General features: G+C 36.8%; 1 protein-coding gene across 3 annotated transcripts; it reads right to left on the bottom strand.

The window, feature by feature from the left end:
- Positions 1-1957: 1957 nt before the first annotated feature.
- ZNRF2 (zinc and ring finger 2) lies at positions 1958-116000 on the bottom strand. Of its 3 annotated transcripts, XR_009520631.1 has the most exons (6): positions 115391-116000; positions 63497-63592; positions 29728-29833; positions 21894-21973; positions 13036-18779; positions 1958-11090 (listed from the first exon to the last, which is right to left on the bottom strand). XR_009520631.1 is itself a non-coding variant. In XM_060020669.1 (5 exons), exons 1-4 carry the CDS (start codon positions 115836-115838, stop codon positions 21916-21918), a joined length of 708 nt encoding a protein of 235 aa, XP_059876652.1. In that variant the 5' UTR covers positions 115839-116000; the 3' UTR covers positions 1958-18779; positions 21894-21915. The 3 variants fall into 3 exon arrangements, 1 of the variants encoding a protein (XP_059876652.1); XM_060020669.1 differs by having other exon boundaries at positions 1958-18779; XR_009520632.1 differs by lacking the exons at positions 1958-11090; positions 13036-18779 and adding an exon at positions 35929-36005 and having other exon boundaries at positions 21931-21973.
- Between the last annotated feature and the right edge of the window lie 2407 nt (positions 116001-118407).

The raw sequence follows: 118407 nt of genomic DNA, 5'->3' as shown, positions 1-118407 counted from the left end.
AGGAATAAACCTACCTAAGGAGACAAAAGACCTGTATGCAGAAAATTATAAGACACTGATGAAATAAATTAAAGATGATACAAATAGATGGAGAGATATACCATGTTCTTGGATTGGAAGAATCAACATTGTGAAAATGACTCTACTACCCAAAGCAATCTATAGATTCAATGCAATCCCTATCAAACTACTACTGGTATTTTTCACAGAACTAGAACAAAAAATTTCGCAGTTTGTATGGAAACACAAAAGACCCCGAATAGCCAAAGCAATCTTGAGAACGAAAAAAGGAGCCGGAGGACTCAGGTTCCCTGACTTCAGACTATACTACAAAGCTACAGTAATCAAGACGGTATGGTACTGGCACAAAAACAGAAATATAGATCAATGGAACAGGATAGAAAGCCCAGAGATAAACCCACGCACATATGGACACCTTATCTTTGATAAAGGTGGCAGGAATGTACAGTGGAGAAAGGACAGCCTCTTCAATAAGTGGTGCTGGGAAAACTGGACAGGTACATGTAAAAGTATGAGATTAGATCACTCCCTAACACCATACACAAAAATAAGCTCAAAATGGATTAAAGACCTAAATGTAAGGCCAGAAACTATCAAACTCTTAGAGGAAAACATAGGCAGAACACTCAATGACAGAAATCACAGCAAGATCCTTTTTGACCCACCTCCTAGAGAAATGGAAACAAAAATAAACAAATGGGACCTAATGAAACTTCAAAGCTTTTGCACAGCAAAGGAAACCATGAACAAGACAAAAAGACAACCCTCAGAATGGGAGAAAATATTTGCAAATGAAGCAACCGACAAAGGATTAATCTCCAAAATTTACAAGCAGCTCATGCAGCTCAATAACAAAAAAACAAACAACCCAATCCAAAAATGGGCAGAAGACCTAAATAGACATTTCTCCAAAGAAGATATACAGACTGCCAACAAACACATGAAAGAATGCTCAACATCATTAATCATTAGAGAAATGCAAATCAAAACTACAATGAGATATCATCTCACACCAGTCAGAATGGCCATCATCAAAAAAAGAAACAATAAATGCTGGAGAGGGTGTGGAGAAAAGGGAACACTCTTGCACTGCTGGTGGGAATATGAATTGGTTCAGCCACTATGGAGAACAGTATGGAGGTTCCTTAAAAAACTACAAATAGAATTACCATATGACCCAGCAATCCCACTATTGGACATATACACAGAGAAAACCAAAATTCAAAAAGAGTCACGTACCAAAATGTTCATTGCAGCTCTATTTACAATAGCCCAGAGATGGAAACAACCTAAGTGCCCATCATCGGATGAATGGATAAAGAAGATGTGGCACATATATACAATGGAATATTACTCAGCCTTAAAAAGAAACGAAATTGAGCTATTTGTAATGAGGTGGATAGACCTAGAGTCTGTCATACAGAGTGAAGTAAGTCAGAAAGAAAAGGACAAATACCATATGCTAACACATATATATGGAATTTAAGAAAAAAAAATGTCATGAAGAACCTAGGGGTAAGACAGGAATAAAGACGCAGACCTACTGGAGAACGGACTTGAGGATATGGGGAGGGGGAAGGGTGAGCTGTGACAGGGCGAGAGAGAGTCATGGACATATACACACTAACAAACGTAGTAAGGTAAGATAGCTAGTGGGAAGCAGCCGCATGGCACAGGGATATTGGCTCGGTGCTTTGTGACAGCCTGGAGGGGTGGGATAGGGAGGGTGGGAGGGAGGGAGACACAAGAGGGAAGACATATGGGAACATATGTATATGTATAACGGATTCACTTTGTTATAAAGCAGAAACTAACACACCATTGTAAAGCAATTATACCCCAATAAAGATGTTAAAAAAAACCAAAAAACAAAAAAACTTGAAATTTCAACAATAAGAGTATTAATGAAATTATAGTTACTTCAACAGTGGTATAATGCTATCATCAAAACTATGAAATACATCTGTATTTAACAACAAAGATATCTATGATATATTTGTTGAATGTGCAGACTGAAAGAAAACATGTATGGTATGACACTATTTATGTAAAATTATGTTTGCACAGGTTGATAAGTGATATATTCACCAAATATTAACAGTGGTTTATACTGTAAGATCTGAGGTAGTATTACTTAAGTACTTACATATTTACTTTTGCAATTGTCTCAAAGATAGATTTTATTTTTTTATTCCACCAGGTATTTTTAGATTGAAGTATAGTTAATTTACAATATTGTGTTAGTTTCTGGTGTACAGCAAAGTGATTCAGTTTATGTAAATATATAAAACTGTCTTCCATAGTGGCTGTTCCCACCAACAGTGTAGGAGGGTCACCTTTCCTCCACACCCTCTCCAGCATTTGTTATTTATAGACTTTTTAATGATGGCTATTCTGACTGGTGTGAGGTGATACCTCACCGTAGTTTGGATTTGCATTTCTGTCCTAATTAGGGAAGTTGAACATCTTTTCATGTGCCTATTGGCCATTTGTATGTCTTCTTTGGAGGAATGTCTATTTAGGTCTTCTGCCCATTTTTTGATGGGACTGTGTTGGTTTTTTGTTTGGTTATTGGACTGTTTGAGCTGTTTTTATATTTGGGGAATTAAGCCCTTGTCAGTTGCATCATTTGCAAATATTTTCTCCCAGTCTGTAGGTTGCCTTTTCGTTTTATGGTTTCTTTTGCTGTGCAAAGGAAGCCTGTAAGTTTGATTAGGTCCCATTTGTTCATTTTTGCTTTTATTTCTATTGCCTTGGGAGACTGACTTAAAACACTGCTACAATTTATGTCAGAGAATGTTTTGCCTATGTTCTCTTCTAGGAGTGTTATGGCATTATGTCTTCTATTCAAGTCTTTAAGCCATTTTGAATTTATTTTTGTGTAGGGTATGAGGGAGACATCTAACTTCACTGATTTACATACGGCTGTCCAGCTTTCCCAACACCACTTGCAGAAGAGACTGTCTTTTCTCCATTGTATATTCTTGCCTCCTCTGTCGAAAATTAATTGACCTTAGGTGTGTGGGTTTGAGGCTCTCTATTCTGTTCCACTGATCCATATGTCTGTTTTTGTGCCAATACCATGCTGTTTTGATTACTTCAGCTGTGTAGTATTCAGCTTAAGTCTGGAGGGTTATGCCTCCACCTTTGTTCTTTTTCCTCAGGATTCCTTTGGCAATTCTGGGTCTTTTATGGCTCCGCATAAATCAGGATTATTTGTTCTAGTTCTGTGAAAAATGACATGGGTAATTTGATAGGGATCACATTAAATCTGCAGACTGCTTTGGGTAGTAGGGCCATTTTAAAAATATTAATTCTTCTAATTCAAGAGCGTGGGATATCTTCAAAGGAAGATTTTTTAAAAAGCTGTCCTGACTTGACCGTCAGCTAACAAATCAAATACCAGCAACCATCAACATGGTTTGAGGTCTCACCTTGCTAGAAAAGGTAAAGTACAGTATAGTATTTATGAAAATACTATCAAGCAAAAATTCGTCAACTCTAATAGTGGAAGAGTGCCCAATCAAGGATCTTCCTACCATTTGGATTACATCATCATTTACTGTGTACAAAAATGTAAAGCTATGCTAATACTTACAAACTGGTATCACCTTATCTTTAGGTCAACTGCCATGGGAAACTTCCTACATTTCTAAGCCAAGTACACTTCCCAGCTTCAAAACATATTACAAACATATAGTGATCAGGACTGTGTGATACTGGCAAAAGGACAGACATAGATCAATGGAATAAAACTGAGTTGAGAAATTAATCCATACATTTATAGTCAACTGACTTTCAAAAAAGGAATATCTTTTCAATAAATAAATAGTCTTTTCAATAAATAGTGCTGGAACTGGATGCTTACACGCAAAAGAATGAACTTGGACCCCAATACCTCATACTATACATAAAAATTAACTCCAAATAGATCAAAGACCTTACCTAAATGTAAGGGCTTAAATTATAAAATTCTTAGAAGAAAACATAGGTGTAAATCTTTCTAACTTTGGATTAGGCAATGGTTTCACAGATGACACCTAAACACAAGAAGCCAAGGAAAAAAATAGATAAAACTGTATTTCATCAAAATTAAAATCTTTTGTGTTACAAAAGTCACTTTATCAAAAATGTGAGAAGACAACCCAGAAAATATTTAAATATTTGCAAATCATATATCTGATAAGGGTCTAAGAATCCAGAACATATTAAAAAGAATTCTTGAAACTCAACAATAAAAAGACAAATAATTTAAAGACAGGGAAAGGATCTGAAGACATTTCTCCAAAGATATACAAATGGCCAATAAGCACATGAAAAGATGCTGAACATAGTCATGGAAATGCAAATCAAAGCCACAATGAAATACCACCTCACGAAGTCACTAGGATGGCTATATTAAAAACGATGAACAACATGTGTTGGTGAGGATGTGGAGAAATCGGAACCTTTATGCATTGCTGGTGGGAATGTAAATTGATGCAGCCATTTTGGAGAAAGTTTGGTAGTTTACAGAAAGTTAATCACAGAGTTGCCATATATATGACCCAGCAATTCTACTACTAGGTACATACCAAAGGTAATTGAAAACATACTTTTACAAAAAGACTTGTACACAAATGATCGCAGTAATACTATTTAAGATAGTAAAAAATGGAAACAACCCAATGTCCATCAAAAACTGTGGTATATCCATACAATGGAATATTATTCAACCATAAAAAGAAATGAAGTACTACTATGTGTTACAGCATGGATAAACCTTGAGAACATCATGCTAAGTGGAAGAAACCAAATACCAAAGAACACATATTCTATGATTCCATTTGATGAAATGTCCAGAATAGGAAGATGCATAGAGAGAGAAAGTAGTTTAGCAGTTACCAGGGGCAAGGGGGAAGGGGAAAATGGGGTGGGACTACTAATGGGCATGGGGTTTCCTTCTGGAGTAGTGTAAATATTTTGGAATTAGACAGTCGTGGTGGTTGCATAACCTTGTGAATAAACCAAAAACACTGAATAGTACCCTTAAAAATGGTGAATTTTATGGTATACAAATTATGTCTCAATTAAAAATTTAAAAAAAAGAACGATGGCAAACTTCTTGCCTGAAGCTATGTAAGAGAGAAGATGATGAAGCAGTATCTTTAAAGTACTGAAGGAAAAAAAAATTACAATGTAGAATTCTATGCCCAGCGAATTTTTTTTTCAAAACTGAAGGTAGGGCTTCCCTGGTGGTGCAGTGGTTGGGGGTCCGCCTGCAGATGCAGGGGACGCGGGTTCGTGACCCGGTCCGGGGGGATCCCGCATGCCGCGGAGCGGCTGGGCTCGTGGGCCATGGCCGCTGGGCCTGCGCATCCGGAGCCTGTGCTCCGCGGTGGGGGAGGCCATGGCAGTGAGAGGCCCGCGTACCGCAAAACAAAACAAAACAAAAAACAAAAACTGAAGGCAATGATTTAAGACTATAAATCTACAATAATCAAGACAATGTAACATTGGCATAAGACATATAGTTCAATGGAACAAAACAGATCCCAGAAACAGATCCACACATATCATTTGATTTTCAACAAAATGCCAAGTTAATTTCAACAAAATGCCAAATTAATTCAACAGGGAAAAGAGAATCATTTCAACAAGTGATCTAAATAAGCTGGAGAGTCATATGGATAAACATAAACCTCAATACTTACCTTCACACCATATACAACAATTATCTCGAATTTTATCACAGATCTAAATGTAAGAGCTATGGAGAAAGATCTCTGTATTAAGCAAGGATTTCTTAGGACACAAAAAGCATAAACAGGAAAAAAATAAGGAAATTGAACTTCATCAAAATTGAAAACTTTTGCTCTTTCAAAGACACTGTTAAGAAAATGAAAAGGCAAGCCATAGACTGAAAGTATTTGCAAATCATGTATCTGATTACAGATTTGCGTGCAGAACATACAAAGAACTCTTGCAACTCAATAATGAAATGATGCACAACCCAATTTAAAAATAAGCAGCCCTGTGAGACTTTAGGAATAACTAGGTAAGAAGTATGGCAAATTTCATCCCCACAAAATGATGACAAAATTTGACAAAACTATCAAAACTATCATTTCAAAACTGGAAACTGACCAAAGGCATGCAACAAACAGGCAACATTTACTTAAGAAAACCTACTGAATCTTGGCAAAATCAGTGGGAGCCCAGCACTTCAGCCTGGAGCAGCTCCACCTCTCCCCAGAAATCTCCCAAGTTGGTGGCACTGTAATTCGACCAGAGTGGGCAGGCTGTATCTGCAGCCTTCCTGCTGGAGGGGTTAGACTGATTTGGAGCAAAATGTAAGAAAACTCATGCTCAGGGGTATTGTTGGAAAAAGTATCATCTTGGGGGCAACCAGAGAAGGCCAAACATTACAGCTAGCCTGAGGATGAGACACTACTTGTGCCAAGCAACAGGTGAACAGAACAGCAGAAACTTAACATAGTGATATGCGAATAACAGTGAGCCTCCAACATAACCTCAGGCTGGGATGGGATGACAACTGCATGCATATAGCCCAACAATTCTACTTCTAGGTACTTACCTAAGACAAATGAAAAATATATATCCACACAAAGACTTGAAGGCGAATGTTTCTAACAGCATTATTCATAACAAAAAAGTGGGAACAATCCAAATTTTATCCATCAGTAAATGAACAAATGTGGTATATATCAATACGTACAACAGAATACTACTAAGCAAAACTAGGTAAAGAATAATACATGCTAAACATGTGTGAACCTCAGAAACACGTTAGGTGAAAGAAGCTAGATGCAAAAGACCATATTTTGTATTATTCTCTTTATATGAAATATCCAGAAAAGGGAAATTATGGAGACAGAATATAGACTAGTGGTTGCCTAAGTGCTGAGAAGGGGGAAATGAGGAGTGATTGTTAATGGGTATAAAGTTTCTTTATGGTGATAAAAATATTATAGAATTAGACATGTTGAGGATTGCACAACTTTGTAAATATACTAAAAGCCATGGAATTGTGCACTTTAAATGGTTGGATTTTATGGTTATGTAAATTATACCTCAACAAAACTGTTAAAAGTAATAGGATAAATATTTGAACAGACCTTTCACTAAAAAAATATGAGTGGCAAATGAGCACATAAAAAGATGCTTAACGTTATTAGTGGTTAGGTCAATTCAAACTGAACCAGAAGATACCACAACATACCCACTAGAATGGTTAAAATTGAAAAGACAGTGATGTGGCAAAATCCTCATGCTGGTGGAAATGTAAAATGTAAATGTAAATGTAAAATGTAAAATGGTACAGCCAACTCTGGAAACAGTCTGGTGGTATCTTATAAAGTTAAACAAATATTTACCATACAATTCAGTCATTCCACTCATAGGTATTTATTAAAGAGAAATTAAATCACATGTTCACATAAAGATTTATATATAAATGTTCATAGCCACTTTATTCATAATAGCCCCAAACTAGAAATAGCTCATGTGTCCACCAACAGGAGAATGGATAACATACTATATGATACTCACATTCATATACTACTACTCAGCAATAAAAAAGAACTGATTCAAGCAACAACACTGCTGCCTCTCACAAATATGCTGAGCCAAACAAGCCGGACACAAAGTACACACTGAATGTTTTCATCTAATCTATAGTGGCACAAAGCAGATCAACGGCTGTCCAGGCCTGAGGGTGGATGGGTGGAAACTGACTGCAAAGGGGCTTGAGGTAACTTTTGAGGGGGGATGGAAATGTACTCATCTTGGTTGTAGTGACAGTTTCAAAAGTGTATGTGTGTGTCCAAACTCATCAGATTGTATACTTACAATGGATGTTATTGCCCTATGTAAATTATAAAGTATTAGTTGCTTTTAATATGCTGAGAAGAAAAAAATTTGATTAGAAATATAACACTGTTCTCATTGAGGAAACAGGCCTCTAAAAATGGAAAGGAGTTAACAAATCTGTCTGCTTGTCTTTACTGTAATCCTAGTGTTTGGAGCACTTTCATCTGTTTTCACCTTTGTTTTAGCAGTACTGACACATACCCAGGTTTGGCACAGGGTACACAACTGTTACCAGATGCACAAATATTTTCTGATGACTTTAATAATCTTAGGCCTTGAAAGATCTGACACAAATGCTTATTTAAGAACCAGGCTAGAAGGTGGTCAAAAGGCACAAACTTTCAGTTATAAGATAAATAATTATTAGGGATGTAATATTCAACATGATAAATATAATTAATACTGATGTATTATATATGAAAGTTAAGTCAGTAAATCCTAAGAGTTTTCAGCACAAAATTTTTTTCTTTTATTCTGTATCTACATGAGATGATATATGTTTAATAAGCTTATTGTGGTAATCATTTCATGATGTATGTAAGTCAAATCATTACGCTGTACACCTTAAACTTACACGTGCTTGATAAAACTGGAAAGAAAGAAAAAGAGCTAGATTTCATGCATCCATGTTACTTATGCATCTGCTGTGCCATAGCTGATTACCAACCTCTGCTATAGGAATACTGAACCATAAGCTCCGTAAAGGCAGGATCTATCTTTTTTCCTGATCAGTGTTCACGCAGTGTCTCACACAGTATCTTCCATCTCTCAAATGTTCAATCAATATGTGCTAAATGAATGAACCACTTCAGTTTACCCTGCATTCTAGTTCAAGTAACTCCCACACATTCTTCATGGTGAGAAAGACTTCTGAAGATTACCAACATTAAGAATGAAAACTATACGAGACTATAGCTACTCACATGCCCACACAGTTACCACAGTGCTTTCTAGTGATTGATGTGAGTGTAATAAAACACTATCTTTGAATTATTAACTGCTACATTTTTCATTCCTTGCATTCCTGGTTGCTATGGAAGCTTACTCAGTGACTCACTGGCAGCTGCTGCTTCAGGAGGGAGAGACAATATGGATTAAAACAAAGACAATTTCAATTTCAAGTGTCAAAGCTGAGTTTTTGAAAGCCAAAGGAAGAGACGGGAGCCTGAAAGCCAAAGGGCTTTTGATTTATCAGAGCCGTGTTCTGGAGGCAGAAAGGGCTTTTAAGAATCTATAAACTTTGCTGTGCAAATCAAGGATGTAAGCCTGGCTGGATAAAGTAGTTTATTCTACGAACCACAGAGCTGGGAAGAATGCATAAAAATACAGGAGCAGTTTTCTCATTCAAAAGATCCAAGAGTTCCATCAAGCAGGAAAGAGAATTGAAGGGGATGAAGCTAGTTGCAGAGGTCTGAAACATGTCTGGCACTCTCCTCCTCAACAGCTGACACCCTATTTTGGGGGTGTGAGGAAGCCCTAGATAAGGCCTGTACACTGGCTACACAACAGGATCACACCAGAACAATCAACTCAAGAATCTCTGGGGTGGGATCTTTAATATCTTTAAAAAGCTGCCTCTGCCTTCCCTTCCTACCTTCTGAGTTGATCTAATGTTTAGCCAAGTGCTGAGAATCACTGGCTTATGAGGATCCCAAAGCAGAAGAGTATAATATCTGTCTTCCCTCGGTGTAGTCCATTCTTGCAGACAAACTCCCTGGCAATCCCACCCCGACTCCTTTCAACAGCACACTTGAGCACAGAATCCCACACAAACTAGAGAACATCTTACTGAAGAGAGCTTAGAACTGACTATTGGTGACTCTCAAGCTGGATTTTGAAGAGTCTCAGTTTTGTGAATGAGGGTCAGGTGAACAAGTTTAGAAGTTTAAGCATGGATGTGGTAAAAAAGTCAACTACTGGCTAGAAGGCCTGAAACTCATGAAACTGCCCCCACAGAGCTCAACACAGGGGACAACTTAGACTAGTGCTATCATCAGCACTGCTCACAATTCCTACTGGTCATTTGGCTAAAACTTCATACGCTAATTCCTAACTATCAAACTGACCAGTTATTCAGAGCCTGTGTGTGCTCACCAAGAAAACTGATGATGACAAAAGCCAGTGACATCTATGAGAGCACACAAAGAGGATTCATTAGACCATCGACCTTTTCAAAATATTTCCAGCCCTCTTCACTGAAAAAAATCTGGCAACTCTACCTCAATTTAGTAACAACATAGGACCAGCTCTGCTCATGCGTTGTAGCTACATTAACTTTGAGAAACTCAGGTCTTCACAAAGTTGGAATTACAAGGCTTTCAAAAATATTCAGGTTAAGGACAGAGTCGAAAAACAACCTCCCAGTCATCTAGATCTGTGCGTCCAACACGGTAGCCACTGGTCTCATATGGCTCTCGAGCACTTAAAATATGGCTAGTTCTGAATACAGATGTGCTATAAATATAAAATTTATATCAGATTTCAAAGACTGAAAAACAAAAAGAATGTAAAATACTTCATTGGTAGTTTTTAAACTGATTATATACTAAAATGATAATAGTTTGGATACTGAAATACCTCAGGAAGGCCTTTATAGCCTTTGCAATGTTTGAGTTCCAGCAATGGTTGAACCATATACCGTTCGACTTCCTTGACGGCTATCCTCTGAATACCTGGACATGAATATCCTTAACATTTACAGATTTAATAACATTTCAAATATTAATGAGTTACTCTGAAAGGCTCATGACATACAGTAACTTGATATTTTCCCAAAATACAAATTTACATTGCTAATACTGTACAGTTTGCTTTCAGTTATCCAGCTACTAAATGATCAAGACAATCCAAAAGCATTTAAATCTCAAACTGATTTTGTTGGAAAGATATTTTTTGGTCAGGTACTTTTAGAAATCTCATAAAATAGTGAACACGGAATTCATAAGTTTACAGGAAAGAACCACAGAAATAAGGCACTGTATGTATAACAACTCTGTCATTAAGGTACTTACTGCAGAAAAACTGTTTTCACTCTATGTGGGAAACCAAATTTTAAATCATGTGGCAATATTTATGAATATAAGCATTTTTGACATTTTAGAACAATTCCGTTTCAGGTGTTAAGCTTCTATTATTCTCACAGGCTTTCCTTGTAGAAACTCCTGGTCTAGGAAGTTCCAAGTTATCTTCAGGAGCACCTTTGAAACAATTTGGAGATTTTGTGAAAGTTCCCATGGATACGCCGTATTAGATTAGTGAATGGGGGGGCGGGGCTTGACTCCTTGACCTAATCTAATACAAGGATATCCCAAGGTACTTCAGGAACTAATAAACCTCTTCTGGCCCTCCTCTTGCATAGCCTAACCCTCTCATCCCAACAGCAATATCCATCAGGCAAGCAGGATTCATCCTTCCTGTCTATTACTAAAAAGACTCTGCTTCCAAGAGTAGTGGAAGACTGGTACAATGCACAGGGTATGGGACAAATGAATCAAAGAGAAAACCTCAGGAATGCTTCAGAAAAAAAAAAAAAAAGAATGCTTCAGAGTACATCTTGGCATTTCACTAAGCAAAACTACTTAGTGAAATGGCCCTACTCCAACAGGTATCTGAGGTTAAGGGAGAGATTAGTGGTGGAGGAGTCCAAGTCATCCAACCCAGATGTCGTTAAACTAGTTCAGTGTACACACACACACACACACACACACACACACACACACACACACACACACACACACACACACACAGAGCAAGCAAATCCTGTCTGGCTTCTCTCTCAAAGCTCTGCCTCCCATTTAAGATCTTTCATGTTAGAATTGTTGTTCTTTATCTCTAGCTCTCCAGCAGATACTTCTGGCATAATTGGCTTTTCCCTGGGAGAGACATTCTGTCCTTAAGTTCCACCCTTCAGGGACTTCCTCTAGTGGCGCAGTGGTTAAGAATCCGCCTGCCAATGCAGGGGACACGGGTTCGAGCCCTGGTCCGGGAAGATCCCACATGCCACAGAGCAGCAACTAAGCCCGTGAGCCACAACTACTGAGCCTGCGCTCTGGAGCCCGTGCTCCGCAACAAGAGAAACCACCACAATGAGAAGCCCGCGCACCGCAACTAAGAGTAGCCCCTACTCACCCCAACTAGAGAAAGCCCGCATGCAGCAATGAAGACCCAACACAGCCCCCCCCAAAAAATAAATAAATAATTAAAAAAAAAGATTCCACCCTTCAAGATGTGGAAAAAGTACAGCTGGGAGTTGTCTTGGTCTTATCTGTCATCCCTTACATCTAAATGACTACCAAGGCGAGTTAAGTTCTTCCATCTTTGCTTTCCCTATTGTCATTGCTTTAGTTTTGCCCCTCATCATCTTGCCTGAATTACTATAAATTTTCTACAGGTCTCTCTGCCTCTAGTCCCATTCGTCTCTAACCTGAAGGGTAAATCTGATTGTCTTTTTCCTGCTTAAAATCCTTCAATCACAGTTTGGCACATACATCTCTTCATGATTTGTCACCTGCTTACCTCTCTAGACACAGCAACCCTCCAAGAGTGCCATGCTTGTATGTGCTAAGCTTTCTGCCTGGGAATCCCATTCCCAGTCTCCTGCTCCACATGACCTTTTATCCATATCCCTAGAGCTGTGATTATTTCTCCTTAAAGGCTTAGTCATTCTCTTCCCTAGTCTGAGTTTAATGACCCTTCTCATTACCTCCACAACAGCCTTTGTGTGTAACAATGGCTATCACGACATTTATTACTCCTTATTTGCATCACCCACTAAAGATTAAATTCCTAGAGATCAGTTTTCCTTGATTTCTGTATTCTTGGCTCCCTAACAGCCCAGAACCAAGCAGTGCTTAATATATAATTGCTGAAATAATAAATCTCTAGATTTCAGCAAGAGCAAGATCAGAATCTGCACTGTCCTCTGGAATACTTAGGTTTCTTCAACATATCAGTTTAGGTTTATGAATTACTCCTACACATCATGAATGAAGAGAATAACAAAATTTATTCACAGATGGGCACAAATATATTTATTGTTTATAAAAACTACTAACATTATTAAGTGCTTACTCTGTGCCTGGTGCATACATGTACTTTCCCATTTAATCCTCACAACAACCCTGAGGTAGGCAGAAGTATTACCTCTTTTTATAGGCGAAAGCGAGGCACAGAGTAGTATCTCGTCCAATGTCAAGGAGATGGCAAAACTAGGCAGTCTGGCTCCAGAACTCATGTGGTTAACCATTATGCTACAAAATTCAATACCTCTTCCATCATGAAAATTGTGCTTCAAAAGACTAATAACTCTCCCTTTAAAAACATAATGGAATGTTACTAAAATACAATCTAAATTTTAAAAGTTATGATTGTGCACTGACAGACCATCCCTCCCCAAAACTTAATAGCTCTCCAGTAATATTTCAATTACAAATTTACAAAATAGGTTTTACGTTAGAAATTTCAGAGTACATCTTTCCTAATGGTTATGGTAAAAAGGCCTCTTTGTCCATTACCACTACAAACAGTCGTTTATTAAGCTATTGCAGAATTTCAACTAATATTTTTAGATCCAATTTTTGTGGTAATGGGTTAAACTGAAAAAAATCAATTTTTTCTGTATACAAAAATAAACTGTGACATCAGTTAATTCATGGTAACCTTTCAGCACTCAGGTAATTCTGTTTTACTGTAATGCACTGTCAACTTCTAGACATAAGGGTGGATATGATAAACTTCCTTGAAAACATTCTTCTCTTATTTGCTACTTCTAAATAATGGGATAATTTGGCAAGATCATTTTGAAGTCTTATTTATTAAAATATCAATAATGAATTGTTCCATTTTAGTTTAGAACATACTAATACAAGTTGTTCCTAACACATTTTCTATATTTCTTGTGATTGATGCTTTTGATACCTTATTTAACAGGAAAGTATTTTCTAATAGAGGAAATTATAAAGTATTACAGAAGAGTTGAGGAAACCATGAACAGAGCAGTAGAGGTAAATATCTATCATTATCATGATTTTCAAATAAGGAAACTCATATAGTCATTGGAAAGCAATAAAATGTAAGGGACTGCTATAATAAAGATCAATATCATCATCCAGTTCCAAAATCTCTTTTGTATCTCTCTATAGGGTCTGCTAACTGTATTACATGCACACAGATGCTCAAAATGCTTCTGACTAATAATGAAAGCTTTTCAAGATGCTGGCACCAGATTCACTGGTAACAGGATTCTGAGAGAACTCTAAGTTTATAAATATAAATCATCAGTATTTATCAATCTCAGCATACCAAATCAAAAAGGAAGCCATGAGAATTTAGTAATAGAAGAAATTAATCACTTCTGATTCTAAGACTCAGGGTCCTGAAAGGTGCCTCACAGTCCAGGGCAGAGTTAAGAAGCACAAGGCTGGTTAACAGATACTATAATATCACTTTCTAAAATTTCATTTATTTCTGGGATGTGAGTTTATGCCATGCCACTCCTTGCCTCTCTATAAACAAGCAACCAACAATCTATCTTATTATTAGCTATTGGTCTAAAATTAATGATGGCTTAAATATCTGAAAATATGCCAACTCCTCTAAGTATAGTAATGTTGCATTTTCAATAAAACTCAACATTAACGTATCTGGTTTTCATTGATGCCTTTTACTTCCCATAGAGAATCAGATAACTTAAAAGACAAGGTATTTCCCATTCATATAATACAGGAATTCTGTGATTTGAAAAGAACATCCAGTTTCTTAGCTTAAGCACAGCATTCACAGAATATGGTATTCGAAGTATTGTCTGGGTAAGTTATTACCAAAAAAATTTTACCAGCTGTTCCTGAATAAGGATCACTACTAGGAGCATACCAAGTAGCAATTTCCTGTAAAGAAAACAAGTAACAATTTAGTTTCAGAATGAAAAGATCTGGGTAGAGAAGGAAAGTGGACAATAACACAGATAATGTAACTACCATAATGTTCCTCACAGTATGTTGTAGCAAAGAAAAAGATCAGAAGCTACATACTTCAGAAACAAAGGGGAATGGGCCAAAGACAAAATATTGGCATGCTAGAATATTTTTTACCTTAGAAAATATCTAAGAAAGAACAAGGGACACTTCACATTTAACCACTCACTGTCAATATGTTCTGAGTTTACCTCAGGATAAATCAAAATGCAAGAAAATGGCCCAAATGAATTAGAAAACTTCCTGCAACTAACAAACTGTTCTCATATTTAAAGCAATATTTACCTCTATGTAGTTTTATAAAATTCCTAATAATCTGATTTATATGGAAACTTTCTTTTTGAAAACATAAGGACTGGATATTAATATCAACATATAATGTGGATGTCAATCAGATGGTAAGTTCAATTATTCTTTAATTTTAAAAAAGAGTTTCATGCTTTGTTCAAATGTAGCTTATTGTTAGAAAATTTCCCTTCTTTAACTCTCTTTTAGTAAATAAAATTAGGTAATATTTACATTAAATTTACAGTCTTTTTTCATTTAAAGGAATATCCCTGTGACTTGCTATAATATGTTAAACAATTGCTCTTAAACTTCACTAAACCCAAATTTAGCAAGCGAACTAAGCTCTGAAAGAAAATCTGGTATTTTCATTAACTCATTTAAACTGGAATCTTTTTGAAATACATATTCCAAGTATGCTCCTCAGGCATTCTGGGGCTACATTCTAGTAGACTGTTTAGTAGGTGAAAACTGAAATAACTGTATAACATTTAAAAAAAATAGAAGACTTGCACTAAGAAACTAAAACCTACCCAGTACCCAACAGTTAACAACATGACTTTTTTTAGTTGTTTTGGCTACCACAAAATAATGAGTTACGGAAACCATTATTTATATTTCAATCAGACACTGCTATACACAATTGCTATATATAGATTGCTATACACAATCTGTATCTGATTTATAACCAGATCTGAAAAACACAGATTAAGACTATTCTTAGTTTATTTCTCTGGGAAAGAGCCAAAAGAAGACAATAATTGTACTCATATACATTCTTACACTCTCTTACACATTTAGGGGGGAAAAAGCCAGATCACCGTAAGATGAGTCAAAATTGGCAATAAACCCATTATGAAGAAAAGAGCGGCACTGAAGTGAAATTTCAGAACACATTGCTTTCTATATACCCAACTGTGATCTTATTTGAAAACAAGTATTTACAAAGATTCTAGAAAACTATAACCAATTTGATAACTAGGGTTTCATTCTTTATTTTATCTCCATAATATTCAGTTGTCAGTAGTTTCAGCTACACGTTTAAACATGTAACGTGATTTTATGTCCTACTTACACTATGCAGTGTCTGTATATAAATTTACAAATATTATAAGTGACATTATGTACAATATTACTTATAATATTTTCCAGATTAGCAATTTTGACTTTAAATAAAAACTGGAGCATCTGGGCTTTAAAAAAATTTCAATTTCTAAATTCTTCTTTTTAGGAAGTCACTGATGGAGACTGAATTTAAAGTAAAAAAAAGCTACCTTTTGTAAATTTTAACAAAAAAGGGATCACTATAAACAGATTTAAGTAGATACTGTTCTAGACAAATAATCAAGTAGCACTTGACACTGACAAACACTGAACTTTCTCTTAAACCACAGGAGCTTCTACTGTAGGAGCTGCAGCACAGAACCTTACGACAAACAAAGGCTAAGTGAATACGATTGTGAGAGTATGGTACAGGATAAAGAAGGAAAAGGGAATTTAGGCCAATAAACTTTAAAAGTCAATGAGTAAATTATACCAGAAAATCAACTTCCAAGAGAATATCAATAGTTAACTACCACAGCTATAGTAAATCTTTTCCTTTAAGAATGGAAGACAACAAAATAATTCTTACCATAACAATATACCAGTAGAAAAAAAACTATTCACATTCTAAGAGGTTTTTCTTGTGTGTGTGAGAGAGAGAAAGAGGGAGAGAAAGCTTACAAAATTGAAAATGTGAACTAAAGTGTATTCATATTAAGATTTCGTGATAACAGAAAAAATTTAAGGAAAGAATATTTTCTTTGAGGGAAGAATATTTTCCATAACTGGTTAAAAAAAGCACCTATGAAACTGTGCTGTCAGCTGTCACAATGGAGGTTTTGGACTTTTCTATCAACTGCAGCATAACAAAAGACATTTCACAGTAAAACTTTAGGGAAAACATTACCTGGTTTAGAATCACACTGAAAGCAATGAAAAACTCTTAATTGTTTATAATATACATATTTTTCTGGGTAGCAGCAGTTGCTCCTGTACGTGCCCTTTTAAAATATATGAAACAGAAGCAATAGAGTAGAAAAAAAATTGAGAAGACTAGCAGCAATAAACAGAAAAGCAAACAAATACATTAGAGTCAAGAAAGCTTAAAATAAGGAAACAGTACTGTGTAACTCTCAATTATACTGAGTAAAGTGCACTGCTTAAATTGTTCACTGATAATATTTTCCCTATGTTGAAAACATGAAATCTATTTATTGGTATTTTTGATATAAAAAAAAAAAGACATTCACTGTTGCAGCCCTGATAGCTCTCCTCCAGTATTTTTTAACCATTCAGATGTATTTTGTGGGAATATTTATTCACATAATTTTGCTTAATACATTTCTTTCTAAACAAGACTGAATTTAAAAGTCTCTGTAACATTTTCAATTACAGTAATAACACATTAATAAATTATAAATTAACAAAATCTTCATGTTTGCTTTAAAAAATCATTTATCAAATGCTAAACCCCAGATTACCTGGAAAATTAAAGATGCAAATTGCTATAAATCTGGCATCCCAATTAAATTCTGATTTTTAAAAGTATATAAAAATGTCCCTCAAATTATTCCATGTTCCACTCAAGAAAATTTTATTTTACCCTTTTCATAAGTTATTAAGTTTACAACCTGCTAAATATTTTACCCAAATGTAGGAAAACTGCATGGAGATGCAAAGCACAATAAAATAATTACATGAAAAGAACAAAAATACCCGTTAAAACAAAGTTACTGTAGCTGGAAGCACTTAAAATTGGTAATTAGTATTTTTTTTAAGTTGCATAGCTGCAAAATGATTCATTGCTGATTAACTGTTGAGCAGTTTTATTTAAAAAGGAAACAACATATTTAATAAACTGCAATTCTGTAGATAATCCAAATTTAATTAATTAAAATGTAATTATGTAACTTGATTTTTTTACTCTTTGGAATGCATTCTGATAATTTTAAACCTTTAATTTAAAGTATTAACATACTTTAGCTTTCCTATGTAGAAGTCTATTTTCCACTCTTGGGGGAAAAAAAAAATCAAAGAACTTGAGATCACAGTCTACATTCAGAGAATGTTTTACTGCTTGATTACATTTCTTGGTTTCACATTCAAGACTTTAATTTTTAAGAAGTAAATTACGTGGTCTTCAATTTAAGAATAGATGAATGCAGGAACATCATATTGGGGAAAATAAAGGGACCCCAAACTAAAAACCAAAACAAATTAAAAACAACTAGTTGTGCAGCTCTAGAGAACTTAATAAAAAGTAAATCAACTTTTAAATCAGTTAACTTTGGTGTCTGAATATAAAATGTTCATCAGTATTACCTATGTAGATGACTATTAAGGGATGTGCAGCATTTTCAAAATCCCTGTGTGTCCTTTATTCATGTTTGGTACACTGAGTTCTGTGACAATTGTCCTCTCCTCAGCAGGATTTTTTTTTCCTGTATGATTGTCCATCTCTGCATTACTGAGTCTCACAGAACGTAGATTTCTGGCTGAGTGTGCCTGCATTTTTGTTTTTGCTTTTCCAGAGATAAATCTTCGTATCCTCTCAGTTTTTCAAGCATCTTGAAAAGACAAGGAAACCTGTGTAAAAGTGGATACATTTAGTTTAAGCAATGGTCCATGATAGTAATACAAATCAAAATACAACATCCATTTCCCCATGAACACTGCTTTAGACTGTAAATTTTCATACACTTACTTAGTATTTTAAAAACTGATAAAATTTGTTTTCTGCAAAAGAACAAACCAAGGACACAGAAGGACCAATTAAATCTTAAAATAGTTACAAAAAATAGCCACTAAGTAACAGTCGTTCCCCCTCCACAATAAAGACTACACCAGACTACAGAAAACAAACACACACAATTAACTGAGCCCTCTCCAAGTAACGAAAAACCTCGAATTACAAATAGTGAACAATTTCCTAACTAATCAAGACCTTAGATATTCATGTATCTCTGTTTTGGGCTGACTATTAAATTAGTATGCTGAAGAGTATCAGAAGTGCTACTTACATGCTGCCTTAAAAAAAAAAAGTTTTAACAACACTGAATCCTCTTCAAACCTACACATTTTCTTTTTACATTTTTATTGGAGTATAATTGCTTTACAATGTTGTGTTAGCTTCTGCTGTACAGCAAAGTGAATCAGCTATATGTATACATATATCCCCATATCCCCTCCCTCGAGCCTCCCTCCCACCCAAACCCATACACTTTTAATCTAGGACAGCAAAAAGGGATAGGAAGAATTTATCATTTGACAAATAAGGGTAGTCAGAACAAAAGCAAAAATGTGAACGAGGTGAAATATTCCATGTCTTCACATTCTCAGAAATGACTCTTCAAGACCCATAGAGAAAGATTCCACTGGTTCACATTTCTGAGGGCAGCTGCCACCAAACTCAGGTTCCACAATGAAAAAAAAAATGAATAAGAAGATAACATTGATATATAGGGTAAGGAAACTGAAATACTGTTTAAAACCAACAGACATGCATATTGACCATGAGATGAGGTGCATGTTCCACATATCCCATAACCTCATTGTGACACTAAAAGAAAAATTTAGCTGATTAGACCATGTAATAAAATATTTTATATCATAAAATTCCATTTTCACACAAAAAAGTTTACTGACTAAAAAGATTTTATCTATGGGTGAAAGATTTAGACATATTATTTTGATATGTGGAATACTAAGATAAAAATTTCATTTTATTAGCATTGTGGTACGCGGGCCTCTCACTGTTGTGGCCTCTCCCGTTGCGGAGCACAGGCTCTGGACGCGCAGTCTCAGCGACCATGGCTCATGGGCCTAGCCGCTCCGCGGCATGTGGGACCTTCCCGGACCGGGGCACTAACCCGTGTCCCCTGCATCGGCAGGCAGACTCTCAACCACTGCGCCACCAGGGAAGCCCATAGCATTGGTTTTTAGTACTTAAAAAGCTTCTAAAATTTTAGCTATAGCTTTACTTTATTGGCCCAGATGTAAGGTGACCCTGAAGACATTCCAAAGCATCCTCCTCTTCAAAAAACACTTTACACAGTAAAATAAAAACATACATACATGCATGTATCCTCAAAATACCACTCCATCACCACACTTCTCTTATACAGCAACCTAATCCCAATTCATACCTCAAATGTGTCAAGGTATGATCTGAATCATCTCACAGTAAAAGGTTCAAAAGCTGATACAGTTTACCCAGGCCTTCACATTTCACAGGCATAACCCTAATGTTATTAAGACAGAGGTCTCTCTCAATGTTGCAGCTCTTATTTCAGTTGCTATAGCTGCTATTAAGTTATCTCAAATATATTTTGTCAATATTCTAATCTGCTGCTATTAAATGACCCTCATTAAGAGGGAACAGAATTCCTTGAATGTGTTTATTATCTCAACACCTCAAATGTAAGACCAGGAGTTATTGAAATAAAAGGAAATGGGGGAACAGCACAGGACTAGATCTCAGGTATTATTTGCTCTAGTTTCCTGCCTCCGGTCTTAGACATTGAGAAAAGATTGTTGTCTGTGACTATCTTGAGTCTCTGAACACAGAGGTTCTAACTCCTTCCAAAACAATTCCAAGATTGGCTAAAATATTCTGCCTTCATATAAAACACAATGTTTTATATCATTTTTCAAATGATAAAGATAAAAAGCTTTTCATATACATGAAGATGGCAATTAAGTTAACTATTTTTTCAAAGCTAAATGATGGAATATGAAAAATAGCAATACTCAAGTGAGGTTTTCATTTCAATCTGCTAAACATTTTCAAAAAATGCAGAATCATGAATAAGCTACATCAATAGTGGAAAACAAATTCTGTATCTGGTTTAAAATTCAATTCAATTTTTTTTTTGTCTACTGTATAGGTAGGATACAAAAGTGAAAGATTAAATTGAACGAATGAATACAAATGCAACTTTCTCAAGAAACTGTTCCTACCTAATAATAGCAAAATAGCAAAGAACACAATCTTTTGATTCAATTCCCAGCTCTACTAAGGAACTAGCTATGTGACCTTGACAAGTCAAGTTTCTTACCCTCTCTAAAACTTAATCTCCTCATCATCTGCATAATGGGAGTAGTTAAGAGTACCGAGCTCAAAGGGTTGTTATACCAATTAGATGAGTTATAAATAGATGTAAAATGCTTAGACCAATCCCTGGCACATAATAATGCAATATAAATGCTAACTAATTATTACGATTAGAATTATATTATATTGCATTACCTAAAAACATACCTGGGAAGTTATGGTTAAGAGTATGGAATTTGATTCTATTGCTAACTACATGTCCTTGGACTGTTGGTGCAACGTGCTTCTTAATGTCATAGAACTTAATTACTCTGACCCTCAGGTTTCTCATTGGTAAAATGGGGTCATGATATTTACTTCATGGGGTTTTTTAAAGTATTAAACTAAAATTAAATAAGCTAAAGTGTTTTAAAGTACCAAAAATGTAGAGTTTACTTAATATATGACTCTCTTCAGGAAATCAAGAAAGTTGTTTTTATGTATCTTTTAATGTGAGTTTTCTACACAGTAGCCTAATACAATGTCTGGAACACATATACACACACACACACCTTAATTAATAAATGACTGAATAAAAACGGTGGTTGAGAATGTATAACTCAGGTAACAGTTTAAAAAGCAATTAAAACAGAAAATGGGAGAATTACCTATAAAACAGGAAGCTGATGCTTAATCTGAAGGGTGCTCAGGGCAAGATCTATTTACTTCAAACCATTCATCTATGCAGCTAGAAAAGAAAAAAAACCAGAAAAACTGAAACACTTATGTTTAATTATTTATATCATAACAGTCTTAATAAAAATGCTTACTTCTTGACATTAATATATCTCTATGGAAAAAAAATTCAATATTTTTAATGACATATTTGGCATATAGAAATAAAAGATAAGAATATGTTTATTACATTCTGATTATTCTAAGCAGTTGGGAAATGAATCTTTGCAAAATTATACTATGAAGTACTTTAAAGTTTAAACAGAACAACCATTCCCAAAAGAGAACCTAAAGAACTACCACTTTACCAATATTCAAAATTAAAGGACAAATCTGGACAGATATTTCTCTCTTCAAACTAGTTGTTCATTTATGCAAATGTTAACCAGTTTATGCCATACATAGATCAAGCTTTTAAGCTTTAATTCTTGACAATACTGCATTACATTTTAAAAGACCATATTTATGTGATGTGAGTATTGAAAATTTAATTCTATCCCTTCCTTCCTGCAATACATATATATATACAAATAAATATACCATCATCCATTTGTATTTATAAACTATTGCATGATTTTATAGGAAGTTAAATATTAGGGTGCATATATAATTATCATTGTAGAGCTGCACTGTCCAGTGCAGTAAGCCACAAGCCACATGTGGCTATTTAAATTTAAATTAATTAAAATTAAATAAAAGAAAAATGCACTGCCTCAGTCACACTAGCCACATTTCAAGTGCTCAGCAGCCACACGGCTAGCGGCTACTCTATTAGACAGCACAGATATGTAACATTTCCATCCCTGAAGAAACTTCTAATGATAAACTCAAGGCCTTAAGAAGGTTAAGTAACTTGCTCAACAGCTAGGAAGTTACCCAAGCGGATTTTAAACTGTTCAACATTCTCACTGTTGACACATTGCAAATTTGCATATGCCACAAAGCTAGAAGGCTTGGCTAATACGTTGAAGGGTAAAATTAATATTTATCCAACCTCATATCCTGACAGTTGGTTTGATAGGTAAAAATGATGGATAAATTTAAAAGGAAAGAAGGTAAAAGATCTCAACCATATGACATTCTTTCAATATCTAAAACAATTTCTGTTGTCCTTTTGCTGTCTAAATAAACATGCCCAATTTGGCTTATGACACTTTTTTCATTCGGCCTGCTCTCTATTCGACTCACCTGGCTCTAGACGTCCTCTGGTCTACCAGAATACCTCTTACAACAAAGTACTGAGAAATGAACAAAATACTCCAGATGTGTTAACAATTCCCAATACATCTGAATAGTACACCTCTGTGATCTAAAATGGGTACTTCTTATTTTACAATCATATGATTTCAGCTCATCTAGACAAAGAAACCATTTAAAATCCCAGGTCCTTCTTACATAAATTGCTATCAACCCACGTTATTTAAAATATTATATTCCTCTCTCCAAAATCCAGCAGAAAATCACTCTCCTGATTTTGGTGCTTTACTTCCTTCGGCATTTTCTTACTCTAAAACTATATATATGAGTATTCCAAAACAACGTATAGTACTGTTTCCATGTTTTAAATTTTATTTGAATACTACTATAAGGTATGCTTTTTTCTAGTGGCTTTTTTTCAGTCAATTTGAGGTTCGCAACTGTTAATAAATAAGGCTCTAGTTTTTACATTTTCACTGTGTATAATGTTCCATCGTATAAGCACACTGCAATTTATGTATCCATTCTTTTACCAATGGACACTTTCAGTGATGCTATGAACATTCTTATACATCTCTTAGCCAGTACTACTCAAGGGGTGGTACACACAGTGCTAATCCTTGAGCTATTTGTTACCAGTCCTCTAAACACACTGTTCTGATTGACTTTTTTTTTTTTAAGCACTGCACAGCTTTCTTAATGAAGACAGCACTGTATTGATTTATTTTCTGGTAGAAGCTCCTTGATCTCACCCTGTACCTGCACACTAAGTAGTAGTAGCAGCACTGTCCTGGAGCACAAGATCAAAAATCCCTCCAGAGCATACCTAGGAGTGGAATTACTGAGTTGTAGGATATGTACAGCAGACTCATTTGTATGCTTACTGGACACTTGCGGCTTTTTGTGAACTGGCTGTCAACAACTTTTGCCTATTTTGATTTGTCTTTTCCTTACAGACTTGTAAGAAGTTATTATCCAGATATTTCAGCTGTAACATAATATACACATTTTTGATGAACCTTGCTTTCTACAAAACTATTCACTAAAAATAACAGGGTTTATGAGAGGAAAAAAACAGGTTAAAGGCAGACCACTCAAATAATACAACCCTGTAATCGGAACAAAGCTGTGTTCCTTCCAAACAAATAAAATACCTCTGTAAATATAGGATTTCTTTTAAAAGGGTGAGGTTAGCTTGATATAAAGAGGATTAAGGAAGGACTGATACTGTTTGAGTTACGGAGACAAAAGCCAAAGCACAACATTTGAGAACTATGAAGTAAACAGGCACTTCCAAAATAAATCCCAGAGCCTAACTGAATTGGGTGTGAGACTACTTGGTGAATGGGCATCCTTAAAGTTACCTGTATTCTTCCATGGCTTGCTTCCATATTTGCTCTTATTTGATGGAGCAAAGCATTAATGTGCTGAAAAATATTATATATGAACCAGTATGATGTGATTATACTGTCGCCCTTCTATACCATTTACCAACTACAATGAGCTAACTGCATTACAGAAAGTTGCTGAAGGAGAGTACTGTTTCAGACAGCAAAACTTTGTTGTTATGAAAACACTCTGAGGTCTAGTTTTTAACTTTTTCACAGTATCATGACGCAAAAAAAGTTTTAAATTTTAACGTAGTCAAATTCATCAACTTGTCTTCTAACTTTTTATGGGGAGGTTATCTTAGCCCCCCAAATAATTCCTTACCATGAGGTTAAGAACGTCTCTCTATATTCTTTCCGACACTTTAGATTTTAGTTTCCACGGGCAGTTAATTTGGAATTCTTATTTCAAATGTAAAATAGGATTCAATTATTTTTTCATATCAATAACAGTACTTTTTCATAGCAATAACATATCAATCGATCCCAGTGCCATTCACTGAATAGTTCATTCTTATGAACTAATTGGGAAACTAATTTTTCCATTTATTCATGTCAAACAAACCTTACATAGCACCTATTATGTGCCAGAACTTTCTAAAAATAACTCATTTAAAACCTCAGAAGAGGGACTTCCCTGGTGGTCCAGTGGTAAAGAATCTGCCTTTCGGGCTTCCCTGGTGGTGCAGTGGTTGAGAGCCTGCCTGCCGATGCAGGGGACACGGGTTTGTGCCCCGGTCTGGGAAGATCCCACATGCTGCGGAGCGGCTGGGCCCGTGAGCCATGGCTGCTGAGCCTGCGCGTCTGAAAAAGAATCTGCCTTTCAATGCAGGGGACACAGGTTCGATCCCTGGTCAGAGAATTAAGATCCCACATGCTGCAGGGCAACTAAGCCCGCGCACCGCAACTACTGAGCCCACATGCCTCACTACAGAGCCTGTGTGCGGCAAACTACAGAGCCTACGTGCTCTGGAGTCCACATGCTACAACCAGAGAGAGAAAACCTGCACACCACAACCAGAGAGAAGACTGCACACCACAACGAAGAACCCGTGCCCCGCAACGAAAGATCCCACATGCCGCAACTAAGGCCCGATGCAGCCAAAAATAAATAAATAAATGATGATAATTAAAAAAACCTCAGAACAACTCTATGAAGTTGGTACTATTGCCTCATTTTACAGATTAAGGCAGAGAAAAATTAAGTAACTTGACCAAGATGACACAGTGAATTAACAGAGGGGCTGGAATTCAAACCTTAGGAATCCTGACTCCCAACAGTCCATGCTCTTAAACCTCCATGTTATGCTGTCTCTCCATATATGCATGAGTGTTTATGGACTCTATTCTTTCCCACTTACCCACCTATATCCTTTCCACACCGTCTTAATTAATAGTCCTATAGTGAATTTGTACAGGACAAGCTCCCTGTCCCTAGGATTGCTTTCTTCTTTATGAGTGTCTCGACTATTCTTGGCCCTTTGTTCTTTTATCTGTATATATTTAAGAATCAACTTGTCAAGTTACATGAAAAAATTAGTTGAGATTTGACTGGAATAGCATTAACTACATAGATTTGGGGTGAAGTGACATCTCTATGACATTGAGTTTTCCTAGCCACAAAAAGGTACCTGTATTTATTTTAAACCTTCTATAATATCTTTCAATAAAGTTTTAAAGTCTTGAATATCTTAAGATTTATTCTCAACATACTTTATTCCTGTTGTAGTTTCTGTTGCTGTTAATGTTTTTAATCTAAAAAAAAGTTATATATATTTTTTGTACTGGGATATGAATGCAGCTGTTTTTCATATGTTGAGCTCATATCTGGCAACCCAGCTAAATTCTTATTAATTTTAATATATTATCTAATATTCTTTGCTTTTGATTTTAAATTATTAATAATATAGAATTTATTAATCTGGTCCTCTTCCTCTGTTAATGTGGTAACTTATATACATAAATTTTCTAATCATACATTTCTTTGCATTCGTAACATAAATCCAATTGGGTTGAAAGGCATTACTTTCGATCTATATTGATGAATTTGGTTTGCTAGTATGTTTTTGGATTTTGCATTTATATTCATAAATGAGAGTTCCTTTTAATTTTCTTTCTTATCCTGTCCTTGTCTGATTTGGGTTATCAAGTTTATACTATTCTCATAAAATAAGTGGGAGAACCTTCTATCATCTTCTACTTTTGGGGGGAATTTACAACTGTTAACATGGTGTTCTTTGGATATCTGATAAATTTGCTGTCCAACTGTCATCATGGGCCTGTTTTTAGGTTTTTGGTTTGGTTTTTTAAAAACTATTTGTGGTTTTTCAGGGTTAGTCTTAATAACTACTTATAGTTATTAGTCTATTCAGGTTTCCTATTTTTGTGTCATTTTGGACAATATTATATTTTTAAGGAAACTGCCTGTTTTGTTTAAATTTTTTACTTGAAAAGTATAAAATTTTTCACAGAATTTTCCAATCGTTTTTAATTTCTGCCATATCTAGAGTTATGTGTTCCTTTTCATTCCTATACTGTTTATTTTTTCCTTCTAGAGACAATCTTGCCAGAGGCTAATCTATTTTATTATTCTTTTCAAAGAAACAACTTTTGACTTTGTCAGTCTCCACTCTAGTGTGTAATTTTTTCATTCAATCTTTCTTCTCTGATCTTTGTTTGCTTTGTGTTTATTGTTACCAATTTTCTAATTTCAGTAAGAACTTTGATTATTGATTTTCAGTCTTCTTAAAAATATTTTAAATTAATTTATTTATTTATTTTTGGCTGCAAAGGGTCTTTGTTGCTGCGCACGGGCTTTCTCCAGTTGCAGCAAGCGTGGGCTACTGTTCGTTGCAGTGCGTGGGCTTACTGTGGTGGCTTCTCTTGTTGCGGAGCATGGGCTCTAGGTGCGTAGCCTCAGTAGTTGTGGCGCATGGGCTTTAGCTGCTCCGTGGCATGTGAGACCCTCCCGGACCAGGGATCAAACCCATGTCCCCTGCATTGGCAGGAGGATTCTTAACCACTGTACCACCAGGGGAGTCCCTTTCAGTCTTTCTTTTAACACAAGCCTTGGTTTTCACTATTATTCAGTTCAGAGTATGTTCTAAGTTCCCTTATGACTTCTTCTTTGATCCCAGAATATTTATCTTTTGTCACTGACATCAAACTGAGCTCAGAGAACAGCTTTCTGTATGGTACCATCGTTTTGTGGTTTGTTAAGACTTGTCTTATGGTCTAGTACATGATCAATTTCTACAATACTTCATACATACTTGAAAAGAAAATGTACTAATTGCCGGGTGCAGACATACACATACATATCCATTAGATCAAATCTGTTAACTGTATTGCTCAATTTTTCTAGGTCTTAACTAATTTTGTGTATGTCTGCTTGACTCAGTGAGAAGTGTGTTGAAATTTCCCATTATCATGATGGATTTGTCAATTTTTTCTGACAGTCCTACGAATATTTTGAGACTGTGTTCTTTGGTACACAAAGAATTGAATTTTATATACTTTATCATAAAATATTAATAATATTTTCTGCAGTAAAGTTACTTTTGTCCAATATTAATTTAGCTTTGTCAGTTTTACTTTAGTTAATATTTTCCTGGATATAGTTTACTATCCCTTTACATCCATATTTTTCTATATCCCTTACGTTTAAGTGTGTTGCTCATCAACAGCATATCCCAATCTTTTGATTTGTTTTCAACTGGTTACTTTGATCTATTTGGATTTATTATAATTACTGATACTGGATTTATTTTTGCCTCTTTGTTTTGGTACTATTTACTATTTTCTCTATGTTTTCCCCAACCCCCATGCCCTGCTTTTAAATAAAATTCCACATTATTTCTTTTATTGCTTTTAAAGTTATAGTTTTCTATTCTTTTTGTAGGTTACCTTAAATCGTCTTAAATCAAATTTTTCCTGAAACCAAGAACACTTTATGAGAAACCAGATGGGCTCTGGAGTCAAACAGACATGGCTAGAATCTCAGTTCTTCCATTTATTACCAGCTATGCGACCTTGGAGAGATTGCCTATGGTCTCCCAGCTTATTTCCTCAGCTGTACAATGAGATTGTTACAAGGCTTATATACGATAACCTATTCAAGAAGCTATGGACAACACCTTGATCACAGTAAATGCTTAACAAATGGTACCTTTGGGATGCAAACAGATATGGGCTTAAGTTTTAGTACTCGCAGGAAAAAGGTCATTTTTTTTTAACATCTTTATTGGAGTATAATTGATTCACAATGGTGTGTCAGCTTCTGCTGTATGACAAAGTGAACCAGCCATACATATATGTGTGTGTGTGTGTGTGTGTGTGTGTGTGTATATATATATATATATATATATATATCCCCCCATATCTCCTCCCTCGTGTCTCCCTCCCACTCTCCCTATCCCGCCCCTCTAGGTGGACACAAAGCACCAAGCTGATCTCCCTGTGCTATGCGGCTGCTTCCCACTAGCTATCTAGTTTACATTTGGTAGTGTATATATGTCCATGCCACCCTCTCACTTCGTCCCAGCTTACCCTTCCCCCTCCCTGTGTCCTCAAGTCCATTCTCTACACCTGCGTCTTTATTCCTGTCCTTCCCCTAGGTTCTTCACAACCTTTTTTTAAATTATTTTAGATTCCACATATTTGTGTTAGCATACGGTATTTGTTTTTCTCTTTCTGACTTACTTCACTCTGTATGACAGTCTCTAGGTCCATCCACCTCACTACAAATAACTCAATTTCGTTTCTTTTTATGGCTGGGTAATATTCCATTGTATATATGTGCCACATCTTCCTTATCCATTCATCTGTCAATGGACACTTAGGTTGCTTCCACGTCCTGGTAGTGTAAATAGTGCTGCAATGAACATTGTGGTACATGACTCTTATTGAATTATGGTTTTCTCAGGGTATATATGCCCAGTAGTGGGTTTGCTGGGTCGTATGGTAGTTCTATTTTTAGTTTTTTAAGGAACCTCCATACTGTTCTCCATAGTGGCTGTATCAATTTACATTCCCACCAACAGTAAGGCTATTGTTTTTTAAGAAATGGGGAAAGGGAGTTTCAATGAAGAAGAAATCTTTTCAGCCCTAACTACAGAAGTGTGAAACCTGAGAAAGGTCTTTTAGTCTAATATCAATTTGGTTAACATAAAAATAAACTTACCCTTTATGATATATGCATAGACAAGGCAGTCGTGCTATAGTATCTCCCTGCTGCAATTCTTCAAGGCATATTGCACATTCCCCAGCATCTTTACTCAGCACATCCTCTGAGAAAAAAGAAAATGAGTTTAGGACAATAAAACTGAAAGAATTATGTGAATGCTAACTTATGAAGAGTGCTGACTGGCATGTTTTGTCAGAAATACATAAAACTCAGCACCTATATTTGAAATGCTATTCACAAATCAGTGAATAATGTTTACCTTTACTTATGGACAGTGTCTCTCGTTTCCATTTAGATTTCATTGAGGCACTGCAGTTAGTAATTAAGAACAGTATGGAATCCTCCAACTTGCAAATAACTTTGCTATAAAACTTTATCAGTAAGTCAGTTATTTGGAATTTGGAATTTATTGTCCTTATGCTACTAATCAATATTAATCTGGTGCCCAAGCTAGTTCAAAAAAGTGTATAGAGTATAACATGGCAGAAAAGACATGAAAATACTATTGTAATTTTTAAAATTCTAAAATAACAAAATTGCATAAGTTAAAGAAATCATCTTTAACACAGGACTTTAAAACAATCTGATTAATTCAAGAAAATACAAAGGTAAATCAAAGCTTTTGTGTAGATTCTGAAAGGGATTTTTGGAAACTTGAGGATTTCAGGCATTAGGCTCAACATTAATCCTTTTTTTTTCTTTTTAACATTAAATTTCCCAATTTTAATAACTGTACTATATTTAGGTCTTAATCCTTTCCCATGACAATGCCAAGTCTACTCCAGGCAGCAATTACACTAACTTGCAGGGTATTTTAATCACTTTGTTTAAAATATTCCTATGGTGAAACCCTTTATAAAGCAAAAATTCCTTTCGGGGGAAAGAAAAAAAAAAGGTTCTCTCAATTTATGTTTTATACTGAAATTTTAATTTAAATTACATTTTATTAACGTTAAATTTTAATTTTACAAGGATCTTGCCTAAAATAGAGTATATTAGCCGGACATACTTTGTGACTTTTTTTTTTTCTTTTTCTGTACGCGGGCCTCTCACTGCTGTAGCCCCCCCTGCCGCGGAGCACAGGCTCCAGACGCGCAGGCCCAGCAGCCACCGCCCACGGGCCCAGCCGCTCCACGGCATGCGGGATCCTCCCGGACCAGGGCACGAAACCGCTTCCCCTGCATCGGCAGGCAGACCCCCAACCACTGCGCCACCAGGGAAGCCCTGTAACTCTTTTTAAATGAGGAATAACTAAAACATGCCATTAAAACTGTTGAAGAGTACACATTCTTAGTAAGTTTGGAGAACAAAAAGCAAAAGCAGGAACATGCAGTATAAATTTATATCACAAATAGATAAATTACTGGTTTTGGAAATAAAACCAAACAAGCTAAAGGGGAAAGGCTGCATTAATCTCTACCTAAGTGCTTAAACACAGAGCAAGGTAGGAAAGTTTCCTAAAATTAAGTACTTATCCATACCTCTTATAAACACCAACAAATTTAATTGTGCACATATCTGTAACAGTTCCTTCTAGAAAAATCCATTCTATAAGTAGTTCCCCCTTTAGTTATTCATTTTGAGATAGCACATTAAGATGAAATACAGACTCTATTTGGTCTACAGAAAGTAAGGTAGCAGCAGCTGATTTACCCATAAGGCTAGAGGGGGTAAGAGGGCAACTTCCACAGAAAAAGGAAAGGCCTTAGCAAGAAGGCTTATGCTTTCAGAATCTAGGGAATATGGTTGAAGTAATTTAGCTAACTATTGGGTAGCTCACAAGCTAAAATATCACATCAAAGACTTAACCAGAAGAAGATTTTTGGGCAAGTGGAACTGGGTAAATGGAAAATGATGCCTATTAACACTCCCCTCAAGAGTCCTCTCCCCATTTTTCTTTTCTTGACCCTGGAGGTCCCAACCACAACCCCGACCCCACCTGCAACCCCAAGTCTTTCCTCCTCCTCTTGATCTCCATTTTCCTCTTATTGTTCTGGATAGGTTTCCACAGATACGGAACCAGTTTAATGTAAAGCACCTAACTAGTGTTAAAGTTAATTGGTATATTGGAACCCACAAAATGGAAGTCATCTCAGTGGCTCTGACCACATCCCAAACCTATACCTAAGTCAGCCTAAACTACAGAAAATACCTCACTCTCAAGGAAACCCAACACCAATCACAATCCTCCAACTCAGCTTTAGCTAGCCTACTTTGCCCTAGAAAATAGAACCTGCTAGCCTTATAAGGAAACCCCCAGCCTCCTAGCCAATCATGTCTTGTTTTCACAGTGCCTCTTCTAAGGCCCCATAAAACTCACTCTTGTCCAAAATCCCCTGGGGAGGTGCTTATTAGGCACTGTAGTCCCCCAATCTATGGATTGTTTTTCCCTTGAATAAAGGACATCAAACTTGTTACCAAATTTTTTAGTTTTATTATTTAACATTAGGATGATAGCAATGAAAAAAAGAGGAAAGGATACGAAGGAAACACTAAAAGATCATAGTACAGGTATAATTCCAAATAATATGGAATTTTTTGTGGTATGTTCTCACCACTTAGATTTTTTTCACCACAAAGATATACCACATCATAACATAAATCTAAGTCGCACAACTAACTTCAAAAAATTAACCATCACTTTTTATCAAGCCTAAGACATCAATAATTATAAGATGCACCATGAGTTTTATATTTCACCAAGAAAAAAATGCTTCCGTTAAACTATGACACAAATCAATTTTAAGACATGTCTCATTTTTCAGAGCTGTTAAAATTTATAAGGTGTGTCTTAGAATTGATGGACTAGGGTATCAAATTTTCTACCTTTTGGAATATAGTAACAATGCATCTAGATTTAAGTATAAAGGAACCAAAAAATCTCTATTAACATAAATTAGACCAGCTTTTAAAAAATAAAAAGTATTGCCACATTTTTGCCATATAAATCTATGTAACAGATTCTCAACACAAAATAAAAACAGGTAGAAATCCACGAAGTAAAAGCTTCTGAATTCATTGTTCACAGAAATGTAAGTGTCTTACACTGCTTTTATGTTGACCTATAACTACCAACTCTCATTTCTTTATCACAATAGGTTTTAAAAATCTTTTGAGTTGGGAAAATTTTAATATCTTAAAAGGCCTTGGTTATTCTGTTTACAAGAAAATTTATTTACAGTACAACAAAGACAAATCCAATCTGCATATATGCAAATACATGTGCATAAATCTGCATATGTGCAAATCCATATGCATATAATTAGCAGAATATAGGGCTTCCCTGGTGGCGCAGTGGTTGGGAGTCCGCCTGCCGATGCAGGGGACGCGGGTTCGCGCCCCAGTCCAGGAAGATCCCACATGCCACGGAGAGGCTGGGCCCATGAGCCATGGCCGCTGAGCCTGCGCATCCGGAGCCTGTGCTCCGCAACGGGAGAGGCCACAACAGTGAGAGGCCCGCATATGGCAAAAAAATAAAAATAAGAAGAATATAATGATATGCTTTGCAGGTACTAATTAAAAAAAATCTTTTTAGTTTAATCTAGAATGACATATTAATGTCAGTCATTTTAATCAGAAGGTCCTAAAGCCCAAGTAATAAAAAATATGCAGAACTGTATTTTCTATGTTAAGATATATATATATATACACATACACATATATATATGTGTGTATATATATACATATACATATATAAGAACATTCCAAACACATTAATTTCAGTGCAGCCCAATATCCAATGTAAACAGTTTCTAATGAAATCATCTCTGCTCAGAAAATTAAAAGTTAACATTAACATATTATAGTCACTGCTCAACTGCATTTTGATAAGCAACTCTGAGTTAAAAGACAGTTCGTTCTCAACAGTTACTGCCCCAAGTAGCAAATGCTTAATTTTCAAATTTGAAAGTCTTATTTCCAATAGAATCTGTCTTTGTATGTTTGAAGGTAGTTTTTATTTTTGAAAAGTTACTATGAAACGTGATTAACTTTTGACTGGAGGTTTTCCAGAGTATGCCCCTCTCCTACCCCATTGTGACACTGTACTTCCTTTCAAAGGGAAATTTTCAGCTTAGTAATGAGATACATACAGAGTTAAATAGGGCCTAGAAATACCACTAAATCCAGGACACTGAAGCATCTTTAAGACAGCTGGGAAAAGGCTATTAAAAGTCTTTAGCTAATCAATTGAAAACATTCATGAAGAAACCATCTCAGGCAATAAGGAGTCAATGTTTTAGGACTAGAATACCTTAAGGGTAGACTACTAACTAGCCAAAATTAATATGAGAAAAGCAGAGAAGGGAACACAAATAGATTTAACTACCATGGTTGGCTAGTATGGAATTCCCGCTCTCCACAAGCACTGATTAGTGGACAGATACTCAAGACTGTGAACAGGAAACTAAACTTGTGTTGCTTTTTCAAAAGTGTTGTTGATGTCCCACCTAACAGCTGGAATCAGTGTATTCCTTATCAGTCTAATTCTTTGATTTATTCACATGGTCTATGCATTGATTTAGAGGTACCGATACAGGAAAAGAAGAATTAAACCTAGAATAGAACAATGATTTTATCAAGAAGTAGGCACCAGAATCACTTGGGTATGTATTCTGCTCAACAGAGAAACAAAACAAAAAAACATATACCTGGGCCCCATCCCTAGAGATTCTGAGATATACCCCTGCTTCAGAAAACAACTGCTATCAAGGAAAGAGCGTGCTGAAGTAGAAAGAGCGTAAGATTTAAAGCTGCAAACGATATTAGTTTGGTACATAACATCCAAAATGTTGGTCACCCTTCAGTTTCCTTTTACTCTTCTTTAATACTAGCACTAATAAAGGTATTCAAAATATTATAGAGATGAAATTTTAAAGACTCTTGTGTAAAAATTCATGTTATAAAAACACTATACAAAATATCAGTTTTTATCATTATCAGAAAAACCTTTATGGACTTCTTGAAAAACAAAGTTGGTCATTTTTCTCTTTCCTCTTCTCCCCATTCTGGTTATTCTAGTTGTTGCAATTTTATAAAATGTCATAAATAATCCCATGGCCAACAGAAACTTCTATAGGATACTCTTGACCCAGCCATTTCTAGAGACCTATTATAATTGCCAGACTGGTAACAACTCCATACAAACGATACTGCCTAATTAACTTTTAAACGTTTTGGCTTCACTCTATATTTAAAAGTACTATAAATGTCCACTTTGTTACATGCTTTTAGACGTACTTAAGTCTTTTATTAATCCTATGAGGCAACTAAGGTTACCTCCATTTTACAAATAAAGAAACTGAGGCTCAAATAAATTACGTAACTTACCAGAAGTTACTAAACTAGTAAGTTCTAGGGTCAGGATTCAAATTTAGGGTAAGTCTTTGGCCTTTCTACAACTTCATGAATTTTGCTACAAAACAATTTCACTTTAAGAGTATAAATACAGAAGCAAACTGTTTTAGGCAACGTTAGGTTTGAAATATTAAAGGTGAGGATAGCTACCTATTTAGAGGAAGTATGCTTAAGACTGGTCATATGCTTTATCTTCTGGAGTTATTAAACTGCTATAAAAACTGGTATCAGAAATGAGCTCACACTTTACCGCTTACTTCCTTCTATGGAACAGGAAAACAGCCCTGTCCAATAGAACTTTCTATGATGACAGAAATAATCTTTTAACTGTGTTGTCCAAAACAGTAGCTACTAGCCACATACGGCCTGAAAATAGCACTTGAAATGTGTGCAACTGAGAAACTGAATTGTAAATTTAATTTTTGCAAAATGTGAAATCTATATATTTCAATACAGTAGATAAGGAACACACATTTATAAACTAAAAACTTCTGGAAACTGTTATTTTACTTATAGCCTCAAGCTCTTAATTTGCATCACCCAAAGAAATTACTTAAAATTCAAGCAGCCAAATATGCAAAATTAAAATATTTAGCAAGTACAAGCACATATCCATATAGTTATTGCACATCAAGACAACATGAAAAAAAGCAGACAGCCAAAATCCTTTGGGGTGGTAGGGGAGAAAAACAACAAGACCAAATTTGTTAGAGGCAGCCAACAAAACTCCATGCGAAAATTTCATAATCATCACAACCTTATTTTCAGATCAAGCATCCAAAGGTGTATGATCTTTTCAGCAAAATACAATGCCAAGCACTATTATGGATCAGGCATTTTTACCTGAAGACTTATTTTTTGTTCTTGAACCCTCAATGATAGCAGTAGAAAACAAAAGCAGCTGAAATGTGAAATAATCCCTAGAAAAGTCAAGAATTAAAAAAATTCACAACATTAGTAAGAAGCAATTACTCAAAGAATGAAAAATTGCAGCTCACAAGGTTTATTAATAAATACTTTCAGATACAGAGTTATATCTAATGGACTTAAGAGAAGTTAACATTAATATTCTAGATTATAGATCCGTGAGATGTTACTGTACTCAAGTATCATTAAGGGGAGTTAGAAATGATATTTAACAAAGGGAAACAGTCATTTTCACTGTAAGATTAATATATCAATAAAAACATGGGGATAACCTTTACTAAACTGTCTAAAACTCAAAGTTCATGGTCAGGGTCAAATTTCACCCTGTTTGGAAACTTCTTATTCTGGTTCGATGAGAAATTGCGGGCTTCCTCTGCCTAGATGCTACTGACATTTACTGCATCAATGCTTTCTTTAAGTTAAATATAATTGAGAATTGGCTAAACACATAGCCACTTTTCATTTGCACTGTTAGAAATTTACTTTAAAATTAAGACTATTCTTCAAGAGGAGACAGAAGCTGTGACTCTTCTGATGACTTTTAAGGAAAGATGTGTACTCTTGGGAATATTTTGGAAATTGACATTTGGCACCTTCTCCAAGAAAATATAAGTAAAATAAAATGGAACCCAAAGTACATACTCCAAAAGGTAAAATATACAAAAACAACACTAACTAAAAACTTATAGATTTAGCTTTCTTGGACCTTTTTGTTTCTAACTTGCCTAAAAAAATAGCTCAGGATTAAGTATTTTATAAAACCAGATACTGGGACTTCCCTGGTGGTGCAGTGGTTAAGAATCCGCCTGCCAATGCAGGGAACATGGTTCGATCCCTGGTCCAGGAAGATCCCACAGGTCACGGAGCAACTAAGCCCGTGCGTCACAACTACTGAGCCTGCGTTCTAGAGCTGGCGAGCTACACTACTGAGCCCACGCGCCACAACTACTGAAGCCTGCACGCTTAGAGCCGTGCTCCGCAAGGGAAGCCACTGCAATGAGAAGCCCGCGCACAGCAACGAAGACCCAATGCAGCCAAAAATTAATTAATTTTAAAAAAAGGTACCTAATAAGCTGCAAGAAGTTATACAAGTCATCTAAGAAATTTTTAAATTACCAACTTACTCCCAAATCTTCATACCAAATTAAGATGACTTTCCTTTACTCCCTCCCTGTAACAAATTGCTGATTTGCTAAACCCTGAATAAGTGTTTACCTAAATGAATTGTCCACATTAAAAAATTAATAAGAAGACCCAAAAACCAAACAAAAAAATACCCCCAAAACACCCACATATAGAAAAGAAAAGAAAAGAAACTCCTGAATATATACAAAAATAGAATAAAATATACTTTGAACTAAAAGTTTCAGGTCCATTTTTGTTTTGAATCAATGCAGAGAGAAAAACATCAGTCCTAAAAAAACCAAAAAAGCTGATTTTCAAACTTAATTTATGATTGTATACTTTTAGAATTAGATTAATGTATTAAATTATAATGTAGGCTTTAATGGCAATAACAAAAGAGTCAAACAATCTGGGTAATATAATGTAGCAAATTTTAAAAAAGTGTTATTTATAGACAGTTCTAGGTTCAAATTCCAACTCTGCAACGGGTTTAGGAATATAATGGGGTAATAATACCTACTTCATAGGGCAGTGGTAAGAATTAAATAATATCTGTTAAATACCTACCACTGTACCTGGCAAGGAGCAGGTATGTTCTGAATACTAGCTATGTGATTACTGGCAAGAAAGGACACTTCCTCTGAGTTTGTTTTCTCCAATCTAAAGAAATGATGAAACCTGCTAGACTTGTCTCTTAGAAGTGTTATAAAGATCTAATGATATAACGCAAATGGAATGCAGTCTTACAGAAAAGAATAGGCCTGAACTTTGGACAATGCACAAAATTCTGAGTCTCATTTTCTTCAAATAAATTGCAAGTCATAATACCTGCATCTCACAGTCTTTCATATTGATGATTAAAAATAAAAGAATGAATGTAAAAATGCTTAAGGCTCTAAATGTTAGCTAAATTAAACAAAATTCTGCTATCATGGGCTTCCCTGGTGGCGCAGTGGTTGAGAGTCCGCCTGCCAATGCAGGGGACACGGGTTCGTGCCCCGGTCCGGGAAGATCCCACATGCCATGGAGCGGCTGGGCCTGTGAGCCATGGCCGCTGAGCCTGCGTGTCCGGAGCCTGTGCTCCGCAACGGGAGAGGCCACAACAGTGAGAGGCCCGCATACCTCAAAAAAACCCAAAAAAACAAACAAACAAACAAACAAAAAAATTCTACTATCATATTGAAACTGAAAAATGTCATTACAATGGTATTCTATTATAGCATACAACAAAACATATTATGTCAGAACTATTATCAGATTTATGAACTACGATTCTATCTATCATTCTGTTAGAATGAATCTGAGAAGGCGTATTACTATGTGTATGTATACCTACTGAGGCTAAAGTGTGATGGTGTTTCCCTGCTGCTTCCCCGAGGCTACACGGTAATTAGCAGGCTGACTGGTAGATAAAGTACAGGGTCAAAACTCAAAATGCCTAAAGGGGGATAAGCCAGAAAACGTTCAAAAAGTAGCCCATCTTTTAACCTACTTCATAAGAAAAAAGAACAGCACAGTTGTGACAATAAATGCCAACTGAATTTGGCCTTAGTTTTAGGGGTTAACAGGTAATTGTGACAAACTGGTGCCCACAGTCCTATCTAAAGGGGCAGTTGCTACTATAGAATGCCATGTGGGAATAAAGAGCCAGTGTGGCTAGGTATATTTAAAGCAGCTGCAAATTTAGGTTTTTAGATGAAATTTCTTCATTTTCAAAATACTGACTCAAAAACATTTTTGATACTGTGTAAGCAAACAAAAAAAAGTCTGTGAGCCTAATGTAGCCAATACTTTGCAACCTCTGTATTCAAGAAGCAGTAAATTCCATGAGGGCAGAGAACCTTGTAGGTTCTGCTTACTCCAGCACGTAGCATAGTGTTTTGTACACAGTAACTGCTTGATAAATATTTTTTGAATAGCTAATGAAGCAAAAGATCTCCAAAGACTAAAGAAAGCACCAAGCAACAAATGAACCAATGGCAGAGAAAAGGCCCCAAAGCCAGAGGGTTGGTGTTTCAGTGACTTGGGCACTTCACTTGCAGTCTGGTGACTCAGCTGAGCTCAGACCTATTTTTTTTCCTATTTTTTTTTTAAGTGTACTGACTTCTTCTTTATCCAGTGGTTCATATCAGCCAATCAACCAGAAAGCACTGAATATATGTGGAGTTTGCCAATAAATAATTACAGGTTGATTAGCATGTATGGGTAAAGAATTAAAAGCACTATGTGTGCAAAGGAGAGAGATTTTAAATGTCCACTCCTAAGATAATAAAGCAAAGTGTGAAACTCAAATGTACCTGAAGGAAAAAGCAGGAAGGTGAGAACCAGTAGCTCTGACAACAGTCATGTAACATTAACAACTCAGAGTTCTTTCTTGATCCCTCTTCACCCTGCTACTAAATGACTAAATACTGTGACTAAACTACTAAAATAACTGTAACTAATTGCTGGATCCTGGAGAATCTAAATCTAGATTCATCTGAAACTTCAGATAATGAAATCTCATGAAAAATCAAGAGACAGCAAGTGTAAAATGGGTTTATAAAAAAATTGTTTTAAGAAGAGGGGAAACACACTGATTTTGAAACAGGTTTATTTCTTTCTGCTCAAAGTTTACCAATCCTTCAGTTGCCCAGGCAACTTCAGTACCTGAGTGAATCCCACTGGAACAAGGGAAGAAGGGTGCTCTGACAGTGAAAGCACTACTGAAAGAAAGAAGCTACTGAGTTGGCCTGAGGACAGAACTCTCTTTGCACCCAAGAACAGGGAAACTTCTTTCCTCACACTTTTAAACAAAAAGGGCTAGTGTGTGCCAAGCTAATGACCACAAGGCTCACAAGAGAAGAATATCCTACATTCTATCCACTTCTATTTGAGAAAGAAATAATAGTATGATCTACATGTGTGCTAACATTATGGAACAGAGAAAGGTCATACACTACGTATACACAACGATGTGAATGAAGGTGAAGCAAGCTGATAAACTGAAATAGACACCTACTATAATATCAGAACAAATGAATGAATGGAAGAAAGGGAAGGAGGAAAGGGATGATGACTTTACAAGTAGAAATTCCTAGAACCAAAACCCATTATTTTTTAATATTTCAGAAGGGAAAAAAGAAGGCCAATGCAGAAAACTAAGTTAGTAATCTAGAATAAATATCATGTAATTAAAAAATAAAAAAATTAACAAAAACATAAGACAGAGGATACATCAAGGAGCTCTAATGTTGAAATTATAGGAATCACAGGAAGAGAAAAGGAACAGAGAAAGAAATAATAATCAAAGAAATACTAGAAGAAAATAATCCCTGAGCTGACTAAACATTTGGGTTGCTAGACTGAAAACGTTTATAAAGTCTCAAGCAGGATTAATAAAGATGGGAGTAGAGTGAAAAAACACTTAAATAGATGCATCCTGGGAAAAAAAGAGAATTTCCAACCTTCAAAAAAAATTAACCTGTAAGCTTCCAAATGGAAAGAACAGGTAAGTTAAGATGAAAAAACAATGAGACCCAGCAAGACTTCACATCTGTAATACTGGGAGTAAGACAGTACAAAATTTTACAGACTTAAAGGGGAAAAAAAAAAAAGAAATAAAAATATCCTATATTCAGCAAAAGATAGTAATCATATATGAAGGTGAACAAGAAACACTTGGGAATCCAACAGCTCATTAAGTATACCATCCATGAAAGGCTTTCTAAGGAAATTATTCATGAAAATGCTTTTAACAAAAAAGAAAATTAAGAACAAAACCCTCAATATACAGAAAGTGAAAATTAAAGAGTACAGAAAACAGCAGTGAGCAATGAAATATGTTTAAGTGAAATTTAAATCTAAATAGATAATACTGTGACTGAAACTGTAATATAACTAAGGATTTTTGAAACAAAAGGAACATCCTGCCAGTGCAAAACTTAATATGTAATTAGGATGTAAAGTCTAAATTATTTCATAATATCCAGGACTTGGAGATAGAGGGGGAGGGTAGTAGGGGACAGGAAAGTGAGCAAGAATAATATATTAGGGGGATGAGCACAAAGAAAACTCCTAATTTTGATAGAATAAAACAGAAGTATATGTTTAAAAATATATATTAAAGCAAGGTAACCAACAAAGGAATGAAAGATGTATAGTAAAAGTTCCGAACTAATCTGGAGGAAAGGGAAAGTAACTTGATCAATCCAGAGAAGGCTGGGAAGAACAAAGTAAAATAGACAATAAATACCAAATAAGGGAAAGAACAACACTAAATTTACCAGCTATAATGTAAATGTATGTGTGTTGAACAGTATAACAGGACATCATATAACTACTATCTAGCCTCAACAAATCAACTTATTTACTATGAATTAAAAAGAAAAAATAAACAAAACAGGGAAACATAGAGAAGCAACTGTCCTAGAACACATGCCAAGATATAAGAGCTCAGGAATGAAGATGAAAAAGAAGAGGGAAAAAAGCCTATTACAAAATGAAGGTGAAACTAGAAGGAGAACAAGAAAGAATAGACATACCTGATATCACAGTTAGGAACACAAGGGGTCAAAACTGAGAATAGTAAACTGGAAATGAAAAAAGCTTTAATAATTACAGAAAAAAATGTTACCTAAGGAAGACAAGAAAAGGAGATCCTATTACATACCTACAGTATTGTAAAAAATAAAATTACATCACAGAAACAAAAATAGATCTAGATCTATATACTTAAATCCTAGAATTGAATTGAATCCTAGAAGAAACTTATCATGAAAAATCAACACTATTTAAAATATATGCTAGTAGATATTGGTCAAAAAAAAATAGAGTTCTTTCGGCACCTTGGCAAAAAGACTGTCAATTCTAAAAGGAGGTGAAATCAGGCTGGTCTCAGATATCTCCAGAGAAGCATTTTACACTGTAAGACTGGAAGAAAGCTTATAATATCCTCAAGTAAAGGAAGCGCAACCCAAAGATTTCACACCCAAACTGTTATTCAAAAACAAAAACAAAAAACACAGACAACCAATATTAAACATGCAAACAGTCTAGTGAACTGTTTCCCATGAGCCCTTCTCAAAGGATTTATATGAGGATAAACCTCAGCTAACCAAGAGATGCCTGGAATAGCTAAAGCAAAAAGATTTGCAGTGAGAACTGAATCTACTTAAATGTAAGATTAAAACAAATGTGGGAATTATGATTAGATAATATATAACATATACCTAAAAAATTAAAAGTTCATTATTATCTACAATAATTGGGTGTAAAAAAGTATCATTTGAAGTTGACAAGGCAAATAAGAGAAGTATAAATATATTTAATAGCATAAGAGTAAAGATTAAGATAATGTAATAACTAAAATTGGGACAGAGCGGTACGAAAGGCAGAAAGAGGAAATATATTCAATTTCATCCCTGTTCATAGAAAGAAATTAATAGTGTCTAAAAATATAAACTTAAGGGTACTATATAGTTATATTTATGAAAATAATCTCTAAATAAACAACAATAGTTCTTCCTAAGTAAAAGAGGCATATGGAACAGAAAAACTGGCCACTTGGTGAAACGTTTTTAAAAAGCCATAAAAACAGAAAGTATCAATACATAACGACAGAATTAAAACTAGCCATATTAATAAATGTAAATGGACTAAACCAACACAATAAAAAGGAAAGATCAGATTGGATCCTAAATGAAATTAACCCTGCATTGTATACAAAAAGCATATCTGAAACTAAAAGATGAAAGTTGAAATGAAGAGAAAACATTTATCAGGCAAATACAAACTATACAAACTAAAAGAAATAAAGAATTACAATCTTAACATTAGACAAGGCTGAATATAATGAGATGGCATTAAAGAAGACAAAGGACCGTTTATAGTACTAAAAGGTGCAACGGCACCTAAGTTATAATAGTTAGGAATAACATATTCATTCATAGCATCAGCATTCATAAAGCAAAAAAGTATAGGCAATACAGATAAAAATAGAAAAATTAGCAACAGAAGACTTTAATTTACCTCAGTCCATGACAAATAAAGTAAGAAAAAAGATGGATATAAAAGACCTTTTAAACTGAACACAAACATGGAACACTTGCCCAAAATGACCACATATTAAACTACACAAAAAAAATCTTAATAAACTAAAATATAGAAACAGTATAGATAACATCCACTGATCACAATATAGTAAAACTAGAAAATCGCAAAACCAGAGGGAAAAAAGCCCCTCAGCCCCTAACATCTAGGAATTTAAAAACACTCAACAACTTTTGAGTCAAAGAAGGTATTCCCCCAAAATACAGAATATCTGAATAAATTTTTAAAAAGTAACAATTTTTGCAAATATCCTGTATATTAGCAAATACACTCCAGCATTAAAATAAAATACTAGAAGTATTACCAGGAATACAAAGGTACATACATCCCTGACCAAGCAAGATTTCAAGGACTACATCCCATAGACATACCATACACATACAAAATACCAGGAACAACTTAAATACCCATCCACAAGAGACTGGTTAATTAACTGTGGTTCATCCACCTATAAAATATAAGGTAACTGAACATCCCTGGTGGCGCAGTGGTTAAGAATCTGCCTGCCAATGCAGGGGACACGGGTTCAATCCCTGGTCCAGTAAGATCCCATATGCTACAAAGCAACTAAGCCCATGCGCCACAACTCCTGAGCCTGTGTGCCACAATTACTGAGCCCACGCACCTAGAGCCCATGCTCCACAACAAGAGAAGCCACCGCAATGAGAAGCACACGCACCGCAACGAAGAGTAGTCCCTGCTTGCCGCAACTAGAGAAAGCCCACGCGTAGCAACGAAGGCTCAACGCAGCCAAAAATTAAAAAGATAAATAATTTTAAAAATATATACATATATATAAGGTAATAATAGTAAAGAGAACGATGAAGATCATTTGGAATAATTTCCAGGATATATAAAAAAATCTCAAGGTTCAGAATGTTTACAGCATGATTCCATGGTGTAAAGAGTGTGTGGGAACAGAACATATGTATATATTTGTTTGCATATGCATTAAATATCTCTGGAAGGATCACAAGAAATTGATAGTACTGGCCACCTCTGGAAAGGGTGACTGAGGGACTGAGGTGAGGGGAAGACTTCACGGTACATCCTTTGTACCTCTCTGCTTTGGCAAACGTATTACCTATTCAAAAATAAAATTTAAATTAATTAAAGAAAAAAAGGAATAAGCAAAGATAGGCAAGTACAAATAAAAAGAAACTGTTGGGGTAACAATTCTCCATGGGTCTCTCCTGTTCAAGTCTTGGACTATCTTTTCAAGGATCTTTGTAGAGCAAACAGCCTTGAAAGATTCAGTGTCCCCTCCAGCGCAAGGGTGGACCTGCTTACTTCCCTAAGCTCAGGGTTCCTCTTGTATAATGCAAATCGCTGAGCATGCAGATATCCTCTTGCCCTCTTCACCATCACCCTGTGGGAACAGGGACTTCAGAAAGTGGCACAAAAAAAATGCTGATACTCTGGCTGCTGTTATGATTAATAATAATAGAAGTCCTTTGATTCTCTTTTCTGCCAAAATTCATGAAACTGTGGCAGACTGATATGTTAGCTTACAAGTAGGGTAAAATCTCAGACCCTTCACAGTTTCTGGTAAACCTAAGTCAAAATAATCTTGGAGAGGGCTTCCCTGGTGGCGCAGTGGTTGAGAGTTCCCCTGCCGATGCAGGGGACTCGGGTTCGTGCCCCGGTCCAGGAAGATCCCACATGCCGCGGAGCGGCTGCGCCCGTGAGCCGTGGCCGCTGAGCCTGCGCGTCCGGAGGCTGTGCTCCGCAGCGGGAGAGGCCACAACAGTGAGAGGCCCGCATACGGCAAAAAAAAAAAAAGAAAAGAAAAAAAAAAATCTTGGAGAAAGCAGAACAGAGAGAAGTGTACTTTATAACATAAAAAGATTCAACCCAAATAGAAAATAAGTCAAAAATAGTTTTTCAAATAACATAGCTATGAAAGATATAAAGCCAGAAAAAGATTGTTGCAAGGACACTATCACCAAAAGGAACTTAAAAAAAAATAAGAAAAAATTAGTAAAACCATGGCCACAGAGGGGACAGATACTTTAACAAACTTCTCCCCAGAGGACGCGCAAGCTCAGCGGCCATGGCTCACGGGCCCAGCCGCTCCGCAGCACGTGGGATCCTCCCAGACCGGGGCACGAACCCGTGTCCCCTGCATCGGCAGGCGGACTCCCAACCACTGCGCCACCAGGGAAGCCCCGAGAGCATTCATTTTTAAAGCCAGTTTAAATTCAGCGTAACCCAGCACAGAGTGATGGAACTATGGGTTAATCCCATTATAGTGAGAAGAGAAAAGGCTCTGGAGACAAACTTTCTACGTTTGAGACCCAGCTCTGCCACTTCCTAGCTGTGTTGACTTGGTCTCCTCTGTGATGGATGGCAAATGCTGAGCTGAAAAAACACAGATGTTTTCCAAGACCTTGACACAATGGGCTCCTGCCATTCTCTGGCTTGAATCCAGCAGCACCAGATCCATAGACAGCCTGTGAGAATCACACGGAGAAGCAACACGAGCCTTAAGGTTTGCATGGAAAACGAGGATGCCTGACTCCAAACATGAGGATTTCCATTTACGTCCTTGGTATCGAACTTAGGCAAAGTAGAATGCATGAAGGTGCTTGTTAAAGGTAAGAGTGAAAACGCTAAGGAGCATTTAAGTATGACTTCAGGATAGATTATTGTAGAAGCATGGGCCTACTCTATTTTTCAGGGTGATCACTCACTAACTCCACACACTTATTCTCGTGATGGACAAGCTTTCAGTTGTTATAAAGGAGAAACCATGTATGGAAAAAGTTAAATGGGGAAAGGAGGGAGAGGAGAAATGATAGTGACCATAAGCCTGACTTCTGGCTGTGTCAGGAACTGGCAGTGTGATGCTGGGCAAGTCACATCCTCTTGCTAGGCCTCAGTTTCTCCATCTTTAAACGAGAAGCTTGGTCTAGACCTGGAAGTGTGGCCCTGGACCAGCATTATCATCATCACCGAGGAGCTCGTTAGAAGTGCAGATTTTCAGACCTACCAATCACAAGCTCTAGGGGGTGGGACCCAGCAATTTGTGTTTTAACAAGCCCTCCAGGTGATTCTCAGAGGTGATTCCTCAAGTGTGATTCGAATTTATTCACACTCAAGCTTGAGAACAGCCATGAATAATCCCACTCTAAGAGCTTGACTCTCAGCTGCCAGAGCTAACGCTGCAGAAGAGTCAAAACAGCTCTCTTCTTGTTCCCGAGAGGTCACTTCCAAATGGTGAGTCTGTGATTCCAGTGTTTTACTTGGCTTTGTACATTGCTGCTTCCGTTTCTGTATCAATTTCTTGTACTTTCTGCCCGTAGAAATCAAGCATCTGTTTACCTTTCTGAATGCAAGGGTGTCATATTAAAAACCTTCCAGTACTATCAACATGGAGCTGTAGTTTTAGATCCAGAAAACCAAGTGTTTTCAGTCATGACTGTTCAGTGAGTGAGTGCCTTGGCTGGAGAATCAATGCTCGTGTTGGCTATCAATTCTTCCGTGTAGTCTTGGGTTTTTCTGGTCTCACCGAAATGGTGGCAGTACATCCTGATGGTATTTGCCGGGGCTCTGGCTTCCTTTTGCCTGCGTTCAAGTTGAGCTCTGCCACTTGCAACCTTTGCTAAGTTATTTTCTGCCTCAATCTTGGTTTCCCCATCTGTAAATAGGGAACCACACAGTACCTATTTTACAGAGTTTTGTGAGGATTCAAAAGGTTCATGTAAATATGCTTAGCATACTGGATTGCGTCCATTAAGTACTCCACGTTCAGCATTAGTCCACTTTTCAGTATTCTGCAGCTTTTGAATGAGGGTGGTGATGTTTTCTTGTAATAGATAACATGTAAATGATATGTAAATGTGAAGTAAAAGTAAAGTATTTGGAAAATTAAAAAAAAAAAACTTCTCTCCAAATTTGTCAGACTATGTAAACCAAACATAAGCAAGGATACAGAATATTTCAGTAATACAACCAAACTCAATTTACTGGAAGTACTTATATACATATGAATTAAAAAGAATAATAGTAGAAGTAAATTTTTTACTCTACAGAAAACATATATGCTTCTCTTATATTCACGATTTACAGAGGTCAGTGAAGTACGTGGTCACAAAGAAAACAACAATGAATTTCAAAAACATAGTTATTATGGGCAGCGTTCTCTAATATCAAGATCAAAAAGACTTCCCATCATACATACCCCTCCCCTCATAAAAAAATTTATCTTCAAAATTAAGAAGGATTTTTTCTAGTTAACCTCTGAATCAAAATAGAATTAAAAATTGAAATGAGAAATTATCTAGACATTAACAAAAATATTTCATATTAAAACCTCAGATACAAATAAAGCTCTTATAAGAAAATATTTCTATTTCTAAAATACTTTTATTAAAATTTAAAAATTGGGGCTTCCCTGGTGACGCAGTGGTTGAGAGTCTGCCTGCCGATGCAGGGGACACAGGTTCGTGCCCCAGTCCAGGAAGATCCCACATGCCGCGGAGCAGCTGGGCCCGTGAGCCATGGCCGCTGAGCCTGCGCGTCTGGAGCCTGTGCTCCGAAACGGGAGAGGCCACAGCAGTGAGAGGCCCGCGTACCGCAAAGAAAAAGAAAAAAATTTAAAAATTGAAAAGAAATAAGTAGCTTTATTCAGTACATAGTACTAATAAATTAGTAGCTTTATTTACAACTCTAAAGTAGCTTCTTTAAAAATATCAATTAACATAAGCCCTTTTAACTAGCTTAAGGTTCAAAAGTACAAAAATATATAACATTAGAACGAAAAGGGCCATATAATCAAAAATATTTTAAAAATTAAAATATTTGTAAGAAAACGTTAATGCAATGCTATGGCAATTAATTAGGACATTTAGAAGAAAACAATTATTTTCTAACAAAATACAAATTCCCAAAATTGACTGAGGAAGTAGAAGAACATGAATATACTAATAATCACAGAAGTTATAAGGACTGTCAAAGATCTACCTTAAAAAAAAGGGGTTGGGCTTCCCTGGTGGCACAGTGGTTGAGAGTCCGCCTGCCGATGCAGGGGACGCGGGTTCGTGCCCCGGTCCGGGAAGATCCCACATGCCGCGGAGCGGCTGGGCCCGTGAGCCATGGCCGCTGAGCCTGCGTGTCCGGAGCCTGTGCTCCGCAACGGGAGAGGCCACAACAGTGAGAGGCCCGCATACCGCGCAAAAAAAAAAAAAGGGGGGGGGGGTAGATGGTTTTACAGTCAAATTCTATCTGATATGAAAAGAACAGTCCCTTCCTGGGTTTTTCAAATTATTCCAGAGAAGAGAAAAGATGGAAAGCTTTCCCACTTATTTTACTAGCATAATCTTTAGCTAGCGCAAACTTGGTAGCATTGTTTTAAAAGATTAATAATCCATGATCAAACAGTTAAATCCAGCAACACTAGAAATCAACACAATTCAACTGAAACATCAGAAAATCTACCAACGTAATTTATCAACAAATAAAAAGGGGAAAAAGCATTTACTAAAATTAGGCTGTTTCTTGCCGTAAGTAAAAGAGAATGAGACAAGAATGACATACAATAAAGATGATTTACCAAAATTCTAAGCAAGCATCTATGAAACAATGAAACACTACAGACACATAAGACAGGCATGTCCACTTACACCACTATTATCAACATCATTTGTAAGCTTCAAACTAACGCAGTAAGACAAAGAAACAACACATGTGCATAAACACTTGAAAATGTTATCTTCATTTGCAGATGAAGTCATAAATCTAGAAAATCCAAAGACTCGCCTACAACCAGCCTTCGTTTTCTACCAGCAAAACCAATTTGATATTCAAATGGTAAGCAAATGCCATCCATAACAGTAGCAAAACTATAAAATACTAGACAAAAATTTAACAAGTTTAACACTAAAGATATAGGTTCTCAATGAATCAAAACAAATGTAGAGATAAATCATGCTCCTTAACAGATAAACTGAAAACCTTAAAAAAAAAAGCATTGAGCAAGACAGTAAACATCTTTTCTTTGTAAGATTTAATAAAGTGTAAAACATGTACAGTCCAGTTGAGTCTTATGTTAATGAATAATAGGCTATACTTTATATTCACTCATCTGTATTCTGTATATAATAAACATAAAATGTCTGAAGCTAGAAAGTAAGACTTCATAATAGGAGCCCTTCACTATGAGAATTCCACAATATAAAAATACGAGAAAATTAACTCGCATTTTCCCTCTAAAACCTGAGGAAGAGAAAATTATGAAGTCTTTTGTTGCTGGGGCTTACAACAGTAGCTCTCATCCCCCTAAAAATCCCTTTCATCCATTACTGAAAGGGTGATAATAAACTAAGATTACGTATTTCAAGTTATATTTGTGCCATATACAATATGTCTTAGTGTGTCTTGGGGATACTTAAAATCAGAGAGCACCTACAGCCCATTAAAAAATTCTTTTAAATCACCACAAATAGGAACGTTAAATTTCTTTAAAAAAACACAACTTTTTTAAAAGAAATGTCTCTTAGGCTTAATCTCCAAGTTAAACTTTTACTCTTCTGTTTTACTGACTGATTGATGGAACCAAATATATTTATTTTATACTTTGAGTTATAATCCAATACCATGCTATATTAATTTTCTTGCTCAAATTATTCACTGGGAGCTCATTCAGGTTGGCTCCTATGCCCTCATCTTTTTTATTTTTGAACACTTCCTTGCTTTCAGACAACACAAGATCTCCAGGCTTTTATTTTCTCTGCTCCAGCCCTTGAATCAGCCATTTCTCCAAGAAGCCCTGTTTTCTTTTTACAGGAGAATGGTATTTAGAAACCAAGATTTGGGTACTGGGTGTCAAAGATTTTTCAGCTACAGAAAGGCCTCTCATACGAAAAAGCATTACAAGGAAAGGTCTAAGAACTGAGTACCAAGAAATACAGTTTAAAGGGAGCAAAATAAAAGAAATCCTAAGTAACAATAATCTAGGAGGTATTTAGAGGTCAAGAAGCCTAGAGATCCCAAAATCAGTCCAGCAAAAAATGGAAGAAATCAAGCAAATCATAAATATTATAAATATTTAGATAGCAAAGGAGTGAAACTACCTAGAATATTTTTATTATTTTTATTGTTCTATTACCTAAATACACTGTTAAAATGTTAAGCGTTAAATACAATTCACCAAAAAGGCAAAGCCACTCTGTTAATACTGCCTTCCCTGAAACCAAACCACTCAGTATCTGGGAAGATATTTCTCAAGGCCATCTCTGAGGCAAATGCAGGGCAGTGCTGTGAATTATCAGGGCCAAGATGACTTAAAGGAGAGAGAAAAAACATTTAAAAAAAAAAGTTATACAAGTAATAAATGGTCATTGAAAAAATATTCACAAGCCATTTCTTCAATAGTCCTCTGTAAAATCTTTCTTGAAAGCAACAAAATACTCAGTGACCCTAATCCTAACCCTTACTCGTTTTGGAAAAATCCTTTGAAAAGAATCACATTTCACAATTTTCACATTTTGCAAAGACCAACATCCCTGGCACAAAGTTTAGAGCAGCTAGGTATTCTCCTACAATCTCTTTACCCAAAATTGAGTCCTCCACTGCCAATCCTCAAGTCACCTGTGACACCTCCCTCCCCATTTCCAGCACTCACTAAATCCAATTCATTCTTTCTTCACCTGTCTCTTTCTCCTCCTAATACATCATTTAACCACTTCCTACATAAAATACCACACCACTCTCCAAACTACTCTTTAAAGAAATTACATTCCTTACAAATATTTCTGCACATGAATGCAAGATTAATCTTCCAAATTCCAAATAATTTATTTAAAAACTGCCCTAAATTTATCTTCTCACCTACAATTCCCTTTTATCATGCTCTGCTCCCCTAAACTATACCTACCTAGTTGTTATTTCTGAGCTCACCCTGCATTTCTCTCCAAATCTATTAATCCTTTCAAGGTCTAGAATAAATACCTAAATAGACTAGTTTATCTTTTACTATGTACATACATATAAAATATTTTACGAAGGGGCAAAACTGTTGACAGACTTGAGCTGAGTCCTACGTTTGCTCTAATATAGAAGAAACTTAAAAATGAGATAAACTTGGAAATGCATTTTATTAATTTGCATTAGAATTTCTTTAAGATGAGAGTCTGCCAATACCACATCCCAACCAAAGTAAGAACTGGGACCAGAGGAAAAAATCATTTCCCTCTGAGGACAGCTCTAAAGGTTTACTGGGTTTTCTTGCACTCCAAAAGTCTTTTCAATGTCTCTGTGTTGTTTCTTCTGATTTCTTATGATCAGGAAAACTTGCCTTGAATGTTGGAATGATTTAAAAAAAATTATGAAAGTAATATGATAAGAAGAAAACAAAAGGCAAGACATAAAGATTTATGAAATGGAACTACAATCCTGCAGCCTGTGAAACAAAAACCACATTCACAGAAAGACAGACGAAATGAAAAGGCAGAGGACTATGTATCAGATGACGGAACAAGATAAAACCCCAGAAAAACAACTAAATGAAGTGGAGATAGGCAACCTTCCAAGAAAAGAATTCAGAATAATGATAGTAAAGATAATCCAGCATCTCGGAAAAAGAATGGAGGCAAAGATCAAGAAGATGCAAGAAATGTTTAACAAAGACTTAGAAGAATTAAAGAACAAACAAACAGAAATGATCGATACAATAACTGAAATGAAAAATATACTAGAAGGAATCAATAGCACAATAACTGAGGCAGAAGAACAGATAAGTGACCTGGAAGGCAGAATGGTGGAATTCACTGTCACAGAACAGAATAAAGAAAAAAGAATGAAAAGAAACGAAGACAGCCTAAGAGACCTCTGGGACAACATTAAATGCACCAACATTCACATTATAGGGGTTCCAGAAGGAGAAGAGAGAGAGAAAGGACCTGAGAAAATACCTGAAAAGATTATAGTCGAAAACTTCCCTAACATGGGAAAGGAAATAGCCACCTAAGTCCAGGAAGCGCAGAGTCCCAGGCAGGATAAACCCAAGGAGAAACACACTGGGACACGTGGTAATCAAACTGAGAAAAATCAAAGACAAAGAGAAATTATTAAAAGCAACAAGGAAAAAATGACAAATAACTAACAAGGGAACTCCCACAAGGTTAACAGCTGATTTCTCAGCAGAAACTCTACAAGCCAGAAGGGAGTGGCATGATATATTTAAAGTGATGAAAGGGAAGAACCTACAACCAAGATTACTCTACCCAGCAAGGATCTCATTCAGATTCCACAGAGAAATCAAAAGCTTTAAAGACAAGCAAAAGCTAAGAGAATTCAGCACCACCAAACCAGCTCTACAACAAATGCTAAAGGAACTTCTCTAACTGGGAAAAACAAGAGAAGAAAAGGACCTACAGAAACAAACCCAAAACAATTAAGAAAATGGTAATAGGAACATACATATCAATAATTACCTTAATGTGAATGGATTAAATGCTCCAACCAAAAGACACAGGCTCACTGAATGGATACAAAAACAAGGCCCATATATATGCTGTCTACAAGACACCCACTTCAAACCTAGGGACACATACAGACTGAAAGTGAGGGGATGGAAGAAGGTATTCTATGCAAATGGAAATCAAAAGAAAACTGTAGTAGCAATACTCATATCAGATAGAATAGACTTTAAAGAATGCTACAAGAGACACGGAAGGAAACTACATAATGATCAAGGGATCAATCCAAGAAGAAGATGTAACAATTATAAATATATATGCATTCGACATAGGAGCACCTCAATACATAAGGCAAATGCTAACAGCTATAAAAGAGGAAATGGACAGTAACACAATAATAGAGGGGGCACTTTAACACCCCACTTACACCAATGGAAAGATCATCCAGACAGAAAATTAATAAGGAAACACAAGCTTTAAATGACACAATAGACCAGATAGATTTAATTGATATTTATAGGACATTCCATCCAAAAACAGCAGATTACACTTTCTTCTCAAGTGCTCATGGAACATTCTCCAGGACAGATCACATCTTGGGTCACAAATCAAGCCTCAGTAAATTTAAGAAAATTGAAATCATATCAAGCATCTTTTCTGACCACAATGCTACGAGATTTAGAAATCAATTACTGGGGAAAAAAATGTAAAAAACACAAACACATACAGGCTAAACAAAATGTTACTAAATAACCAAGAGATCACTGAAGAAGTCAAAGAGGAAATCAAAAAATACCTAGAGACAAATGACAACAAAAACACGGTGATCCAAAACCTACAGGATGCAGCAAAAGCAGTTCTAAGAGGGAAGTTTATAGCAATACAATCCTACCTCAAGAAACAAGAAAAATCTCAAATAAACAATCTAACCTTACACCTAAAGAAACTAGAGAAAGAAGAACAAACAAAACCTGAAGTTAGTAGAAGGAAAGAAATCATAAAGATCAGAGCAGAAATAAATGAAATAGAAACAAGGAAAACAATAGCAAAGATCAATAAAACTAAAAGCTGGTTCTTTGAGAAGATAAACAAAATTGATAAACCATTAGCCAGACTCAAGAGAAAGGAGAGGACTTAAATCAATAAAATTAGAAATGAAAAAGGAGATGTTACAATGGACACTGCAGAAATACAAAGCATCCCAAGAGACTACTACAAGCAACTCTATACCAATAAAATTGACAACCTGGAAGAAATGAACAAATTCTTGGAAAGGTATACCCTTCCAAGACTGAATCAGGAAGAAACAGAAAATATGAACAGACCAATCACAAGTAATGAAATTGAAACTGTGATTAAAAATCTTCCAAAAAACAAAAGGACCAGATGGCTTCACAGGTGAATTCTATGAAACATTTACAGAAGAGCTGACACCCATCCTTCTCAAACTGTTCCAAAAAATTGCAGAGGAAGAAACACTCCCAAACTCACTCTACGAGGCCCACCATCACCCTGATACAAAAACCAGAAAAGATACTACAAAAAAAGAAAATTACAGACCAATATCACTGATGAACATAGATGCAAAAATTCTCAACAAACTACTAGCAAACAGAATCCAACAACACATTAAAAGGATCATACACCATGATCAAGTGGGATTTACCCCAGGAAGGCAAGGATTCAATATACGCAAATCAATCAATGTGATACACCATATTAACAAACTGAAGAATAAAAATTACATGATCATCTCAATAGATGCAGAAAAAGCTTTTGACAAAATTCAACACCCATTTATGATAAAAACTCTCCAGAAAGTGGGCACAGAGGGAGTCTACCTCAACATAATAAAGGCCATATATGACAGAACCACAGCAAACATCATTCTCAATGGTGAAAAACTGAAAGCATTTCCTCTAAGATCAGGAACAAGACAAGGATGTCCACTCTCACCACTCTTATTCAACATAGTTTTGGAAGTCCTAGCCATGGCAATCAGAGAAGAAAAAGAAATAAAAGGAATACAAATTGGAAAAGAAAAAGTGTAACTGTCACTGTTTGCAGATGACATGATACTATACATAGAGAATCCTAAAGATGCCACCAGAAAACTACTAGAGCTAATCAATGAATTTGGTAAAGGTGCAGGATACAAAATTAATGCACACAAATCTTTTGCATTCCTATACACTAGCAATGAAAGATCAGAAAGAGAAATTAACAATCTCATTCACCACTGCAACAAAAAGAATAAAATACGTAGGAATAAATCTACCTAAGAAGGTAAAAGACCTGTACTCAGAAAACTATACGACACTGATGTAAGAAATCAAAGATGACACAAACAGATAGAGAGATATACCATGTTCTTGGATCGGAAGAAGCAATATTGTGAGAATGCCTATACTACCTAAAGCAATCTACAGATTCAATGCAATCCCTATCAAATTACCAATGGCAATTTTTATAGACCTAGAACAAAAAATCTTAAAATTTGTATGGAGACACAAAAGACCCTGAATAGCCAAAGCAGTCTTGAGGGAGAGAAACGGAGCTGTAAGAATCAGACTCCCTGACTTCAGACTATACTACAAAACTACAGTAATCAAGACAATATGGTACTGGCACAAAAATAGGAACATAGATCAATGGAACAAGATAGAAAGCCCAGAGATAAACCCACGCACCTATGGCCAGCTCATCTATGACACAGGAGGCAAGGATATACAATGGAGAAGACAGTCTCTTCAATAAGTGGTGCTGGGAAAACTGGACAGCTACATGTAAAAGAATGAAATCAGAACACTCCCTAACACCATACACAAAAATAAACTCAAAATGGATTAGAGACCTAAATGTAAGACCAGACACTATAAAACTCTTAGAGGAAAACACAGGAAGAAAACTCTTTGACATAAATCACAGCAGGATCTTTTTTAACCCACCTCCTAGAGTAATAGAAATAAAAACAAAAATAAACATATGGGACTTAATGAAACTTAAAAGCTTTTGCACAGCAAAGGAAACTATAATCAAGACGAAAAGACAACCCCCAGAATGCAAGAAAATATTTGCAAATGAATCAACGGACAAAGGATTAACCTCCAAAATATATAAACAGCTCATGCAGCTCAATATTAAAAACAAACAACCCAATCAAAAAATGGGCAGAAGACGTAAGTAGACATCTCTCCAAAGAAGACATATAGATGGCCCAAAAGCACATGAATAGCTGCTCAACATTACTAATTATTAGGGAAATGCAAATCAAAACTGCAATGAGGTATCACCTCACATCAGTCAGATGGCCATCATAAAAATAATCTACAGGGCTTCCCCGGTGGCGCAGTGGTTGAGAGTCCGCCTGCCGATGCAGGGGACGTGGGTTCGTGCCCCGGTCCGGGAAGATCCCACATGCCGCTGAGCGGCTGGGCCCTGAGACATGGACGCTGAGCCTGCGTGTCCGGAGCCTGTGCTCCACACGGGAGAGGCCACAACAGTGAGAGGCCCGCATACCGCAAAAAAAAAAAAAAAAAAAAAAAAAAAAAAAAAAATAATCTACAAACAATAAATGCTAAAGAGGGTGTGGAGAAAAGGGACCCCTCTTACACTGTTGGTGGGAATGTAAACTGGTACAGCCACTATAGAGAACAGTATGGAGGTTCCTTAAAAAACTAGAAACAGAACTACCATGTGACCCAGTAATCCCACTCCTCAGTATATACCCAGAGAAAATCATAATATGAAAAGATACATGCATGCACCCCAATGTTCACTGCAGCACTATTTACAATAGCCAGGACATGGAAGCAACCTAAATGTTCAAGAACAGAGGAATGAATAAATAAGATGTGGTACATATATACAATGGAATATTACTCAGCCATAAAAAAGACCAAAATAATGCCATTTGCTGCAACATGGATGGACCTAGAGACTGTCATACTTAGTGACATCAGAGAAAGACAAATATCATATGATATCGCTTATGCGTGAAATCCAAAAAATGGGTACAAATGAACTTACAAAACAGAAGTAGAGTCATAGATGTAGAATACAAACTTATGGCTACCAGGGAGTAAGGGGATAAATCGGGAGATTGAGACTGACATATACACACTACTATATATAAAACAGCTAACTAACAAGGACCTACTGTGTAGCACAGGGGACTCTACTCAATACTCTGTAATGACGTGTATGGGAAAAGAATCAAAAAAAGAGTGGATATATGTGTAACTGATTCACTTTGCTGTACACCTGAAACTAACACATTATAAATCAACTATACTCCAATAAAAATTTAAGAAAACAAAAAACCCAAACAAACAAACAGTGTTTCTGAGGATTTCTTCTCCCGCATTAGGTAGAACAGGATGGCTAGAGCGGGCCCAAGTTGAGTATTACCATTCTCCCAGGTCAGTTAGGCTCTGGTTAACTAGTTTCCCTTGAGGCAAACCTTGTTAAGAGTCCTCTGGCATATTTCAATATAGTTCATTTTCCCTTCCCCCTGCCAGAAGGAGAAGGGTATTTTTCTGTGACATTTACCATGGGAACCTGGTTCAGCTCCTAGTGGTAAATCTTAAAATATTGTGGGCATCTCCCTGGAGTTTTTAAACTCTCAGATTTGTCCATGCTAAGCCCCCAGCAATTCAACATTTACAGTCCAGGTTTTCCTTACCCTGGCACTGGTTCCCACTGAGTCTGCTGCAGTAAGCTGAAACCCGTGACTCTCTGTGTTTGCGTATCTCCACAATCTGCAGGGGCAGTGGTTTGCCCTGTGCCTTCCCATCTCTTATGGATCTAAGAAGAGTTGTTGATTTTTCAGTCTGTTTGGCTTTTTACTTGTTTTTAGGACTGAGTGGCTACTTCCAGACTTCTTACATGTGGAACTGGAAACCAGAAGTCAATTCCATCTCTTTTTAGGAGATTACTGTATGTATGGTAGATCTTTTGTTACAGGCTCCATGCCATGTACCTCTCTATTACACTCTGTAATTTCCTCAGATCCATCTTATACTTTACTAATTCTCCTTGCAGCTCTGTCTAATCTGCTGCTTAACCTATCAGTTGAGATTTTAATTTCAGTGACTAATGTCTAAAGAGTTCAAATCTCATCTTATTCACAATATATCTTGTTTTTTACTTCTTATTCATTTTTTAATGATTTAAAAACAAACATTTTGGGCTTCCCTGGTGGCTCAGCAGTTAGGAATCTGCCTGCCAATGCAGGGGACACGGGTTCAAGCCCTGGTCCGGGAAGATCCCACATGCCACACGGAGCAACTAAGCCCGTGTGCTATAACTACTGAGCCTGCCCTCTAGAGCCCATGAGCCAAAACTACTGAGCCCGCCCTCTAGAGCCCATGAGCCACAACTACTGAGCCCACGAGCCACAACTACTGAAGCCCACACCCCTAGAGCCCGTGTTCTGAAACAAGAGAAGTCACTGCAATGAGAAGTCCGCACACTGCAACGACCCCACTCACCACAACCAGAGAAAGCCCACGTGTAGCAACGAAGACCCAACACAACCATAAATAAGTAAATAAATAAATTTATTTTTAAAAATAAATAAAACCACTATTAAGGAATCCATATTTTGTGGTTAAAACTCAACCACAGGGCTTCCCTGGTGGCGCAGTGGTTGGGAATCCGCCTGCCAATGCAGGGGACACGGGTTCGATCCCTGGTCCGGGAGGATCCCACAAGCCGCGGAGCAACTAGGCCCGTGTGCCACAACTACTGAGCCTGTGCTCTGCAGCCTGTGGGCCACCACTACTGAGCCCGCGCTCCACAGCTACTGAAGCCCACGTGCCTAGAGCCCGTGCTCCACAAGAGAAGCCACCGCAATGGGAAGCCCACGCACCACACTGAAGAGTAGACCCCACTCGCCACAACCAGAGAAAAGCCCGCACGCAGCAATGAAGACCCAACGCAGCCAAAAATTAAAAAAAAAAAAATTAAATAATTTATAAAAAAAGAAAAACGTAAAGAACACTCAGCCACAAAAATTAGTGCAAACAGATGAACAGAGTCATCAGATCAGACAGTAGATCTTCCACAGAAGGCCAAGGTCACACAAACTTAGGCAATGATAACTACCTCCTTATTTAAAATTCTGCTCCGTTATTGACAAATATATTTTTTAACCTTAATTATAAGAGACATGCCAATTTCAGAAAGCCTCCTGAATTCAGAAAGATTAAATTGTGTGTGTTGGAGTGCCGGCGGCGTGGGTGGGGGTGGGGGGGAGGTCTTAAAACCAAGAAAATGTAGTATGTAAGGCAGAAAGCAAGTTTATAACTTAAAATGAGACCCACAACTGCCTGAAAAGCCAGAAAGCAATTACAGAGGGAGAAAACACGTACTTTCTTGCAAACATGCTACACGGTCATTAGAAGACTACATGTGCACACTGGAATCAAGCACTGACTGTCTGCTGCAACTTTTCTTCAACATCCAAGTAAGTAGATAAGATACACTCTCCCACCGACAGCACAGAAGATGAGATCCTTTTCCCTCACTTTTATTATAGCACAAGTTCGCTTCGAAATTGACTCAATCTTTGGGACTGACATGTACACACTGCTGTATTTAAAGTAGATAACCAACAAGGACCTACTGTATAGCACAAGCAACTCTGCTCAATATTCTGTAATAACCTAAATGGGAAAAGAATCTGAACAATAGATACATGTATATGTATAACTGAATCACTTTGCTGTACACCTGAAACTAACACAACATTGTTAATCAACTATACTCCAATATAAAATAAAAATTAAAAAAAAAAGAAATTGGGGCTTCCCTGGTGGCGCAGTGGTTAAGAATCTGCCTGCCAATGCAGGGGACACAGATTTGAGCCCTGCTCTAAGGGCTCCCACATGCAGCAGAGCAACTAAGCCCATGCGCCATAACTACTGAGCCTGCACTCTAGAGCCCGCGTGCCACAACTACTGAAGCCTGAACACCTAGAGCCCGTGCTCCACAAGAAGAGAAGCCACTGCAAGCCTGCGCACCGCAACAAAGAGTAGCCCCCGCTCGTTGCAACTAGAGAAAGCCATGCACAGCAATGAAGACCCAACGCAGCCAAAAATTTATAAAAAAAGAAAATGACTCAATCTTTCTTCAAAAATGATTACTTTAAAAGAGTAATATTCATCTTACTCTGTCCATAAAGTCAGTCTTCTTTCTGATGATTTTGAAAAGCTCTCTTTTGATTCACTATATAGGTTTATAATTAACTCTCAGAAGACAAACTTATTTCAAGTTACACCTCCTTTGGGTGCACATGCACACACAGAGTACTAACTACAAATAAAACAACACAAAGATTTCTTAAATACCGAGTTCAATCACAGAAGTCTAAAATGAAAACTGAACTTTATATGATGCAAAACATGCTATGATCCAGTAAAGTTTAAAGACCAAGAAAATCCAAGAGTAAAAATTTGCTATCAATATTTATTTCACATTTGTTTGTTCTGAAATACTTTAGAAGATGAGGAACAAGGAAATAGAGACTCTATGCTTGCAACATTTATATTACGTTTATAAGACCATACATCAAATTACTAGGTCCATGAACTAAACAGTGAAGCCCATGAAAGAGGGGAAAGTATATGAAGCAGGCAGTCTCTGACTTAAGGGCTATCTATCTACGAACACTCATTGTGTCATTCTGAACTTTTTTTCCATTCTGCCAAAAATACCACCTGCAAATACATAACCACTCACATCACTCTGAATCATTTCCTGCCATGATTGCTTTGGACCTCCTACCTGAACTTCTGCTGAGCCAGTTGCGTAAATCCTGAGAGCTTTCACCTGGCGAGTCAATTTTCTTCTTCAGTTGCCAGGACTTGGGTATTTGAATATATTACAGATTAAAAAACAATAAGAAAGCTTCTGTGGGCTAGCCTGGTAAATCAAACCAACATTCAGAATATCATCTCTGTGAATATGAATTTGAAACTCCGAATCACCAAGTTATAGTCAAATTTCTGGAATTCATCCTATTCAGGAGTTTGACTATAAATAATACCCAAAAATAAATAAATAAATAAATAAATAAATAAATAAATAATACCCAGCCTGAAAAATAAGCCCAACTATTCTCCTTGCTAACTGTGAATGTCTGTAGACAGTTCAATTAATATACATTTAACAAATAAATTGAAAAATTATAGATCTAGCTACTTTAGGAAAGGCTGCAAAAGGTTTTAGTTGATAAGCACTACAGTGAATAAAATTCTTGTTTGAGTATTAACACAATTTAGAGACCCAATCTCTCTAATGCATCTCTCTCTACGAAATCAACTTTTTGGAATTAAAATATGAAGCTGTTAGGAGTCCAGCTGACTAAAACGATTCCATTTCAGGATTCTCCAGCTCACCTTGTTCTAAACTTCATAATAATCCTAGATTATTGCTTGGGTGTTAAAGGGGCTGGTTCTCACACAGGCTCATATCCTTGATAGATCAGATTTTGGTGACTGAAGGGTAGCAGAATATGCTACCCTAAAATATGCTTCTTTGGCATAAGGATTATTTTTTAAATGACTGAGAAATAGCAGACTCAAGAGAAGCTCTGAAAGTAGAAGTTATCCTTTAGTAAGGGAAATATACGATTTTAAAAAGCTCTTTATTTTATATTGGAGCATAGTTGATTAACCGTGTTGACAGTTCCAGGTGTACAGCAAAGTGATTCAGTTATACATATACATGTGTCTATTTTTTTCCCATTTAGGTTGTTACACAATACTGAACAGAAGAACTCTCCATTTGCAAGGGTGTCTTCCTTCTCACTACCAGGAAGAGGAGGAGGGCTGCTCTAAATCACAAAGTTTACTCCCAAGAGAATCTTCTCAGTGGAGCAGGCACTAACCTATATCCACGTAACAGACCTCTTGTTTGTCATGATTTTCCTGGTGACCCCCCAACAACTGGCCTCCCCACCCTCACTTTCTTCTTTGTCTTTAGCTGAAGATGCTATTTAAGCCCACACTCTAAATCACCTTGGAGATCAGCTCATTTTTCCCCTGGGTACCTCCTATGTACACCAGGAGGTATACTTGTTAATAAATTTGTATTTGTTTTCCTCTTGTTAATCTGTCTTTTATTACAGGGGTCTCAGCCAAGAACTCAGAAAGGTAAAGGGATTATTTTTTCCTCCCCTACAGGACTCTGCCTTCAAAACCTTAGAATTCTCCTAGTCTGTGATGGGAAAGTACATTACCAATCTGCCACCTCTATCTAACCTAAACCCGTCAATCACAGCTCCTCCTTTTACCTCACACTTGGCCACTGTGCACATTTAAAAAATTCAAGAATCATATATGTTTATAAAGAAGCTGTTTTTGCCTCTTGTGAATGTTTATGGACGTTAATCTATAGGTAACAAATTAAAAAATTTCAGGTCTAACTACCTTAAAGTAGGAAGCCATTCTTAAAAATGGCTGCAACTTTATTTACTTTTTGCATTAAGTTTACTAACTTCTAAATTGGAATACTGTCAAATATTTAAAACCTGAATTCTTGGATCACAGTATCCCCAAGCAGAGGGTTACATATTGCTTTTTAAGCCACCACACAAGTGATCTAGTAGAAAACTTTAATGACTTGAGCACAGTTAAATCAGGAAATTAAAAACTGCCAAATATCAACACATAAAAAGACTATATCCAAATACACTACACAAAAAGTAAATAAACAGAATACTAAGATTATATGCAAATATATTATATGGTAAAAGGAAATACACTTGGCTTTTAAAATTCAAGGCCAGAATCTTAAGATTTAAGGATATTTATTTTAAAAACACTTGTAATAAACAAAATAATTATGGAGGGTAATGATAAGATAATAGAGTAAGTATAAGAAACAAGCCCAATCAATTTTACCTCAAATTTTGAACCTGAATAAAAATGTCTTTTATTTCTTAAGTAACTGAATCTCAATTAGATTATGAAAAGTAGCCAATTCAATTTCCTAATGCAGAAAGGTTTATATATAATAATCAACAGGTACATTTACTATTCAAAGGAAATGCTAAAAGCTACTTTTACTTATACACTGGAAAATGGGAAAAAGTGCTCAATTATTACTATTATAGTGTGGCTGAAGCACTACCTTATCAAGACAGAGATTCCTAAAACATTTTGCAAAAAAGCTACTCAAAATAACGTTTCACTTCAGTGTTAAATTTTACCCCGACAAGATTTCTGTAATCTGAGGAGAAATCTCAGATTATTGACTAAGTGTTACTACACTGATTAACCTTTGGTTGATCCTAGGCTGTAGCATCCATCTGTTTTATTCATTGCTATATTCCAAGTTCCTAACACTATATACCTCATACCTGACAGGTACTGAAAAAACATTTGCTGATCAAGAAGTCGATCTTTCAATTGGCTTCATTGTTTACTGGTACTCTTCTTACTCATTCTATTTCAAACCAAATTTTACATTTGAAAAATCTAAAATTTCTCCACGGATTTTGAAGTTTGTCTTTTTATCTATGAAATTCTGAAAAAAGCTCTCATTTTTCCTTTATTTCATTCTATTCATCTAAAGTCACGAATGAACTATTCCTTTTTTTTTTTTCAAGTCTATTTCAAAATGTACCAGGACTACATTGAAAATCTCTCCTACGGTTTTGAGTATCTGGAGATTGTGGTCAGGTGAGAATGGCACAGCCAAAGCACCAGACCTAATTAGGATACCAGTTAGCTCAAGGCTCATAGATAGCCCTTCCTGGCCTTTTAACTTTTACCTGAAACACGAAATTCATAAAATCTAAGATAATTCTAATTTAAAGTATTATTTTAAAGCACTGGACTTACCATTATAGGTTATTCTTGGCTTTGTTAAACACATCACAAGATGCAAATCCATTTCATCTGAGGGTACAAATTTTGAGCATACAGGACACTTAAATCCTAAAAAGTAAAAGAAATCCATGTTACTTCACTATTCTGAATATCCAACTATGCTTTTTAAAAAAGCAGGAAGAAGAATTTCAAACTTCAATATTACACTTACACTAATACACTACCTATGTGCAACTTAAGTTGGGAAAACAGTTTGTGACTATAATATCTGACTTAAATCAGTTTATAAACAGCATCTGATTTCAAATAAAACAAGCTTAAATGAGGAGAATTTAGTTCACTACAAAACTCTTGCACCCTTTTCTAATGTATGGGTCCAATCATTCTTGTTTCTAATTTTTTACGTTAATCTGAACTTACGATTTCATTATAATAGCTGTTTATTCTGACCATCCTTACGGAAAGTACCTTTCCCAGCTTATAGTATAATTTGAGTCGCAAGGTTTTATAGCTAGGTAGTACCTTAGAAACTATTCTACTCCACTGACCTTTAAAATATTTATCTAATGAAGAAAGTGAAGCCTTTCACAGAACAGCAAAATCAGGTCTAGAATCTATCCTGACTCCTAGTATAGTGGTCTTACGGCCATACCATGCTTCTGAAGTCACAATGCAAACAGAAAATAGCACCAAACAGCAGATTTCTCGTCAATTTTGATACAAATATTAGCTAGTTTCCTACAATATTCAATCTGTACTCACTAAGTATTTGCCTGAAGTACTCTATTAAAAATAAACTGGTAGACTGAAGGAGGAAATGTTATGCATTCAGCTCTATCCTGCTCCCTCACTTACCAAGAGTAACTGTCCATCCATGGTTCCCTGCTGCTTCCCTGCTGACCTACTGCTCCCTTCTCCAACATCCCCAACCTGCTTGAGAAGTGAACTGATCCAAGAAAGTCCATTTATGGTTTGGTTAGGAACAACAAACCAGGGTGGCACAAAAAGATGGTCTGGGCCAATTTGTTTTTAATGACTTAAGAAACAGCAAGAGAGTACACTGGTCAGCTGTAGACAGCTGAAGCAGAAAGGTCACATGTAGGTAAAGGTAAGAGAGACTTGGGTGGGGTGTCTATTCTGTAGTCTGAATTTATAAGAGAACAGAAACTATCAGTAAGCACAGGAAAATGGTTCACATGGAGATCTTAGAGCAGATGTGCAGAGAGGAGCAAAGTGCTGTGAAAGACAACAACTAATAAGAAGGGTGGTGAAAAAAAAAACCAGTCCCTAAAGCTGCCTCAGATTCTGGTAGCTCTCTTTCTAGTACATGTGTGTTTTTACAGACATTCTCCTCCCTTTGTCGTGACATGAAACTCACTGCAACCCAACATGTCAGATTAGAGTCATACCTCGTGCAAAGCTTTACTGAATAAGAAAAGGTTTTGGCATGGGTACTTAATCCAGTTATTCAACTTCTTAAATGAAATACATGTTTTTGAGCACGGTTTTTCACACTGTATTAAATACATTTTAAAAGAAAGGAATAAAGGTATGTTTACTTCCCACTTCTTCAAAACTACCAAAATGAGAAAGAAGAAAAAGCAAAGGGGATTAATCTAAAATTAAACTACAAAATAGCTATAATCCCCAAACACAGACTATAGCAATACTGCAAAATATAGATCAAATGGGGAGAAGACAAAGAGACTCTCAAGCAGCATTCCTATTTCCAGGACCAATAATAATCTTTTGCTTAAAATTGTAAAAACTTTCTTCCCTTGAAGTTACACAGGACTTAAAAAAAAAAAAAAGGTACCCAATTTTCCAACTGCTGATCAAAATCATCTGAGTACTGGCATATAAACTCTAAATTATCAAACAAAAGTGAAATACCATGAACCATTGAGAGCCATCCAACTGCCCACAAAGTAGAGCCTAAGGAGAGAAACTATGTATAAAGAACCACTGCATTTCTAATTAAATACAATGAATTGATGTGTTTCTTTCTCCTTACACCTAAAATCTACTAAAAGTGAGAATAAATATAACAAGATAAACAACTTGAAAGGAGACAGCAGCAGATGAGAACAGATGAAGGAATTAACAGGACTGAGAAAACAGACATCCTAAGTGTCTGCAGAAGTAAGCCAATTCTCACTACATAATTCTCGAAGGACTCAGGAATCTATACCTCCAATAACTTCCCAAAACAATAGTGAGGTGTGTGGTTAAAATCTAGACTGACTGAAAGACTTAATAAAAAGGATCCCCAAGTCTCCAACCCATGACATATAGCCAAGCAACTACAGTTTCCCAAATAAAGCAGGAGAATGAAGGTCTACTACAGGGAAAAAAAAAAAGACCCAAAATAGATTGGCTTGAGGACACCAGGCACAGCAAGGTGAAGGGAAAAAAACAAGGGAATAAATAAATATCTATGTATGGAAAAGGGCCCTTCCCAACAATCTCCTTTTCTCTATCTCTACCAAGACACTGGTAGAGTCTTCTCTTAAATCAAAAGTTCCACAGAATGAAACAGCAAGAGATCCTTGTCTGTTCACAAGTCTTAGTCTTACATATAGAGCTTCCAAACAGCTTTTCAGGGCTTCTCTCATAAACATAATGCAATAAAAGAAAGAAATTTGCACATGAAAACACAGCAGAAACAAATTCAAAAGACTAATGAAAATATTTACAACTCTTATCACAAAAGGACAATATCCTTAATATACAAAGAACTCTTAAAAAAATGAGGAAAACCAAACACCTGTTAGAAAAATGGGCAAAAGTTTTAAACAGACATCTCACCAAAAAGAAAGATATGTAACTAACCCTTAAACACATGAAAAACTGCAGTGTCATAATGAAAGAAGCACTTTACTCTCAAGTTCTTCTGTTTATTTCTTTACTCTCATTTTAGTGTGTTAAGGAGGGAGGAAAGAAACACATGTGTTTATTTCACTGTTTTAACTAAAAATCCAGGTGGTTCTTTGTACATACTGTTTTCTCTCCTTGGGCTTTACTTTATCTCTACATTAAGATATCATTACTCTTCCCAGATTGGCAAGAACTCAAAAGTTTGACAACACATGGTTGGTGAGGCTTTGGAGAAACAGGTACTTTCATATGTTGCTAGTAGGAGTGCAAAATTGTACAACCTCTACAGAGGGTAATTTCACAACATCTAACTAGATTACATGTGTATTTACCTTCTGATCCTGCAATCCCACTTCTAGGATCTCTCCCTGAAGGTATGCCCCCACCAATACCAGAAAACACATGCACAGATAGAGGATTATGGGAAGATGGCAAAGTAGGAAGCACTAAGGGAATCTACCTCCCCACCTAGACAAAAATTGAATGGGCGGAATTTGTTTGAAGGAACTATTTTGGAAGTCTGGAATCTGTTGAAGGCTTGCAACTTCCAAAGGAAAGAAGACTTGGACAATACATTGCGGTTCATTTCACCTCTTAGCACAGAGACAGTTATCCTTCCCCCCATCCCAGCCACATGGCAGGCAGTGGTGCACCTGTTCCTGGAGCACCTTGCACACAGATTACAGGAGTGAGGGTAGGCAAAAAGGACCCTGTGCTCCAAATACTGGGAATCTGCGCTCTGATTGCTGATTGCTGCTTCTGATCAAGGAGGTACAAAGAAAAAGGCAGTCACTGTTATTGGACCTCCCTCTATTGTTGTAAGCCCCTTCCCCTCTAGCTGAAGAGACTTCAAGGGGATTTAAAGGGATTGTGCCTCTCTGCCCCTCTTCGTTTTTCTCTTTTTCCCCTTTGGAGAGCCAGACATTAAAGACTAGCACATTTCAAAACAATTGGTTATATGAGGAAAATTAGAAAGTGACTATGCAGATTCAGGAAAGAGTCCAAAAAGACCTGAGAAGTTTATACCTCAGGCTGACGATCCTTAGCACAGAGACAGCCTACAACACCCCCAAAAAACAATAATAAAAAACAGCAGACCCCAGGGAAGGGGCAGAATCTGATTTCCAGAGTTACCACATTATTAGATTTAAATGTCCAGTTTTCAGAAAAAAACAAAAAATAAGGTATACAAATGAACAAGAAAGTATGGCCCATTCCAAGAAAAAAAAAGAAATCAGCAGAAACTGCCCATGAAAAAGAACTGATGGCAGATATACTAGAAAATGACTTTAAAATGCCTGTCTTAGAGATGCTCAAAGAACTAAAGAAAGGTGTGGAGAAACTCAAGAAAATGATGTATGAACAAAATATCAATAGACAGAAAACTTAAATAGAAACGAAGAAGAAATTCTACAGCTGAAAAGTATAATAACTGAAATGAAAAACTCACTAGAGGGATTCAAAGGCAGATTTGAACAAGGCGAAGACAGAATCAGTGAACGTTAAGATAGGACAATAGAAGTTATCATGTCTGAGGAACAGAAAGAAAAAAGTTTGAAAAAAGTGAACAGAGTCTAAGAGAGACCTGTGGGACACCAACAAGCAAACGAAAATATGCATTTGGGAGTCTGTGAAGGAGAACAGAGAAGAGAGTAGAGAAAATATTTGAATAATAGCTGAAAACTTCCCAAATTTGATGAAAGACATGAATATGAACATCTGAGAAGCTCAACAACCTCCATGTAAGATGAGGCCACATCAGGATACATTATAATCAAACTTTCAAAAGACAAACAGATAATATTGAAAACAGCAAGAGAGAAGTGAGTCATTACATACAAGGGATCCTCAATAAGATTACAAGCAGATTTCTCATGATACACTTTGGACTCCAGAAGGCAGTTGGCGGATATATTTAAAGTGCTCAAAGGAAAAGACTGTCAACTAAGAATCTTATATCCAGCAAAACTTCTTCAAAAGTGAGGGAGAAATTTTGAAATTCCCAGATAAAACCTGAGGGAGTTTGTTACCACTAGCCTTGCCCTACAAGATATGTTCAATGGAGTCCTACAAGGTGAAATGAAAGGATACTAGATAATAACTCAAAGCTGTATGGAGAAATAAAGATCTCTGTAAAGGTCTTCAGGTCAAGAGAAACTGTTTACAAGGTGCTGTACTGGAGGAACTGCACCTAAGAAGCTTCAACCATATTTGGACTTGACTTAGATAACAAGATCCTGGACTTCAAATTGATCCCTTAATGGAATGAGACTGTCTGGGTCTTAGGAACAAAGTGAGTACGCTTTACATATGGAAGGGATGTGAGTTATGGTTGCTAGAAAGCGCACTAGCAACCTACCTATATAGAAATATACATACACACACACACACACACACACACACACACACACACTTATTTAGCTCAGTCCACTAAAAGAGCCTAGAAGCAATGACATTTCAGTAGCAAAAAGGATCCACCCCCAGATCTTGGGTATATCATTCCCCCCACAAAAAGCTATCCAGAGATAGCTGCTGTCAATTTCACGCGTCCTGTTCCTCACATTAAGGAGTCTAATTCTCCTCCCCTTGAATCTGGGCCAGCCTTAATAACTTGCTTGATCAATGGAATGCATGACTGATATTCTGGGATTTCTGAGATAAATCTTAAGATGGCTTGTAGCTCCCATTTGGGCCTTTTGGGATGCTCACTTTGGGGACATTCCCTCTCAAACCCAGCTGACACGCTCTGTGAATCCCAGGCACACAGAGAGGTCATGGGTAGGCATTCCAGCTGACAGCCCAAGCTGAACTCTGAGCTAACAACCAATATCATTAAGTTCCAGGCATACTGAGTGAGCTACCTTGAATGTTGAGTTACTCTGACTTTCAGATGACTCCAATCCCAACTTCCAACTGCAACTGCCTGAGAGATCCCAAGTGGGAAGCCCATCTACTGGTCCTACCTTACTCACAGAACCTCAAGACATAATACCTTTATGTTTTAATTAAAACACACACACACACAGTAATTTACTGTGGCACTCTTTGAAATAGCATAATATTGGAAACACATAAGAGATTCGGTGAATAAACAATTATGCATTATGCAACGGAGTTACTACACAACTATAAAAAAGAAATGAGAACGGTCTCTATAAACTGATATGAAGAGATACCCAGGCTATATTAACTGGAAAAAACAATGTGAAAAAGCAGGCATATGTTATGCTAGCTACTGTGCAAGAAAGAAGATTAACTAAGAATACATGTGTACGTGTATACCTGCAAAGAGAAAAACAAGGAAGGATAAATTTCTAATTAAGGTTTACAGGGGCTTCCCTGGTGGCGCAGTGCTGGGAATCTGCCTGCCAATGCAGGGGACACGGGTTCAAGCCCTGGTTCGGGAAGATCCCACATGCCACGGAGCACCTAAGCCCGTGTGCCACAACTACTGAGCCTGCGCTCTAGAGCCCGCGAGCCACAACTACTGAGCCCATGCGCCTAGAACCCATGCTCTGCAACAAGAGAAGCCACCACAAGAAGCCCTCGCACTGCAATGAAGAGCAGCCCTCGCTCGCCACAATCAGAGAAAAGCCTGTGCGCAGCAATGAAGACCCAACACAGCCAAAAACAATAAATAAATAAAATTAGATTTTTAAAAAAACTATATAAAAAAAGGTTTACATACATGTTACCTACAGATGGTAAATGAGAATGTAGTGAAAGAAAAACTTAAAGAAAGTACTCCTGAGTCCACCTTTTAATAAAGTTTTTAATAAAGTTTTAAAAAAACTTTACTTTTTAATAAAGTTTTAAAAAAATATTTATAAATATTTAATAAAGTTTTTAAAAAATATTTATTTGGCTGCGCCAAGTAATAAAGTTTTTGACTTTTGAACAATGTTAATAATATATGTAGTCAAAAATTAAAAATAAAAAAGGATGAGGAAAGTCCCTAGTAAAAGTAAATATAAATGGAAACAAATGAACTTAACTATATATCAAATAGATACAAAGAAAAATACACACACACACACACACACACACACACAAACTTATTTAGCTCAGTCCACTAAAAGAGCCTAGAAGCAATGATACTTCAGTAGCAAAAAGGATCTACCCCCAGATCTTGGGTTCTAAATATCATTCCCCCCACAAAAAGGAACCAGGGATCCTTGAAAAAATGGCTGGTTCTAAGTCTGGGGCAGGGAGTAAAAGTCGAGCCTTGAATATCTTGTTGTGCCAGATTAAGGAAGTGCTCAAAAACTGATATGGACACACAAAAAGGCACAGAAGCCAGTTTCAAAGGGCTTCTCCCTGTCAAATTTGGACAATCTAAACATAAAAATGGATGACATAATAAATTAAATATTTTAAATTTAATAAGAATGTGAAAGTACAAATGGATAATTACACATTCTGAAATATCAACCCCAAATCACTTAATTAACGAAGATTAAAAGGTACTTTTAAAATGGAGAAACTGGCTGACATTACCTTAAACAAATGTCTAAACTTAGTATCACCAACAAAAGGGCAAGCTGACTATCTGTGCTCCCTGATATGACACACTGAGAACATGATACTTAAGTATATTACTGCCAAATATAATTTGAACCTAAGTATGAGGAAATTTAGAAAAAGCCTCCAACGTATAAGATGTACACCAAAACAAATTAATAGAAAAGGGAAACTATGATAAAAGAGTCAATGCAGAAAACAAAAAAACTTCAACACTGCTGACACCCCAAAAATCTTATAAGTAAAAGATTTCTATTTATTTTTGTTTCTATCTATTTATTTATTTAATTTTGTTTCTATATATTTGTTTTGGTGTCCACCTTATATGTTGGAGGGTTTTTCCAAATTTCCTCAATTGTCCCAATAATTCAAGATGATACTACATCCATGAAATAAGAACAGGAGGCTGTAAAACTAGGAACAGAGAAGCAAACAAAAGCTCTGGAAAATTAAACTTTTGGTAGAAATTAAGAATTCGAATAGATGGTTAAAGTATTAACTTTGAGGTAATAATGATGCCAAACGATAATAACAATTAACATTTACTATGTACCAGGAAATTATCTAAGCACTTTGGATGAATTAACTTATTTATCCTCACATCCTTTGAGTTAGGCACTGCTATTCAATATTAACCCTATTTTACAGATAAAAAAGAGAAAGGGTAATTAACTTTTATAAGATCACAGTTAGAAACTGGCAATGCAGAATTCAAACAGGCCTTCTGGATCCAGAGCCTAATTCTTAGCCTAATCCATTACTCATCTTTTTTAATCTCCCAGGAAGTAAAACCAAAAGTCAAACAGGAGAGTAAATAATAAAATCAGAAGATCAATCCAGGTGGTCTAACATCTAATCAGCTAGAAACAGAATTGAAAAAAGAGGAAGAAACTATCAAAGACGTAATTTCCCAAACTGAAGCTCATGAGCATACAGACTGAAAGAATGTACCCATACAATAAATGAAAATAAAGAGCCATACCAAAGTACATTACCAGGAAATAACAGAGCATTAGGGAATAAAGAACAAAATCTAAAAGTTTTCAAAAAGAAAAAAGATCACTGTAAAGTATCTAAAACAGTTTCCCAGACTTTTATATTCTGTCTTTCATGATAGTAATATTTTTGGAGAGTCTAGTCCAATTGTTTTTCAAAATCAGAATGGCATTAAGTGTTCTCAACAGCAACAATTGAAAGAAGATGTGAAGCAATAACTTCAAAATTCTAAAAAAACTTTCACTTAGACTATATATACAAACTATTACATATTCACACTTGATTGATAAAAACATATTTTCCTGATTAAAAAAGCATCAAAAGCTTTCCTTCCCATGTGCACTCTTGAGAAACTTCTGAGAACATGTGATCCACTAAAACAAGGGAGCAAACAGAGCAGAGGAAAACAAGACAAAGACAGCAAGATCAAGGAAACAAGATCTCTCATAGGAGAAAGGTGAAGGAAAGTCCTTGGATAGTTGTATAGCAGGTCTGGAAGATTATTAGTCCAGATTATAAGGAGAGTAGACTGCTCAAGAAGCGGGAGAAGGCAGAGGAGAGGAGGACAGAGAAGGGGAATGGGGGGGGAAGGGAGGAGAGGGAAATGCAGGGGAGGAGGGGATGGGCGAGGAGTAGGGAGTGAACTGATAAGGTTTCTTAATGTGTTTAATCATGTGGAAAACAGTACTGTACTTAGTTTTATAATTCTTTGGGCAAGGATGGGAAAAACTGATAGGAACTTAGAAAATTAAGTAAGCAAATAGATGAGGCAATTATTAACTATGAGACAAACACATAAAAGGAAATATAATCCACAGCCATAAACAATGAGCATCAATTTAAGCAAACTGTCATTTAAAAAGACATTCAAAAGGTGGAAAGATAAAAATAAAGCCAGGTGAGGTATGTAAATCCTCATCTTCCATAATAGGCAGTTAATACTTAGCATCTAAAGTAAATTAAAAACAGGAATATAGGCATATTATTTATAAATAGTAATATTCAGTAAATATAAATAGTAATATTTATAACCAACCAAAGTAAATGTTATAACCAACACCTTCAAGTGTTGAAAATAGGCGTCCCCAGAAATTAAAAACTCGGAGTTGGGGAAGGTTGACACAAGAGAACGATGATTTTTATTATAAGACTATTTTATGTTTTCAAAATATATACATATATTACATTAGTTTACTTTTTAAAACTATTTTAAAGGAAGAAAAGCATAGAACATATTAGCCAAGTGAAAATGTTTCTGTAGGAACATATCTCAACTGAAGCTGTAGGCTGCCCCAGATCACTTCCTCTGCCCCCTCTCCCCCTCCCCCACACACAATGTCTTCACTTACAACAGGCCCAACTAGAATTGGCTCCATTCTTTGATGAATAATAAGAAAGACTTCATTATGGGACCTAACCATTGAATCTACCACTTAAGGAAAACAAAAACATTAAAAAGGCAGATAAATTAGACAACTCAGAAAATTAACTCAAGAAACAGCTGTCATAGTTCAGAAAATAAATTAAATATAACAGTATACCAGTAACAGAAATAAAAACTACAGAAGAAATCAGAAGGAAGTAGAAATAACTAAGGATAACATCACTGACATGGACTGCAGACTTATGAAAAACAAAACAGAGACGACAGTGATTTGAAAAAAGATGAAATGTATGGAAAACAAAAGGCTAATTGGTTCTCTCAAAGAAGAGACTTGAATCCAAAGCACAGAACAAAATTACCAAAGATAGTAAAAGAAAGAATCCTAGTGAATATCGAGACAGAAAATGTAAGATGTCTACAATTGACAGTGAGGATGGCAGAAATAATACTGGTCTCAGAATTATCCACAGAATAATACACAGATTTTATTTGGGACACATTTTATGTGTGTGAGGGGATGGGGGTGTCTTCAGAACTCTTAAAAAGGGGAAAAAAATTAGGACTCAAGTAATCTATATCCTCAAAAGTTCAAAGACTCAAGACCCAGTCAAGATCAGAAAGAGAAAAACAAATATCGTATATTAACACATATATGTGGAACCTAGAAAAATGGTACAGATGAACGAGTTTGCAGGGCAGAAATAGAGACACAGATGCAGAGAACAAACGTATGGACACCAAGGGGGGAAAGCGGTGGGGGGTTGGGGGGGTGGTGGTGGGATGAACTGGGAGACTGGGATTGACATGTATACACTGATGTGTATAAAACTGATAACTAATAAGAACCTGCTGTATAAAAAATAAAATAAAATTCAAAAAAAAAGATTCCACATAAAAGTGAAAGAAAAAAAAAGACCCAATCAAGAGATTAAACAAAATAAAGAATTCAGGAATGGACAAGCTGTGGTGTTTTATATATATATATATATATATATATATACACACACACACACACACACACACACACACACACATACATACACACACTTATACGTACATACACACATACACTGGTACTACACTAGACACATTATTACTTATTTAATTGAATAGTTATAAAGAATGGTAGGAATTATTGCTACAGTATATAAATATTAGGAATGTCAACAATGTAAAAATGATATAACTAACAAAAATTGAGATGAGAATGGCATGATCTTGTTGTGTATAAAAGGAACAAGAAAGACTGAGATGCAAGAAGAGAATGAACAGTAGAAATGAGCTAGATCACCCTGTTCTTTTAAAGCTAAGTACAGAGGTATTGAAACACTAATGTTATTATTCTCTCTCTTCTACCCTAGAGAACTTCTAGGTTGTCATCAAAACCCCACACAGGAGTCCCCTTTCTCCAAGAGTCTTTCTGTAAAGGCTATAGAATGTTCCACCTCAATGCTGATTTAATCATCCCCTCCCTTTGTAGCTCTTCTGTACTTTGATGATACTTCCAATACTGCAATATAGCACATGGCACTCTAATTACTTACTTGTATGTCTACCTTCCTTACTAGCTTTAATAGTCTAGTGAAAATACAGTCTTTGAAGTCCAAAAGACCTGGGTACAGACATGGATATGTAGTTTCTACTACACACTAACTATGTGACCCCAGGGAAGGCAAGTACTTAAGCCCTCCACGTCTGATTTTTTCCCTATAAAACATTGATAATATCACTTACATACACTGGCAATCTGATGAGGATTAAAGATCACAATAATGTATATAAAGTGCCTAAAACATAGTAGGTATTCAATAAACAGTGGTTATTATTTATTGAAATTGTCCCTTTTCAATTTTTAGACAATTCACTTACTCTTCGTTAAGTTCTTAAAACAGTACTGTTCTAAAATGACATTCTTTAATGGCAAAATCCAGATTCTTTGAAGGAAAACTTCCTGTAACAATTCAGTGAGATGTACCTGCGATATTAAAGTTACTTAATATAGTAAAATAAACACCAGTAGCACCAGTAACTGTGAATACCTAACGTTTTCCACTTTGATGACTAAGGCAAAAAGATTCTTTATATTTCCTGTGGCCCAACCCTACATTTACTTAGTATTTGTACATTTCCTCCTTCCACAAGCAATAAAGGATTGCTCCTACACCCAAGTCTGGTAAATATAGTAGGCCCTCTGTATGAGCAGGTTCCATAGCTGCAGATCCAACAAACTGGGATCAAAATACTGAGGAGGGGGCTTCCCTGGTGGCACAGTGGTTGAGAGTCCGCCTGCCGATGCAGGGGACATGGGTTCGTTCCCCGGTCCGGGAAGATCCCACATGCTGCGGAGCGGCTGGGCCCGTGAGCCATGGCCGCTGAGCCTGCGCGTCCGGAGCCTGTGCTCCGCAACGGCAGAGGCCACAACAGTGAGAAGCCCGCGTACCGCAAGAAACAAACAAAAAAAAACACAAACAAACAAACAAAAAATACTGAGGAGGAAAAAATATTCCAGAAAATAAAACTTGAATCTGCCATACCCTGGCAACTATTTACACAGCATTTGTATTGTATTAGGTATTACAAGTCATCTAGAAATGATTTAAACTGTGTATAGGTTATATGCGAATACTACATCATTTTTTATATAAGGGACTTGAGCATGGGTGGATTTTGGTACCCATGGGGGTCCTGAAACCAATTCCCCTGTAGTCACCAAGGGAGACTGTACACCAATCAGCAGGAAAAATCTGCTACCACAGTCAGAATTTGTTGGGTAAGACCAAAGATGAAAGAATCAGGTCCTATTATGAGATTTAAATATCAAATCGTCACTCTACAACTGCAAACAAGTCATCTAAATGCACTTGCTTAGTTGATAGCTATAAAAATACAAAATAAAGAAACCAGCCAGAAAGGGTCATACTGGAAAAGCTATCCTCTCAACCACTACCAGAATTCAGGGGGAAAGAACAGGAAGATAAACTGTGCTGGCTGCTGTGGAGATAAAATAGATGCCTGATTTTAGTACTCTTCTACTTCAACCTTTATTAAAAATCCAAATATTCTGCCCCTCCCCAGGTGTGCTCACCCTTCTACTACCCCCAGTGGTTATCGATGTTCTCTACCCAAAGCTGGCACTCCACGTTACCCAAAATCAAATCTATTCATCTACACTTTTCCTTAAACAAAGCTCTATTCCTTCTAATCTCAATTAGGTGATTTAACTAATATAATTTCTAAAGAAAACTATAGGCTTATAACTCTCTTAGGTATATGTGCACTGAAAGTGACAGACAATGGAATGAATCAATGACAGAGGACTGTATTCTGGAGATTTTTACAGCAGGTGACCTCAATTTGCTACACCAATCTCTCCAAGTAATACAAAACAGTAGTTGCCATTTCCTATCTTCAATATCGGAAATGAAGAATATTAAGCTAAAGGAGTCTACAGACTGTCTTGGTCTAAACTGCTCATTTAAAGAGAAGAGCAGTCTAAGTGCAAAGAAATCAAGTGACAGAACTCAGCTCTTCTGATTCCTAAGCTATCAAGCTTTCTACCACAGCATCCTGACTTGTGTTCTTTTACATTACTGCACACACACACATGCGTACCGTATTTTCCCCTACACTAGACTTTTTGCATAATCACTATTACCCTAATACAAACTTGGTGTAGGCAATTTAATCCTCTTCTTCCAAAAGAATACACCCATTCATACCTCTATGTCTTTGCTCTTAAGTCCATATCCTTTTCTCTTATGTATTAAAAATCTACTCCCGGGCCTCCCTGGTGGCGCAGTGGTTGAGAGTCCGCCTGCCAATGCAGGGGACGCGGGTTCGTGCCCCGGTCCGGGAAGATCCCACATGCCGCGGAGTGGCTAGGCCCGTGAGCCATGGCCGCTGAGCCTGCACATCCGGAGCCTGTGCTCCACAATGGGAGAGGCCACAACAGTGAGAGGCCCGTGTACCAAAAAATAATAATACTACTAAATAAATAAATAAAAAAAAAATCTACTCCCATCCCTTCAAGCCCAGATTGTCTTACTACCTCAATAAAACCTTTTAAAAGAATTCAAAACCATGTCCTTCTCTGTCCTACTATATTCCATTTACTGATAACACTCATTTGATATATATCAGCAGCTACTACATTTCTTCTGTGTAGATTTTATCTCCCAAGTTTGATAATACCTGTGAGGCAGAAACTGTATATTCTTCTAAGTATTCTATACAACCACCCTGCCCCAGCATCCAGGTAGACCTATAGTCAAGACTTGATAAATATCTAAATGCATGTATGAATGAATTGCATAGTTGACCTAAGTTGTACACAGGCAACAGTGGTGCAATTAAAGGCAGATTAGGAAATTCTAATTACTGGTAACTCTAGCTGCAATTTAACAGTCCTAAGCATTGTCTGCAGGAATAAACTGCACCTCTTTTTTTTTGGAAATTTAGTTTAAAGGTAAAATTCTAAACATGCCAATAAAAAGAAACGTAAATAAAGCAACTTCCATAAGCAAAGTTTCATACAGTATATGACATACAGCAAAAGGTCTGTAGTGTAAACCGAGATCTCATTTGCCAGTAGGACATGTTCAGAGCTTGGCAAATATAGGATTATCTGATTTGAAAAACTTCCTCAGAAAATGTAAGCCAGTTTACCTAAAAAAAACCCAAGATAAGCTGTAGACTCTTTTCTCTCTATCACGGTTTTCTAATTGGTAAAACTTCTGCTACAAGAGAGAAGATGCTCAAGAAGTCAAAGGGAAACACTTAGGTAAAATCTATATTGTTTAAAAATGACAGCTACTTAATAAAAGACAAAAGTATCTCTAACAAAACTAAAATGGCAAGATAGCAAATGTTTCCACAAGATAGTAGAATACATTTTTTACCTTGCTCAATAGGCATATATCTCAGAGTAAATGTTTAAATATCTAATTCTATAAATCATCGAAAACAATCCTTGAGAACCTACAAAATAACATCAGTGTATATCAATTTGCATAATGAATGTTACTGAAGAGCTTAGTTTATGTCAGGATCAGATTTTAAGTCCATCAGGGAAAGTCATTATTTTCTACCATGACCCACTTGTGATAATTCTGTTACTTTATTATTTTTTCATATACTATCTTTTTTTTTTTTTTGAGGTACGTGGGCCTCTCACTGTTGTGGCCTCTCCCGTTTCGGAGCACAGGCTCCGGACGCGCAGGCTCAGCGGCCATGGCTCACGGGCCCAGCCGCTCCGCGGCATGTGGGATCTTCCCGGACCGGGGAACGAACCTGTGTCCCCTGCATCGGCAGGCGGACTCTCAACCACTGTGCCACCAGGGAAGTCCCATATACTATCTTTTTAAAAAGGACTATTTCCAATGAGAATGGAAAAAGGAAATGGAGCAATTTTAAGTGAAAATTATGATCTATTTTTTGTAGTCCCAAAGCCATTAGTATGCCTATTATGACACTGGCAGACATTCAAATACTGGATTGAATGAAAGGCTATCCAAAGAAGTTTTATTTTTTCATGTTAAATATGAGCACACTGAAATGTTTCATAAAATATTCTACAAAGGTACTTTAAATATGTCCTGAAGGTTTCTTTGTAGTTTAAAAAGCGGGGGAGGGGCTTCCCTGGTGGCGCAGTGGGAAAAATAAAATTATTTTTCAGTATTTTATTATTTTTATTGTCTTCTAGCTTATCAATCAACTCTGTCAACTTTTTTCTCTTTCCCCCACCCCACTCCCCAAAATATCCCATTACCTTTATTTCTCATCCTATATTTTGTCTTTTCTATTATCTAGACTATTTTAAATACATATAACCTACAAATGTGATAGATTAGAGTAACTATATAAGATCTTAATGGAGGGCCACAACTGACAGAGGACACTTCTCTGTCACTATAATTTGTGTGAGCCCTATATTACAATATACATAGAAAGTAATTGTTATGGAAAATCACAGTTTTATTAGAAAATAAAGATCTTCAGCAACATGGATGTTTTCTCTGGGAAAACTAACAATTAAATCTTTCTCTTTTAAACCTGTATGACTGAATTAAGAAATTAATCTATCTTACATAAGAATGCCAAATAGGATACAATTGTCTGCTCTTTTTAAATACCTGGAAAGGGGAACAGAAGAACCAAACGATATTCAGAATGGTAGAAAAGTAAACAAACTACAGTAGTATGCAGGCAGGTCCGCTCCTGTGGAAAATTAAATAAATTCCATGTGGCGATATAAACAAGGTGTCCTTAATTTATAGTATGAGTAGTATGCCAATAACAGTATAAGGACCTAGGGATCAGTGGTTTAACTAGTACCAATGAGTCTTGTAAAATTCAATATATTCAACATCTTTGATCAGTGAACCTCAAAATGGCCACATATCCTCACTGGGGGAGGAGGGTAGTGAGACAGGGCACTGAATGACCAAAACACAGACAAAGGCCAAAGGGAGGTAATTAGTTTTTATCCTTCATTGATGGAAACAAGTCCACTATCAGAATAGGAGGATGCCCCAGTGCCAAGGGTAGCTTAGTCTCTGAATTCTCAGTTTTAGAAACTTTACTAGATACATGTCTTAGTGCAATCAGGCTACTATAACAAAATATCAGAGACTAGGTAGCTTATAAATAACAGAAATTTATTTCTCACAGTTCTGGAGACCAGGGTGCCAACATGGTCGAGCGAGGACCCTCTTCCTGATTGCAGGCTTCTCATTGCATCTTCTCATGGTGGAAGGGGCTAGGGAGCTCTCTGGAGCCTCTTTTACGAGGGCACCAATCCTTTCCATGAAGCCTCCATTCCCATGACCAAATCATCCCCCAAAGGCCCCATCTCCTAATACCATCATCATTAGGCTTTCAACATATTAATTTCAGAGGTGGGGGCCCAAATATTCAGATCCCAGCAGTATGCAAGGCACTTTTGGAACCGAGCTTCAACAGTAGTCAGAGTTTATTCATTTTTACAAATAGGACAATAATCTCTGCTCTGGAATTTTTCTGTCAGTTAGGGGAAGAGGGGAGGCAGGGGACAGAGTAATGGCATTTGCTCTGGGAATTCACATACTAGATGGAGAAATGCACCTTTGAGCCACAGCTCCTCATCCAAGACACAGTACCACTGCATAATGCCCACTAGCCTATGGCATCATATGTGACGTATAAGCCACATGTTAGTTTTGTCATGGCTCTAGATTAACAAAGGAATCAAATGAAGGGAAACAATTTAAATAACTATAGATTTAAGAATAATTATTACAATGAACTCTAACCACCACAGTTATAACTTTTTATACTCGCTGGCTTGAAGCAAAATACTATGAAAAATCTGTACAACTCAAATTCTCAATAAGCTCAATGTCCCAAAATAGTTTGCTTCTAAACAGACATGTTTCCAGTTCCCTTGAGTTGCAGAAATCATATGACCAAAGCTCTAGAAACAGTATTCATCACCTGTTTCATTTTAGGTTCTGCAAGACACACATATTGTTCCTATCATATTTACATGTTGTCTTACCATGTGTTAGCTATTCCAAAACTGATCTACTAAAGGTTCAGTTGAATTTACTGAGGCTCTTTAGGTCTTTTCAAAATGTAAATGAGATCAAAATTACTACTAGCATAGTAACCAGACTTCATTAGACAAAATTTTTTCAAGAACTACAAGCAGTTAATTATATTACAGTCTTAATGAAAGTCAAATGTCTTTAGAACTTTCAAATACAGATATAAAATATACAAAATATTCTGCTGAACTAAAAAAATAAGGAATGATTTTAAAATACATCTTCTTCATGTTTCATATCAAGATATGTACCTCTCAGCACCATGCCAAAGTACAGTAGACACTCAATAAATATTTATTGAATGAATGAACAGCAAAGTACTCCCTCTAATGTATCCTTCCTCTTGCCCAAATCTGACGATGAAGTGTGGAATTTTTTCTCTCTCCACAATTCTCTCCTTAGTGTTCAAGTTAACAATGGCAGCTCTGAAGAGCTAGCTAGATGACATTTTTAAAGCATGGCTCACTTATGTTTCTCTCTTTCTCTCCCACCCCCCCCATTCCTCCCTCCTCCCTCTACTTCTCTCTCTCCCTCCCTCCCACCCTCTCTCCCTCTGTGTTACACACAGAGGAACACCCACACACAACATGGACGTTTTACCATGCTGTCAACTATCAGAATTAAACCTAAATTAAAGACAACAAAATATGTGACACTTAATTTTCTAGAAAGTAGGAGAAGATGGAATGAACAACAGTTCACTGAATAACTATACAATAGTTATTTGGTGAACAATATCTGGCGCCTTTCTGTTGCTGTTTCAGGTAAAACATACATTTAAGTAGTTTAATGTTCCACTCAGCCACGAAACATGAGGGAGAAGCGGACACAATGAGGTACATATTCTTCTGATAAGTAATCATAGTATAAATTCTCCCTCATCGACCATAAAAACATGGTTTTCAAAAAAGATCAGGGAATGATATGCACATTACATTCTTAGAGGACTTACTTTTAAATTTTATTTTATTTATTTATTTATTTTTTTGCAGTACGCGGGCCTCTCACTGTTGTGGCCTATCCCGTTGGGGAGCACAGGCTCTGGACGCGCAGGCTCAGCCGGCCATGGCTCACGGGCCCAGCCGCTCCGCGGCATGTGGGATCTTCCCGGACCGGGGCAAGAACCCGTGTCCCCTGCATCGGCAGGTGGACTCTCAACCACTGCGCCACCAGGGAAGCCCCCTTAGAGGACTCACTTTTTAATAAAATCCTAAAATTTTTAGTATGCACTTTATTTCTAAGGGAGATAATCTTTTATCACTCATCGTGATCAACTAAATTTTAAAATCTTTAATGATTCCATTCACTCACATGGAATTAGAAACTTAAAGAATTCCCCAAGAATAGCTACTTAAAACAAAGAAGCAAAAGAAGAAAGGTTAAGATCCAACTGGGAAGGCTTAAAGAGCAAGAGAAAGTATAAGAACCTGGTTCACTGGCTAAAGCAGAGCTGTTAGAACACAGGTGAGAAAATAGGAAGATAAAGTAAAGAATAAAAATATATCCTCTCTTCTCACTGTACTCTATACTGTCCAAAAATTAAAAAATAAAATTTTAATTGGAAATGCAAAAAAAATGTTGAAAGAAAAAATACTGGGGCACACATTATATACAGTGACAAAGTATTCAAAATATTTACATTTTTTAAGCTTCTAGAATTAGAGTTAAATTATATTTGTGCCATCACAGTTATGTCTTACACTTGAATGAGTAAACCTACTTTTCCCCATGTACTAATGTACTAATTTGAAATGTGAGACAAAAATAAAACGAAAATTGTAATTTAAACAGTAGCAGATATTTTAAAATATTTTAAATATTATATTGTTTTCTGTTAAAAGTAACATGGCTTTGACGTGTAGAGATTTCTTATCGACATAAATATTAATAAAGTAATTCACAAGTATGTGAAAATTTAACATAAATCTATTTATCACTTTCTTTACCAAATAACTGTTTCTAGATACCCAACTGAATGCAAAATGTAGCTAACAAATTTGACAGGATTTTTAAAAATACTCTTTTGGCAATTGGGGCTTTAAAATCTTACATGTGTTTGGCTAAAAGTATTTTCTGTTATTGTCAATAATTTAATTTTTTTATGGCCACCAGGACAAGGAGGTAATTATGAAGAGGTAATTGTTAACATACATTAACAATTTAGTATTGGGAGTTCCCTGGTTGCCCAGTGGTTAAGATTCCGGGCTTTCACTGCCATGGCCCAGGTTCAATCCCTGGTTGGGCAACTGAGATCCCGTAAGCCACAACCAAAAAAAAAATAAAAAAGAGAAACTTTAGTATCAGAATTAAAATCAAATGTTAATTATAGCAGTTGGGCACCTAACTGTAATCAGTATTGCTTTTTCATAGGTAAAACTCTGCCCATTATGTTTGTACTCAAAAAATCTGACTCAATGTTGCCAGTATTTCCTAATACCATGCATACATAAATTAATTCTCATGATTTACCATGTCGAATTTGATTTACAATTAAAGGCTGATTCTATAAGCGTTTTCAAGTTTAGCAGAAGATGTGAAATCACTAGTGTATGGTATTCCAAGAAGAGCAAAGGCTACAAGAAATGCCAACTCCCAAGTACAAATCAGGTTCCTTACTACTACAATATAACCCAACTCCACTTTCTTAACACATCTGCAATTAGTCTGACAAAGTTACTGACTTTCTTTCCCATAAGTGCTGACCTCTGGAAACTACTTCTCATTGGTATGGCGTTAATTACCTCCTTAAAGATACACTTCTTCAGGGAATTCACTCTGCATTAAATATTTCCCCAGCTATACTGAGTTTGCTGGGAGTTTCCTTGTTGCTATGTGTATTCCCTGTCTCTTGGGTCCCCCCAACCCACAATGAAAGGATCAAATAATAGCATTACAGACTTAAGGATTTATGTATCCTCAGGAATGAAAGGAATTAACATCTTACAGCCTACTGGCTATTTATCTTAAAAGTTTCTTGTGAAGAAACCGCACCTGGGGTAACTGGCAAACTATGGGCCTATGAGGTAAATGCAGTCTGCTTTCACACAGCCCTTGAATCAAAAACAGTTTTATATTTTTAAATGCCTGAGGAAAAAATCAGAAGAATATTTTGTGACACATGAAAATTATGTGAAATTCGAATTTCAGTGTCCACTAATAAAGTTTTATTGGAACACAGCCATGTGCGTGCATTTATATATTTTCTATGGTTGGCTTCACACTACAGAAGTGACAGAGATCAAATGGCCTGCAAAGCCTAAAATATTTATTATCTGTCCCTTTACTGAAAGCTTGCTGATCCCTGGAATAAGTCATTAAAAATTGTTCAAAATGCCTGAATATTTGTTTCAAAGAGGGAGCTAGGAAAACCACTTCAAAAATTTTGGGTTACGACAAGAACTGTTTGTAAGCTGCCAGTGAACTTGATTAAAAAGTTTAGACTATGAAAGAATTGAGGAATAATGATGATATTCCAGTCAGGCCAATATTATTACTGCTTCCCTGAAGCCAAACCTAATTATCCTCAATCCATCACAAACCTGAGATTTTACCCCCCAAGTATCTGTCAAATTCAACCACTTCTTTAGACATCACTGCTCTGTATCTAGCTACTATATTTCCTGGACAACCGTAGTAACGTCTATACACATCTCTGCTCTAGCCCTCCCCTTCCCCAAACTGTTTTTATAGCCCATCTTCATAACGCAGACCCAATCCTGTCACTCTCCTGTTTAAAACACAGAGAGAAGGAATTCCCTGGCGGTCCAGTGGTTAGGACTCCACGCTTTCACTCAGGGGGCCTGGGTTCCATCCCTGATCGGGAACTAAGGTCCTGCAAGCCAAGTGGCGTGGCCAAAAAAAAAAAAAAAAAATACAGAGAGAAACTTTCTATTCATTACACAAAGCCTGTTCCCTCCCACCTTCAGCCTCATTTCTCTCCCAACCATTAACTGGCACTTTTTAAAATAACATGTATTACATACTATGAATCTGTAGTTTCCTGATCAGCATGATTCAGTATTTAACTGAATCACAATAATGCAAAAATCAAGTAAATACTACTGAGCATTTTTTGTACTGAGTAATAACATACAGTGATCGAGTATCTAATTTTTGCCTTCTCACCTATCCTGAAAGTCACCTATACTTTCACTTTTATTCAACAATGACCAACAAACTAGACCCACTCAAAAAACACTCACTGCTGATTCATTATAAAACCATGCATGTGTTCTTAATTCTGCTATAAGTTTAGACTGGGCTATGCTGATTCAGGGTATAAACTCAGCACACCTCAACAGCAAGCCATTAGCAGATGTGGAAGATTGCATGTCTAGGCTCTTAAAGGGTTGCTTTTAAGATTAAAGAGTCAAAATATTAATAAAATTTCTTTTAGCAGCCTACTCTGGTCACCTACTAGGACACCATTACACATGTTGAGTTTTATCAGAGAAGTAATACATTTCTAAGCACTCAAAAGATTTTCTTATCCCTAAAATGATTAACTAGGTTTTACTTTTAAGAAAGCTAAATTTCTGACTTTATTGGTGAAAGAGACAATATTCAGTAAGATTATCTAATTGAATACATTAGAAGAGTGCAGAGAATTATTGAAAGACTGTAATTCATTCAAAATCTCTCACTCATAATATCCCAAATAATAACAGTTTATAAACTGTGCTTTGTCATTATTTTAGAATTTGTATGTTTTTAATATGTTGTCTAACTTTTTAAAATAAAAAAATGGCCCTCTAAAGATAGTCTCATCATGTAAAGAAAATGGTATGTATTTCAGATATGCACATTTGAGTATATGAGGTGAAATGATACAGCATCTGGGATCTGGTTTAAAATATTTCAGAGAAAAGAGAGAGATAAAGCAAATATGGAAAAACATAATTAACTGGTAAATGTGGATGATGAGTATATAAAGCTTATTATTAGTTCACAGTACTATTTCTACTTCTAAGAATGTTTGAAAAGTTTTCTAATAATATTTTTAGAAAGTCTTCAGTAAATCTAAGAAGTCAATTTTTCCGATAAATCTGAAAAGGCAAAATTCAACTGCAATTAAAAGTGAACTCAGAAAATACTGAAATTTTAAGAAAAGCAAAAAACAAAACCCTAAAACTTTGACAATATTCTTACAGAGCAACAACAGGAGTTCTCAAACACCACAGGCCTAAGTAAAAACTGATACAACTACACTGGAAAACTGTTAAATAAAGCTGAAGGTATACATAGTCTCTAATTCAGCAATCCACTTCAAGGTATAAATCTCAGGGCAGTGATTCTCGCTCTAATGTGCATAAGATTCACCTGAACGGCCTGTTTCAGTTCACTGGATACCAGAGATTCTGAAGCAGTAGGTGAGGGTGTGGCCCAAGAATCTGCATTTCTAGTAAGCTCACAGGTGACAACACCAATGCTGCTGGTTGGAGAGGACCACACTTTGCGTTAATACTGTCCTACAGAAATCTGTGCACATGTGCACCAGAATGCATGTTAACAAAATATTCACAGCAGCAGTGTTCATAATAATGAAATGGAAACAAATATCCAACAATGGAATGGTTACATAAATTGTGGTATATTCATAAAACAGAATGATGAAATTAACCAGCTACTGAAGGGTAGCAGAATATGCCACCCTGAAATATGCCACTTTGGTATACTGATTTTTGAGCTGTAGGCACTTGAAAAACAACCAATCCATAGAGAGACTCCCTCCGAACTCCTTTCATCTGTCTAAAGACATCCTCCAGAAGGAACTCAATTGGGGAGTTCCTTCCTCCCTGCCCCAGGAATTTCATCAACCAGAGAAGACTGACTCACAGGAGAGAAGACTAGAAGTTGACACCACATCCAGACAAACTTTGTCACAAACTATCATATCTTCCATCCATTCTTCTAAAAGCCCATTCATTTTTCTTAAAAATCATTTCTCTCCCCTGAGAGACCTACAATCCCTCTCCCCTTTCCTTATTAAGATTGACACGTAAGCCTCAATTCTAAGTCATCTTGGAGAGTTATTCACTTTTCCCTGGGTTCCTCCCATGTATACATAAAGCATACATGTTAATAAACTTGTTTGTTTTTCTCATGTTAATCTGTCTTTTATTACCAGAGTCTCAGCTAAAAACTCAGAAGGGTAGAGGGAAAATTATTATTCCCTCCATATACTAGACACAATATAAATGAATCTTACAAAAATAATACTGAGGAAAAGAAGATCCAAAATAAGAATATGATTCCACTTATACCAAGCCAGCAAAATTAAAGATATTCTTTAGATTGCATATGTAAGTGATAAAACACAAAAGCAAGGAAATGGTTATCAAAAAAATTATGATTATTCTAGGAGAAAGAAAAAGTTTCATAATCAGGAAGACACAGGGGAGGGTTTCTGGGGTACTGGCAATGTTCTATCTACTTCGGGACACTGGTGATAGCTGCATTGGTATTCATTTTGTAAATATGAATTATTCTACTTTATTCTACTATCTTGTGTATAACAAAAAAATTAAGATATTTTCTTTGATAGGATTTTATGAAAATGACTTCCCAAAGTTTACTATTTGAAGCTCAGTGCTCTAAATCTAGCCTCATCCTTTTAATCAATTAAATTATATTTCATAATCTAAGTTCAAAGAAATAAGTATTGGTCTTGGTGGTAAATGCAATGGTAATTTATCATTAAAGTACAAAGCTTTGAGGGAACAGCATAACAAATAGACATTGCTATGATAAATCCTAAAAAACCTATTTCTACCTTTTAAAAATACTTAAAAGGCTCAAACACCTTGAAACTTGAAATGAGAAATAAAGCAACACAAAATCTGATTGCAAATTTAGCAGTGAAGAGTCAATAGATGAAAGCAGTATCACTTAATGGATATTGCTCAATGGATATTGAGCAGAATCACTCAACCTATAACTCTGCCCAAAGATAACAGTAATTATGTTTTTAATTTGTATACAACAAACATCTTACAGATATCTAACTGGCAAGATTTGGAAAGATTCCAAATACTGTAGGAGGAATAAAAGTGCCAGTGTGAGAAAGATTTTTCTTCTTCCCACCCCAAAAGCCCCCCTCCTGCTCCCCCGCAACAAAACAAGAGAAACATCACTATGAAACACACAAACAATGGAAGCCGTTTGACACAGCATGCAAGGATAGGAGTACCTCAAAAGTAAAGTTCATCAGTCTACACACAAACAAGGCAACAATGAAAACCTGGGAAACCACAGAGACCATCTGGAGTCTACAAAGTTTTCACCAACATAGGTGAGGGTAAAAAATTCCTCACTAGGTTAAAAACTTTGTAAATCTTATTTAAATACTTACCATTAACCTACTGGTTCCAGAAGGAATAAGGTAGCAGAGCAGAAAAAAGAGGGAAAACCCAATCAATACTAAGAATAAAAAGTGGCAACACAGTATCAACTCTAGGCACCTAGAATAAAATAGCAAATAAACAGAAAATATGAGGTTAAGCAGCCAACTTTCTAAAAGTATTGAGAGGTGGGTTATTGGTGCCCCCTTCTGCTTCTTACTCCTGTTTTGCTTATTATTTGGACACAGTTCCTTAGCAACTATACTAAAGAGCAGACTTGGGAGGGCAAAGAAGGTAAAGCCTGTAATTTTCATTAAGGCCAACAAGTCAATACGAAACTTAAATTACTAAGGGAACCAAGAATCCTTAAATTCTATTCTATAGCAATTGGGCTACCTAATATTTTTGGAAAATCACCTAAGTTTATCCAGAATGTATCTATACAACTAAAGTAGTGGTTTAACATTTCAGTGAATAAAATAAATGGTTTTCTTATTTGCTGGTATGGTTCATATCTAACCATTACACTGAACAAATGAAAGGTGACAACACTTAATCACCTTACTTACGTGCCATAAGACTGAATTTACTCACAACTTTGCTTCAACAGCTTTTATTATTTTATAAAGTATATCATATAATCTTTTACTTACTACTAGTTTTCATACCCACCATTCAAGGCAACTTGTAGATAGGAGGAGTTATTATTTTGGTAATAAGCTCACATTGGCAGAGCACTTTACTATAAGCCAAGCAATTTGCTGAATGTTACATTACCTTATCTAATCTTCAAAACCACCACATGAGGCAGGTACTATTTATTATCACCACTTTAACTGAAGAAATAAGAGGCTTAGAGTATTTAAATGATTTGGCCAAAGTCAAAAAGGCCCAACTACAGATCCAAAAATGTAAACCACTATGCTACAGAATAATAAGCAACTTAGCATAGTATTTTCACAATATTTCAATGTTATTTTCTTATTCCTGTGAGTGCTGAAAATATGTATGACAGATCAATGTAACATGAATCAAAAGTTTTATGGAGAATTTTCTAATTCATTGATTTTCTGAAGTACCTGAACCTAAAGATACCAAATATACAAGTAGGAAATAACTAAACAACACTACTTTAATCTTATTTTAAAAAAATCAAATTCTAGTCATAAATAAAAATACTAGAGAAATAAAGTTTCTTAGTGTTAACTGGCCAACTTCATCCATAACACTGCTGTAAGAATTAAATCTCCCAATCTCTCTCTCTCTCTCCTCTCTCTCTCTCTCTCTCTCACACCCATGTTAAAAAGGACAAAAAAGTATATTCTTGCTACAAGGAACTCAATAAATGAAACTAATGGCTTACAAGAAAGACAAAGATTTATCAAGATACCTTTAAATAACGATTTTTAAAAGACTAGAACAAGTTTGCGAAAATATAGTCTACATATAAGTAAAAGCTAAATAAAAGAAGGCATATCTTCCTTTAAATTTAAGATACTTTTAAAACAATTGAGTATTTCCCTAAGAACAGTTAAAGCTTTACACATAATATTGGAAGGCCTAAAACTTCAGAAAGTAAGTACATTTACAGAGATAAAAAGCAATCGGTATCTCAAACAGCAAAATGTTATACCCAATGGTGTCCTGGTGAATGTGTAACTGCTTTCCACAGGGAAAAAAAAGCCCTGACTTTTGCTATTTGCTGATTTCCATGATTTCTATGTCTGATTTTAAGCCACTGAAGTGTCATCACTGAACACAGAATTGGTAAGAGATGAGCAGTAGCACATCGTTATATAGTATTTCCACCATACAGGTACAGTCAATAGATGTCAATAACCTCAAGAACACATTAATAGTAAAATGTAATAAAATAACTGGGAAGTGATGAGTTTTGATTATTTATTATCTTTCTTCAAAATGCAATTTACCTAATTATAAGTTTATATAATTTTAATGATGGCTGCCAAAATCCTGAATTTAACTATCAACTCCACGAAGAGCTGATTCCAGCACACCACCGGCATACAGTTCCCTTTTTAATTCACCCCAGTCCTTCGTTCATTTCCCTCACTTTCCTATTATACTTTTGATGGATTAGTAAGGAAGACATAACAGTTTAATCCATCAGTGCTTTCAATTATTTCTTCCAAGCCTATGTAAATGTCTCCTAAGTCCACCTACTCTTTTTGTTCAGTTAAGCAAACCCCACCCCTAGGCCCTAAACATAAGACAATCATTCATTTCCAGTCCTCACCAAAGAAAAATGAAAGCAGTGGTCAGTTGCAATTGCTGGAAACATACTTCCCCCAACCTATTCCTTCGACATGATGGTTTTTGCCTGACACGAGCTGTTTTTAAGTCAAAAACACCGGAACAATTTACATTTACACCAGTATCACTTACAACCCCTGTCACCTGCAATGTGTCTTGCTACTACTTTCCCTTCTGCCAATCTGACAGGAATAAAGTGCTATCGCATTACTACTTTAGTTTGCATTTCCCTAGAAAGCAATCTGGCAAAATCTATTGCATTTAATAGGGAATGCTGTTCCAGGAATATAGTAGAATAGGTACTTAGGCTAACCCTAACACCCACAAAAAAATCAAAATCCAGGATATAAAAAAATCTTAAAGATTTTTTTAACAAGCTGGCAAAAAAGATACAAATTCCTAGGCCAGAATATGAGAGAAGGCTGAAAACCCATAACAGTACAGTGAACAGCAATAGGCTTTTGCCTTGAGTAGGATACCCTCGAATGGCTACAACTTCACTATTACAGTAAATTAAAAATAACCTTCCTCTCCTTACCACCATCTCCCAAGCAACTTCAAGGAAAATCCACTGAACCTTGACACTGGGTGGGGAGGAGATGGCAAAATCACCACTGAGAATTTAGAACCACAAATAGAACTCTTGCTGCATTTGCTGTCTGAATTCATAATTCCTGGGTGGTCTAAAAACCCTACATTGAAATTCTCACACTTTAACATGCATCAGAATCACCTAGATGGCCTATTTAAACAGATTGCTGCTGCCCCCCCTCCAACAGATAAATATATATATAAAATTGGTGTAATTTCCATGTTATTTTTGACCAACTGTCTATTATTATCAACTGCAATGTTTAATATCTAGAGCTTGATGGCAACATAAAATTTTTAATGAAATTTAAAGTATATTTAAAATATATTAAGTTTTATGTATAAGTACTATATAATATGCACATATGTGTACATAAATACATGAAGAGGAGTATGAAAAATTGATCAATGAAGACTCAAACATAAAAGTATGCTCCTCTGGGGTAAAATTCTGTGGGGGGAAATAAAATACAAATATGATTTCAAGGTGAAAAAGAAACAATGTAAAATATCCAGCAATTATAGACTAGATTGTTCATGGATGTTTTAAAGGATGCAAGCAAATCTCCAGACACTAGAGTATTTATATTTATATTCCATTGGATACATTTAGGAGTGATATTAATATTTTAAAACATCAATATTTTTAATATTCCTGAAATTACATCCCTGGCAACTATTTAAACATTATGATAAAAAAAGAATTAGATGCCAACTTAAAAACGTAAAAGGAGGTAGTTTAAAATTTTATTTGGGCATCAAAAAATGGGCAGAAGACCTAAATAGACATTTCTCCAAAGAAGACATATAAATGGTCAATAGGCACATGAAATGATGCACATCACTAATTATTAAAGAAATGCAAATCAAAAATACAATGAGGTACCACCTCACACCAGTCAGAATGGCCTTAATTAAAAAAGTCTACAGATAATGCTGGAGAGGGTGTGGAGAAAAAGGAACCTCCCTACACTGTTGGTGGGAATGTAAATTGGTGCGGCCACTATGGAAAACAGTATGAAGGGTCCTTAAAAAACTAAAAATAGAGTTACCATAGGATCCAGCTACCCCACTCCTGGGTATATATCCAGAAAAAACTCCAACTTGAAAAGACAGATGCACCCCAATGTTCACAGCAGCACTATTTACAATAGCCAAGTCATGGAAGCAACCTAAATGTCCATCAACAGATGACTGGGTAAAGAAGATATGGTATATATACACAAGGGAATATTACTCAGCTATAAAAAAGAATGAAATAATACGATTTGCAGCAACATAGATGGACCTAGAGATTAGCATACTAAGTGAAGTCAGACAAATATATATCACTTACACGTGGAATCTAAAATATGATACAAATGAACTTATTTAAAAAACAGAAACAGACTCACAGACACAGAAAATAAATTTTGGTTACCAAAGGGGAAAGGCGGGAGGAGGGATAAATTAGGAGTTCGGGATTAGCAGATACAAACTACTATATATAAAATAGATAAACAACAAGCTCCTACTGTACAGACAGGGAACTATATCCAATATCTTGTAGTAAACGATGATGGAAAAGAATCTGAAAAAGAATATATACATATATATATATGTACACATATATATATACATATATATAACTGAATCACTTTGCTGTACTAACACAACATTGGAAATCAACTATACTTCAATTTTTATTTATTTTTATTTTTTTGCAGTAGGCGGGCCTCTCACTGTTGTGGCCTCTCCCGTTTCGGAGCATAGGCTCCAGATGCGCAGGCTCAGTGGCCATGGCTCACGGGCCCAGCCGCTCCACGGCATGTGGGATCTTACCGGACTGGGGCACGAACTCGTGTCCCCTGCATCTGCAGGCGGACTCTCAACCACTGCGCCACCAGGGAAGCCCCTATACTTCAATTTTAAAAAAATTATTTGGGGGATAAAAAAGCAAAAAGTTTTAAAGATCACTGCCCCAAAGTACTTGTGAACATGTGCAGCAGGAATCATGAATAAAAATGTTCACAGCAGCATTGTTTATAATAATGCAAAATGAGAAACACCACCAATTCCATCAACAATAAAAATGGATAAATTGTGGTATATTCATTCAACGAATACAATGTATCAATGAAGATGAATAAGCTACAGCTACAAACAGTAACATGGATGAAATGTACAAATAATGTCATATATTTAGAACGAATCCTATACTATTCACAACCAAGCCTATTATTTGAGGATGCTTATGGTTTAGAGATGCATAACTGAGTGGTGAAGCTATAAAGAAAGATAAGGGGACTTCCCTGGTGGCACAGTGGTTAAGAATCTGCCTGCCAATACAGGGAACATGGATTCAAGCCTTGGTCCGGGAAGATCCCACATGCCATGCAGCAACTAAGCCCGTGTACCACAACTACTGAGCCTGTGAACCTAGAGCCCGTGCTCTCCCAACGAGAAGCCACCGCAATGAAGAGGAGCCCTCGCTCAACACAACTAAAGAAAGCCTGCATGCAGCAACGAAGACCCGATGCAGCCAAAAATAAATTAATTAAAAGAAAAAGTAAACACCTTAAAAAAAAAAGGTAATGAAAATATTTGTTTTTCTCAGAAGCAAGGATAATACAATAGAAGGGCACAGAGGGAGATTCTAAAAAACACCCATTCTATTTCTTAGAATGGGTGATGGTACAAAAGGATTCACTTTATTAGTCTTTAAAGATGTATATATGTTTTATATACTTTTCTATATGTAAAATATATTGCATAATAAAAATTATTTTTAAAAATTACCCTTTGATCCAGCAATCTCCACCTGGTAATTTATCCTAGGGATAACATCAGTATACAAAGAACATATGCACAATAATTTTTATTTGTTTGTAGTAGTAAAAAAATTGACCGTCAATAAAAACAGCTTAATAGTTTGTCCAACATCCCTACTATGGAATATCTTGCAGTCATTAAAAAGAATCTGAAGTATATTCCTTGAGGAATTTTCAAAATGTTTTAAGTGAAAAGAGCAAGATGCAGACAAGTATTCATAATACAATCCACTTTTATAATACAATCCGCTTTTATAAAACCACCACAAAATCCCTATATATGTGTATATATTATTATATCCATGCATAGCACAAAGGTTCAGAAGATAAACACCAGATTAGTTTATCTGGCAGGTAAAGGTGTGGGGGATAAAAAGAAAAAGAAAACAAACTAACTGGTGTGCACATATATACATGAATAAAGAGATGTACCAACTAGTGTACCAAAGTGTCAGTGGTGTTTATCTTAGTGGATTTTCAGGTAATTTTTATTTTCTTTGTTATACTTTTATGTGTTGTTTCAAGATTTTAACAATAGAATTCAAGATTTATAAATAGCATACATTACTTTACAGTCAGGAAACACTAAAGTAGATATCATTTGGGACAAAGTATTTCTAAGCTCTAGAATAAGTAATATTCCAACTGGTAACATCTATACAGAAACAGCCGTGGATGGTCAGTTTATAAAGCGGAGAATAAGTCACATACTGCACTAGGGAAGCTTTTTTCAAGGTGTATGCTACCATCGGTGCCTCCCATGTGGTAATGTGCATACAAATCACCTGGGCATTTTTAAAATGCAGATTCTGTTTCAGTATGTCTGGGATGGGGCCGATATTCTGCATTTCTAATAAGCTCCCGAATGTAATGCCATTGGTCCACAGACCATACTTTGATTAGCAAGGTGCTGAGCACTTGGAATGTGAGCACTAGGTGGTGAGTACTAGGCACTTTTGCAAATATTACATCATTCAATCCTTACTACAACTTTCTGAGGTACATTTAATCATTTCCATCTACAGATGGCTAAACTGAAGCTCACATAGTATCAGAAGAATACTGATGATAGAAAGGAAATAATGCCCTTTGGGTAATGTAGTTAATGAAACACCCTTTGAGGGCTCTTTCCATGCTAAACACAACTATTTCCGATTTTTTGATACCTTCTTTGATCAGGAAAACACTAGCATCATAATCTAACATAAAAGTTCTACAAGTTTACATCTCAAGGCAAAATGGGATTGCAAATCACCTAACAACGAGAATACTAGGTGTGATTCTCGGACCAGCAGCATCAGCAGCACCTCGAAACTCATTAGAAACACAAATTCTCAGACCCCATTGCAAACTTACTGAATCAAAAACTCTGGGGGTGGGGGTGAGTCTCATGCCCACTAAAGTTTGAGAGCCACAGAACATCAATAAAGGACTAATGAAAAAAAGAGTCAAATGACTGAACTAATTTGGGAAATACTGAATTAAAATGAGTTAACCAGATTTTTTTAACCGCAGAACTTTGTTATAAAACATGCTTGGGGGGCTTCCCTGGTGGCCAAGTGGTTAAGAATCCGCCTGCCAATGCAGGGGACATGGGTTCAAACCCTGGTCTGGGAAGATCCCACATTCCACAGAGCAACTAAGCCCGTGCGTCACAACTACTGAGCCTGCGCTCTAGAGCCCACGAGCCACAACTACTGAGCGCATGCGCCACAACTACTGAAGCCTGCACGCCTAGAGCCCGTGCTCCGCAACAAGAAAAGCCCCGGCAATGAGAAGCCCGCGCACCGCAACGAAGAGTAGCCCCTGCTCGCCACGACTAGAGAAAGCAAACGCGCAGCAATGACGACACAATGCAGCCAAAAAAAACCTCCAAAACTTGCTTAGCTACAGGACTGTCTCTTCCAGGAGAATCTTATGGGACCAGTGTTTAATAGGATTAAACTCTCAATGATACTGTCCCAAAGCAGATTTTGCTCCATGGGGCCTGAGGGCTAAAGGCACACACCTGAAGTCAGATAAACTGAAGTATGAAAATGAGCTCTGAAAGTATGAGTAATGGTAGTACAGGAGTAGTAATAGTAAGAATAGCAATGATGATGATACTACTACCAATACTACTACCAGTTCTTTTCTGTTTATAAAAGGTATACAGGTATTACTATAAGAAAACATATGACAAAACCTAAGAAGAAAATATAATAGCAGTATTCCTACCAGCCAGATAACCAATATTTAGTATATGGATATTACCTTCTGGTCTTTTTTCCTTATGGACACAGATATACATGAATTTGGTAACAAAATTACCAAAACAAAACCCATACTACTTTACACTTATTTTCACAGTGTTATATTTTTGTTTCCAAACAATCTGTCCACTAGACTTCTTGAGGACAAAGTTGTTTTCACCTTTGCATTCTCAGTACCAGAAAGCCTACCAAGCCTATTGCAGCTGGTACTGAATATTTTTCGACTGAGTGAATAAGAAACAAAGAAAAATCAGATGCACAGACTGTGTATGATAATGAGAACAGTTTGAGTTTCCTCCATACTCAATTTTAAAGCCAGCTAACATACAAAAGAATATCTAAGTGCTGTGCTTTGGCTTATAAAAGTCCACTGTCACATTTTCATATATAGTGTAAGAAATACTTTTTTTCTAGTCCTTGCCACTTTATAAAACTACTTTCTTAAAAAAAAACCCTTAAGACATTAAGTATGTGGATACATAGCAAAAGCAAGAATAACGTCTATGGAGTGATAGACAATTTGGTCCCCAACGGACCTCAACTTTCTGTGGCGGAAGCTTGTCAGATTTCTCAAATTCCTCCAGAGCTCTTGACTCTCCGACAGAGGAAGATTGCTTTCAGAACACCAAGGAATAATGCTGACAGAACTAGTTCACCACCCCCTCTGAAAAAAGTGAAACCACCTCCTTCTCTGAACGAGCAACAACATGCCCCTTTCTATCATTAGGACTCTCTTTAGTGAACTAACCTACAAGAGGATACTCCTCTAGGCTGTTGTCCTAATCATTTGTTCTTATACAGCAAATTTAATTACCTTTTTGGAGTTTGTAATAATGGGAACTGTCTGCACTAGTATATTCAAATCCAAGACATGGACATAATTGTAATTGTTTTTATAAGCCTCATTATTCTTTAGTCTATCCTGGAAATTGAAGCCCAAGAGAATGAAAGATGAAGGTCATAAAACAAGTTTTTTGACCTCAAAGTAGAACTTTTCTCACCATAACCAATGACCCTTCCAAAAATATTTAATATATAAAAAGAGAATGCAGCTAAGCATGCCCCAGATTGCTTTTAGGAATTTTAGTCAGGCCCTTTTACTAGCTTTTTAAGAATACTCTTCTCCATAGGTACTAAAGGAATCCCTAGGCTGAGGTTCTGCCATCCTAATCACCTTTCTCAATCCATGTAGCTTAACACATGCATCATATAAAAAATGAGCAGATCCTCCTGTTCTCATCCTTGGTGAATACGGAATCCATATTCAAGACTTGGTACATCTGTCTCATTGTCACAACAGCCATAAGAACTCCTTTTTCTGGTTCTTCTTGCATAAGACTGGAATTTCTACAATCTAGCTGTTATTTTAGATTACAGTTAAGTTGCACACAAAACTTAGTATGATCTTTGACTCATTTATACTTCCTGGACTCATATATGAAAATGAAATACATACACAGAAAGAAAAGTATGTGTCTAGCCATTGTCTACTTAATTTTTAAAAGATTTAGACTAAACCAAAAACATAATAAATTCCCAACTCCTGCATCTTTGTTCAACCACTTCCCTATATTCCTTGGACAAGTTAAATTTCTCCCATGCTTAGAAATACTGATCCTAAAAAAACAAAGTTTCCTGAACTTTGTCCTTTTCCTGAGAATTGACAATTTGCAAATAAATTAACCACTATATCCCACTTTGATATAGTGTATACCATCTAAAACATTTAGTATCATTCAAAAACTTTGCCAATGGACAAAGTATAAGGATAAATAAATTTAAGCATTAATTTTAAAATTGTTTCTCTTTGAGATATTTATACACTTAAGTATTCTATTATAAATCTATCATTAGTTAAACACTTTGGGTGTTCTTAGGCTTAGTGTCCACACATTACGGTGTTACTGTACAGTATCTGATTAGGGAAGGAGTAGCGTGAAAGGGATAGAGAAAACGTGAGTGGCAAGACAGAATTTTATTAACCTTTACAATGTCTCCCATTTTTAACTTACTTTACAATTACCCCAAACCCTCAACATGAAAAAGTACGTGTTATATGACTCCATTTATATGAAGTTAAAGTACAGGCAAAACTAATCTATGATGATAGAAATAGGTAGTACTAATCAGCCTCTTGGAAGTAGTGTGGAAATGACTGAGAAGGAGCATAAGAGAACTTTTGGGGATGAAAAGAGTGTTCCCTACTTTGATAGTGTGTTGGTTACACAGTGTATTGTCAAAATATTTGTCAAAACTCTTCAAATGCACACTTAGGATCTGTGCATTCCAACATATGCAAAATTTAAAAAAAGGGGGAAAAGTAGTTGCTTCCTTTCCACAAAGAGGTCAGTTCCCAACAATAATAAAATTAGAGAAGGCTCAGGGAAAAAAAAAGGAGAAAAAAGACAGAAAAGAACATGGCAATTACCCAGCTTGACGAAAACAGGGTCCATGTTACAATTACTACTATCAGCACCGAGTATATAACAGAAGCTCAATAATTTGTTTTACACATAAAATTTCAAGTATTATAATAATAGAACTATATAAAAACATCAGAGAGCTTTACAAAAAAAGTCAAGAATTTAATCAGAGATGAAAAAAATTCACAGACCAATGGTTCTTAAATCAATTTAGGATGACAGACCCCTTTGAGAATCTGATGAAATCTATGGATTATTCCTACTGAAAAATGAACATAAACCACAAAATTTTGTATGTAATTTCAAAAGCTTTATGGGCCATCTGAAGTTTATCCATGAAATACTCTGGGACCTACTGACTGTAAGCAAAGAATCTCTGTAACTAGACAATTTCAATATTTAATTTAATATGAATAAAAATTGTTCAATAGACTACAACAGATGATCACTGCATTTTTTTCTTTTGTTCGTAGGTTTTTAAAATTTTACCAGCTCACTCATTTTTATTGTTTCACAGAAGATTTCAAAAATACTCATTTAACCATCTTTTAGATAAAGAATTCTTTATAACTTTCTTTTAGGTACAATAGCTATCTCAAAGTACTTTCTTTACAGTTCTAACTCAATCATTGTTCTTTCTCTCCTATTGGTAACATATTATATAACTAAAAATACTGCATTTTCCTTAAACAATAAGGATATTCAAGACTTATCATAGTGTGGCAGGCAGAATAATGGCCCTCCAAAGATGTCTACAGCCTTATCTCTGGAACCGTGCTAGGTTACATGGCAAAGTAGAATTAAGGTTGCAGATGGAATAAAGGTTGCTAATTATGTTCTTAAAATAGGGAGATTATTCTAGATTATCTAGCTAGGCCTAACTTAATCACAAGGGTCCTTAAAATGTGGAAGAGTGACGCAGAAGAGTCAAAACCAGGGAGCTGGCAGTATGAGAAAGACTTGGCCCAATGTTGCTCACTTTGAAGGTGGAGGAAGGGGTCATAAGCCAAAAAATGAAGGTGGTCTCTAGAAGCCAGAAAAGGCAAGTAACAGGTTCTCCCTTAGAACCTCCAGAATCAACCTGCTAACACTTTGCTTTGAGCCCCGTGAGACCTATTGTGTACCTCTGACCTCCATAACTATAAGATAATAAATGTGTGGTTTTAAGTCACCATGCAGTCCCTGGTGGTCCAGTGACTAAGACTCCACGCTCCCAATGCAAGGGGCCTGGGTTCAATCCCGGTCAGGGAGCTAAATCCCACATACAGCAACTAAAGATCCCACAGGCTGCAACTAAGACCCAACGCGGCCAAATAAATAAATATTAAGTCACCATGCTTACGGTAACTTGTTACAGCATCCATAGGAAAATAACACACATGGTGAAATGAAAAAAAGCACTGAACTGATTCAGAGTCATTATGAACTAACTAATAACTTTTAAGTCATTATACCACTTAAAAGCCAAATTTCTTAACATCTCAGAGCTTCAGTCTTCTCATTTATAAACGGAGGAAATTATGTTCTCTGACTCTTGCAAAGTGTTACTCAAAGATATAGAGTACGTAAATATGCTTTTATAAACTATAAAATATCTACAGATATGATAGCAAAATTATACAAGATCAATATGAACATGATAACATTCATGCTATCATATTAAAATATATTCAATACATACACAACTAAGAGTTCTAGAAACAAAGCTTGATTAATATTTATTGGGGCTATTTATAATATGTGTTTTTCAAAGTTTTGTGCCAAAAAAAATCAGCATTTAAACTTCTAAAATATCTTTTCAGTGGTAAAGTTTTAAATAGGAAGAACTAAGTCTTCTACTACATACTTCTATATTCCATAAAGAACATACCACATAGCAATTTATAAAGATGCTATACATATAATAAATTATAATAGAGAAATTAATATTTATAGAATTATGTCACTTGGAGTTATGGACATTTCTAAATCATCTTTAATAAAACAGAAGAGGGATGATGTGGATAAATACCATCCACAGAATTTTTAAGAATTAGTGATTACTTTCGGACTTCTCCCATCATACTGCCACAATATTCTCCTCTTCTTCTTACTCTTAATTACTCTTTAAAGGAGTTCAAGTGTTCCAAAAAATGGGAAAGAGACAGCCAAGGGCCCATATAATTTAAATCTCTATTAAATTAGACCCAATATATCTAAGATATTTAAAAATCCCCCAAAAATCTTGCCATTAATAAAGACCCTTTCTTCATTTATAGGAAGCAGTAGACTTTTAAGTACCATTTTAATAATTTAAATTCATAACCCTGCACCATTAGAATTGACACAATAAATCTAATTCATAAAAATTTAATCTTAGAAGTCAACAGCCTGGGAGGAAATATTTAAAACATATAAACAGCCAAAGACTAATCTGTAGAATATATAGTAAACTACAAATCAATATAAAATAGATGAACAACCCAACAGAAAAATGGGCAGTCACTGAGTAGGCAAGTCAAAAAATATACATGGCTAGTAATAAACACATGGAAAAATGCTCATTTTCACCAGCAATCAGGAAATGCAAATCAAAATTTTTCAAGTGAAATGGAAGAAAAAATAATAACATCTAACACCAGCAGAGCTATAGAAAATTTAGTACTGTCATACACTGGTGCAGAATATATTACTAATGCCTTTGAGGGGGGTTTCAATATCTATTAATAATTTTCAACCAGAAAATTCTACTTCTGGGAATCTGTTGTATAATAAAGAACCTGTCCGGTCTTGGTTCCTGGGTTCCTAACACAGAGCTTCTAAAACCCTTGGAATTTTCCCAGTGATAAGAGTGTTTTCATTATTCATTAGCCCCTTGGATGGCACCTGACTTTATGCTAATGAGATTATTCAGAATGGAGTTAATCATCAGAAAGACCAACCACTAGAGAAAAGGGATGGGGGCTTTGAGCCAGGTCAATCTCTGCAGAGGAGAAATGCAGGTGGCCTAGGGACCCCCAAAGAGTGCCTGACATCTGAAGCGAGGGCAGTCTTCTCAGGTCAGTGCCCTTAAACCTGTTGAGTCTGACACTAACTCCAGCTGGTTGGTGTCATTGTAGTATCCACCTGAGAAAAATCTGTACATATGTACATATTCATAAAGATGTTTATCCCAACACCGGAAAAGTATAAACATCCTAAATGCTTACCAATAGAAGAATGGTTAAATAAGCTACGGTTCGTGCATATTACGGAACAGTAAGTAGGTAGCAGTTAAAAAAAAAAGTTACATTTCCATGTTCTCCCACATAAAAACCTCTTAAACACATTAAAGAGAAAAAAGCAGGGTTTACAAGAATATAGTATGACCACATATTGTTATTCTTAACAATAACAGCCTCCCTTGCAAAATCATATACAAAACTGGTTTTCTCTGTACTTGTAAGTGAATCTGTCAAAAACGTTAGGAAGTATACATACAAAAAATGATAACAGTGACATTTGGGGGGAGAATGAGATCACCAGAGGAGGACTGAAAGGGACTTACATTTCATCTGAACTGTCTAAATTTCATAGAAATGGATTCATATTTCTTCTGCAATTAAAAAAGAGAACTTGCAGTTAATGGCTAAGACTCTGCACTCCCAACGCAGGGGGCCCGGGTTCGATCCCTGGTCAGGGAATTAGATCCCGCATGCTGCAACTAAGAGTTAGCATGCCACACTAAGAGTTTGCATGCGGCAATTAAAGAACACACATGCCGCAACTAAAAAGATGCCACGTGCTGCAATTAAGACCCAGCGCAGCCAAATAAATAAATAAATATTGGTTTTAAAAAAGGATGACTGCCTGAACATGTTTACCAGCCTCTGTTCAGTCCAAACATCCTAACTAAAATCATTATAAATGTATTTTTTAAGGGAATAAGCCTGTAAAAGGATGGAGTAAATAAATTAAAAAAAAAAAAAGCAATGCCATCCATTAGACTATAGAAAGAAAATAAATGAGTGGTAACTTTCACCACAGAACCAGGAAAGCAGAGTAGCAACCTAATCTACACCAAGCACGAGAATTTGCAGGCAGGCAGAAGAGGACAAAAAAGAGTAAGATTCACTGCAAGTCCATGTAAGAAGCAGTGAGAGCCCCCCAGTTGTCCTCCCTGACTTCAAACAACAGGTTTGAAGAGGGAAGTTTCTGGACTTGGGGACAACAGGAATAGCTAAAGGCAGAGGTACCTACTGATACTGAATATGAAGATTAAATGAAGTACCATATTGAGCATTAAGTCTCCCAACTTTCTTCTCAATCTGCTCCTAGAACACTGGTATAAAAAAGAATGTCGGGCTTCCCTGGTGGCGCAGCGGTTGAGAGTCCGCCTGCCGATGCAGGGGACGTGGGTTCGTGCCCCGGTCCGGGAGGGTCCCGCATGCCACGGAGCGGGCTGGGCCCGTGGGCCATGGCCTCTGAGCCTGCGCATCCGGAGCCTGTGCTCCGCGACGCGAGAGGCCACAGCAGTGAGAGGCCCGCGTACCACAAAAAAAAAAAAAAAATGTCCTCCAGCTGAGAAAAGAGAAAAGCCATTTTGGAAAATATGACCAGCCAAGAGAAAAGACAGTAATTTACTATTCCTCAGAAAATGGCTCAGATAGATGACCTTACCTGCAGAGAGAGCTTCCAATCAGCTTTTCAGTGCCTTAAAGAATGAGTAACCAGCCAAAGACGATCAAACATTCGAAGAAAGAACCTAATGAATGACTGAAGCTAAACAAAGGGAAAATGCAACTGGCAAGAAACTGATCAAGAAGGAAAAAAAAAAAAGCATATGCATACACACGTACACAAAAACACATTTTAATATTCTTAGAAAAAGATACTGTACCCACAAAACAAAAATGGAATGTATGAAAAAATTCATTATAAAAAGAAAGCTTTTGGAAAGTAAAAAAGATTACAGAAACAAAAATTCACTAAAAGGTTAGAAATAAAGTTGGGGAAAATAATCCCCCCAAAAAGAGATTGAAAGAGATATTTTTTTTAAAAAAGAGAGAAAAGATAAAGCAAAAGATCACTCTAGGGCTTCCCTGGTGGCACAGTGGTTGAGAATCCGCCTGCCAATTCAGGGGACACGGGTTTGATCCCTGGTCCGGGAAGATCCCACATGCCACTGAGCAACTAAGCCTGTGCACCACAACTACTGAGCCTGCACGCCACAACTACTGAGCCTGCGCTCTAGAGCCTGTGAGGCACAACTACTGAGCCCACGTGCCTAGAGCCCATGCTCTGCAACGAGAAGCCACCGCGATGAGAAGTCCGTGCACCGCAACGAAGACCCAACACAGCCACAAATAAATTTATTTTTTTAAAAAAAAAGATCACTCTAAGTGTCCAACACTGAAATAATGAGAAAGGAAATTGGAAGAAGACATAATCACAGAAATAATTTTCTAAAAACTACCCAAAATGAAAGAGTTAGCAGATTGAAAGGGCCTGCCAGTATGCAGTGCAATGGATGAACACAGACATATCTTAAGGTATACAATAATGAAATTTTATAACCCTAGGGCTAAAGAAGATCCGAAATGCTTGGGGTGGGGGGTAGGGGGAGATGTTTCACACAAAGGATCAAAAACCAGAATGACATGGGTGTGCTCAACAGCAACACCAGAAGCCAGAAAACAACAGAGCAAATTTAAAACATTAAAATTCTGAGGAAAAATAATTTCCAACCTAGAATTCTATATCAAGTCAAACTGTCAATCAAGAGTGAGGGCAGAAATAAAATATTTTCTTTCAGACACTGAAGTCTTAATGTCTTTTACTTTACACACATTCTTTCTCAGTAAGACACAGAAGAGTGTTTTCTACTAAAAACAGTGTAATACATGAAGAAAGAAAAGACATGAGACCAAGGAACTAGGAGATTTAACCTGAGAGAAAAATGAAACTCCCAGAATGATAATGAACAGAGACCTCCCCCAATAACTAATTCAGAATGCGGTTGGTCAGAAGGCCCCAGAAGAGATTTAACAAGAACATGAAATTCACAGAATACATAGCTTATGAACAAATGTAAATATACAACTGAGGGAGGGTTTGGCGACTACATGCAAAACTAAACAAAAATTTTTTTTAAGTTGTACAGGAAAAGAAAAGCAGCCAACTGTGAACAGGATGCTGAATTAGTAGAAGTTAATTACTAAGATACAGAATAAGTAACATTTAAAATACAACAAATGCAGGTAGTTCATCTAACTTGATTCACATCTGCAAATAACTAAGGAAATTATCTACCCTACACACTTCTTATGAGACGCAAATGAGTTAGTGCTTGTGAAATCACTTTCCAAATCCATAAATTAATACATAAAAGTAACAGTATTAGTTCTATGTTTAAAAAGACACTAAAAGTGGTCTATAATATTAAATATTCTTCATTTACATTTTTTCTTAAGGAAACTAATGACATCCCTCCGAAGAACTCTTTAAGTGGCAAGATGGTGGAAAGAGTGAAACATGGGAGTTACTAAGGAACTGAGATTTCAAGGTGACCAGATGTACTTTTTGAAGACATGTTATAATAGACGGGAAATTTGAAAAATTCCAAATCAAGACCTTAGAGATCTCAGACCAGAGCATGTCAAAAGACCAGCAAAGCAGTATATTCCTTTATCAAATGCCATGTCAACCAGGTTGCCTGAGATGCAGTAAATCATACAACATAAAAATGCTAAGTTCCTCAGATACTTCCCTGGAGAAGTAGCATACACTTAACAAAAGGACTGACCTGCCTTAACTTCTCACCAACCATCTCCCCCAACCATCTCCAACCACCCACAAAACATATTCAGACTGATTAAGAATGTTTTGTAGCACAGTCAAATGGTTATGAAAAAAAGAGCTATTATTAAGCACAGCATAATTTTATTTCTAAGACAACTTTATGATTGTCCCCATTTGTATAGTCCACATTATACCTATTTTCTTTGGCTCAAAAATTCAGTTTACACATACCTACTTTACACAAATAAAAACATAACACTTCTCTCTGGAGAAATAAGTTTTTATATATGATGTAAATAAACAATAATTTTGGTGATCATTAGCCTTGTTATCAAATACAAAATGTATCTTTAGAACACTGAATATTTACGAAGTTTTTACCATCTGACTAACACAGTAAATGCACTGTAAAACTTAATTCAGACATTCAGGGGAGATTCGTGGAAACAGAGACATATAGAAAAGTTAAAACTAAAATTTTGGATTTTTTTTTTACAAAATCTGAGAAGTTGAGAAGAGTAAAGGACATGGTCTTCCTGAAGAGGGTGAGAATGAGAAGAGGGATGTGAGTCTTGAATGTCTTCATTTTTGATGGAGGTTCAAATGTTAGTTTAAAATAATGATATACCTTATACAGATTACTTTAAGCCTCACAATACCACAAAACAAGATTTTTATCCTGATTTTAGAGATGAAAAAACTAAGGTAAGGAGGGATTAAATAACTTGCTTAAGGTCACACAGTATGGATGGACTTAATCCAGGCAGCCTGACTTGAAAACCCAAACTCTTCCCCATAATAACAGAATACCACCTGCACATACAGAGAGAGCATTCCATCTCCTACACTTCGGTGACTGATTTATGGATAGGCACAGAACTCAAATCAGAGTCCTTCTGCTGGAGCTGGAGGGAAATATACCCTTCAGGCCACTCAGATAACATATGGATGGAAGTAAGGGTGAGCCTTCAGGCCATCAGCTTAAAGAAGGCCTAATAATCAATACAAGAGGATAAAACTAGGTAACAAGTAAAAGGAAACCAGGGTGTGGATGTGCACGCACACACACAGAATTGCTCAATTTCAGCTCCACGGACCCTGGTTCCCGAACTTGTTCCTTTGATTCTGTGGGCTATTTTAGGATCCTTTCTAATAATTTGAGACAATATACTGTTTTTCCATTTAATGCTATTTTGCATTGTATATCTATCATGTGCAGTTGAAAAAGTCTTCAGAGTCTCTGACTACAATGTAATATTCCTAGTTAATACTAGAGCCGTGCAGCATTGGTGATATAGTGGTGTGCACAGCTGCCTTCCTAGTTGACACCAGAAATAACAAAAGGGTAGCAAGAACAACAACAGTAAATTTACCACCTAAAAATTTACCACAGCTACACTTTAAAATAACTCCCAGGTTAAAGAAAAAAATCTAAATGTAGTTAATATAATTATTCCTCAACAGAGCTGACTTAAAATGAAAAAAGTATACTTAATGACAATGAAAATACTAAATGTCTAAAGCTGTGGGAAGTAACTGTATGTATTGAAGAGTAATCATAGCCTTAAATGCTTTTATTATTTAAAAAAAAGAAAAATAAATGAACTAAGAAGCTAAGAGAAAATAAAATTAACTACAAAATGAGAAAGAAACTAAAAGATAAAACACTAATGAAATAAAAATCAATAATAAAAATAGTAACATTTATTGTTCAAACCAAGACCTGGCTCTTTCAAACAAATTACATGTAACAACCCACTATATATATATATATATATATATACACACACACACACACACACACACACACACACACACACACACACACCACACACAGATATATATATGGTTTCTTTGTTCTTTTTCTCAGCTCACATGTATACAAATAGGATAAATTAATGAACTATCACGGACTACTCACAATTCAAGCAAAAATTAGGAATTTATTAAATTCCTAATGGTCAAAATTTACTAAATTCAAATGATGCAATGTACTTACTCTTTTTTTTGATATACTAAATTTCTTTATTGTAAAAATAAAAAAGAGAGAGAGAGAGAGGGAGCACACACACACACTGAATAAAATAATGGTTCTGACGGCTATTACTCGAAATGCACCTACCAATATGCACTTGTTAAGTACCAAAAACCTCATTTGAGTTTTCATGGGAAGAAAAAAAAAATGATATGGATAGTCCTAAAAATTATACCTTGCTTGAAGAAGCTGCCCCTTCTAAAGGGCAGTTTCAGCAATAAAGATCAAATGCCTTGAACAAATGCATATCTTTGGTTCTAACGATTCCTTGTCTCTGATAAATTTCTAAGAACTGGAGAAATATAACAATTTGCATGCCAGGATTTTGACAGCAATAGTACGTTTAACAGTACCACCAAACTGCAAACTAACTGCAGTTGACCACTGAACAACACAAGTTTGAACTGTGGGAGTCAAATTATCCATGGACTTTCCTCAATATAGTAAATACTGCAGTACACCATCTGCAGTTGGTTGACCCCCCACACCTAACCGTGGATGTGGAGGAATGGCGATTTCAGAGGGGGGTACAAATGAAAATGGACTGCCCAGAGCACCTGTACCCTTAACCCACACGTTGTTCAAGGGTTGGCTAATCCTTCACTCCTCTGCATCTAATCCAGTTGGTTCCATCTTCAAAGAATCGGATATCTAGAGTCTGGCAACTCTTCACCAACGCCAGTGCCGCCACCCTGTCCAAGCCATTGTTATCTCTTGCCAAGAGTTTTTGCATCTTTGCTCGACTCTTGGTCTCTAGGGTCTACTCCCACACAGCGGCCAGAGCAATCCTTTAAGAGCCTAAGTCAGGTTACGTCAATCTTCTCAAAAAAACTCTCTAATGCTTCCCCATCTCTAAAACAAAACTCTAAAAACCAGGTCAATGGTTATGAGGCATTTCATGAGACTGCCCCACCCCACTCCTCTCATCTTCTACCACCCTCTGCACTCCAACTACACTGGTTTCATAGCTGTCCCCAGAACACATCAGGAACATTCATTACAATCACACCTTTGTACCTTTCTAGTTACTGTTCTTCTGCCTGGGTTTGCTTCTCCCCTAGAGATCCTTCATGGCTTACTCCCTAAGTCTCTGCTTGAATGTCACCTTATCAGAGAGGTTATCCCTAAAACCCTATTTAAAATAGGGACAAATCTCCACCCCACAATCTCCATCTACCTTTCCACTCCATTTTCTCCATCACATTCTACGCCCTCTGACACACTATATATCTTACTTGTTTGTTTACTGTCTCCCCCAAGCAGAATATAAGGCTCATGAAAGCACGGAGCTTTCTTCACTTCTAAATCCTCAGGACAGTGCAAGGCAAAGTAGGTCTTCATTAAATATTTATTGAATGAATTCTGGAGTAGCAGGCAGTCATTAAAAATAATGCTGTAAAAAAAAATGATAGAAGAAACTGATGAAGTAGAAAGAGCATTTTATCAAGGAATATGTAACCCATGGATCAAAGAAGAAATCACAAGGGAAATTAGAAAATATTTTTAACTGAATGTTAACAAAACACTTCAAAATTTGTGGCATTCAGCTAAAGCCAATTCTTGGAGGGAAATCTGTAGTTTTAAAATCTTTTATTAGAACATCAGTAAGGTTTAAAATCAAAAGAATATACAAGAATGACTTTACAATTTTCTATCTAAGACATATATATGGAAAAAACAGACATCAGCAATTTATTCTGGTTATTTCTCATGGTAATATTACAAATGATTTGCAATTGCTTATATGTGCCTTTCTGTATTTTCCACATTTTAGTTTTGTCTAATGAACACATTTTTTTAATAAAAAACATTTTAAACCACTTCTTTTCCTTGTGCTTTAATTGTAATCGCTGGCCTCCTACTCTGCCTGTATCTTAAAATTCTTGCTCCCCGGTGTTCCATGCTTGCTCCTCAATTTACATCCATCCCTCAGTATCCTACCCACTGTTCAGCTTCACTTATGATCTGCAAACTGACCATTTCTCAATTTTTTGTAATGTCCTAAATTAGAGACTTACAGTTCCAATTGTTTAAAAGATGCTTCTAGATGGAAATCCTCAAAATTTAACAAGCCTAAAAGGACTCATTATCATTTCCTAAAACTTGTTCTTTTCTTTATTTTTAATATTGGTTAATGACAACACTACACACCCCCGTTCTCAATTCTATCAGTTGTATATTAGAAATCTCAAATCCTCTTCCTCACCTATGCCATGATTTCAATTTAGGCATCTTCCACCAATTATATTCTAATAGAGTCCTAGCTTAGCTTCCTGCTACCACTCTCCCACTCCTAACAAGCAATTTAATCATCATCAGGGCAATTGTATACAGCTTTGAAGGCTGCCATCATATAAACTATGATTGTAATGGTGCCCCTGGCCTGATCATGATACCACCCTGCTTTAAAACTCAGTTAAGTAAAACAAACTTGTAGCACTGTAAAATCCTTCAACAACTGGTTCAAGGCTATTCTTCTAGCTTCATGTTCTCATCTATCATTCCTCTTTGCACTCTACAATCCAGACACACAACTTTTCAACATTCTGTATCAAAGCCAAGGCTTTTGTGGATTCTTCTTTAGTCTGTACTGTCCTCCCTGCAGAAAACTTCTAAATCCTTCAAAACACAGTTCAAATGTTATCTTCCTCTGTGAGGTATTCTTAGACTGCTCTAGTATTGATACCTCAACAAAGTATTTTGTTAACAGTCCTACTTATTATAGCACCTGTTACAAGTGTATAATCATCTCAAATTCAACTGAGAGCTGAGCAAGAACAGCCAGAAGCCCCATGTTTGTACCCCTGACAACTACAATGCCCAGCCCCTAGGAGGGGCTCGATTCATGTTTACTTAAACAACCCTTAGCACCTACAATATTACAACTTCTTCAAAGTAAATAAATAATGAGTTCAAAAATATGGTTAGAACAATTGTATGTTTAGCTGGTCAACCTAAGTCTATAATCAGTGTGGCCACACGTGATCCCTGCCTCCTGATATTTACACCTTTCTGTCATTCCCTCCCCCTTGAGTATGAGCAGGACCTGTGACTTGTTTATAACCAATGGAATGCAGCAAAGGCAATGGGCTGTGTGTGATTACATGTACATATTTACATAAGACTGTAGCACCAGCCCATCTTGCTAGTCTCTCCTTTGCTGGCTTTGAAGAAGCAAGTTGGCAAGAGCTTAACAACCATGATGAAATGAACTCTGCCAGCAACCTGAGGGAGGGAGCTTGAAAGCAGACCCTTCCCCAGCCCAGACTCTAGATAAACAACCCAGTCCTGGCCAATACCTTGATTGCAGTCTTGCCGAGGACCCAAACTAAGCTGCACCCAGACTCCTAACCCATGGAAACTGTGAGATCATAAAGATGTGTTGCTTTAGGCAGCTAAATTTGTAGTAATTTAATAAGCAGCATAGAAAACTATCCGCAACTGAATACCATCAAACCTAAGGTATTTCTGAACACTTTTTTTCATACAAAGGGCATGTTTGCCCCAATTTCTAAACACTTAAATAAACGTAGAACAAATTTAATTCATTAATAACACCAGTCAAGTACATACATGCAAAATTAAAACATTTAGGAGGTACTGTGCTACAAAAAGCAGTTCCTATACTTCTTTTTTAACTCATTTGCTAAAATACCCGGTTGTACATATACCCAGTATATACAGTAAGTATAACATTAAGGCAATTCTTACAAAAACAAGATAAATAATAAACTGAAAAAAACTGGTATCTAATTAGTGGTATTGGCAACCAGAAAATAAATAAGAACCTACTTACTTGTTACCAGGCAAAGCAATCAAATTGGAGGCAGACGGAGGACTTGCTGTAGACACTACCTGTGAGTAAAACAACAGAGCTCTTTCTGGCTACGTGGACAGCAAGGCATCAAAAGTACTTAAGTCAGGCAGCTCTCATATCAGATAATGCCCAGTGCAACACAAACCACTCCTCCCTCTGGCACACCTTCCACCTTGCAGTCAAGAAAACTCAAAATACTCCCAAAGCAAAGACTTCCACGGCAGAGTCCACACCTTAGCATAACAAAGCATACAACACAAGGTATCTCCCTAGAGTGTTTAAAGATTCTGTGAGATTACAAGTGAGAAACATTAACCATCAGAGTTCCTGTGGGCTGCTTTTTTGTGTGTGGGGCGGGGGGAGGGTGACGGGATAGTGGTTAGAAGAGTCATTTTTCTTAAGAAGAAGCAGACATTTCTCTTCTACCACCCCATAAAAGCCTTCAATTGAATAAAAGAACATTCAGGAATAGAAAGTAGATTAATCACAATATCCCCAGTTCAAACATTTTAGCACTATATACTAGTAAGAAGTAGTAACTGAGTACAATTCAATACAGTTAATTAATGGAGATAATCTAACACCTGAAAACCCACATCCATCTTGAAGATTAAGAGAAATAAGTCTGCCAAAAGTACAAATTTTATTTAACATATTGTTTTAAGTGATAACCTAAACTCCTTCAATAAAAGGAAGCATGTTTCCTAAGTAACAGGAGGCACCTGAATTACAATCAGACGACTGAAATACTCATAGGCACAACACGCCCAAAGAAACTCAAGCCAATCAATTAGGAGGAGGCCAAAAGCAACCCAGTACCATCAGTAAATTGTCTAGATTAATTCATTTCACCTTTTTACTTCCAAACTCATGGATGTACGAGAAGCCCACATGGTTTCTCTAGAAATGAACTCCATTGACTGGTACAATTTTATAGTCCAATTTACCTCTGCCATCCTTGCTGGATCATTAAACACTATTTTACCACGCATATAATTGATTTTATGAACATTTAGCAACTTGATAGTGGAAAAAATGTAGACACACAATAGAGCCAAAGAAATCCTCTCTAAGATACCACCAAGTCTTTTAAATATTAGACTATTCCCTTAAAGACCTGTTTTAGAACAAACGTGATAAAGAAAAGGCTTTTGTTCACTGTAATAGTATTAAACTCAGCACTCTGAAAAGAATAACAAAAAGAAGAAAAACCTACTTGACCTAAAAACTCCTACATGTTTTATAATCATATTCTGATATACAATAATTCAGTCCTAAGAAGTTCTAGGAAATCTCTGTAAACTGAAATATGTGAATTAAGCACCTCTCTTCTGGTTCTCTAGAGGGAACTAAATAAGAGCGAATATAGCCAAAATACACGTCCCAAAGAGAGAAAAACATAAACCAACACAGAAAACCTCATTTAATTTGGTAATTCATTATGACGGAACTAGTAACAATTCAACTTGTCAGACTTCTAAATTTTTTTTTAGAAAGTGGTATTGTTTAGGTTTTCCTTTTCTATAAATTACATGACACCCTCTAAAGAAAGATAATTTTGAATCTTATTAGCACCATATTTCCCTATTAGGAGACAGTAACAATACAAACCTCAATTAAAATAAGTTTTATAAACTTACAGAAATAACTTCCCACTAATTTAGAAATATCCCTTTTCTCAATTTTCAGATGGAGTTACTTTATAATGCCCAAACATCTGTACAACTTGTAACTGAATAAACACATCAACTCTATAATAGATAACTAAAAAATTAACTCAACACGGAGTATAATAAAGCCTAGGTTTTAAAATAATAAGATTCATCACCTGGTTCCCTAAATCTCAGAATGATGACAAACATGCTTCTATTAAGTTTCCCTAATGAGCCCATCCACTGAAATACAGGTAAAAATCTCATTAAAGCAAATGCTGCTGGAAAGGTGCTTTTTCACCTAAGTGTATTCCATCTTCCGGTCTTAACTAGGATTTAAGGTACGCACTTTGATCTGTTCCCATCATTTAATAAGAAAAAGTAATTTGTGATCCTCTTCCAAACTTTCTCAACTGGGGTTCCTCATCTGAATTACCAAACACAAGATTATGTGAATGACTGTTTTCTTAAATTTCCTAAGAAAGATATATAACTAGAAACATTCTAAATGCACAGGAGAAAAAAATTAATTAATTGCATACAATAGATGCCTTAAGACATTAGGGCTCCATTCTCTAGAGACTTGGTTAAGAAAGGCTGCCACAGTTCTCAGTGTCACTGTGCTTCCACCAGGCCCCAGTCATCCTAACCCCCAAAATACTAAAAGGACTAAGTGCACAAATCTAGGAATTTAGATAAGAAAAAAGATAAACGCTTTACTTCTCCAACTTTCAGCAACTAGGTCTTCTTCATTTGCTCTTACTATGAATTAATAGCACAGGTGTCAACTATTTGCCCCTGCTCTGAATGAAACATATTTAAGAAAATAAACCCATACAAATATACTCTTTGTTAAAAGAAATTATCAGCGCTATAAAAAAAACTGAATTAAGACACTCCATCAGTATACCAAAGAAACAAAAACTACTAATTTAACAAACCCTTTCTTATTCCCCCTTCTTTACCAAGCTTCTAAATATACATAACTGCTAAATGCAAATTTTAATCTTAAAAAGATAATCATTTTTTAAAAACCAGCTTATTAGCCTTTATTCTTGCACTAATCTTCCATTCTCAAGAAACTGTCTTTTGTTATTCTTCGATGTGGTGACTACAGTACCTTCAGCTGTGTTAATTATGAATCACAAATCACAGTATGGTCAGCACTAATTCTTTTTCTCAAAAACAAAAATTTTTTTTAAGGGCTAATCTTAGGAAAAGTCAATATTTTTAGTTACACAGCAGAAATCACTTTAATAACAATTAATTAAAGTAAGGTGACTAGAGAGTTGTTCTACATTTTGAATATACAAACCAGTATTAAGAAGATGGAAAAAACTAGACATGTCATTCCCATTTTTAATTTATGCAAAGGGGAATGCTGATAGTACAGAACAGAGCAGTTAAATTACATTATTGAATATTCCACTTTACCAACCACCTACTCAAATTTCTCACATTTATAAGCACATGAGTAAAAGGGGTACAGAAATGGAAATGATGGTGTTTTCACTATTCATCTGTGCTCAACTGTGAATGCAGATAATATGATGCATAACGCAATGATATGGAAACGTTTATCTTCTATAGTCTGCATCTCTAGCCAGAGTTAACTTCTACTTCTTTTCATGAACTGGGAAGCGAGGGTGTCTTAATTCATTTATCATTAACCGTTTTGACAAAAAGTTCATAAGCATAAAACATAACTGAAAAGGTAGAATTTGTTTTCCTCAGATCAGGGGCACCCTTACCCCTCTGTTTCTACATAAACACATATCGTTTAACTACTAAAATTTCCATTTTTCAGTGTCTTTCCCTGAACTCTAGTGAACATGGCTTTTCAAAAGCACCTAGGGCTTTTACTGCATCTTGCAGGCAGAGTTATGATAATTAATCTCCTTAAGAAACTGTTTTCAATTTTTTAATGCTCTGTCCAAATTAAGCAGGACTCATATTAACCATTATCTAAAGTAGCAGTTTACTGGGGTTTAAAAATATACATTTCATTAACACATTCATCCAATTAAAGTGTACGCAACAGGTGGGACTATTTACACAGATATAAGAATTACAGTTTTATATATTAACAGTCACTCCAAAGACGATAACTCCCTTCTTCTTCAAATACTCATCTGTTCATTTCAGACTCTGACTTTTGGCCTTTAAAAACTGCTCACCACTCGAGTCACCAGATAGAACTACATTTAGCAACGGGTCTTCTCCTGACTTCCTGCTACTAAAACCCACAAGCACCAGGGCTGTTGCGTCGGTTTGTTTTAAAAACACTATTTGCTCCCTTCACCTCCGGGGGGCAAACAAGGTCCTTCTGGACTAAGGAGCCGCGAAGAGGTGAGGGTGCACTTTGTGTTAAAAACAAACAAACACAAGGGTCGCGCGGCAGCGGCGCTGCAGGGGTTAAGAGGCGATCTCTCTCTCTCTCTCTCTCTCCCCCCCCCCCAAGAGGGGTGACCCGGCCCGGCAGAGCGGCGAACCCCCGGCGCCCAAGCTGAAGGAGAAAAGGAGAAGGGTAAAAATAAGCGCAGCCGCGGCCCACGTGCCGCCCGCGGGAGCCAAGGAGGGAAGGGGCCATACCTCCAAACATGTGCGGCGAGAGGTGAGCTGGTAAGGAGCCGATCACCAGGCGTGGGCCGCCGGGACCCCCGCCCGCCGGCCGGTCCCTGCCGCCGCCGCCGCCGTCCTCGGGGCTGCTGTGAACCGAGTCCTGGGAGCCGTACGGGCCGCTGCTGCTGTTGGGGATGCTGAAGGTGGACTGCGCCGCGCGGGCCCCCGCCGCCACGGTCCCCACGGCCCCGCCTAGGGAGCGGCTGCGTGGGGCCGCCGAGGCCGCCGCGGCGCCACCGGAGGCGCTGGGCTGGTGCGCGCCGGACACCTGAGCCGGAAACCTCCCGGCGGCCGCGGCTCGCGCCCCGCCGCCCGCAGTCCCGTTGGCCCCTCCGCTGCTGCTGGAAGGTAAATCCGAGCCCGAGTACGCGCGGGTGCGGCCGTTAGCAGCGGCCGGGCCGCTCTGCTTGGCGCCCATGTCCGCCCTGTCCCGGGCCGGGCCCGCGCGCAGCGCCCGGAGCGCCGGGAGGTGGGGAGCGAGCGCGTGAGCGAGAGGGCAGGGTCGAGGCGCCGAGGCCGGCGCAGACAGAAGCCCGCACGTCCAGGGCCGCAGCCCGGCGCCCCGAAGGGCGGTCTGCGCCCGGCGCGCTCTTCTCGGGGTTGGCGGGCGAGACCTGCTGCCTGACGGGGCGCGGGAGACGAGGAGAGACGGAGAGGAAGGAGGTCCCGGCTCCCGTGGGCGCCGCTCGCTGGCTCCAGCGGGAGGGGCGGCTCAGGTGGCTGCGCGGCTGCCGCTGCTTTCGGTTCTAGTGCGCCGCGACGGGCCGCTGCCGCTCTCTGCCGCCGCCGCGCTCTGCGCCGAGAGCCTCGGCACCGCCTCCTCCCGGGCGGCCGCCGCTACCGCCGCCATCCTCCTGCTCCCACGGCGGCTCGCGGGTGAGTGGGAGGCGCCCGCCCAGACTCAGCCAAGGCCACCTTCCCTCCTCCCCCAGCCACCCAGCTGTTATTAACGGAGAAGGAGGAAAACCGGGTGGCGCGTGAGGGGAGGACGCCGGAGGGGAGGGAGGAGCGGCGCGTGCTTCCCGGCAACCGTCACCGCGCTCCCCCGGTGAAGGAGGGGCGGGGGTGGGGGGGGAGGTGGGACACGAAGGTAGGGGTGCCCAGAAGGGGAGGAGGTTCAGCGGCCCTCTCACCGGAAGGCGGAGAAACTGCGCTGCTCCGGGATGCGCCAGGGCCGGAGTGTTTGGGTCGCGCGCGGTGACCCCGCCCCCTGGCGCCGCCCAGCGGATTGGCTCCCGCCAGCCTGGCCCCGCCTCCCCCAGCCGCGGCCTTCCCGCTTCGGCCTTGTCTCGCCTAGGTGCCTTGGTGTGGTAGGTGCTGCCACCCGCGGAATCGGTGATGGACAGGTCGCTGGCCCCGCCCTCTCATGCAGGGCGCGCGCCCTCTCCAGCGCAGGGCCTACGCCGATTGGAGGGACTGAGCCCCTCGGAGCGCCAACCAGAAGGCGGCCCCTCCTGCCGCACGTGGCCCTCGGACGCCGGACCTGACCGTGGGTCTACTTCAGCTTTTTCCAGCTGGGGCTGGGAATGGCTTGGTCCTGCGTCCCGAGTCATTTAGTTTGGGTGGGTGTCAACTTCCTCCTTGGTGTTACTCCGAGTGTGTCGTTTAAATAAAACAGAAGCTCACCAATGCTGATAATAAAAGACTGAAAACAAAAGAAAGAACAGAGGAGGCATAAGCCAACTTGATCTGAATTAGATCTATCCCATTTAAACACTCTGAGTGTGGAGAAAGCACAGAGTTGATAGAACTAAGGAAACTCCAGCCTGATCTTCAGTTGTAGGGCAAAAACTGTGGCACAGAGAAAGCACCCGATTCAGGAGACCTGGGGTCTAGGTCTGGGACCAAAACTAAGTTACGTGTAATAAGCAAATTATTTCACCTTTTTGAACTTTAGTTTCCTTACCTGGGATCTTGGTATCAAATCTCGAGGGTACCTGCTGTTTTAAAATCCTGTAATTTCTCTAAAATGGCAATTAATAAAATTCTCACTCCATTCATAACTGTAATGTGGTGTCTTGGTAGCAAAGCATGGTCTGGATACCCAGTGGACAGCCTGCTCTGACCCTCCCATTTTTAAAATGCCTAAAAGTGTCCTCTGTATGAAAATAATTGCAACGGGTGTTTTTTGTACAAAGTGCAGACGTAAATACTTTGTCGTTTTTCCATATTTGTAATGAGTCATTTATGTAATCATTTTTATCAAGCTTTGTAATGATTTTTATCACTCTTTGAGGTATGAGAATCAAGTTTTTAAACAGAAGTGAAGGATATATGTATAGATATTGATGTATTGTGTGTGTGTGTGTGTGTGTGTGTATATGTATACACACACAAAGCTACTCAATTCAAATCTAACATTCTTTCATCTTGGGTATGAGCTTACTGAAACCAACGTTTACTTGGTAAGCAAAGAAAAGTTTGAAATGCCAAAGTGTTACCAGAATGACAAGCTCTCATTTAAGAAGGCATCTAGTGATTTGATCCGATTTAACTTTTATTGAATGAGGCCTTGGGTGCAGAACTGTGGTTCAGCAGGAATTTGTCACCAATATGGCAAGAACTTACTGTTAATAGAGAAAAGTAATAAACTATGATTTTTAAAAAGGAGTAAAAGACTTTTGCAAGTCTCTGAGGAGCTAACAACTGATAAAGAGTTTCATACTCATCATTATATACTCTATCATGTATAAAATTTTATACATCATTTATACATTATGCATTTTAAAAGTTTAGATAACTATAATATGGAATAAACCCCATTTATTAGTTAAAACTATTCAATGGAAATCTTTAACTCTGTGACTCTTACTCATATCCAGATTTAGTTATACTTTGCTTCATCACATCCAAACCTATATTTTTAAGTGATTTTTACCCAGACATTAATTACACCTGAAAAGCACTCAACATTTATTCATTTATTCCTACCTAGGAAAAAAATCCCCTTATAGTGCCAGGTTTCCAGCATTCACACCACTCACAAC

This window comes from Delphinus delphis, chromosome 9 (assembly GCF_949987515.2).
Source record: "Delphinus delphis chromosome 9, mDelDel1.2, whole genome shotgun sequence".
NCBI lineage: Eukaryota > Metazoa > Chordata > Mammalia > Artiodactyla > Delphinidae > Delphinus > Delphinus delphis.
Note: the sequence above shows the minus strand (reverse complement) of the source record. Positions and strands in the feature narration are given on the sequence as shown.

Coding starts and splice junctions, on each gene's coding strand:
- ZNRF2 (XM_060020669.1), bottom strand. CDS start 115,838: ATGGGCGCCAAGCAGAGCGGCCCGGCCGCTGCTAACGGCCGCACCCGC. Junction 63,593..115,390: donor CTCGCCGCACATGTTTGGAG/GTATGGCCCCTT, acceptor TTTACTTTTTAG/GATTTAAGTGTCCTGTATGC. Junction 21,974..29,727: donor CTATGCATATATCATAAAGG/GTAAGTTTATTT, acceptor TTTCTTTTCTAG/CTGCATAGATGAATGGTTTG.